This window comes from Vombatus ursinus, unplaced genomic scaffold (genome assembly GCF_900497805.2).
Source record: "Vombatus ursinus unplaced genomic scaffold, bare-nosed wombat genome assembly UNPS02000582.1, whole genome shotgun sequence".
Lineage (NCBI taxonomy): Eukaryota > Metazoa > Chordata > Mammalia > Diprotodontia > Vombatidae > Vombatus > Vombatus ursinus.
The window spans coordinates 8,520,757-8,664,935 of record NW_020940360.1 but is presented as its reverse complement, the minus strand read 5'-3'; the positions used below and the strand labels follow the sequence as shown (position 1 = coordinate 8,664,935).

The 144,179-nt window shown below is 36.8% G+C and overlaps 3 protein-coding genes and 1 pseudogene across 11 annotated transcripts in view; 2 read left to right on the top strand and 2 right to left on the bottom strand.

The window, feature by feature from the left end:
* Positions 1 to 2,030, top strand: part of SYNCRIP (synaptotagmin binding cytoplasmic RNA interacting protein) — a 36,241-nt gene extending 34,211 nt beyond the window's left edge. For all 5 annotated transcript variants that reach the window (XM_027854914.1, XM_027854909.1, XM_027854905.1 and 2 more), the window contains exon 12: positions 1 to 2,030. This exon is cut by the window's left edge. The gene's annotated coding sequence lies outside the window, so the exon portion shown is untranslated.
* A 24,033-nt stretch (positions 2,031 to 26,063) lies between these two features.
* On the top strand, positions 26,064 to 131,530 carry SNX14 (sorting nexin 14). Of its 5 annotated transcripts, XM_027854876.1 has the most exons (30): positions 26,225 to 26,312; positions 31,383 to 31,455; positions 45,418 to 45,538; positions 47,058 to 47,134; positions 47,217 to 47,295; positions 49,017 to 49,060; positions 53,416 to 53,503; positions 57,261 to 57,345; positions 68,862 to 69,018; positions 69,693 to 69,768; positions 70,068 to 70,112; positions 70,223 to 70,303; positions 70,413 to 70,527; positions 72,665 to 72,820; positions 74,731 to 74,855; positions 80,931 to 80,989; positions 82,136 to 82,162; positions 83,946 to 84,078; positions 89,243 to 89,447; positions 91,943 to 92,026; positions 97,136 to 97,236; positions 104,972 to 105,083; positions 109,022 to 109,062; positions 109,169 to 109,288; positions 115,414 to 115,537; positions 115,835 to 115,999; positions 127,236 to 127,331; positions 129,007 to 129,098; positions 129,389 to 129,445; positions 131,310 to 131,530. In XM_027854876.1, exons 3-30 carry the CDS (start codon positions 45,434 to 45,436, stop codon positions 131,346 to 131,348), a joined length of 2,688 nt encoding a protein of 895 aa, XP_027710677.1. In that variant the 5' UTR covers positions 26,225 to 26,312; positions 31,383 to 31,455; positions 45,418 to 45,433; the 3' UTR covers positions 131,349 to 131,530. The 5 variants fall into 5 exon arrangements, with proteins under 5 accessions (XP_027710647.1, XP_027710660.1, XP_027710655.1 ...); XM_027854846.1 differs by lacking the exon at positions 31,383 to 31,455 and having other exon boundaries at positions 26,064 to 26,312; XM_027854868.1 differs by lacking the exons at positions 26,225 to 26,312; positions 31,383 to 31,455 and adding an exon at positions 39,862 to 39,948.
* On the bottom strand, positions 38,239 to 42,974 carry LOC114037112 (annotated as a pseudogene).
* A 5,217-nt stretch (positions 131,531 to 136,747) lies between the features above and the next one.
* Positions 136,748 to 144,179, bottom strand: part of NT5E (5'-nucleotidase ecto) — an 89,504-nt gene continuing 82,072 nt past the window's right edge. The window contains exon 10 of the transcript XR_003568519.1: positions 136,748 to 137,756. The gene's annotated coding sequence lies outside the window, so the exon portion shown is untranslated. The remainder of the gene's footprint in view (positions 137,757 to 144,179) is intronic.

Sequence of the window (144,179 nt, the reverse complement as noted above, 5' to 3'; positions counted from 1 at the left end):
TGATAATGTGAACAATGAAGTTCTGAGAAGAAATATTAACCATGGTATTTTCAAACTTAAATTTATAGTAAAATCGGTTTCAAATACTAATCAAAAGATTAAGGAAAACAGGCAATGCATATATAAACATAGTTTGATTGTTAACATGACCTATAAAGCAATAATATCTGGAATGTGATGGGAATATGAGTACTGGAAATGCAAGTTTCTAATCTTTTAGTATTAATGTCAACATGTCAAGGGAATTGTTCAATAATGTAGGTTATTGCTATTTGTGCTTTTGTTCATGGGTTCTTGGCTTTGACAGTCTCAAAAATGGACAGAGTGATTAAAATTCTGTCTACACTGACAAGGAAAAGTGGGGTACCATTCCCTTGAAAAATTACCTTCTTAAAGCACTCTTACCAAATTTGAAATAAGATGAGGTTTTGTTACTAGAAATTACAGTTCAAAACGATCGCAAATTTAATTTATTCTCATTTGAAAGTTAGCTAGTGTGTCAGGACAAATTCTGAATAATATCCATGTCTGTTCCCAAAATTGTCATTAAGATGTGAAAGAATTTCCACCTGCTACTTGAATTAAAGTAAAAAGAGTAAGGGAAAGTGACAAAATCAAAATTATTGAAATAGAAGTCATAGTGATTTTTGTACAACCATCATCAGAAGCCTTCCTGCTAAGTATTGGCTAAAATAGCAATTCTGCTATTGTCTAAAAGGCAACTTCTCTGAGTTGTCTAGACACAGTTGCAACCGGGAAATACAGAAAGGGTTTAGTGTGAAGAACTGAGTTTTTTGCAAGTTATTAGGATTTGGGTTACAAAATCTTCAGTTATTTGGCATAGTGATACATGTGATATTAGGTGTCAGATTTATAGGACTTTGATTACTTGGAGAACAACCTTTTGACTGCCAAGCTAATGTCACTTAATCTATTGACCCTCCCTCACCCAACAGTTATGAACCACCCTTTACATTGTGGGAGGTAATCAGATGTATTTTGCAATTATCGAAGGGATAAGTAAAAGCTCTTAAAATATTGGGGTGGGGAGATTGCAATGGCCTGGAGAAAAAAACTTTGGCCTTAAAGTATATAAAAGCATAGTCTCCAAGAAAATTCTTCAGTAGCTACAGATTGCATTACTCTTAACATTTGTCTGACCTGCACCATTTGAATTCAGTGGTGGATGTGAAATTGGTGAGTAACTAAATAATTTACAACTTAGATATTCAGTAGTAATAAAAATTATGAGATGGTGTTTCAAAGTGTGGCACAGTGGTAAATTGATCTATATTTTTCTTGCTACTCAGTGGAATATGCCACTGACTTTCCAAAGACTGTTCAGTATCATTGTTGACCTGTAAAGCAAAATCCCTGTTCCATATTAAAAAGATAATTGTATTTCTCTAATAAGTATTTACAAAAGTGACGTAGGTATGGCCAATCTTGATACCGCACACCCTCTTACTAGGAACTCGGTGTCCCTAACTTTCTTAGCCCTTGAAACATTATTAGGAAACAATTTTTTAAAAAGTGTAGTATTACAACCAAAATTTGGGGCTAAGAATAAACTCTTAAAATGATTGATAGTATTCATCAGATGGAAACTCTTGGCAGTCAGGCAATGAGAAACAAAAAACTTGTACTTGAATATATATATTTTTATTTCAGAAACAATCAGTTCTCAGTATAAGTGGTATTTTCTAGTTAACTATAAGGGTGACTGGATTTTTTCACTTGTTTCTATATTATAACCCTCTTCCTTCAATATAGAATCCTTGAACTCGATCTAGTCAGTCTTTGGGTTTTTTGATTTGCATTAGATGTGTGAAGTACTGTCTTCTGCCAAAAATCCTCAAATTACCTGTTCTTTTAAATTTAGTGGGTTTGTGCTTGTTTTGAGACTAGTTTAAAAAACAAAAAAAAAAACTTGTACTATTCTGTACTGCCTCTGATGTTAAGAGTTTGTGTACAGCATAAGGAAGCTAGCTCTGACTATATTTTCCTAAGAATAAAGACCTATTTTTGTAGCATGTCTTAGGACCTTTAAGAGTCTAAGAATTATTGTGGGTGTCCATTTCATCTTCTTTCTTTTAACAGCTTTTTAATAGACTTGTGGAATATTTAGTGCGCTTGCCCTTTTCTTACCCAAAGTAAAAATCTTACTAGGCATTACCCTAATTCTAGCATATTTTAGGGCTAGAATTACTGGGATGTACTTCTCTTAATTTTATTTGCAGATGAAAACATTCTGCAGTCAAGTACATTCCTATGGATTTTGATGGAGAAATCATGGTAATTTGGTTCATTTCTGCTTTTCTAGGAACATGTCCCAGCATGCAGTGTTCCTCCATTCTCTGTCTCTAGCAAATACATTTCCCCTGAAGATTTGGATGTGAGAGGTTGAGGTTGCCAGGAATTCTGGAGAGGGAAATGAACATCAATCTGCTTAAATATTATGCTCCACAGTTAGATGACTGTGCAAATGAGGCTAGGTAGGTGAACTCAGCTTAAATGCATTTATTAAGCTGAATTGGTCAAGAACACTTAAAAGAATGAGGGACTTAAATAATTGGTATTTGTATGTGGGGATAAACTAGGGGGTGTAGGGCTCATGTATCCAACCTAGTGGTTCTCAAATTTTTTTGGTCTCTGGGCAAGATAAGGTAGTCAGTGATTATCAAAAATATCTTCCAGAATTGAGAAAGAATACTACTTTTGATGTGACATTGTGGAATCTCACCTAAATATATTGATTGTTTATTTAAGACACAGCTAGTGTCATTGTTATAAGCAATAATTAAAGGGGGGGATGGAGGGGAGAGGGTGTGTTGGTGGGGGAAGGCAGATGTCCAATAATCCCTAGATCATTTTTTGAGAACCATTGCCCTAACCTGTCTAGACCACGCTGGATTAAATGCTTAATTTAGTGCCTTACTTCCAAAACTGGAGCGTTGAGTAAAATGGGTTACTGAATTATAAGTTTGAGTGACTTAAGAGCCATTATGGTAAATAGTTGTCTTTTGTCATCATATCAGGTGGTTTTTTTTTTAAATTCTTTGTGATATAAATGTAATAGGATTCTGACACCATTTGATAGCATAAAATATGTTAGGAGTGAGGACAGATACTAGTAACTTGCTACATGAGTTTCATTTGTACATTTTGACCAAAATTTCTGCACCTTATCTATATAGGTGTGGTACTTTCAAATTTTGGAGGGCAGTTTTTGGAAAAGCTGCTACCTACCACCTGTGTAATGATCATGAATTGTCATTTCTTGCCTCTTTTAGGCTTGTCAGCTGAACTTTGAAAAGAGAGCTGATTTTCGTGCTTCGAGGTTTCAACTTTGGAGAGAATTTTAGGACACCTAAGGGAATTGGCATCTCCATTCAGTTATGACCTACAGCCAACTCTTTTTCAGGGCAAAGGGGGGGAGAAAGGTTTTGGTGTGGATTCTTAAACACCGCAGATCTGACAGGAAATGAGCAAATTAGAACCCAATTCACAGCAGGTTAAAATTAAAGCAAAGAATTGGGTAAATCTTATTGAAATGAGACAGGTGGTTTTTTTTTGTCAATCTAAGAAGAGTGTGTGAAACAATGAAGTGGAGTTGTAAAATGAAAATTTTGAGAACGTGCATACCTGGAAAGTATTTGAGGCATTTGTGTACTTCTCAGACCTGGCCCATGCTGGAGATGCTCACGGAAATGGCAAAAGCAAATACCTTGATAATCCTATAAGTGGATCATCTACCCACAAATAATTAAGAAATGGTTCTAATACACAGCACTGTTTCTCATGCTTATATTGGGCCTCTTGTGATTTTAACCCATATCTTCACCTATTTTATGGCAATTTTGAAAGTATGCTTTGTGGTTGATAGTCCATTTGAAAGCAATATGTTTGTATCAGTCTTTATTCTACATCTTGACATAAGGAAAAAACATTTGTGTTTTAGCTTCATATTTTAGTGACTTAAGACCACGTCAATATCTATGTTGTTTGAAAGAGGAGAGATTTCTCTTCAGAATGTTTTCATATTTTGTACATCATTTAGTGTCTCTACAAAGTCTTCAACTGGAATTTTCTTTACCCAAATTTTCTTTAAAAATTCTTTTTAGTTATCCCAAATTCTCTTTTGTTCCGTTTTCATTTCTCAAGATACATTCTTAATTTTGAAAGTGTTTAGGAAGTTGGATGACTTGAGGTCATATAGTGAAACGCTGATAGAATATATTAGGTCTTAGTAAGATTCACTCTATAAGCCTGTATATTGTGACAGAATTCTGTCTTAGCAAAACCCACTTAAATTTACCTTTCGTTTTCTTGAAACAAGATTACAAGCTAAACAGTATATGAAGAATTTGAATAGGCTAAGAGCTTTCCTTGGAAAACACTAAGGGAGTGACAGCAGTTATCTTTAAATACTTGCAAATTTGATTAGAACTTAAGTACAAGACCGGGCAGGTGACATCTATTCATTATCCAGTGATACTTATATTTTTTTTATTTGATTACCCTGTATAGAGTGAGCTTGTGTTGCTTACATGTCAGAATTATGTCACCTCATTTTATTTTAGTGTCTTGTGTGTCCTGTTTTATTGCTCACTTTATTTCATTCATTCTTTTCTCAGTTCCACTTTTTACTTCCCTCTTTTGTGTATGTTTTGTCATCTTTAGAATGTAAGCTCCTGGAGGGCAGGGAAAAATTCTTTGTATGTGTTTTATGTGGTGCTAGGCACTCAATAAATGTTAAACTTTTTAAATATACATTTCTAACCCAATTCACAACTTAAGTTTTTGGTTGAAAATTATTTTACTTAAAAAGTTTGTTTTAAATGAACATGAGCTCTTTTGAAAAGGGTCATTGTTTTTATTTCAGGTAAACTTGAATCTTAACTATTTTAATTAAAAAAAAAAAAGTTGACTTTTAATGGTGGGTATCATTGAGTGGATAGCCCTCACTGTAAATCCTTCAATGAAAGCTAAATGACCATTTGTTCTGGATACTGTAAAAGCATTAAAATAGGATAAATGGTAAATCATTAAAGGTTGGATGAGATAACTTCTGAAGCTTTATCTGTTCTGATTCTGACATTTTATCCAGAAAATATTTTATGCTAGTCAACTCAATTTTATTTTTAGGTACCTCATCACTCTGTAATAAGTAGGATTGATAATCCCATCTTACAGAAATCAGGGAAGGAATTTGACTTCTAGCTAATGATGATTCTTTCTTCACTGGCTTAATTCCATGATATTTTTTAAGATAATGCCTTGGATCTGTGTGATGTCTACTGAGGTACAAAATATACTATCCTAGACTGTTAATGAATTTGTACCTTTTTCTTTGGCAGTATTTCAATAAAAACAGGAAAGAAGGAATGCTTAAATTGGAATTAAGTGAGGAGTTCAACTTTGTAACATGTTAATTAGCTAATTTTAAGCATAGGGGGCAGTAAAATTCCTGAAGTCTGGTTCTTTTCAGATTTCGGGGATTTATTTTAGATGAAAAATCCTGAGTTCAAACACAACAACTTTTGAGCCCCCAGTTAAGAGTTATCAACATGTGGCCAGGGGTAGGAAGCTTTGCTTACCCTTGCATTTATTTCCATCTCTAGCTAACATGTTCTATCTGTGTGGTTTTTAAGATGAAATAATTTAACTTTTTAAAACTTCATTATTTCTCATCGTTGAGGAGGGAGCTGGACTCAGTGATTTCTAAGGTCCATTCAAGTTCTAAATTTAAGATCTTGTAATCTATTGAATTAGCCGCTGGTTGTTACAGTACTTGATTTTTCAATTTAGTAACCAGATAGTTGCCTCTCACAAAGTTGGTTAAAAAAAAAAAAAGGATTGAGTGACATGCTGAATGTCAAATTTTTTTTGTTAAAGTCTGTAAGAATGTAAGGTCCTGGAGGTTTTTCAGCAGTGGTTAGATAAACTAATTGAAAAGCGATGGTAAGATTAATGATTTGATTAAGGCTTAGACATTTGAAGTATCAACTCTTAGGGTTCTATAATTTTTCTTCTTTTCTTTTTTGGTGAGGCAGCTGGGGTGAAGTGATTTGCCCAGGGTTACACAACTAGTAAGTATCAAGTGTCTGAGGCTATACTTGAACTCAGGTCCTCCTGACTCAAGGCTGGAGCTCTATCCATTGCATCACCTAGCTGCCACTCTGTAATGTTACCATGTAAAATGACCATATCCCCAAGAAAGACAGGCTCTTAGCATTCATTTGTTGAATTAGTAGTAACTACATGAATAGTCCACATAGAAATAACCTGCTAAATATTTCTATAAGCCTTTTCTAGACTAGTTCATAACTAATTGATCTAAAACTGAAGATTCTAAATATAAATGCCCTTTGTACATTAACAGTTTGTGAGTACTTTTCGGCATGACAGAACTTAGCTGTGCAGATGTTATTTTATACCCAGAAGAGGCCATTCTTCATGTAGTGTTCTGTTCATTACATAGAAGCTAAACTTTGTCTCATAATACATAGATTCTGCTTCCATTACTGGCAAGTGGGGGGGTTAGAGAGAAATCTCAAAATTATTCTTTTAATATTTGGTATTAAAAACAATAAGATTATAACAGACATGGGAATTTTAAGGCCATCTTTGTCTTACATATAGAATAAAGTACTTTAATTCCACTACATATTTAAACATTTGCTGTAGACTTTTGTCTACTGATGTATTGTTTAAATAATTGAAGTTGAATAGCATTGATGAGGTACATTTGTCTGATGGTGAGAACCTAGGTTTTTAATGAATCTTTGTTGTCTAAAAAAGATAGAAATGTAATGGTTATTATGGAATTATTTATTTGTAGAGTTAAAGTGTTACCTTACAGCAATGCAAATGTCCTTCACTTTCAAGTTCTTACAAATTAGAGAATGGTGGGTTAATTGAAATCAGCACTATTTTGCTTGTGAAAGTTTGATTCAAGCAAAGTATTGAGTTTGACTTTTAGAACTGTTAACTGTTCTGCATTCTGTAGGCTAAGCCTTTTTCCACTCGACCTATCGACCAAGTTACCTGAACTATCCCCCTCTTCCCTCTGGCTTAGAGGAAATTCAAAACAACCATCAAATTTGATATTCTGGCATTTAGTGAAAGTTCTTATTTATCTCTATACCTCATTCATCACATATACCTTTATTGGTTAAAAGCTAAATCTGTCTTGAATTGGCTAAAACCTAAATCAAGTGTTCTCTTGAACATTTCCCAGGACCTCCAGTTGTTACTTGTTTAACAAGGTGGCATTATTAGAGTTTTAAAAACAAAACCACTTGCTGTAGTTTTTTATGCAACATTAACAGTGCTGGAATGAATTTCTACCGCCTTTTGGTTCCATTAGATGATTATTGGTAGAATCATCTGTCTTTAGAAACTGAAACTCAAAGAAAGCTTCATGTTTGCAAGAGCTAAATTTGATTTTAAATAACAGAACTAGTGATTGGATTTTAGAATTGAGATCTTATGAATTCATATAAATTACCTATATTTATAATTGTTAAAATGTCTTTAATTTTCCCAGTGATCAGTTTAAGAGTTTAGCTTATCATTGCTGCCTCTAAGATGATGATTATGACTCAGGTTGATTATAATACTAAAATTAATAATTTGAAAGAAATTCAGTCTCTTGTTAGTTTTAAGTAGGTAAAAATTAGTCATCTGGTCAGGTGATTTTTGTCTTCTGTAAGTCCACCCAATGAAAAACATTACTATTGACAGTACTAGATGAAATTTTAAAACTTGAATTATATTGTCTCAAACTTAAAACTTCTAAAGAATCCATAATTGTTCTAAAATGCTTGATTAGGCTTAGGTTTTGTGGAAAAGTTGAAGTAGTTGGAAAAGATTCAGAATGATTTTGTCCTGCTGGTGTCAGGTATTTTATACTTGTTGTAAGGAGAGGGGAGAATGTTTAAATAAATTTGCTTGGAACGAATTTGAATAATGGCAACAGCAGAACTTGCAAATTTAAAACTTTTCAGCCCTAGTTTTCTTTGCTTTTCCATGACAAATAGGAAGAACAGAATTGACCCTAAGTTAATGTATATGATGTAAAGAAAAGTTTTAAGATGTTTACATCCCAGACATTGCTTTGTATATATACACTCAGTCTTTGTTTTTATAGCTAATGTTAAATGGAGAAACTAGATTATCATGGTTTCTCTTATAAGCAAAGATAACTTCTCAAGCAGCTGATGTCAATCAAATCAATAGTTAAATGAAAAATTTTCTGATTGATTCCCTAGTTTTGAAGACATAAATTGTTTCTTGTTGACAAATCAGTTATCTGTTAAACTAGAATGCATGTATGAGCCAACTTCAGAAGTTTCAGAAAGTGGTTAATCCAAATTTTAATCACTTGATTAAATATAACTTGAAATAAGTGAGCCATTAAATAAGCTGACAAATTTGGGGGTGGATTGGATGGGAAATTTGATGGTTTAATGGTGTCTTCCCTGCCATACCTAACCTTGGTAAAGTAAAAGTTAAAACGAAAAGCAGAATGCTAATTGTTCCAAGTTTATAATATTGTACTTAATTTTACATCCAAACATTTAAAGAGTAGGTGGCTCATCAGATTTTCAGATGAGAAAGCTTCAAAGTCTATCTACTGGATTGTACGATTCTAAAATCTTGGTCAGCTATGGCATTCCTGAAATCCAAGTGTTAAACTTTGTTTCAAAAATTCTACTTCAAAGAGACAGAATGAAGGAAGAAAATTTTCAGATTTCAAAGATCTCTGGATTTAGGGTAGACTGCAAATTAATGAGTTGACAGTGAAATGTGGCAGCCAGAAATACTAAGGTCTTGGTTTGCATTGAGAGTCATAAACTTCTAGGAATTAAAGAATTAAAAAATTAATTTATACTGTCCTGCCCTACTCAGATTACGTTTGGAGTATTATGTGTGTTCATTTTTAAGGGTATATGTGTGACTCAGTTTAAGGGTATAGTAGGATAGGTTGATGAAACAGGATGTTTAGTTCATAGAAGAGAAGACAGGGGACTTGGTAGCTGATAATTGGAGCTATTCCAAGAAATAATGTCTTAGATGTATTCCAACAGAGGAAATTCAAGTACTGGGGATTCTTTTTGAGTAGGGATGGCTAGTGAGATTATGTCTTAACTAAATTGTTGACCTAGAATTTCCTAGGTTTGATTACTGTTTTTAGTAACATGGACATTGCTTTTTCTTTTTTTTTATCCTAAGAAAACAAAGTAGTATGTTTGTGCCAGACAGAACTGCTGTCCTCATGAACTGCTGTGGAAAACTGGCCATACTTATAAAATATGCTAGGTCATAACCAATTATTCATTCACCCTAATAAAAATAAAACCTTAAAATTGTAGAACTCTGCTTTTCAGATGACTTTGATGTTCTCATTTGATCATAACCCTGTGAAATAGAACAAATAGGTAATGACCTATTGCTGTGTCTGGTCATCATTCTGAATGCCTTGTGTTTTGTGATATAGTTTTCCAAGTTTGTTAAATTATTATTCTGAACTTAGCCAAGTTAGCAGTTTAACTTGAACATAATCTAAACAAGGCAAGGTTAACTGCATTGTTAGTTGAGTGACCTTAGTTAAGCTACTTAATTTCTGAATCTGTTTTCATGTTGCAGGGATCATTAGGAAATTGCTTTGTAAAATAATGTTATATAAAAGTGAGTTTTTATTATTGAGAAGTAAATTTGCATTAGAAGTTTTGGAGACAACCTATGTTAGTCATTAGACTAGTAGCATGAGTTCATAGATAGTGATTACCTCCTGTTTAACCGAAGTTATGGGAGAATATTAGGCCTGTTGCCCAAGCTAATTTGGATTAGAAAGTCATGTATCTTGGGACATATAGGAATCGTAAACATAGTGGAATAAAGGATAATAAAAAGTTGCAAAATTTTTGGAGGAAAATTGAAAATTAAGTCTCTTTTTGTATTTTAAAATTACTAATTGACAAGAGTTGCTAACCCTAAGATTTTCTGTCCAAATCTTTCAGTCATATAGAATGGCAGAGTTCCTTGGTATTTTGGGCAACATGAAATATGGGACCCTATAACAGAGTAAAGATCTCATTCTATCTTTAATAGTAAACTGACATAAAACATGATTATAAAGAATATACTGTTAGATTGATTTTGCTAGTCTGCCATGAGGATATGATTATCTTAAGATACCTCACCAGACCAGTGCTTAATTATAACAATCCAATTAAGAGCAATAGATGAGGGCAACCAACAAGTTTCTTTCCAGAGCCAGTTCAACTTTGGAGAAAAAAGAATCTTATTTCTTAAGGATGTTTTGAAAATTATAAAATCTATATTTGAATAATATTTTAAGGTAATGAAATTTTATAATGAAGTATATTTTGTTATTGGATAAGGTGTTGTTTAGAGACCCTTTGGAAATTTTTAAGCTCATATTGGCCCGTGGGGATTTAGTGCTAATTTGTTTCCACTATCCGTTTTTGTGCTTTAGTGTGTTTGAGGCAGTGTTGTATGTTGTGTAACGAGCATGTAAAGTTGCTGAACTTGATCTTGGTTAAGTCACTTAAATTTTTTGGGATTCAGTTTCTTCAATTGAAAAATAGGCGATTTGGACTCTTGAAGCATGAAGGACCCTCTCAGTTTTAACAAGATATGAATGTGTGATGTTACTAAGTTTAAAAGAGACAATACATTTTTGTGTTTAAGCTTAGTTGTAAATTAGTTTAATTTTAAGTTTACAATTTTCTAACTGCTTGCATATACATCCTTTCATTTAATCTTTATATCATGTTAAGTAGGCACTCATTACTGAGGCTCAGATAGCTTAAGTGACTTGACCCAAAGTGTTGTTGCTCAGTAGTAAATGGTAGAACAGAATTCGACTCTTTGGATTCTTAGTCTAATTACCACAATACACCTTCCCCTCAACTTCGCCTTTAATAGTGGAGGATTACAAGATTAAGCTATGACTATCCTATTCCTATTTTTCATATGCTCCCACATAGCTTTTTTCAGCGTTTAGGACCTTAAATTTGGTATAAATTAAGTCAGATATCTTCCTCAGAAGTATTTGAAATCTTTAAAGTTACAAAATAATCAACTATAATTATCATTCGAGTCTACACAAAATCATTCCCTTGTCCAGTTATTTTAAGGAGACCTTAGAGGTAAACGTTTGCAGACAGTCACCTTTAGAGTAGTACTGGATCATAGGATCATAAATTTAGAGCTGGAAGGTTCATTGGAGACTCACTCATTTTAATCTCTCATTTTATAAATGAAGAAAGTTGTTCAGTCAGAATTTGAATCCTGTCTTTCAGATCCAAATTCATCATTCCACTGTTTTGTTCCTAATACTCTTAAAGGTAGTGTGGGAGTATTTATGCTCTACATAAATCCAAGGTACTGTACTCCTAAAGTATTATGGAATTAATTCTGGCTCAGACTCCTAGCTAGGAAAAAGACTATTACTTAGGAATCAATCTTTTTTTTTTTCCAGTCTGTAAATAGCAAATAATATCTAAGCTATTTAGGAACATAGTTAGAAAAAAGCCTCAGAAGGTTAAGAAAAAAATTTTCATCTTTGTGAAAGAGTCAGAATTAGTCATTGGACAGCACCTTGTTAGCTATCTATTTCAACCTGTGCTAGAATGGTACTCATTTGTACATCTCCAAAAAGTGGTCATTCAGTTGCCATAGGAAAATCTCCATTGAAGTGGTTTGTACTTTTCTAAAAGCAAATCATATGTGCAAATTGCCTTCATTTGGAAAAATCGCAATCTAATTTAAAATTTAACTTCATGTTTTTATTACATAGGATAAGTGGGGTAACATGAGCATTTTTTTAAAATCTTTTCCTAACTTTCAATCCAGAAAAGTATTTAGAGATTAGAGAACTATAGTAGGTCATGTTAATTTTTAATGAAGGAAGTTTCATTGCTCTTTGAGTAATGAGTGAAAATAATGGAGCAAATTACCTAAGGATTAAAAACATTTTTACTCTTTCCCTTATGCTATTAATTCTGAACATAGCACCACGGATATGGTATTGATAATATATAATAAAAGCTAAATCTGGAGTTTTGGGAAATCTACATTAGATGTTAAATCTGTTGTCTTATTAGAGCTCCAAGCCACTTTAGATCATCTAGGCAACTAATTGGCACAATTGATAGAATGACAGGCTGGAAGTTAAAAGGACCAGAGTTCAAATTTGGTCTCACTTAGCTGTGTAATTCTGGAAAAGTCACTTTATCTTTGTCTACCTCAGTTTCCTCAACTGAAATGGGGATAACAGCACCTACCTCAGAGGGCTGTTGTGAGATTCAAATGAGATAGTCTTTGTAAAGTATATCATAACAGTGCCTGTCAAATAGTGAGTCCTATATAGATCCTGATGCTAATTGTTTTCCTTTATGTATTATTAATGTTTATCCAGGCCAATCACTTTACAGAGAAAAAAGCATCCAGAGTAGTAAGACCAGAACCTAGGTCAGAAGCCTTGTTGATTTTGAGGATCAGATGAGGTATTATGTAAATCCCGTTGCAGACTTTGATGTGCTATAGAAATGATAATTTTTATTAATAATTCTTTTGTTTTACCACAAATTGATTTCTAATTGCTTGAAGTAGGTGGTCCACTGGTGTGGGCTTTGAAATGTTACATCTTTTTTATGATGATGATTTTGGCTTAGTTTGTGATTCTTTTATACTTACTGTATAGATGATTTCTTGCACTTCTCTATCTCCTTTACCGTGAAATCAAAATCTAAGAAATTGAACTTGTGGATAACCACTCTGAGAATAGTCTTTTTACTCTGATTCAGGTCTGTTCTTAAACTACTCATAGCACTGGGTATTAAAATAACTTCCTAATTAATATCAGACATGAAGGAGGTTAAAATATGTGCAGAAAAGAGGCTTGGCTTGAGTTTTATCTGTAACATGAGTTTATATAGATGTTTAAGGAATTTTGTGTCTTTGAAATGTGTAAATACATCTCCTTTTCAGTATTTCATTGCTAACTACTTTGCCCCAGTATTGTTTACTTGTTAAATATCAGCTATAATTTATTTCTTAACGGTAAAATATCCTGTAAAGTACATAAAATTTTGAAATGCCATTTATTGCATTAGAACATTTAGTGTGTTCTAAGCACAGCTTGTTTGATGAATTTGCTTTCCTCCAGTTGTTAGGCTTGTTCACAGATGCCAATGTAAGAGGAAGGTGTGATTTATTCTTTCCACTTCCAGGTAGGTTGATGGTAGAGGAATGATGTATGTAATAAGTATTAAATTTAAATTCAGATCCTAGCTCTGATCCTGGCTGTATGTCAAAAGAAAATTCATTTATTTACTAGTTATAAGACTTAGAGCAAATCAGCCCCTTAGGGTATCTATTTTCTCATCTATAAAATGGGGGTGACCAATTGAAAAGTGTAAGGGGTCTAAGAGCTTATCTATTTCTACTCCTTCAATTTACAGATGATGAAAGTCTCTGAGAGAGATTAAGTCACTGGCTTAATGTCATATAGATAATAAATAGCATTGAGGGAATAATATGTGTAGTACCTACCTAAAAGTTGTAAGAAGTAGTTTGTAAACTTCAAATATCATATAATTGACTTAGAGTTAGTATATTAATGAAGGCAAGCTTAAACCACCTAACTTAATTGCCATGATTTTTTGTCCTGCCAAAGGATCATCCTTTTCCATCATAATTCTCCCTGAACTCATTCCTAGCTTGCTTGGTTATATCCCTTCCTCAGCCTTTATTCTCCACTCTTATAGAGCCCTTTGCTCTATTTGTACCAAAGATCCTTTAATGTCTTTGTGTTAACCTAGTTTTCTCCTGTAAAGAGACCATACTTTAAAAGTTCTAGCTGTTTCTTCACTTGTGTTGAGCAACTTTCCATTTGAGGTTCACTTCATTCATCTCCCTATCCAGATTCTTTTTGCTATCATCTCTTGGCTTTCAGGGCATGCTCTTCTAGTTTACTTTCATTAATTTTAAATAAAATTTTATTGATATCTTTGGTTCTATCTATATTTTCCCACCGTGTCTCTCCTACTTCGGATATATGGTATTCTATGCCCATAGTCCCTGACTTGTGCAAAGAAGCAAGGTAAAATGCCTTCTCGTCTTTTCAGGGCCAGTGTTGGTCTTTTATTTCATAGCATTGTTTTCATTTTTTTTACTCTTTTCATTAACATCATTGTCATCGTGCATATTTTCTTAGTTCTATAGTTGCCATACCTTTCTGAACTTGTATTTATTACAATTCATGTATCACAAGTTGTTTAGCCATTCATTCCCTAAAAGATAGGCACATACTACGTTACTATAAAAAGTGGTGCTATAAATATCAGAAGTATGTATTGGATGCTTATTGATCTTCTTTGGGTAGTATATGCCTAGCAGTGGAATCTTTGAGTCAAAGGGCCATGGACATTTTAGTTTTACCTTATATCTAGTAAATTGGAAAGATGGGGTAAGGAAAATGAGAACTAAGAAATGACCATCAGAGTCAGGAGGATCTGAGTTCAAACCCAGCCTCAAACACTTAACACCTACTATCTGTGTGACCCTGGGCAAGTCACTTAACCCCGATCCCCTAAGCAAAAAAAAAAAAAAAATGACAATCAGATTTGGCAGTGGAGGTCATGTCTCACTAAGGCAAAGGTTTTTGTTTAAATTTACTTTTAGAATAATATACTTGGCAGTAAAATATGAGTTTGATAATTATTCCCTCATTTCTTTATATCATATTCATGATATCCATATTATTTTGGATTCTTTTGGGGGCGAGGCAGTTGGAGTTAAGTGACTTGCCCAGGTCGCACAACTAGTCATTATCTGAGGCGGGATTTGAACTCAGGTCCTGGCTCCAAAGTCAGTGCTCTATGAAGATCTTTTTGTTAAACTTAGTAACTGGAAATTTAACTGGCACTTCTATGATTTGCAAGTTCATAGTATAATGATAACTTAGCTTTGTGATACTGAGGAATCCTTTAACTAACTAAAGAAAGGTATAATGTAAAGGTATGTGCCTTTGTTTTACTTGAATTATTTGAAAATTTGTTATGTATATATGTGTATATACATGTGAATATACACAGATGTACATAAATATTTATGAATGTTTTTATTAGTCACTAGTTCCCATTTATTTTGGGTAATAGAGTGTCCCAGCTTAGGTAACCTTTATCATTTTGTGTAACTTCAATAGAAATGCCCTAATGAGCTATTAGCAGACACTTACATGTAGAAACTTCAGAATTTTATTTATGGAGGGGACCTCACAGATCATTTAGTCTCCAACTCTCTTATTTTGTAGCTTAAGACAGTGAGGTCTAATGAGATTAAGGACTTGTTTAGACCATATAACTAATAAACAATGAAGTTGGAATTCAAACCTGTGTTCCCAGATACCAAATCTATCACTTTTTTATTTATTTATTTATTTTTGGGGCTAGGCAGTGGGGTTAAGTGACTTACCCAGAGTCACACAGCTAGTAAGTGTTAAGTGTCTGAGGCTGGATTTGAACTTGGGTCCTCCTGACTCCAGGGCTGGTGCTCTATCCACTGTGCCACCTAACTGCCCCTCTGACTTTATCTTTAAAGGGAAGCAGTTGAACTCTTTCCCTTAATGTAACACTTCTAAAATCAGGTAATCTGAGTGTGTCCTAAATGAATAAAGAAGTATTTATTTTTTAAAAATCTGAAAGAATTTTGTTTCTAAATTTTGATTTTTAAACTAGTGGTAACTAAGTTTTATATGCATGCTTGCTTACAGAAGTGTTTTTTGGATTTTCTTTAAAAGCAGACCTGTGATTTCATTAGTGTAGGAAACTCCTACCAATGTAGATCAGTAATGGTTGTGCAATTTAGAATCTTTAGTCACCTGGGGAACTAACAGGTTAAGTTATTTACCAAGGATAACACAACCTGCCATTTTATCGTGTGTTATGGATAGACTCGGGTCTTTCTGATGACTTCTTAGCTTGGCATCTACTATATCTTGCTGTTAATAGCAAGTCAATAGTATGCAGAGAGGAGGGGATGATAAAGCATTTGGGGAACATTGTCTCCACAAACACGTAATTTTAAAGTATTTGAAGGCTATATGCAGAATATCTTTGCAGTGGAGTTGGTATTTGCCTTTAAAGGAACACCAAGACACCTTTGTACCTGATAGAAGAAATGTAATTTTTTTTTAACCCAGATGATAGAAATGTAAACAGGTGAAAGTTACCCAGTTCAAAATAGAGAATTGTGTTTTCTATAATCATTTTTAAAGCACAAGAGGTGAGATTGTAATTTTCCTTTGTCAGAAACCTGTTAGATATCGTCTGTTCTCTCATCATTACCAGTAAATCATCATGAAATATATTACCAGCCTTTTGAGGCAAACTGGCATCATGGATAATGAGCCGATCCTAAAATTGGGAAGACTCGCCTAACACAGGTAGCCTCATTCTGGGCAAGTTACTTAACAATCTCAATGTAATTCATTGAATATCATACATTGTAAAGTAGTTGATGAGTTGGTAGCTAGGAGTTCTCTATATTAGGTCAGGGCCCCCCCCCCCCAAAACAAAACAAAAAACCAGTCCCCACATCTTGCCTTAACAGAAAAATGATGGCTGTTAACAATCATGACCTAAAAACAGTGAAAATGGTGTAACATTTAACATTTTGGTTTCTAGACATATCTTCAGATTGACATTTGGCAGTAAAAAGGTATCAGGACCCATTGAAAGACTTATTTAGCTCTTAAATAGGTACTGTAAAAAGAAATATTTCCTGTCTATTCACATCACCTAATCTCTGCAGACCTAACATCTCCTGCCACATTTATGAAGCTCTTGCTCAACTTATTTGAGTAATAGATGTTTTGGCATTTAGTCAGTTTCTCTTTCTTCTCTAATAGAAATATGTATAGTATCAGTGTAGGAGATGTATTCTAAGGTGAGGTTTCTATTTCATCAGTTTCATCTCAGAAAGCAAAGATAGGCATAAAGCTGTAATGGTGTGGTATTGTGGAAAAACTGAAATTTGCTGATGAACCTGAATTGAAATCCGTTACTTAATCTTTTCTGGGCCTTAGGCTGCTTGTTTTTAATTGTATTGGGCTAAGGATCCTTCCAGCTCTCGGTCTTTGATCCTATGATATCAGATAATGGGCATAAAACAAAAAAAAAACTAGTAAATACTAAGACAGTTTTGGACTGTACCTGTGTGGGGGTGGGGGTGGGGATGGGGAGCAGCCTTGTGACCGAGTTGTAACAAATTAGGGTCAGGAGCAACTTGAGTAAGGTTGGGTATGTGGGGTGCCTTAATATAGGCGCAAGAGGAAAGATAGATAAAATGGGGAAGGGTTCAAATCTTAGAAGAGTCCAGTAATAAATTTTGCTCCCAGAATCTAGGAGTCTGAAGAAAACAATAGTCATCTAATCTAGCACTCCCCAAAAGAATTCTCCACCCTTACAAGTGCCCTTTAGTTATGCAACAAATGGTGGTCTTTCCTCTGGTGGAATACCTCCAAGGAGGGGAAACCCACAATGTCCTGGGGCAACCCATTCTGTAATTGTTAGGATGTTTTCCCTGATAACAAGCCTAAATTGGCCCATTGCTCTTGGTTCTGCAAAACAAAGTAAAACTTCCAGGTATGAATCTTTCAAGTGCTTGAAGACAGTTGTCATTCCTGCTGAATCTTTCTTCTCCAGGCCCAGTACCTTCATGAGATCCTCATGTGATATGTACTCAAGGTATTTTTACCTGGTTCCCTTCCTCTAGATAATCCAGTTTATCAGTGCCCTTCCTAAACTGTGGTTTCTGGAGCTGAACACTAGGAACTATCACCTCTCTATTCCTGGAAGCTATCCTTTCTTAACATTCCAGGATGCCATTGGCTTTTTTAGTTGCCTTATCACATTGCAAAATCATTAATCTTGTGATCCAAAAAATTCCTCCAGTTTTTTTTTTCCCCAGAAAAATTGCTTACCATGTTTTCTGTACCTGAAGTTGATTATCTGTAGCCTAGTATAAGACTTCTGAGACTAGGCTCATCCCCCCAAGGTGCATTCCAACCCTTCCAAAAAACACTTCCCTTCCAAACCAAAACTCTACTCCCTTTAATAACTTGTTGGATTTTTAAAAAATGACAATTCATTATATAAAGCTTGTTAAAATAGTATTTTGGTGGGAATGAGTTAAAAAAGTGTAAATGATCAGATTATTTCTCCTTTGGACAGCGTATGTGATATATTGTGAAGAAAGGGCATTTTGAGTATTAGAAGTAGGGGGAGGGATTTCCATCTAAGGACAAATCTGAAGACTAGAATAGACCATAAAAGGGTTATACACTTTGGGAACCTTGAGCCAGGTGCTGAACTAAAAGCTAAGGTCCCGTACTACTACCTCAATTTGGGAGCTGCTTCCAGGAGCTTTGTTAGTTGTTAGAAAACTTAGTTAATGATTTTTAAGTTATTTAGCAACTAAAAACATTTTGCATTATTACAGATTACTTTTACATTATGCATATGTGTATATGTGTGTGTGTATATATATATAGATACAGATACACTTTACCAGAAATTTATATTGCAAGCCTAGTGACTGAGGCAACCTAGATTTATTCATGTGGCTAGGTCATAATTTAAATTAACTTAAAAATGTTAAGATTTTAGAAATAGAAACTTTTAAGTCCTGGACATGGGGGTGGGGGAAGTAGACTGCATACTCACTTCTAGGTGAAAATGAGAGGCTCAGCAAAATTATAACCTGAAGGTGTACATGGGGAAGAAAAATAATTATGTAATTCATTTTTAGGAGAGTTCATGGTAATTTTATTTTTTTTTCCCTCAAATGACAAGGTTGGGTCAATGAGGGTGTTTGTTTTTTCTGCTATCACTGCAGGTGATTTCTAAGCTGAGAGTATTACACTATAGAAAGGCCTTATTTGGTGGTCATTAAATACTTCAGTGAATCTGTGATCTTATAAATATGGGTACTTTCTCCAGTGGTCATCTTCTCTGGGTCATTTTGTGGAACTGAACACAAGAACTATTTTCTCTTGTCATCTCCTTTTGACATTTGCTTGAGATCCTTTTCTAGTACCTCCTTTAAAACTTCCACAAGAGGTCTACAGTGTGCTGGAGACCTTTATATAGATCTCCTGTCATCGTGTGTATGTACAACCAATAGAGTATGTAAGCTGTCCAGCTGATTTCTCTGTGTCGTCATATCACTAACCCCTACCTCTTTTTTGATAATTCTGTGCAATTTTCCATTGGTATAAAGTCATTGTGTCCATCATGGTCCTTTTCAATTCTCTTTGGAACTTGAATTCTAAGGGGAGGACATTCTGTAGTTTTCCAAAGGCAGTCTATCCCAGTTTCTCCTTTCAACTCATGGTCCAATTCATTCACTACTTTCAGTGTATAAGACAGCCAAATAAACAGCTCTATAAGCTGCCTATCCGATTACATGTCACATTTTATCCCCTTAGCTTTTCTTATATGGATAATTAAGTAAAACTCTTGATTATGGATATCATTTAGGAGCTTCTGGGGTTTGAAGCAGTCAGCAAAATGTCATTTTCCATTTGGAATCCATGTTTTTATTTTCTTATTTTGTACCTACCTTGTTATTAATAACAAGAGAACCATCAAGGTTTTGTGTTTGATTCCCTGTGAGTCCAGTGACAATTATCTTGGTGGAGAAACCTTAAAAGGTATTGTATTCTATTAAACTCGATTTTTATTTTAGTTTCATTTATACTTGTTTTTTATATCAGTCTTGACATCTCTATCTCCTTACAGATCCTTTCTTTGTGAGAAAGAAAGTTAAGCAAAACAACCTAATCACAGCTAACACATAGTGACTGCATCAGATAGTGTATGCAAAGTTTTACATTAACCTTGGCAATCCTCCTGAAATGATAAAGACAGATGCATACCAACATTGATCATTGCATTTAACCTTATTGGGTGATTTTTACTGGTGTTTTCACTTACGTTATTGTAGTTTTGTGTTCTATAATTTCTAGATTCTGCATTAGTTCATTTGTATATTCTCATGTTTCTCTGAATTCGTCTTTTCTTATAGCACAATCACGTTCCATTCCTTTTGTATAGCATAATTTATTTAGCCATTCTACATTCATTGGACATCTCCTTTGTTTTTGCTACCACAAAGTATGCTAATAATAGCTGTGTGTGTACACATATACACACAGATTTACATCTTCTGTGTAGACCTCTGTACATACTTAGTCTAGTCTAATTGCTTTTTTCCACCTTTGTTTTCTTCAGGGTCATTTCTACTTCCTTAAATAGTACATTAGTGACTATATTGTTGAGTCTGGATGTGGTGTTCTACTGTTACTGATGAAAAAAGTTTGTTTTGGACATCTTTAAAGCCAATTTTTTTTTTATTAAATTACTCATTGTCTTCTACTCAGTTTATTCCTTAAAATGTCCTTAGAATGTTCTGTCTCTTTTGTAGCTCTCATCGAGCTTTCTGTAATCATTCTTTTCCTTTTAGTGCTTCTTAGTGTTTTATGAGGAAGTACTATCCATAATCTCACACCATTCTTACATATATATGTATATGTATATATATGTACGCATATGTATGTTTTATAAAGGTCACATGTATATGTATACTTATATATACACAATATGTAAATCTATAAAAACCTTTTTTGTCTTTGGTGGTCTCCTTGGCATATCAGGTGCTTTTTTTTGTAGTCCAAAATCATAAGCACAGTGAAATCTTATATTCTCTACATCTTCTTGTCAAAAGATAATTAGGTAGCACAGTAGATAGTTTGTTGGACTTGTCAAGAAGACAAGTTCAAATCTTATGTTAGACACTAATCTTCTGTGACCCTGGGCAAGTTACTTAACTGCTTCAATGTCCTCTTGTGTAAAATATGAATAATAGCACCTACCTCTCAAGGGCTGTTGTGAAAATAAAACGAAGTATTTGTGAAGCACTTTGCAAATTTTAAAGTGCTATATAAATGCTAGCATTATTAATTTTGTGCATGGTAAAGATGTAGCCATTGTAAAATAGCTCTTGTTAAAGGATGCCGATTTCCTTCTCATATTTTCATTAAGGCTGCTCGCACTGCCTATGTTGATTATTCTCATTAGATTTTGTGGACATAAGAAATTAGGCACATAGGTCTCATTTACTACAATTTTTTTTGGTTGCTGTCTTTTGATAATATTATAGATCTTGATATTTTTTTTTCCAGGGGGTTGAAATCCTCTTTCTGACATCTTGACAATCAATCCTCAATTGTTCTCAAAATTTCTCTTTTATGTATAGACCTTCATGTGATTTTGATTTAGTCTAACAGCTTTTCTCATCTTTATTTTCTTTAGTGCCATTTCTGCTTCTTTAAACAGTTTATCAGAGATGGTGCTGCTAAGTCCAGATGTGGTGGTTCTACTGATAGGAAAAAGTTTGTTTTTGAAATCTGAAAAGCCAATTTCTGTTTTTCATGAAAATACTTATTGTCTTTCCAGTTTCTTCCTTAAAATGCCTTTAGAGTGATCTCTTTTGTAGCTCTCATCAAGCTTTGTGTAAGCTTACTTTTCTATTGCTTCTCAATATGAGGAAGTGTCCATAATCTCGTACCATTTTTTTCTGTAAGATTTTATGTATGCTTAGTATAATCTGTATGTTTGGAAAGATCAAATGTTTGTTGCTTTAGTTTGTTTCAAGGTTCTTTTTTGTTCTCAGCTGTAGTGATTAATTTTTACTAGTAAAATTTCTAGTGATGGCCTTTGTTGATGTGTATTCTTAATTTATTTGCCATTTTTTGGCAACAGCTTGTTAGGTCAGGCTGTAATTGCCTTATTAGTACTTTGGGATACCTGAGTGTATACAAATAGTTTATTCAGAAATTACTCCAAGAGGGGGCAGCTAGGTGGAACAGTGGATAGAGCACCGGCCCTGAAGTCAGGAGGACCTGAGTTCAAATATGACCTCATACCAAACACTTGACACTTACTAGCTGTGTGACCCTGGGCAAGTCACTTAACCCCAATGGCCTAAAAATTAAAAAAAAAAAATTCGAGAGAGATGCACTCATGCATAATTGGTGGAACTGTGAATTGGTATAAACATTCAGAAAAGCAATTTGGAATTAGGCAGTGACTCAAATGTCTGTACCCTTTCATCCAGAGATTCCATTGCTGGGGGTTTATCCTAAGGAGGTGACTCAGAAAAAGATAGGTGCTATCCATATATACCAAAATGTTATGGCAGTACTTTTTGAGGTAGCAAAGAACTGGAAACAAAGGAGATACCTATTTACTGGGGAATGATTAATCAAATTGTTGTACATGAATGTAATGTAGTATTATTTTGCTGTTAAGAAATGAAGAGCATGATGAATACAGAGAAATATGGTAAGACATACATGAACTGAATTAAAAAGTGAAATAAGCAAAGTCAGGAGAACTATATGTACAGTGACTGACTATTAGTGAGAAGAACAATAATCACAAAACATCAAAAATGAATGTTTTGAAATGACAATGAACAAGTTTAACTTCAAGAAAAGATACTTCCCTCCTGTTTCTTTGTAGAAATAGGGTTCCAGAGCCATGCAACATTGTCTATAACATCAGATTTTTTTATATGTTTATTGGTTTCACTGAACTTTTTTTCTTGTTCTTTCTTAAAAAAAAAAAAAATCTTTGTTATAAGGGATGGCCCCCTGGGAGAGGGGAGGGGCTGCAAGGGGAAATGTAGGCTATGTAAAAACAAAAATTATCAATAAAAATTTGTTTTATAAAAAAGTTATTCTAACATCAGTAATCAGCTATTTCCTGTCTCTCTACATAACATACACATACACAAAATAAGTTATTTTTTGTGATTTTTTTTTTTTGGCCCACTGTCCCGATTCTCTTTTTTAAGTATTCATAATATTTAGTTATATGGGTTATGAAGCTGATAAATTTTTTAAATTTCTTTGATCTCTTGTTATTTTGGAAACAATTTTCCCAACTTTCTTTTTAACATCATTTCCTAAGCCCATCTTTGTTTTGCAGTCGCCTACTAGTAAAATGTATACCAAAGTAATTTGGAAGATCTTGTCCAGTTTTTTGGCAAATTTTTCTACCTCATAAGCTACAATTATCTTTGTGGTTGTTATTTTGGAAATTTTAATGAAATGTGCAAGATAAGGAAGTAACCCATAAAATGTATCTTACTGCTTTTGAAAGCTCAGTAAAAACAAATTGTAGCAACTCTTTTGTCTCTGCAAGTAGAATCTATGAGCCATCCTTGTGGTTTTCACTTATGGTCCATGTTAAGATTGCTATGATTCATTTCCTCTAACAGCATATCCACTCATTCTAGGGTCTCTCAAACCGATTACCCATAGGTAATATGGGTAAATAATTGTAGATGGTCTAAAATTGATTTTTAACTCCCACTGTCCCCTTTTCCACCATTTTGCCATAATCACTGCATGAATGTAAGAAGTCACAAAGAACTGAAAGCTATTTTGTACTTTATTTCATGGGTTGCTATTGTCACTTTTACATCAGGTGGTTAGCCTCCTGAATATGAGCTCCCTATTTGGCTAGGTTGCTCCTCAGAAAGTCTTAACTTATATTGCCCTCCTTTCCAGCATGGCAGAATTTTCCGGAGCTTGTACTTGTTAACATGGCTTAATAGAACCATAGATACCCTCTGCCGTAATGAAGAAATGGAATGAGATTTTGTGGAGGCATCAAGTATATTGTATAAAATCAGAGATGAGGAAAGAGTAAAGCATTATAATGTATGCCCTTTAAAAAATAAATGAAGACCATTGCTACATCTTCCCAGAAAAGTATGTAATATATTTTAATAGTAATCTGGCATGTGAATATGTACCAGTGATGTAAAATGTTTCCAAAGGTTATGTAGACTTTTGATAAATGCTTTTTGATTAATTGAAAATGCATTTTAATATATCACTAGTTCATGGGATAAACAACTCCAAAAAAGGCTTCATGTTAAATTTCATTAGTCATTTATACACAAGAGGTATATAACTAACAAATAGCTAAATAAACCCTTGATTAATAGAGGGAATTTACGATGAAAGCACAAGTAGGTAATTTTGTAAGGAAGAGATAGTATAATGGGAAGATTTTAGTGGATGTAAATGGAAAGATCTACTTAAGCTCAGAAATTATTCCCAGTTTAGTAAAACAGATAATATATTAACTACTTCATAGTGTATTGCAAGGAATAAATTAACAAAATATAAATGCTGTAGTAATGTGAACTGTGAGAAACTTAGTGAAAGTAACAATCCATGAACGTGTTAATTCATCCAAATGAATAATAACTCCTTCTAAGTAGTGACCATAAGAGTATACTATTATATTGGAACTTTTTTTGGGAATTATCTGCAGCAATTTCTTAAATATCAATAATGATAGCGATTCTTCATCCTTTTGAAGTAAGATGATATTTTTCAAAAAACTTAAGTCATTCAAACCTGGTCAATATGGTGGACCATATAGAACCATTATGCTATTCAAAGATGTTTTCTTTTTTTGGGGTATGTAAATATAGGAGCCACAGAAAAATTGTCTAATTTCCCTGGACAACTACAAATGACAATTACAAAGATGTGTTGAGCTGCAGCTCATAATTGGATTATGAGTACTTTCCCTTCTGTAAGGGGAGTGCTTTTTATGGAACAATATATTAAAATATGTTCATACACTAACTGGAGAAATTTTTGGTACTTTTCCTTTAGTATTTTAAGTGGTAACCAAAACTTTATTGCTTTCAACTGAGCCTCAAGTGATAAACCAAAATAGCCAAACAATGGAGGGGCAATAGTCTAATAACAATGCCCTGACTTGGTAAATTAAAGGGCTCTTTATGCTTAGGGTGGGTCCTTTGGTAATTTTGTTTGGGAACCCTTGTTTAAAACTTCCATACTTTAATTCTGCTATCTTTTCGACGTCGGTATTCCATCCTTAGTAAACTGCATGTTTTACCATCTTGTGTGCTCGACCTTCTTCCATAGATCCTTTCAGACCAAACACCCAAGGAGGTGGAGTTTTATAAAATAAGCAATCTGGGTATTGCAGCGCTTCGACTGCACACCACTAGGCGATGGGCCCACGGCTTCTACACTATGAAGGTTAATGTTAAGTCAAAATGTACTTTCGTGTGGATTGAAACTTTGACACTGTAGCAAAGTAATGTTAGGTGACAAAATTAAACATTTACCAAACGTTACCCAAGTTAACTTTTTTCACTTCCCTCGAGTTCCGGGTCCCATTCCCGCCCATCCCGCTGGTCCTGGCACAACTCGGGGGCCGTTTGTGGAACTAGGTCAGGGGACTTCCCCTCCCCCACAACAGGTTGTTCCACCCATAATCCTCAGTAATGTCTTAAGAATGCGCTTCCCAGTTCTAGTAGGCACAGACCCAACCTCAGTTAGCTTTTAGTTCCGCGACTTCAAGGTTCCCCACTTTTCTCCTGAGCCCGCTCCTGGGTCCAAAGCCTCCCCTCCCCCTCACATGTCCTAGCACTGGGAGGAAGCGCGTGGTGGGCGTTGCCTCGGCTGCTGCCTCTTGGTCAACTACAGGTCCCAGCAGGCACTGCGGCTGGCTGCCCTCCTGCCACTTAGGGCCTCGACTCTCGTTTTTCCCAAGGGAGCTGGTCGGTCCGTTACCCCGCATTTTGGTTTCTTTCCGTTTTCCGGAAAGAACTGGCCTTAGGTGGAATTGGTCCCTCCACCGGAGACCTGCGTCCGATGAAAAGCTACAAAGGGCAGCGGCCATTTTTGACTTGGGGGCGAGTGTGTTCGTGGAGTGGGGGGAAGGAGGGACCCTGGGTTGGGGAAAGAGGTGAGACGAGAACCTCAGAACAGTTCAGTGACTACTGCAGGTTACATTTTCCCGTGAGGCGGGGCTGCGGCAAAGTGCGCTCGTGGAGGTTATTGCGCATGCGTGCCGGGAGCCCAAGGAGGCTCTCGCGGGGCGGGGCTGCGGGCTGAAGCTGGGGTGGCGTCAGCGCGTCTGTAGGTCCTGCGGGGCTGGCAGCTTGAAGGGTGGAGTAGAAGGGTGGATGGGGCCCGCGTACCCCTAGACACGCCGTGCTGTCCTAGTCGAGATGTTTCCGTGGGTGCGGGCTGCGGGGGAGAAGCTGAAGCAGCGACTAAGACTAGATTTGGGGCGAGAGATCTGTCGCCAGTACCCGCTCTTCTGCTTCCTGCTTCTTTGCCTCTGCGTGGCTTCCCTGCTCCTCAACAGGTAACTGCACCCCTCCCTGCCCTTTGACCCTCCCTCTCCCTCCCCGTCCCCCCCACCCCCTCCTGTCCTCCCAGGTGACCTGCGCAGAGGCCGGGCTTTGGGATGGAGGCACCTTCCGGGCTGGGAGGTCGATGCTGGCGACCCTCTGGGGCGTCTCGGAGCTCCCCTGCCCGCCGTGGCGGGCGCTCTTTTCCTTTCAGGAGCGCTGTCGGCTGCAGGGTCTGAGGTCCGGCTCTTGTCATCTTGGCTTAAATATCCAAGACCCTCCTTTTTGCATCTGTCCCGCCAGGCCCTCATCCACCCGTGCTCCAAGAGAGCCGAATTTGTAACCACGGAGCGAAATGAATCCTTGCATCTGGATAAGTTGATTGAGAAAGTAAAATTATGGTGGTGGTGACAGTTCCTCTTACCCTAAGGGGAAGAAAGTATGCTCATGCCCTTTGTGTGGTTTCTTGGGAAAGAGCAATGGACTTAGAGTTAGGCCACCTATTTTGTGATCTTAACCTCTCTGGCTCCAGTTTCACTTGAAAAATAAACAGTTTTTTAGGTCCAACTTTAACATGTTTCTTATTTTACTGGCTTATATTTTTTATCCTCTGGCTAGATATTAAATAATTGACAGTTAAGTAACTTTCAGGGTGCAAAAGCGTTTTGCATGTGTTATCACAGTTAATTAAGGCTACCAGCGACCCAGGGAAATAAGTGCTATAGGTTTTATCCCTACTTTTTAGATGAGAAAGATGAAGCCCAGGGAGGTTAAATGACTTGCCCATGGTTACACAGCTGGAACTTGATAGAAATGAGATTTGAACCCAAGCCTTACCGATTTCTGACTAGTATAACAGGATACCTCTTAATAAGATCAGAAAGCAGAATTTTCCTTCTTGTCTGGCTAGCCATTTTTCAGTCACTTTTGTTGGATCATCATTGTCCATATCCTGCTCAAGATGCTTTCTGTCTTTTGACCAGCTTACTATTAGATATTTCTAACTAGATGTCCCATAGACACCTCAAACTTGAAATAGCAAAAAAATCGAAACAAAACCCCAAATCCACCAAAACCCCTCTCATCTTGAGCTCCAAACCTTGACTTGTTCGTTAGTCTATAATTCCATTCTATCCCTGTCTTCATAACTTCCTTATTTCTATTCAAGGTTTCATTATTCTTCTAAACATCCAAATTCATAGTCTAGGAGGCATTCCAAAATCTTGTCCACAGTATCTCTGGAATCCATCCTTTTCTCACCATTCAGCCAGCTAACATCTTGTTTTGGGCCCATATCACTTCTCATCTGGACTATTGTAGTTGCTTTCTGATAAGTCTGTGTAATTCCATTTCCTTCCTTTCTAATCCATCCTCCACATAACTGTCAGATTGATATTCTTAGAAAACAGGTCTGATTTTGTCACTTTCTAAAAAAGCATCAGTGGCTTCCTATTATCTCATAGTATCAAATATAAACTTCTCTTTTTGGCTTTTAAAGCCTTTCATAATCTGGCTTCAACTTGTCTTTCCAGACTGATTTGGCTTTATGCTTTCTGACTCATTGTATAGGATTAATGCCCTTATTTACCCCTTGCCCCCTCCCCATTGGGCACCTTACTGATGCCAAGATATACAATGAACAAAACAATCCCAGCTTGCAAGGAGCTTACATTCATCTGTGGTAGGCAAGCGGGTGTGTATATGTATACTTATGTGCATACGAATATGACATATATGTGTGTGTAAATATCAAGTGAACAAATCCAAATATAAAATATTTTTCGAAGGAGGGATTGGGATGAATCAGTAAGCTATATGTTAAGTGACAGCTTTGTGTTAGGCACAGTGCTGAGTGCTTGGGATACAGAGAAAGGCAAAATTCAGTCTCTGCTGTGAAGGAGCTCACAGTCTAATGGAAGAAATAGCATGCAAACAACTATGTATAAATAAGCTATAGATAGGTTAAATTGGAGATTATCAGTTGAGGGAAGACATGATTACTGTTAAGGGGAATCAGGAAAGGCTTTTTATAAGAAGGTGGGATTTTAGCTGGGACTTGAAGGAAAGAGATGAATGAGACAATTCCAGGTATGGGGGATCATGAAAGGCTTCATGAAGAAAATGATGCTTGAGCTGAATGTGAAAGGAATAAGGGTATTTTGTGTTCTGAGGTAAGGAGGAAGTCCATTCCAGGTATGGGAGATGAACAGGGTAGAGAAGGGTAATGGGAGTTTCATGTGTGAGAAACACAGAGAAGGTTAGTTTGGCTGGATTGCAGAGTTCATGGTGAGAGTAATGTCCAATGATTCTGGAAAACTAGGTAGGGTTTAAAAATGAAGTAATAGAGTTCAGTAGGTCAAAAATTATGTGTCTGGTAGAAATATATAAGAAGACTGGAAAGATTGGGGGCGAGGGGAAAGGGAGGGAACTAAGTTATGGAGGGCTTTGAACACCAAACAGAAGCTTTTGTGTTTGATCCTGGAGATGATAGGGAACCACTGGATTTTAATGAGTAGGAGGTATTGTGGCAATTAAGAGATCATTGGTAACTTTGGAGAGAGCAGTTTTGGTGGAATGATGAGGTCAGAAACTGGATTGCAGGGGTTAAGTGAGAGGAGAGAAAGTTGGAGGCACTTGTTGTGGATGGCCTTTTTAAGAAATTTAGCCCCAAACTTTAGTTTATCTAGAAGAGCTACAGTTAGTAGGAATGAAAGTATCAGGTGAGGGTTTTTAGGGGATGGGGAGACATGGGCCTGTTTGTAGGCACTAGGAAAGGAACCAGTGGACAGGGAGAGATTGAAGATAAGTGATAGAGTAGGGGGTGACAGAGGGGACAGTCTGTTGGTGGAGACAGGATGGAATGAGATTGCTTGTGCAGGTAGAGGAGTTCGATTTGATGTGAGAGAAAGGTTACCTCTTAGGTGAGAGAAAAATGAAGGAGAATGTAGTGCTAGAAGCATCTGAGTGATATGAGATGAGGAAGAGGGAGTTCACACTGAGTGGCCTCAATTTTTTTCTCTAAATATGAGGCAAGATTCTCAGCTGAGAGGAGGGTAATGGTGGGGAGGGGGGAAGGGAAGGGAATAAATAAGCATTTATAAAGTGCCTACTACAAGTCAGACACTGTGTTAAACACTTTGCGAATGTTATCTTATTTGATCCTTGCAACAGCCTTTCAAGGTAGATACTGTTACAGTTATCTCTTCTGCATCTCAGGGTTTGGGGCAAGGTGCCCGCTCGATCTGGAAAGTCCCTGTAAAATTTTTTGGCCCCCTTCATACCAGAGAAGTTTGAATTTTTTCTTTTTCTTTTGTAGAGTGTTTACTTAAGTACCTTATTGTAAAATTTGGGTTGATATTATACAATACTATATGCATTTCAGAGTTTCATCTGTGGCTTCTGCAAAACTTGCCCCCAAGTTCACATTTAATTTCTTATGCTGACCTGCCATATAGCGAAACCTCCATGGGGAAAGTTGACATGTGGAAGGGATAGCTGTATTATCCCCATTTTACAGTTGAGGAAACTGAGGCAGATAGAGGTTAAATTACTTGCCCAGGGTCACACAACTAGTAAATGTCTGAGGCTGGATTTGAGCTCAGGTCTTGACTCCAGGCCCAGTGTTCTATGAACCACCTAGCTGCTTCAGGGAGGGGATACCATAGGAGATTTGAAGAGGGATGAGAAGCGTTGGAAGAGGTGGTATGGAAATTGAGATAGTAGTTGATAAGGAGGTAAATAAGGATTTTCTAGGGCAGTAGAGGTCCAGTTGAAGTTGTGTTAACATAATTTAGTAGTGGATTTTGTCAAGTGTTTGCATGATTTTTTTCCAGTTTTATTCATCCTGTAGGAGTGAAGATAGTGGATAGTCAGAGTCATCCAAGGCTAAGGTTTGAGAGGGTACAGTAGGGGAAAAGGGAGGCAGGGACTCTAGAGAAGGGGGCAGCATAGAGTTGAACTGGCAACTGATTGGATATGTATGGTGAGGAAGAGTGAGAAGTCCAAGGTAATGCTGAAATTATGAAACTGAGTGGAAGGATAGATACAGATGGGGAAGTTTAGAGGATGGGGAGTTTTGTTTTGAGGGAAAGATAAGTTCAGTTTTGAACATGCTGAGTTTTGTAGGTGTCAGGGAAATCCAGGTTGAAATGTAAAATAGACATTTGGTGATTCAGTACTGAGACTCAGGGGAGATATTGCGGTTAGATACATGTTTATCTGTTTGTCTATCTGTCTGTCTATCTCTGAGTTCTTCATTTCAGTCAGTTGGCATACTTGTACATTTTCCCCACACTCATCATTCAATTCCACCTCTTGCCTCTACACAGGCTGTCCTTCATGCCTAGAATTATCTCCTTCTTCACATTGTCTACCTCTTGGAATCTCTGGCTCCCTTCAAGGCTCAAATCAGGTGCTATCTCCTATACTAGGCCTTTTTTGATTTTCTCCTTTGTTAGTGCTTTCCACCCCTTCCCCCAGATTATTTTGTTTAAACTTCGTTATGTTTCTTTTCTTCCCCCATCACACCCTAGTAGAATGCAAGTTTGTTGAGGGTAAGGACTATTTCAATTTTTCATACCCAGCACATAGCACAATACCTGGAACATGGTAGATGCTCAGTAAACACTTTTGGAATGAATGAAAGACTAGGTTGTCTCAAATCTTGAATAAACTGTTTTTTGGAGGGGAGGAGTTGAAATATTGGGTTATATACAGAAATGGAAGTATTTAGAAAGTCATGAGATAAGGGTATGAATATACATCTGGTTCATTTGGAAACAGAAGTAGATTGTGGAATTCCATGCATCCTGAGCTTCTAACTCCTCTGAAAGACCTTTTTTTTCCTCTCCAAAGTAAGCCAGTCACAGATTGCATTTCTTCACAGCTCACTGTATTCAGTTTCTGAGTTCTGAAACAGAAAATGGGCAAGCTCTTGTTGGAGTTCTTACTTTTGAAATGATTGTTGAAATTTTCTGAGGGAAAGAGATTTAACTTTCAGTTTGCAGTTGTAAGTAGCATTTTTCTCTGCTCATCTTTTACTTGTTTGATATTTTGACATTTTTCTTCTTTTTATTCCTTTAAAGGCACAATCAACACCCTCTAGCCTCTGTCCCCTCAATAGGAGCAGCACCTTCCCCAGTGGGAGCAGGGAGTAAGGTAGGCCTACAAAGAACATAGAGAGGCAGTTTGGCAAGGTGAACAGGGCCACTGGACTTGGAGTCAGAAAGACCTGCATTTGAATTTTGACTCAGGCATTTACTAATTGTATGATACTAGGCAAGTCACTTTTCCTTTTTGAGCCTCAGTTTCCTTATCTGTAAAATGAAGATAGTAATAATGTGTGTGAAGATCAATGAGATAACATATGTAAAGACACAGTATAAATGTCAGCTATAATTATTTTACTCTTAATTTTGTTACTAAAGTGAACAAATTACTTTTGGCATGCTTCTGAAGCTGGATTATTTTCCACACATCTTTTGCGGAATTAATTCCTCTGAAGCTGAGGGATACAAGTGATTGAACAAAATTGGTATTTCAAGATGAAAGTAGAGAATGAGAGAATTAGAGAGGTAGGCCCTGGAAGTTTCACTGTGTATTATTAAGTTGTTACTTTCTGTCATCTGGAGAGAGTATTATAAAGTTGTTGGCCTAGCTTGGAAAGAAAAAAAACCCCGCTATATTGTTGTGACTATTGAGCTGTTTCCAGATCCTTCTACTTACCCCCTTTGAGAAAAGAGGGAACAGGGAAAGGACTCTAGGAATACCGTATTTCATTGCATAATCATCTTAGATTTTATGCCAAGTTTTTTTTTTGCAAAAAGATGGAGTGGCTTGCTCAGGTTCATTCAGTTGGTAAAAGTATCTGAGGCAGTATTAAAACTCAAATCTTCCTAATTCTAAGTTCAAAGTTCAATCTGTCATACCATCAAAAAGAAGATGGTTAAAATGTCATTGTAGAATGATGTCTCTGTGTGTGTGTGGGTGTGTGTATAATCTCAGTATGTATATTTACTGTGTATACGTATCATTAGGGATAATTGGTATTAGGTATAAATTGGCATTAAATATAAATTTGGATAATTTGTACAGATTTTATTTTTGTTGATTCACAAGTAATTTGAGTAGTATATAAGACCAAGTTAGCCTTATTGCCAAGTTAGGAATGATACACTGTTTTAGATTGCATTTTTAGAAGGAAAAAGATAATTTTGAAAGGTACCATGGTATAGTTGATAGAAAGCCAGCCATCCTTTGAGTCATGAATACTTGGGTTGGTTCAAGTTTTGTCTCTGACAGATACTAGTTGTGTTATCATGGACAAATTATGTAACGTCTCAGTTTCCCAGGCAACTCTCTAAGAATAAGTTATGGATAAGTTGTAATATAATAATAGTAATAATAAAAGTAGCTAGCATTTATATAGCACCTACTATGTATCAGTTATTGAGCTAAGTGTTTTACAAATACTTTCTTATTTGGTGCTCCCAACAATGTCTGGAGGGTAGGTTGGTGCTGTTATTATTTCCATTTTCTAATTGAGGAAACTGAGGCAGACAGAAAGGTTAAGTGTTAAGTTCAGGATTACACAGCTAAATTTGAACTCCGGTTTTCCTGACTCCAAGTCCAGCACTCTATCCACTGTGCCAGCTAGCTGCAGTTTATATATGTTGGAGGTATTTTCCACCTTGTCAGCCTCCTGCACAAATGAAATCATAGGTCCAGAACAACAACATCAAAAAATGAAACGTTTTAGACTCATTTCCATGAAGGCAGAAAATCTTGTTTTCAAATCCTGACCCTTAATAGCTTTGTGACTGTATAAATCACTTAAGCTCCATATGCCTTAGGCAGTTAACTGCCTAGCTCCTATCCAGTGGGAATTTCCCTACAAAGAAATCACAGCTTCTAAGGATAAAGTTTGGATGTTGGAATCAAAAGTTTCTTTACTTTCAGTCATATTTCAGTGGTAGATAAATAAGTTGGAGGACTAATTTAAAATATGATGATTACTTTTGTTTTGGTTTTTCCTTTTCTTTGCAATCCAGCTTTATAGTTAGCCATTTTATTGTTACACTGCCCTCTACTCAGCAGTCTCTTGACCCCTTGTCCTACCTCAATTCATACCTTGCCAAACCCCACTGGTGGACTACCTCCACCATCCACCTCTTCTGAAGGAAGAATTCATACAAACTCTTTGATCTTATGGGGAGAGGCAATTCATTGTGCAAAGATAATCCTTGTACTCTTTGATACTCTTCACACTCCTTTACTGAAATTGTTCCAAACTTTTCCTTTCCTCCTTACATCTTTCCTCTATCTTTTTCTTTACTGAGAGAACAGATCATTCCCCACTGTGAACTCCCTTTCCCCCTTTTTCCTTATCTTAGAACCTCAGACATCATCTTTCATTCTCTCCAGTCTCTGATGAAGATGTGAGCCTTCTCTTGGTCACATGTACCCTTAATACAATTCCCTCCTATCCTCTCCAGCCGACTGCTTCTACAATCACCTACTTTATTTAAAAAAAAATTTTTTTTCTAAAATTTTCTTGATATATTTTATTTTTTTACACTACTAGGATTTCTTTCAACATCTATATCCTTCCTTTCCCAGAGAGCTATCAGATATAACACATATTTTTAAAGAAAAAGAGGAAGAGACAAAGAATTGGCAAAACCTATCCACATGTTGAAAAAGTCTGAAAATGCGTGAATGTGGCACACCTGTGAACCTCCCAGCCCTGCAGTGGAGTGGGATGGTGTTGTCTTCTGTTTCTTATTTGGGGCCATGTTTGTTCTTTGTAATTATGTAGTATTCATTTTTGATTATTTTATTCTTTCCATTTACATTGTTATTGTGTATGTTGTTTCTTGACTCGGCATACTTCATATACACATGCATTAGATCTTGTAAGTTTTTTCATGACTCTCTATTAATCATATTATAAGTCTTTTCATACAGCACAATATTTGATTACATTCATATACCACAATTTGTTTATCCACTCTCCAATTAGTAGGCATATATTTTGCTTCCAATTCTTTCATCTACTCTGTTAATATTCAGTCTCTTTCTATTGGCTTCTTCCTTGCTGCCTATAAACAAACATACCCATCCTTAAAAAACAAAAACAAAACCCTCACTTCACTCTACCCCTTCTCAAGTTATTATTCTAAATGGTTCTGTCATCATTCTAATGGTGCTACCTTTCATTGGTAAAATTCTAGAAAGAATTATTTATTCTAGTTGTATCTGCTTTGCTCTCCTCTCACCCACTTCTCAACTCCTTATATTCTGGCTTCTAGCCTCATCACTCAACCAAAACTGCTGTCTTCAGAGTTACCATTGATCCCTTAATTGCCAAATCCATTGACCTTTTCTTAGTCCTTATCCAACATGATTCTTCTTAGCGTTGACACTTTTGACCACCCTCTCCTGGGTGTTCTGTCCTCTTTTGAAGTTTTGTAACACTGCTTTCTCATAGTTCTCTCACCTATCTGGTTGCTCCTTTCTCAGTCTCCTTTGCTGGATCATCTTTCATGTCATTCCTTATTTTGTGATCTTTTATAAAAAAAGCTTCAGTGGGTATCTTTGATCTAGCTATTATTAGATCAAACTGGAAAGCAACCATATTAAATCAATGAGTGTTTATTAGTTAATGTCTACTACTCTGTGCTTGAAACTGTGGGAAATGTAAAAAACATTATATGGTTCCTTAGTCTCAAATAATTTAGGGAGGTAAGATAGCAGGTAGACATACCAATATAGATTTTAAATGTCAATTTGAGACTATGGAAAAGATATCATGGGTCATTAATAATAGTTTACATTTACGTAGTTCTTTGTTTACAAAGTGCTTTCCTTATAACTCTGTGAAATGTAGGTATCTCCATTAAGGAAATTTGACTTCTAAAATTTCACATCTTTCAGGGTGGGTAGGATTTGAACTTTGCCTTAGGACTTCTTCTTTATTTTGAATCTAACTCTGCCCTTCATACTATTACTTCCCAACTCTGGGAGTTTATTTCATCAATTAGTAATTTCCTCTTATATTCTCATCTTTGCATCTTTCTTGGCTTCTTTTCCTATTCCTTCAAAATTGTCCAGGCTTCTTCTTAAAAGGTTCTTCCTTTAAACCTGATACTGTTTCTTCAAGCTTCTGTCCCATCTTCTTTTGTTTATCAAACTTTGAGAAAGAGCAGTCCGCAGTCACTTCTAATTCTTTACAAGTGCTATTCATTCCTCAGCACACTTTCCATTAGGAAGGCTATGTCTTGCAGTCTCTTCTACCATTCTATTGGAACTACTTTTGCTACTAAAACAACTCTCTTGATTGTCACGTCACCTGGAGATTTTCAGATGCACTGGCCTTTTCTCTGTTTGTCTCCTCCACAGTATTTGACATGAGATATACTCCTTCATCTTCCATATCCTGGCATTCTCTCGATTCTTCTTTTATTTCCCCGACCTCTTCTTATTCCCTAGATGTAGGCATTACTCATGGCTATGTTCTCATCTTTACTTTCCTCCCTCTCCTTTCGCTTCACTCCTTCCCTTCTCCCTCCTCACTTTTTTCATTTAGCAGTCTCATCCACTCCCATGGCTTCAACTATTACCTGTACAGTATATATGCAGAGAGCTTCCAAATCCACATTTTTAGCCTAGTTTCAGATATCTCTTTCTGACTGCCTGTTATAGGACAGTGCTATGTAGAATTCCACCAGCACCCCAACAGCATATATAAAAGTAAACCCAGCTTCTTTCTCCTTTAAACATGCCTTTCCTCCTGACTTCTTTGTTTGTGTGGCTGACACTACCATTCTTCCATTTGCTTATTATGAGTCTTCTTTGACTTCTCTCTTTTTGACTCTCACATGTAATTGTTGCTAAGTTCTTTCAGTTCTACTTCCACAGTTATCTCTCCAACCCATCTTCCTTTTCATTTCAACTGTATTTTTGTGGTTCTTCACAACATGTTGCCTAGACTAGTAGAGTAGCCTTCTAATTAATCTTTTCATTTTTGTCTCCTATCAGTTCTTCACACTGCTGCAAGATTAATTTTTCTCCAGTACAAATCTGAAACTCTGATCATGTCACTTCTGTGACTAAGTGTGTTTTGGGGAGGAGGGGGGTTGTTTTGAGACTGGGTTTCCAAATCTTACCCAGCCTAGAAGTGCAGGGGCCATTCATTGGCCTGATCCCACTACTAATCAAACTCTTGGCTTGACAAAATAGGAGGTATTCAGTAAATATTATTGAATTAAATTGGGAGGAGGTGAGGTGGGCAGGAATGTTGGGAGAGCAATAAATAAACACAGTTTGGCTTGAGTAGAGGAGTCATGTAACCAATTTGTTAAATAACAAACATTCAGTAAATGCTGTGTCAGAAACTGTTCAAAGTGTTAGGGATACAAAGAAGATGGAAAAAATGCTGCTGACTTCAAGGAGTTTAAATCCTTTTTTTGTTTTTTTGTTTTTAAATAGACTTTTATTGATGTCTTTTGTTTTTTACATTGACTAAATTTCCTCCTGGTATTCTCTTCTCTCTACCAGTTAGCCATTCCTTAAAACAAAATTAGTTTTCCTAAACAAAAAAAAAAAAAAAAAAGAGATGAAGAAAAAAATTAAGCAAAACCAGCCAATCCATTAAAAAAAAAAAATCTAATGTTACGTGCAATGTGTTCCACAATTGTGGATCCCTATTTCTGCAAAAGTATTACTATAAGTATTTTGATGTATACGTAACTTTTTAAAAATGCAGTTCCATTTTATTTTCAGTTCCAAATTCTCTCCTTTGTCCTTTCCCTTCTACCTCTCTTCTTGCCTGAGAAGCAAGAAAAACAAAGTCCATTACAAGCATATATAGACATACAAAACAAAGTCCTGCATTAGCCATGTTCAAAAAAAAAAAAGAGGGAAAAGAAAAAAATGCTTTGATCTGTAGTCTGAGTTCATTACTTCTCTATCTGGTATTGGATAGCGTGTTTTAGCAATAGCCCTTTGGAATTTTGGTTGGTTATTGTGTTGCTTAAAGTTCATATGTCCTTCAGAGTTGATTGTCCTTAACAGTATTGTTACTGTATAAATTGTTCTCCTGGTTCTCCTTACTTGACTCTGCCCCAGTCCATATAAATCTTCTCAGGTTTTCTGAAACCATCACCTTCATTTCTTACAGCAAGGTAATATTCCATCACATCATATACCAACCTGTTCATTCATTCTTCAGTTGTTGGGCATTCCCTCACTTTCCAATTCTTTGTTACTATAAAAAGAACTGCTATAAATATTTTTGTACATATGGTTCTTTTTCCTTTCTTTAGTTTCTTTGGGTTATACACCCAGTAGTGGAATCACTAGGTCAGAGGATATATATAGTTTAATAAAGTTTTTGTGCACAGTTTCAAACTGCTTTCCAAAGCAGTGCATTAAGAGGGAACCTTTTTTTCTTTTTTTGTTTGTTTGTTGTTTGGTAGGGCAATCGGGATTAAGTGACTTGCCCAGAGTCACACAGCTAGTGAGTGTTATGTGTCTAAGACAGGATTTGAACTCAGGCCCTCCTGACTCCAGGGCCGGTGCTCTGTCCACTGTGCCACCTAGCTGCTCTCAGAACTTTTCTTTTTTATCAGTGACTGTTATCCAACAGTGGACTCTGGGTCAAAGGGCACAACTCCATCAATGGTGCATAAATGTTCTTCCTATTTTTCCACACTTCTTCTAATATTGACTTCCTTTTTTCATCTTTTTTTTTTTTTTACAGGTTTTAAACCTTGATTTTAATGTTACTCTGTACATACAGATTAAGAAAATTAAAACCTGTATGGAAAAGAAGAATGGCCCCAACCATATACAAATTTGTATTCCAATAGATCCAACAAAATTAACAACAAATACTTTTAAAAAAATTATTGTGCCCATTTTTATATACAGCTTTCAGGGTCAGACTGGAGAGCCCTCACTTTCTTTCCTGGCTTCTTTTACACCTTTTTCCAGAGAAAGGAGTCTTATAGAGTTTCCTTGAGCTTTTGAGTTTCTTTTTCTTGTTCAACTACTTTCTTCTGTAGGACATAATTCATATTTCCAGGATTTTGAAAAAAGTTCACTTTCCAGTAGCTGTTCAGCAGATGGTCACTGTGAAGAATTACTCCTCCTTAATTGCTTTATGTACTTGGCTTGTATTGGACATCTTTGGCTAAGCAGTTCTGGGATCTGACCATTTCTTAAGCCTGTTAAAACTTCTGCTCTTTCTATTTCTGTTCCAAATGGCTGAAAGAGCTCTAGAAGAATCACAACCAAACTATACATATCTGACTTGGCATCATATTCAGATCTTTGCAGCTGTTCTGGTGATGCATACTGACTGGCTAGTACCCACTTCTGAAGTTTGTGTCAGTCTTTTCCCATTTCTACTGGTCCATTCTGTGTCTTTCTGAATGATGTCTGTACAAGCTAGACCAAAATCTCCTATTCTTACATGATGGTCAGGACCTTGAAGAAAGATATTTCTGGACTTGAGATCTTTGTGTACCACTTCTGTGTTATGTATATATATTATATACATACATTCCAATAGCTCTTGAAAAATTTTTGTTGCAACACTGCCCATAACATAAGGACAGGAAGGTTCAACTACACATGATCCCTTATTTTTATTTCGATCAGTAATCTAGTCCCAAAGAGAGATTTTACATGGTTGCATCTGAATATGGAGCTTGAGGTGATAACTTTCACCTCAATCTGCCCAAGCCATGCCAAGTTTTCTTCAGAAGATTCTTCAGTGGATGTAAAATTCTCCTCTAGGTACGAATTATTCTCTGGTAGCATATGATGCTTAACAAGTGATCTAGTAGATATATTAACTAAGCAATTTTCTTGTGATTCGTATTCATTGGCATCTCTTGTAATCAAATCAGTATAGTTTACTAACTTGTTATTCTGATTGTCAACCTAAGTTTCTGCAAAGGATTTTTCTTTTTCTGAGTCCAAATCAGCAAAATAATGGGTGAGTTACTACTTTCATCACTTTGAACAAGACACTGATGTCTGTCCTCTGTCTCATCAATTACGAACTGGAGAGATGCAACTTGGCAACAGAAAGTCTCTTATCTTGTGGTTGGGCTGAATGAACGTGTTCTCTCCAAGCTGTGTGATAGCCTACAGTGTGAGGATGTTGCGGACCTGCCAGTACCTTAACCTCCTGAAGTGCCTTCATACAATCTTTTTTAGTGACTTTCTTAATCAGAATTTTTTAATTGCATAAAATTGCCTAATTTGTTCTTGACCTTGTATACTTTCCCATGCTTGCCCTTGCCTTGAACAGCAGTTTCCTCAAACTCATTTAGATAACAAGAAGTTTGCTTCAAAGAATACCTCTTTTGTTCTGACTTTATGGACATGAGGGTATCCTTCATGCTGAGCCTCAAGAACTCTCTGCTTAGCTATTCTTATTAATTCAGTAATAGCTTTGTTGTGATGCAGCCTTAAAGAACTAAATTCTTCACTGCAGGTGAAGGAAGACAGCAGCCCCATTTTGGTAAAGGTCTGACAAAGTAATGCGAACACCAGTCTTGAATGATGGAGATCTGGTTCATGCACATGGCTCCAGTGCTCCAACAAGCAATAGTTGGTTTGTGACTGAAGAAGGAAAAGGTAAAGGTCCTCTCATAACCTGGAGTTCTGCAGGAACATCAGATTCCTATCACCTTTAACCACTTGAATTCCAGTTTCCTCATCTGTAAGATGATGGGGTTGACTCTCAACTGCAAGAAATCTCTTGCAGATCTGACACTTTATAACTCTGTTACTGTAGGTATGTATGTATGTATACTGTGTGAAGAGCATATCCATCATATCGAATGCCCGACCTCTCCTGGGGGAAGTCTATGGCAGGTGGTGGTCTTAAATTTTTGGGTATTTAACCATCTGGATATTAAACGATCATCAGAGATACATAGAAGAAAAAATAGGCCTCAAGGAGCTTAAATTCTGTTGGGGGACAGCCAAAGTAGCCTGGCAGAAACAGACACCAATGGAAGTACTTTTCCTTCTTTATGAGTCTTGTCTCCTAACTCAGGTCAGCAGACTCCATTGGGGCACTGGCCTGGAGTAGCTGACAGTAGAGGCCCTTCTCTTTCCCTTAGACTTTGGACCCACCCTCACCTCACCTTACTGTCCTGGTAGTGTTTTCTTCTTCCCTCCACCTACCTCAACATTGACCCCCTTCATTCCCTCATCTTTGGCAGGGAATTCAAACTCTCTAATCCTTTGGTGGTGGTCTGATCCTCTCCAAATCAGTATGGATGTGGATGTTCACACCAATTAGATGGAGATGGGGGTCACCAACTACAATGCTTCTGCTAAGATGGAGGACTACATGGCCTTACCATTTGCCCTGTCGCTATGCTGTCATGACCCCTGGGTAGTACTTCCATGTTAAATGTTGGCACAGTCTCTAAGGACCCCCCAAGACTTGCCGTCTCTTCTACTGCAGGGATATTTAGGACTTCAGTGCAGCCAAGTGGTACAATGGATATATTTCAGGTCCTGGTGTGAGGAAGACTTGAGTTCAAATCCAGTTTCAGATACTTATGAGCTGTGTGAACCTAAGCAAGTCACTGACGCACTGTCTGTCTCAATTTCCTCAATTTGTAAAATGATCAAAATAGTATCTACCTCACAGAGTTGTTGTGAGGATCAACTCAGGTAATATTTGTAAGGTATTCAGCATAGTGCCTGATACGTAGTAGGTGCTTTAAAAAGTGTTTATTCCCTTCCCCCGCTCCCGTCGTCCATTCTCCCTTCAACTGAACCTTCCTTTGTATTATCTACCCTAATTTTAGTGAGCTCCTTGAGATCAGAGACTATTTAGCTTTTTCTGTTTGTATCCTTAGCACTTAACACAGTGCATGACACATAATAAGTGCTTAATAAATGAGTATTCATTCATATGGTTGTAGAAGAGAGTATGTAATCTTAGTGAGCAAAGCACTAGAAACTGGGATGACCAGGAAAACTTCACCTCCTTCCCTCTCTTCCTTCTCTTCCCTGCCCTCCCCCCAATCGAACTCAGCCTCTGAGCTTAATCTTGAAGGAAGTCAAGCATTCTGAGAGGTAGAATTTAGGAGGAGGAACTTCCTAGGGGTATAGAAAAGCCAGGGCAAATAAGTAGAAGAATCTGGCACAATAGTGTGTTTGTAGGGGCTGTTGTTAATATTTGTTGGATTGTATTTGAGAGAGAAATTAAAGATGAAGCTGGAAAGTCAGTTGTAGACAAATTCTGGAGGATCTTGAAGCTAAAGAATTTGGATTTTTTCCTATGAGAAAAAGGGAGAGTCAGAGTTTTGATGCTTTGGTTGGAGAAGAATGAGAATACTGTATTTGATGATTGATATATCCTGTAGAGGTTTGAGAATGTAGGGAAAATGGGTTTCCTACCTTTTGGAAGCTTACGATCTAAAAAGAAGAAAGTTAATAGAGAAAATCACACACATTATAACACTCTCATGTTAAAGATGTGAAAGATTTTAATACAAAACAGACAGCCAAAATTATACTTATGACTGAATTGCTTCTAGAATATTAATTTTTGAGTAAACTTAGACTGTACTTTGATATACAATAATTCACTTAGTAGCAGTAATAAATTTCCTATAACTAGATAAAGTCTGGAATTTCAACTGTGGTATTGCATCTGCTGCTTTAAAGTAGGAGAAAAAAGGAAATGCGACAGTTTGTATATTATTTTGGTTGGAGGAATAAAGAAATAAACAAATTATAGCTTGATAAATTACACAAAACAAAAACAAACAAAAAAAATCAAACTCAGCAGAATGGTTTCAAACCTTCACTAAAAAGAATAATAGGAATATAGAGTTGGAGTAGGGATTTTTAACCTGGAGTCTAAGAATTTTTTTTTTTCACTGTTTGACTGTTATTATTTATTTTATTCTGGACTTAAGAAATTATTAGCATTTTCATAACATAGTAGAATAGAAAAAGATGATTGTACATAAAACTGCAAATCTATTATATACAACTTGCAATTTCTTCTAAATATATAATAAAATTGACATGTAACTTTCTTTTTTTCCCCTTTTTTCTTTCCTCTCACTCTCCCCCCCTTGCTGTAGAGATGCTACCATTAGACACAAATATGTATGTGTACATATGCACATATATGTGTATATATGTATGTATGTAAAAACCATTCTAAACATATGTCTTTTTATCAGTTCTTTCTCTGGGTGCAGATAACGTCTTCCTTCATAGATCCTTTGTAGTTAATTTGAGTATTTATAACAATCAAAATGACTTAGTCCTCAAAGTTGTTCTTAAAACAATATTGTTCTTAATGTTTGGCACATACTAGGTACTTATTAAATGCATGTGTGAGACCTTGTACTAGATATTGGGGAAGACACAAAGTTTAAAGAAGACTCTATCCCTGACTTCTTGAAGTTTACAGCTGAGGAAGGAGATATCACACACCCTCCCACATGTACACACCCATACCTACAATTCAAAATAATATGTGAAAGGTACATAAGAAAGGCACAAAAAAATTGCTTTGGGATTACCAAGGACAGAATGATCACAGTTGGCTCAGGTAGCTTAGGTCCTTTGATTTTACAGGTTGCAAATGCCCCAGGCCCATGACATCGTGGTCCTAAAACCATTCTTCCTTGACGTTATGAGAAATTGTTTTAAAAAATATTTTGATACCTGTATTTCAGTATAATTGGCTTCCTTTGTAATCTTATGTATTTTATGTTGTGCATTTAAAAACATCCTGAGACGTGGCGCATGGGCTTCACCAGTGCCAAAGGGATCCATGACATAAAAAAGGTTAAGAACCAACCTTTTTTATCTGGAGCTTCAAGGTTCATCTAGTCTAACCCCCTCATTAGAGATGAAAAAATAGAAACCTTGGTAAATTAAGTAGGTAGTTCACAGTTCACAGTCTTGTTCGCTGTTAGAATTAAACATAGACTTTTAAACCGGGACCTCTCTCCAGAGCCAGTGTTCTTTTCCTTGTACTATTGCTTTCTAAAGAAGAAATAGAGACCCAGAGAAAGGTAGTGACTTGCCCAAGATCACACAGGTAGAACCATGATTTGAATCTAGATCTGAATCTAAATCTAGCACTCTTCTCACTATCTCATATTGACATTACAACATTTAGAGAGATGCAGGGTGGGGGATGTAGCTGACATATTGATACCAGTTATTTTAATCAGAACAGGTGACTTTCCACTTTCTACTCCACTGAGAAGTAAGAGGGCATACTCATACCCTCTCCTTTCTTTCTACCCCCCCCCCCCACAAAGAAGGTCCCCACATTCAAGGGCTGCAAGATTTTTTTCTTTTTAAAGACAAATTTTTATTTTGGTCTTTTGTTTTTGCACACACTTTTCCCAATATATTAGTCTTCTCTACCACTGCCACAGAACCATCCCTTATGACAAAGAACAAGAAAGGAGGGAAAAACCAGTGTATTAAAACTGACCAATACGTTGAAAAAATGGGAAATTATCTGTTTTTTCACTGCCCATTGTCTCCCACCTCTTTAAATAATGGAAGAAGGTACCTTTTTATATTCCTTTGGTCAGCTTTGGTCATTGTAATTCACCATATCGTTTCATTTTTTAAATTGTTATTCTTTACCCTGTTGTAATCATTATGTATTGTTTTCCACCCTCAGTTTACTCTGAATCATTTTATCAAAATCTTCCCATGCTTCTTTGATTTCTTCATTTCTTATTTCTAACAGTTCAATAATATTCCATTACATTCACATATCACAGCATGTTTATTCCTTCTTTAGTTGACAGGCATCTACTTTTTTTATTTCTTTGCTATTACAAAAAGTGCTGCTACAGATATTTTGGTGTATATGAGGCCTTTCTTTTTATCATTGACCATCTTCTGATATATCCCTATTAATGGGATCTCTGTTTATAGAGTATGTACATTTAGACACTTTCTTCTGATAATTACAAACTACTTTGAATCAGTGCGAAGCTCTACCTAAGTGTGTGTTAGTGTGCCATTGCCAGTTTTCCTGTTTTGTCTTAACTAATTTGCTATGGTTGAAGTGAAGTCACAGAGTTGTTCTGATTTGTATTTCTCTAATAAGAAAATTTCTCTAATAATAGTTAGGGAGTTGGAGCATTCTTTGATACAGTTGATAATAGTTTGCAGTTCTGTTGAGAATTGTTTATATATACTGTATGTAATACTCTTAATTTGCAGTGATTATCCACTGTTTTCCAAAATGAAGTCATTAAGAGGATATATGCATAAGAACAATCACATTACTGTTACCTGCTGAGTAAAAAAATACTAGTAGAGATGCTAAGATTTACATTTTAGCCTAAAAAAAGAGGAAGAAGCTGAACATGAAGCTCCAAAGAAAATGTTTTGATCTTAAGTTTCCTCACTTGTGTATCTAGGATTTGAAAGGAAACTTTTTTTTGCATAGATACCTAAGTGCTAGAACTGGTAAAACAATTGACTGCCTTATCTCTAGCCATTACTAAGAGGTAATTACTGTTGATACTTTGAATTTTTGAGGGTGAATAGATGTGAATTCAATTTAGTAAACATTCTGTAATGTGGTGTAGTAAAGAGAGTTGGGTTTAGTGTCAGAGCAATTGGTTTTAAATCCTAGCTCCATCACCTCTTTATCTGTGTGACTGGGCAAGTCATTCAGCATCTGTGGCCCTCTGTTTACTTATCTGGAAAAGAGGGGATTGGACTATGTATGTAAACTCTAAGGTCCCCTCCAACTCTAATGCTAGCATCTTACTACATATATGGCACTGTGAATGTGTTGTGGAAAAAGAGTAAAAAGAAGTCCAAATCAATTCTAGTAAGATTTTCGCCAAAGATCTCATGGAGTTGTTATAAATAAAATACTTTATAATTCTTTATACAATTTTATGAAAAACTTATTTGATACTTAATTTTTTTCCTTTTGAAATAAATCTATAACATTTCAAAATGTTCATATTGCATTTAGTGAATTTACTCAATAAAATAATAATGCTGTTTAAGAAAAATGGAACTAGTAGTTTGTATATCTTGTTTATGCCTATTATCTTCAATTTTTTTTACAAGGTATCTTCATATTTTAATGATCTTCTGGTCATTTGTGGCTGGAGTTGTCACTTTCTACTGCTCATTAGGACCGGATACTCTTTTGCCAAATATTTTCTTCACAATAAAATACAAGCCCAAGGTAAAATTTCTTTGTTGTTGTTAAGGATGTTATTAAATTAAAAACATTATTTTTAATATTGCAAGGCATAATTAATCCTCTAAGCTATGAATGCCAATCATTTTAATATCTCTAGCTTCTTGGTTTCCAGCCTGATGGCCTTACTGTGTTATGAGACCATAGTTTTAGAGGTCTTGTCAATCCACAGACCAGAATACCAGCAGGTATATCTTCTTCAGCAGCATGTCTTCTTCTCTTCCTCCTCTCCCTCTGCCCCACCCTTCCTTTTTTTTTGGTGGGGGGGTGGGGTGGAGGGGAGGACCACATCTGTGCTTTTATTGATATAAAGAAAATGGTGAAAATGTGATGATAACAGCATCTACCTTGAAGGGTTGTTGTGATGGTCAAATGAAATATTAGCAAGAAATGCTCAGCACAGTGACTGGCACAGGATAGACCCCATATAAATGCTTGTTCTGTCCCTCTTGTCTGGTGAGGAAATTCCCAGTCTGCAGTTGTAGTGCCATTTAGGATCTTAAAAAGTTATATGAGGCTCTGAAGTTAAGTAACTTGCCCAAGGACCACATAATCTAATATGTGTCTGGAGCAGGACTTTAGACATTAAATAATGCCTGGTACTACATGTATTTACTATTTTTATATATATATATATATATATATATATATATGCTATTGTGATAAAATTCAAATTTATTTGTATTTTAATTGAGAATGCTTTTAGATTTTAGTTGTCCCCCCTACCCCATGTCTTTTGGTGTGTAAAGAAAGATTCTTTGTATGTGTGAAGGTATATTCGAGGTTAGTGAGCAACAAACCCCTCTGCCTTTGCCTCTCAGCAATTTTCTTATTTATTAGTTTTTTCCTCCATCCTGATGATTTGAAAGCTTTTGGAGACATGAAAAGTAATTCTGCTTCTTCAAAAGTTGAGAGGAACCTATTACAGAATTCATATATAGATTGAATCCTTTCTTGCAAGTGTTCTGAAAGGTAGAAACTTCAGGTTTTAATCCTAGAAATGAAGCTTATGTTGCTGTATTATTTGTATTATCGAAAATATTTTATTTTTCTTTGTAATTAGGTATTATTGGATCTAAAAGACTTGGCATTTTTGGCTTGCAAAGATTTTAGGTTTTAAACTTTTAAGGGAAATTTTGGGGGAATTGTTTAAACATTTACTACAGAGGGTAAAATTTTCATGTTATTTCTTTTGGTATATTATTTCATAATAATTGAAAGCTTCTGAGAAATCTCTGTTCCTTTTTTTTTTTTTTTTTTTGGTGAGGCAGTTTGGGGTTAAGTGACTTGCCCAGAGTCACACAGCTAGTGAGTATTATGTGTCTATGTGTCTGAGGCTGGATTTGAACTCAGGTCCTCCTGACTCCAGGGCCTGTGCTCTATCCACTCCACCACCTAGCTGTCCCTGTCTGTGTTCTTTTAAAGCTGATTTGCATATAAATGATTGTTGAAATTTTTTGGGAAAGAAACGTGATTGATTCCTCAATATTTTTTTTTCTTTAAGCATTTAGAACTACAGGAATTGTTTCCCCAAGGTCACAGCTGTGCTGTGTGTGGTAAAGTGAAATGTGAAAGGCACAGGTAAGGCCTATGTTCATTATTTGTATTCTGATTTATATGATATTCTGGATTTTAAGAAATTCAATTGCTTTGTATTTTTCAGACCTACTTTGCTGCTTGAAAACTACCAGCCTTGGCTAGACCTTAAAGTATCTTCTAAAGTTGATGCATCTGTCTCAGAGGTAATAGATGATCTCCAAACATGCACATTTAGATATAGAAGATGTGATAAAGTACCAAAAGAAAATTTCTTCAGCAGATGGTTCAACTGAAATCTTAATCAAGAGCATCTTCTAATATATGGGATGCATCAAATAAAATTTTGTTAGCTTATTAATAATAATCATCAATACCTAATAAAATTAAGTTTGCTTATTTTTACAGACTAGCAGTACAAGCTAAAATAAATATAGTTTTTACCTATTTAGCTTGAGTGACAAATTAGGAATGCTTGTGGATCCAGTGTTTTAATTTTGCTTAGAAATCTTTTCAAAGGAAATCCTGTTATGCCTATAAGAAATACCCATTTTGCACGCTACCCACATAACTTCCAAATGAGGACCTTTGCTAGAGGGAGTAGATGTTAATGTATTACATATCTTCCTCAGCAGTCACTCTATCTTTGATATTTACTCGCTGGAGTACAAACAGGAATTGGTGACTTCACCTATTCTTATGTAGTAGATAAATTGTTACTGTGCTAGTTGGGAAAAAAGTAAGCCCTCTGAACCCTGCCTCATTATTTCTCCTTTTTTTTTTCCCCAATTTGCTTTCTGTTCCTTAGCTGGTGGAGGGTGGAACAAGATGCTACTTTATCTCTTGGTATTTTCTTTTTTCAGAATTTCCAAAGTACCTTCTAGTTTTAAAATCTTTGATTATATTTTTCCATCCTTCTTTATCCAGAAGAGGCCTGTGATAGGAATAGGTTTCTTTTTTTTTTTTTTAGTATCTCCTAGCATTTACTTTATAGAGGAATATCCTTTGCACATTGTGCTTATAAAGGACCTTGTTAATTTAAAAATATCCCATTTCCCCTACTAATATACCTCATGTTGACATCTTATATTAAAAACTATTTACGTTCACACTTATTGCCAGTATTGAAGGTTTTGCTACGAGGGTCATGGTATGTGTACTAGTGATGACTTATAGATTCCTTTTTTAGTATATGGATTTATGGCTATCATTCTCAGCTCTTCCTTTTTTTAAGTCCTGACCTTCTATTCCTTCTCTCTACAGGAATCAGTGCATCTCTCTCTCTCTCTCTCTCTCCATATATATGTATATATGTACACACACACACACACACACACACATACACCCCCCCCATACATTCCACCTTTGAAGTTGAAAAAGAAAAAGTTTCAACAATTTTTACTCTTGTGTAGTATAGATTGTACTGTACATGGTATTAGGAAGACCAGTGTTCAAACATCACCTCTAGAACTTAATATCTTTGTGACTATGAGCAAGTCAGTCTCTAATCTTTAATGTCCTTATTTGTAAAATGGGGACAATGATATTATCTATTAGTTGTACTGCTTGCCTTAGAGAGTTGTTATAAGGGTCAAATGAAATAATGAAGGCAAGGCCCTTTTCAAACTACAAATGTCACTTGTTTTCCCTTTATTCCTCCTCGAGCTTTGCAGTTCAACTGGGAGCAATGTCTTTGATATTTTTCTGGTGTTATTTAGATTGTTGCTCCTGAGGCTATTTAGATTGTTGTCTCCAAGAATACTTTTTAACTGTGGGAAGCTTGCAAAGATGTATGCATTTCAGAGGTCTTAGTTTTTGGCAGTGGGAATTTATTAATGTTAACATATGTTTCTTGTTACTAAATGTAATGATGTTTTTCCTAAGATGAATTAATGCACTGTTCTTTTAAAAAATATTTTCTCCCCAGGTGCTTGAATTAGTGTTGGAAAACTTTGTTTATCCTTGGTACAGGTATGTGTTCTTTTCAGAAAACTCATTAATATTGTAGAATGACTGCTAGTCAGAATTAAGGGCTCTACACATAAGTACTCAGTACTTTATAGTGCTCTTTTCTTTCTCATATTATTTTGTATTTACATATCTATATGTAAATAACATATTTCCCCCTCAGCCCTTCATAGAGTGTAATCTCCTTAAGGGCAGGAACTGTTTTTTTTTTGTTTTATTAATCTTCCAGGACAAAAATATAATGGGAAAACCATGGGACTTTTTTGTCAAGAGAACTAATCTCTTGAAATAAAAGGTTTTTCATAAATTCTAAATGTAACGATTTTATTTTTATCAATAGATAAATGAATTTTGTTTTTTAAATTGCATGATTTTTGAGAAATCTTAATTCACATTTTCTAATTGAATCATTATAGTAGTTAATTTCAGTAAAGAATTCATGGAAAATTGAAATTTTTTTGCTAAAATATTGAGTGTTAATGTCATTTACTATGACATTGAATTAAGGGTTCTGGGGTTTACAGAGCACAGAGAAGGCAGTGGATCAGCTTTTGAGAATATTAAATTTTAAAACAGAGCCAGCTGGACAAATACATACAGTGCTAACAAAATGGATCCTGTACAAGTTAGCCCATGTAAAGAACCTTATTATGAATTCTGTAGTAACATGATTAAACATCTTTAACTGGTGAATCAAGATATTATTATTAGATTTCAGGATCTTAACATGTACTTTCAAGTTAGGTTTCCATGCTGAACCCCTTTTTGAAGGATTTTCAGGGTTTATGAAGCACAGCTAACAGTGGTACCTTCAGGAACTTTTTATCAGCACTAACTTTATGCTCAAGGACTGTGCTGTCAGCTTTTTGCTCCACCTCCCAGGTATCTTCAGACTTCAGGAAAGTGAAAAGTAGTTTATTTTGCTTCCCAAAGTGGGAGAATCCTCCCAAAATTTATCCATTTTGTAGACTGAATTTTTTTGATATCCAGTTTTCCTAAAGTGAAATGCATTTGTGTTGGTGATTGGTGAGAACTCTCTCTTCTCTTTCATCCTCTTCCCTCATTTCTCAGATGTGATTACTCCTTGCTAAGGCCAACTTGTCTGTATGTACCCTTGATCCCATCTTCTCTGTCTACTCCAATAGGTTGCTGTTGTCCTTCCTACCCTTTCACTAATCTTCAGTTTCTTTCTATTTCCTGGTTCCTTCTCTGCTACCTACAAAAATGTCCACATCTCTTCTATCCTTAAAAAATTCTTTCATTTGATCCTGTCATCCATGCTAGCTATTGTCCTTTATTTCTGCTTCACTTTTTAACTAACACCATGTACTCTCATTGCCTCCACTTTTTCCTTTCACTCGATTATAAGCTCTCTGCAGTCTGGTTTCTGACTTCATTATTAAATTGAAAGTACTTTTTCCAGAGTGAATCAATGACCTTTTAATGGCCAGATCTAATAGCCTTTTTTCAGTTCTTGTCCTCTACTTCTTTGAAGCCTTTCACACTGTCAGTTACCATCACCTCCTATATTATTTCCCTTTCTTTGTTTTTGGGACATTATACTCTCATGGTTCCCCTCTGACGTGTCTGACCAATCCTGTGACATCATTACCCACTATCTCCTCCTACATTCCAGTTTCTGATGAAGAAATGGCCTTTCTCCTTTCCAAGGTGAGCCATCTCTCTAAATACAATCCTTGGAAAAAAATATGCACCCTTGATCATATCTCCTCCCATCTTCTCCAACAGATTGTCATCACTATCGTTTTCACTCTGTTTTATCTTTAGTCTTTTCTTATCTAATGGCCCCTTCCTAATAGCCTATACACATGCCTACTATGTCTCTTCTAAGTTTGATATAAACCTTATTTGATCAACTATCCCAGCTAGCTATCATCCTATATCTTTCCCCTCATTTTCAGCTAAATTCCTTGAGAAAGACATCTTTACCAGGTACCCCAAATTCTTCTTTTCTCACTTGATTTTAAACTCTCTTCAGTCTGGCTTCCACTAAATCATTCAGCTGAAACTAGTAATTGAGATTGGTAATTTCAAAGTTACTGTTCTCTTAATTGCTAAATCGAATGGACTTTTAAATGTTGCCATCCTTTTTGACTTCTCTGCAGTCTTTGATTGCAGTCCATCACCATCATCTCCTGGATTCTTTTTCCCTCTAGGTTTTTGTGACATACTCTCCTGGTTCTGCTCCCATTTATCTGGTTGTTCCTTCACTGTCTCCTTTTCTAGATCTTCATACCTCTAACTACGGGTTTCTCCCAAGGCTCTCTTTTCTTCTTCCTCTGTATTATCTCACTTGGTGATCTCATAGACTCCCAAGGGTTAAAGTTATTTCTATGCAGATTATTCCCAGATGTTATATATTAATCAGTAAGCAGTAGTCATTGTCCTGTGCTACAGTCTTTTGTCACCAATTGCTTTCTGGAAATCTTGAACTGGATATCCTGTAAGCATCTCAAACTCAGCAAGTCTAAGACAGAACTCATTATCTTTTCCCCCAAACTCTTTCTTCACCTGAGTTTTATTATTATTATCAAGGCCACTACTATCCTCTCAGTCATCTCAGTTTACAGCCCTTATGTTATCCTCAACTCCTTGTTCTCACCCCACATATCCAGTCCATAGCCAAATCGTGGTGTTTCTGCCTTATCAGCATCTTTTGAATATGTTCCATTCTCCACTTATATGGCCACCACCTTACTTTAGGCCCTTATCACTTTTCATTTAGACTACTACCACAAACTAACTGGTATCCTTGCCTCAGGTCTCTTTCTACTTCAGTCTATCCTTCACTCAGTTGCTAAGCGATTTTCCTAAAGCGTAGGTGTGACCTTGTCACCCTCTTACTTAATAAACTTTAGCATTGCTGGTCAGTCATTTTTCAGTCATGTCCAGCTCTTCATGACCCCATTTGGAGTCTTCTTGGCAAAGTTATTTGAGAGCTTTGCCATTTACTTTTCCAGCACATTTTACAGATGAGGAAACTGAGGGAAACGGGTGTTAGCTAAGGGACTTGCCTAGGGTCACACAGCAAATAAGTGTCTGAGGCCAGATTTGAACTAGGAAAGATGAGTCTTTTTGATTCCAGGCGCAGCTCTAACCACTGTGCCACCTAGCTACCCCCAAATTTTAGTGACCCCTTGTCAACATAAAATTCTCTTGTCTGCCTTCAAAACTCTTCCCAGCCTGGCCCCTTCCTACCTTTCCTGTCTTCTCTCACTTAACTCCTCTTCACATAGTCTGTGATTCAGCCACACTGGCCTAGGTATACAAAGTTACTATTAAGGACACCAAGACCTGTCTGATCGTTCAGGTTTACAATTCCAGATTAGCTTTTACTTCTTCACCTTTCCCATGCCTCCAGTATACAATGAGTTGCCAAGTCTTATCAGTTCTGCCTCTGCAGTATCTTGGTGCATATATCCTTTCTCTGCTCTTGTACTAATTCAGGTCCTTATCGCTTTTTGCCTGGATTATTATAATAGCCTTCTATACCCCCAAGTCTTTTTTTATTACCAGTCTGTTCTCTACTTAGCTGCTAAGGCAGGCCTCCTAAGGCACAGATCTGATGTTATTCTTTTTCTCAGAAATCCTCAGTAGCATCGTATTGCCTGGGGCAAAATTTAAACTTCTTAGTCTGGCAGTTAAAGTTCTTTACAATCTGCCTCCTGCCTATCTTTCAGGTTTTTTTTTCATATTTTTCCCTTTTATATACTCTGCATTTTTACAAACTGACTTACTATTCTTTGAACCGCAACTATCTTCAACCTCTTTTTGTGTCTTATGTCTTAGATTGTTTATCTTCTTCATTTCTACCATCTAGAATCCCATGCTTCCTTCTAGGCTTAGTTCAAGTGCTACATCCAACAGGAAATTTGCTATATGAACCCCCTTGCCTCCACCTTAAGTACTCACCTTAAATTATTTTGTGTTTACATATCTGTGTACATATGTTTTCCTTTTTTTTCTCTTCTATCCCCTCACCCAGTAGAATGTGATCTTTTTTTTTTTTTTTTTTTTTGGCGAGGCAATTGGGGTTAAGTGACTTGCCCAGGGTCACATAGCTAGTAAGTGTCAAGTGTCTGGGTCAGAGAATGGATTTGAACTCAGGTCCTCCTGACTCTAGGGCTGGTGCTCTATCCACTGTGCCACCTAGCTCCTCCCAGAATGTAATCTTCTTAAAGACAGACACTGTATTATTTTTGTAGTGACATCAGTAGGGCATACAGCATAGTGCTGTTTCACAGCAGGTGCTTAATAATGATTTAATTTGAATAATTTAAGGTGAATTGTAAGACTTCTCTAAGTTTCTGAAAGTGTTTTTTTTTGCCTATTCACAGGGATGTAACTGATGACGAGTCTTTTGTTGATGAACTAAGAGTAACATTGCGGTTTTTTGCATCTGTGCTAGTGCGAAGAATTCATAAGGTATACGTATTTAATAAGAAATCTGGGTTTTATCTTGAGTGCTCCTTAATAACTTAATCATTTTATTTTCATTCTACATAGAATATATTGAATAATTCTTCCCTTTTATTAATTGAATGTACCTTCAGTTTTCTAGAATGAAATACATGTTTAAAAATGGTTCATTTGTCCCTTCTGGAATTAATTCTATTTAGTCTGGAAGAAGGGGACAGTACTAGACTTTAAGGTAGGAAGACCTGTAATCAGATCTGGCCTCAGACATATGCTAGCTGTGTGACCCTGGGCAAGTCATTTAACCTTTGCCTGTCTCAGTTTCTACAATTGTAAAGTGGGGGTAAGAATAGCACCCACCTTCCAGGATTAACATGAAGATCAAATGTAAAGTTTGTAAAGTGTATTTGTAAAGTGCTTAGCGCGGTGCCTGGTACATAGTAGACATATAAATACTAGCTGTTACTAATATAAATAATAATAATGTTAAGGAAGCTGTTATTTGCTGGAGTGCCAGAAATGCTTGCTATTGCAATAGGACAGGAAGAAAGAAATTGATGGAATAAGCATAGGCAAAGAAGAAATAAAATTCTTGCATTTTGCAGATGATGTGATGATTTACTTGGATAACCTTAGAGTCAATTAAAAATTAATAACTTCAGTGAAGTTGCAGTATATAAAATCAATTCACATAAGTCATCAGCATTTCTGTATACCCAAAAAATCCAACTGGGAGAGTTAGAGAAATTCCATTCATAATAACCACAAGATGTATAAAATATTTGGGAGTCTGCCTACCAAAACATGTGCAGGAAATATATGAATACAACCACAAAACCTTCTTTACAGGTATAAAGATAGACCTAATTGGATTATTTGGAGGAATAGTAATTGCTCAAGGGTAGGTTGTGATAATACTGCCTTACTATGCCTGTTCTGTACCATAGCAGTCAAACTCCACAGAATTATTTTTTTGAGCTGGAAAAAATGATAATGAAGTTGATCTGCAAAGACAGATGTTCAGGAATCTCTGTGGAAATAGTGGAAAAAAATGGTAAGGGAAGTAATTTTGGGTGGAAGTTCTTCCTAAAGGTGTCATTTCCAAGGAGTATAAAGAATTGATTCAAATATAAGAAAATTCCATTTTCCAGTGGATAGCTAGCATTTATATAGCGACTTAAGGTTTATAAAGTGCTTTTCAGGTATTATCTCATTTTATCCTCACAGCCACTCTGGGAGATAACTGTTTTTATTATCCTCATTTTACTTATGAGGAAACTTAAGGCAGTCAGTGAAGAGACTTGTCCAGGTTCACCCAGCAAATTAAGTTTTTGAGGCTAAATTTGAACTGAAATTTTCCTTGTAGGTCCAGTGCTGTATCTACTGTATCATCTACCTGTCTATATAAATAAGTGGTTAAAGGATCTGAACAAGCATTTTTCTTTTTTTTTCTTTTTATATTAATTTATTTTGATTTATCAATAATCACTTCCATATGCTTTTGAGTTTAAAATTTTTCTCCCCCTTCCTCCCCACCACCCTCCCCAAGATGGCGCACAATCTGATATAGGCTGTACATTTACATTCATATTAAACATATTTTCACATTAGTGATGTTGTAAGCAAAAATGAAAACCAATAGGAGGAACCAACAGAAAGAGGAAACAAAACTTAACAGAAGAGGAAAAGAAATAGCAATTCAACTTCCATAGTTCCTTCTTTGGATGTGAATAGCATTTTCCATCACAAGGCCTCTGGAGATGTCTTAGATCCTTGTATTGCCGGAAAGGGTTAAGTTTATCAATATTAGTCATCACACAACATGGCTGTTATCGTGTACGATGTTCTCTTGGTTCTGCTCACTTCACTCAGCATCAGACCATACAAGTCTTTCCAGGTTTTTGTGAAGTCAGCATGTTCATCATTTCTTATGGCACAATAGTATTCCATTACATTCATATACCACAGCTTGCTCAGCCATTCCCCAATTTTGATGGGCATCCTCTCAATTTCCAATTCTTTGCCACCACAGAAAGAGCTGCTATGAATATTCTTGTATATGTGGGTCCTTTTCCCATTTGTATGATCTCTTTGGGATATAGCCCTAGAACTGAACAGGCATTTTTCAAAGGAAGAAATCCAAGCAGTCCACAGCCATGTGAAAAAAAAAATATTCCAGATTACTAATAATTAGAGGAATGAAAACTAAAGTAACTTTGAAGATTTGCACAATTTTTGGCAAAGATGGGAAAGAGGGAGAATAACAGATATTGGAGTGGTTGTGGGAAAATAGATGCGTTAATTCCATTAGTAGAGCTGTGAACTGGTTCAACCATTCTGGAAAGCAATTGGAAATTTTTCCCCAAAGTCACTAAACTGGTCATGCCTTTTGATCTAGTAATGCAGCTACTAGGCCTATACTTCAAAGAAATAGCAAAAGAGGGAAAAGACTGATATGTACAAAAATGTAGTAGCACTTTTTGTAGTGGCAAAGAACTGACAACTAAGGGGATCCTAATCAATTGGGCAGTGACTGTGTATATTACTGTATGTGGATGTAATGGGATATTTTGGGTCATAAAAAATGAAATAAGGGACTTTTTCAGAGAAACCTGGATAGAATCACATGAATTGATGTGGTATGAAGTGAACAAAAGTAGGAGACCAATTCATATGCCAGTAACAATATTGTGAGGAAAAGACTTTTGAAAGACTTAAAAATGCTGATTAGTATTATGATTATGACCAACCACAATCCCAGAGGACCTATGATGAAACGTGCTATCTACATCCAGATAGAGAGGTGATGACTAAAGCTGCAAAACCAGACATACATTTTTTTCATATGGCCATTGTAGGAATTTGTTTTTCTTGACTATGCTTATTTGTTACAAAAGTTCTGTTTTTCTTTTTTTTTTTTATTTTTTCTTTCTTTTCAATGTATGAGGAGGGTTGAAGAAGGAAAGGATTAGGGATGGGGTTCCCTTCCTGCATCCCCAAAATGAGAAGAAAGCTTAAAGAAGGCCAGAAGGAATCATAAACACATACATCAGCATTGAAAACCAAGCTCTACATAATAGAGACTTGCAATTTCATATACGATCTTCTCCTTTTCCAAAGTGTATATGGAAATGTGCTTTTTATTTAGTGTTAAAATTTTTTTCTTAAATAAAGGGACTAGGGCTCCTTAGCCCGAGGAAGAAAAGGTTTACTGGGGAGATGACTGTTGTCTTCAAACCCCAGAGGGTAGAAGTAGGACCAGTGCATAGAAATGACAGTGGGGTTGATTTTGGCTCATTATAAGGGGAAAAAATTAGTCCTGCTAAAAACAAAAGCTCTCTGGCATTACAGTCCTTCAATAGTCTCAGTACCATTAGGAGAGATTTGTTAAATATTTACTAGGTAGCTATTATGTGCAAGGCACTTGAAGGGAAAATTTGTGGAAGGCAGATTTGTGCCTAATTTAGGATTGGTCTAGGTGATTTCTGTGGTCCCTGGCAACTCTGTAATTCTTTAATTCCAGCAATTCAGATGCTCATTTTGAGAAAAATCTGAAAAGTACAGTTTGAGATTAATGATTCAAATGGTATCATATTACAACCAATGTGTTCTTTGAATGCACATGGCTTTTAGAATGTTAGTATATTTGTTATGGTTACCTTATTTTTAGTAGTTTAGTTATCTTACATTTAATATTGCAGTATCTTGCATTCATTGTCTTAATGATAATTATGAAATATTTTACTTTGATTTAAAATTTCTTTAGGTGGATATCCCAGCAGTTATAACCAAGAAAATGTTAAAAGCAGCAATGAAGCACATAGAAATGATATCTAAAGCAAGTCAGAAAGGTAACCTGTCTTGTCTAATACAACTTGAACAACATTTTTGGAATTATCTTTTTTCCTTGAAATTTAAAATATAATTATTAATAAGTCAGAATTATGTTTACAGTTCCTATAGATGTGACTTTAAAAAAATGAACCTCCCTTCTCTCTCTTATAAACTTTGTGTGGCTGTTAAAAAATCACATTGGCCTAATTTTATTCTAAAATACTTTTTGAAATCATGAGATCTAGTATGTACTTGGTTCTTGCAAAATTGACTTTTGCCATATAGTTTGTCATGCTGTTTATCCAAATGAATTTGACATTATAAAGGAAAGTTATCTCTTATAGGTATCTTTTGGCATGAATTCTTCAGATGTGAGCTATTTCAAACTAGATTTAAACAAATTAAATAGTATGATGCTTTTCATTTTCATTTTTATTTTTTATAAAATAAATTTGTATTGATGTTTTGTTTTTGCATCAACTACATTTTCTCATGTATCTCTCCATCTTGCCCTTCCTAGATAGCCATCACTCAAAGAACAATGTCACAAAAAATTATTTTAAAGGGGAACAAAAAATTAGGCAAACTTAAGCAACTTACTGAAAAATTCTGACATGATATGTAGTATTCCACACCCATAGCTTCCTGTTCAAAAAAAGCAGTGGAATGAGGAATATCTTTTCATACTTCTTCTCTGGGGACCTTCTTAGTCATTATAATTTTGTAGCATTCAGTTTTAATTGTTTTGATGTTCCATTTACCTTGTTGTAGTCAGTGTTTTGTTTTTCTGGTTTGGTTTAATTCACTTTGATTCAGTTGATATAAATCTTTCCATGCTTTTATGTTTTCATCATATTCATAATTTCTAATATTTCATTGTTGTTCAGTCGTTTTTCAGTCGTGTCTGACTCTTCATGACCACATTTAGGGTTTTCTTGGCAAAGATACTGAGGTGGTTTGCCATTTCCTTCTCCAGCTCGTTTTGCAGATGAGGAAATGGAGGCAAACAGGGTTAATTGACTTGCCCAGAGTCACATCGCTAGTAGGTATCTGAGGCTGGATTTGAACTCATGAAGATGAGGCCTGGAGCTCTATCCACTATGCCACCTAGCTATTTTTCAGTGAGTGAGCAAATGATATGCTTTTTAATAACAGCATTGAAGCAAAAAAAAAAAATTTACTTATATACCTCTGTTGATCTATGATCTTATAAGTGGTGAATGCCTTCTTATTCTATGTGTTGTCTTCTGTCTTCACACTGAGCTTACATTGAAAATTTATCTTTTATTTTGAGATGAATGAAAAAGGATTTATTATATACTTACTGTGTGTACTATGGTAAGCATTGGGGATACAAGCAGAAAAAGCAAAGACACTTCTGTCTCTTGAAAAGCTAATATTCTAATAGGAGGAGATAGCACATATTGAAGGTTTTAGCTTCAATTCAGGAAAGGCCCAGGAGTCCTTAGGGTATGGTGCGAAGTTAATAGTAATGCATTTTCTTCAGTATCAGTTACATTGATAACACCATATCTGATGCTGATGTTGAACCACCTGAAAGTGCAAGGGAATTTGGTGAGCTTTCTTTTTCCAGGTCTTTAGTAGCTCTAGCTACTGAGGAGGTGGAAACTGTTGCACTTGCAGAGGCTGTTGAAAGACTCAATCTCCGCAAAGGTTATTCCCCTCTGTGATGCCTGGGCTGGTACCAGAGTTGGTGATATGGGACACATTCCTATTTCCAGGGTTCTTATGCTTACCTTTTCGTTTGGTTGCAATTGGCTATTAAGGATTTCCTACTTTGATGATGGCTGTGAGGGCTCAGCTTGAAGTAGGCATGATGATCTGGGGAATACTACAATTCCTAAGACTCTTGGACTCTGGGTTCTGGAATGTCTTTCTCAGAGTCTGAGGGTAAGTTGTAGTCAAGGTGTAGTAGCAATGATTTCACCTGTCTGCCACATGTCACCTTCTGTCTTCACCTCACAGTGTTGTGTTTGATCAATTGGTGGCTATTGGTGATACTAGTGGTAAGCCCTTTCTCCATAATGTTTTTTCCCTTGGATGATTGTCAGGGTTGGGCTGGTGTATGTGACAATTAGAAGGCCTTCTTTGGCACTTTTAACATTTTATGTGTTTTTTCCTTTTGTTTTTAATTAATTAATTTATTTTTAGTTTTCAAGATTCGCTTCCATAAACTTTTGAGTTTTAAATTTTCTTCCTTTTCTTCCCTGCCTCCCTCCCCAAGATGGTGTACAATCTGTTCTTTTTTTTTTTTTTTAAAGGCATTTGGGGTTAAGTGACTTGCCCAGGGTCACACAGCTAGTAAGTGTCAAGTGTTTGGTCTGAGGTCGAATTTGAACTCAGGTCCTCCTGACTTCAGGTCTGGCGCTCTTTCCACTGCGCCACCTAGCTGCCCCAGATGGTGTACAATCTGATGTAGGCTCTACATATACATTCCTATTAAACATTTTCATATTAGTCATGTTGTAAAGAGTTAGAACCAGTAGGAGGAACCACAAGAAAGAAGAAACAAAACAGAAGAAAAAAAAAAGAGCAAATAGTATGCTTCTATCTGCGTTCAGACTCCTTAGTTCTTTCTCTGGATGTGAATAGCATTTTCTATCATGAGTCTTTTGGAGATGTCTTAGATCCTTGCGTTGCTGAGAAGAACTAAGTCTATCAAAGTTAGTCATTACACGTGTGGCTATTGCTGTGTACAGTGTTCTCCTGGTTCTGCTTACTTCATTCAAAATCAGTCCATACAAGTCTTTCCAGGTTTTTATGAAGTCGGCTTGCTCATCATTTCTTGTAGCACAATAGTATTCCATTACATTCATATGCCACAACTTGTTCAGTCATTCCCCAATTGAGGGGTGTCCCCTCAATTAAGAGTATTTTTTCATATAACTGTACATGGCTTTAATTTCTTCCTCTGAAAACTGCCTGTTCATATCCTTTGACCATTTATCAATTGGGGAATGACTTCTATTCTTATAAATTTGACTAGTTCTCTATATATTTTAGAAATGAGACCCTTATCAGAGACACTGGTTATAAAAATTCATTCCCAGTTTTCTTCTTCCCTCCTAATCTTAGTTGCATTGGCTTTGTTCAAAAATTTTTCATTTTAATGTAATCAAAATTACCCATTTTGCATTTCATAATGTTTTCTATCTCTTGTTTGGTCATAGATTCTCCTGTTCTCCATAAATTCCTTGAGAAGCCTGTCCCCAATAGGTGCCTCCATTTGCTTTCCTCTCTTTTAAATTTCCCAAAGCTGGTTTCTGATTCCATCATTCAACTGAAACTGCTCTCTTCAAAGTTATCACTGATCTCTTAATTGCCAAATCTAATGGCCTTTTCTCAATCCTTATCCTTCTTGACCTCTCAGCCTTTGACATTGTTAATCATTCTCTTTACCTTAATTTTCTTACCTCTCCATGTTTTTGTGACACATCTGTCTTGGTTCTTCCCTTACCTGTCTGGCTGCTCCTTAGTCTCCTTTGTTGTATCTTCAGGTCATCTCTGGTAAGATCTAGAGAAGGGTGGGGGATACTTTGAAGACAGTAGGGAAGGAACTAATAAATAGAGGGAGAGATTGAAGATTAGATGGGGCAATGATTTGGAGTCAGTCTGCTGGAGAAGATGGAAGGGATCAAAGATAAATGTAGGTGAGCTTGCTGTGGCAAGAAGAAGGGCCATCTCATCAAAGACTTCGGGAAAGGAGGAGAAAGTAAGAGGTGATGAAAAGAGATTTTGAGATGAAAGAGCTCATAGAAAATGGCCTGTTTTCTCATTTAAGTACAAGGCTTGAGGAAAGAAAAGAAAATTTGAAACAGCTTCTGTGAGGAGTGAGAAAAAGTAATTATTTAGGGAGGAATGAAAACATTTCCTTCCTGTAGTATAGAACACTTGAGATTCAATAACATAACTTGGTAGTACATTCAGTTTGCTGCTATGACTTCCTCTAGTTCTGTTTTATAGCATATGAGTTAGGCAAAACCAGAGTTCCTACATTCAAAGAATTTAGATTATAATGGGCAAGACAACATCTACAAAATTGTGCAAACCAACTATATATATGGTGGTAATGGAATGTAATCTTAAAGGGAAGGCACTAGCAGTCAGAAGAGGAGGGAAAGAGACTAGAGAAGGCTTCCTTTAGAAGGTACAGTTTGAGCCAGATCTTGAAGGGAGCCAGGGAAGCCAGGGAAGCCAGGAGGCAGAGGTGAGGGGGCAGGGCATTTCTGGCATAGGAGACAATCAGGGAAAGAGCACAGTGTCTGGAGCTGGGGTATTGTGGGTGAAGAACAGCAGGAGGCCACTGTTGTGGGCTTGTAGAGTACCTGGAGGAGAGTGAGATATAAGAAGATTAGAAAGATAGGGATAGGTCAGATTGTGAAAGGCTATGAAAGCCAAAGAGACAGTTTGTGTTTGATTCTAAAGGTAATAAAGAATAAATTATTATAATTTATTTATTTTTTTAGTTTTCAACATTCACTTCAGTGAGATGAGTTCCAAATTTTCTCCCACCCCAAGACCATTCCTCCTACTCTTTTTTTTCTTTTGGTGAGGCAGTTGGGCTTAAGTGACTTGCCCAGAGTCACACAGCTAGTAAGTGTTATGTGTCTGAGGCCAGATTTGAACTCAGGTCCTTCTGACTCCCAAGGTCACTGCTCTATCCACTGTGCCACCTAGCTGCCCCAAGAATAAATTATTATAAATAGAGGTGGTAACATGATCAGATTTGTGCTTTAGGAAAATCACTTTACTTGCTGAATGGAGGATACATTGAAGTGTGAAGAGATTTGAGGCAGGAAGACCTGTAGGAAAGCTATTGAAATTGTCAAGGCAAGAGGTGATAAGGGCTGATGTCAGGGTGGTGTGTGAGTAGAGAGAAGGGGACATATACAAGTGATATTGTTATGGTCAAAACAATAAAAATTGCCAGTAGATCGGACATTTGAGGTCAGAGGGAGTGAGCTGTCAAGGATGACAGCGAGGTTGTAAACCTGGGTGAATGGGAAGACAGTGATACCATTGACAATAATACACAAGTTTGGAGGAAAGAAAGGTTTGAGGGAAGAGATTGTGAATTCTGGTTTGGTCATGTTGAGTTTAAAATGTTTATGGAACATCCAGTTTAAGTTATCCAAGACACAGTGATATGAGACTGGAAGTCAGGAGAGAGATTAGGGCTGGATAAATAGACCCGAGAATCATCTGCATGAAGATAACTGAATCCATGGGATTAAATCAACGACCAAGATTGTATAGAGAAAGGAGAGAAGACAAGAGGGCCAAGTTAATTGATAAACATTTATTAAATGCCTACTCTTTGCCACCAGGTACTATGCTAAGTGCTGACTATACAAAGAAAGGCAAAAGATAGTTCTTGCTCTCAAAGGGGCTCATAGTTTAATGGGAGAAACCAACAATGGAGGGAGGGAGGATCAGGATACAAATGAGGGGTGGTTCTAGGGTTGATGTGATCTTGTAGGAAGATAAGATTCCTAGGGGCATGGTGAAGGCCAGAGGATTGCAACCAAGTAGGAGATAAAGAGATGACTGCTCTGGGTGCCCTGCTTAAATGGGGGATCTGAGAAGAGCTCTCCACTCTTTACTGTCTCCAGTCAGAAGGAGGGAGGTGTCCCAGGGGCAGGGGGCATTGACACAGTGTGAATTCCAGGGTTGATGTGATCTTGGAGGAAAAGCCTAAAGAGACTTAAAAGCAAAGAGAAAGCACTGTCATGAAAGCCTAGAAAGGAAAGAGTATCTAGAACAGTATTTGATAACATCAAAGATTGTACAGAAGTCAAGAGTGAGGATTGAGATAAGACCATTAAATTTAGCAGTTAAAAGATCTTTGGTAACTTTGGAGAGAGCAGTTTCAATTGAATGAAATCAGAAGACAGATTGCAAAGAGTAGAGATTCAGTGTGAAATTGAATTGGTTCACAGTAGAGTTGAGATTATGAAGGGTAGGAAGTTAAATTGGAGGAAGAATTATAGTCTGAGAAAATACTGAAGGGTGGAAGGATTGCAGCTCATGATGACACATCAACCAAAACTGACATTAAATGTTTAGTTCTTGTTATATCGATCAATAAACATTTATTAAGTACCTATTTTTGTACCACCCACTGTGCTAAGTGGTGGGGATACAAAAAAAGGCAGAAGAAAGTGCTTACCTTCAGTGAGCTTATAGTCTAATGGGAGAGACAGCATGCCAACAAATATATTCAACTATATATATGATAAATAGAGAATAATTAAAAGAGGGAAGGCACTAGAATTAAAAGGGTTTCCAGTAAAAGGTAAGATTTTAGTTGGGACTTAAAGTCAGGTAGGACAGTAGGCAGAGTGTTGGAGGAAGAGTATGTTCAGAGTTGAGAGATGAGTGTCTTGTTTGTGGAACAGCTAGGAGTCCAGTGTCACTGGATCAGAAAGTACATGTCAGGGAGTAAGGTGGAAGAAGACTGGAAAGGAGGAGGCAGCTAAGTTATGAGGGGATTTGAATGCCAAACAGAGAATTTCATGTTCAGTCCTGGAGGCAATCATTGGAATTTGAGTATGGCAGTGACATGATTGGACCTGTACTTTAGGAAAGTCTCTTTAGTGGCTGAACAGAGGATGGATTGGAATGGCGAGAAACTTGAGCAGGCAGCGCCACTAGTAGGCTATTGCAGTAGTCCAGGTATGAGGTGATGAGGGCTTGCACCAGCATGGTAGAATTATCAGATGAGAGAAGGGAGCATGTTTGAGAGATGTTATAAAGGTAAAATCGACAGGCCTTGGCAGCAGCTTGGGCTTGGGGGAGGAGGAGATAGTGAAGGGTTGAGGATGACTCCTAGTATTATAAGCATGAGGGATTGGGAGGATAGCATTGCCTTCTACAGTAAGAGGGAAGGTAGAAGTAGGGGCAGGGTTTAGGGGGAAAGATAATGAGTTCTGTTTTGGATATTGAATTTAAGATGTCTGCTGGTCATCTATTTCAAGATATCTGAAAGGTACTTGGAGATCTGAGATTTGAAGTCAGTAGAGAGTTTGGGGTGGGATGGGTAGAATTGAGAATATGAGAAACTGGATGTTTAGCTTAGAGAGAAGACTCAGTAGAGGATATGATAACCATCTTCAAGAATCTGAAGGTCTGTCGCAAGGAAGAGGAATTAGATTTGTTTTCTTTTACCTCAGCAGAATCACGATCAATGAGGGACAGTTAGACTTATTGTCAGGAAAAACTTCCTTAATATCAGGAGAAACTTCCTAACAATATGGTCCAAAAGTAGAATGAGTTGCCCCAAGAGTTTCTGGGTTCCTTTTCCTTAAAGTAGAGCCTGGATGACCATTTGTTGGGTGTGTTTGTAATAGAAATTCCTTTTGTATTGGGTACAAGTTGAACTAGATGGCCAATAGAGTCTCTTCCATTTCTCAGATTATCTGATGAAGGAAGAATGAGTTTGTGTGGAGTGAGGCATAGGAAGAAATGAAATGATCAGAGGGAGGTATCTGAAACTTCAGGAATCTGAAGGTGGAACAGTTTGTGGTTATGGGGATTTCTAAGTTACTTTTTCCAAGGGTGCTTGAGATAAATTGTTGGTACAGGCCATGAAAATTTAAGAGTTTTTAAATTTGCAGGCCAAGTTACTCAAGAGTACCTGATCTCTAACTCTGAGGCCTAGGTATTAGGGTAGACAAGAAGACTGTGAGGTAGGTGTGACCCAGGGGCCTGCAGTTGACAACAAAAAATGATCTTGATAGGGAGAAGTATATATCTTTCTATGTCTATATATCTATATGTATCTATATACATATTCCTTCATTTGGCCTGTTGTATCATTGGGAACACTTGAGAGCATGGCCAAAGATGAAGTGTCTGGAGTCGAAGTATGAGAAGAGCTCCAAGATGAAAAGTCAGAAGAGTATAGGAGCTGGGAGAGTAGGGGGAGCCTGTACACAGTGGTATGTTTAGCAGAGACCCAAAAATATAGTATCAAAAGTCTTGATAGTGCTATTTATACAGATAGGATGGTTTGACTATAGTTTGCATTTTGATTAATTTTCAATTAAGTGAGTATTTAACTGTTCCCACTCGAATTGTGAATGTGGAATTCAAAATCCAAAATCACCAGAAAATGACATTTTGGATTCTTCTGATAACTCATGTCAATTACATTTCATAATAATTGTTTTTTAGCCTATGATTAATGGAATGTGTTAATTAAAATTCCATTGAATTACAGAGATTATGTTTTTATTATGGTAAGTGTGAGGGATTGTCTGATGTTGGCTACTGCCACGTGGGGGTTGTGGCAAGATGGGGTAGGAACAAGATATTAGGAAGTAACCGGAGCTCACGCTCCCAAGGCAGGAGGCTGTGCCATGTGGAGTTGCGGTGAACTGGGATAGGAACTGGATACGGGGAAGTAACCGGAGCATGTGCTCCTGAGGCAGGGGGCTGTGCCACGTGGGAGTGGGACGGCAGAGAATGAGTTCCCTTTGTCTAGTCCTCTCCCTAGGTGCAGCGTTAACCCCAGATGTCTCCTTCCTGTATCCGGTCCTAGCCTCCTGCGTCACGTCCTCTCCCTAGGTGCAGCTCTAACCCCAGACGTCTCCTTCCTGTATCCAGGCCTAGCCTCCTGCGTCACGTACTCTCCCTTTGTCTAGGCACTAACCCCAGACATCCCCTTCCGGTATCTGATCCTACAATCAATGACTAGTAGGTGGGCTGAGGAGGAGGGGCTAAGAAGGTACTTAAGGAACAGTAGGGATCGGAGCTCGCTCTCTCTTGCTCCTGCTCTCCTGCTCTGGCTTTCCTGCTTGGCCTTGCTGTGATGGCCTCTGAATAAAGCTTGAGTGTTTGCACCTCTTGATCGGGCTCGTCTCTGTGTTTATCCGGGTGGGCACCGAAGACTGGTAAGTAGTATGACCCTGGCAGCCTGCTCCTTATAGGAGGAGAGTGCACGGCGCGACCGGCACAGTAAGGATGCATTTATAAGTATAAACCATAATGCCTTATAGCTTATAAAATTCTTTCCTCAGAACGGTGTCTGAGGTGAGTAGTGGAAAAATTATCATCTTCATTTACGGATGAGAAAACGGGCCTAGTTAATGTAAGTCCATGGTCACTCAGTTTTAGAGCTTGAACTTATCCAAGGATACTTTGTACTTTGCCATTTAAATGATGATGAATCAGCTATAACTATTGTTTATCCAGATTTACCTTTTATCTTTGTGTGGAGTTATTCTCTGAACTTGTACATTTTTGTTAGCACAAAGTTTATTTTATTTCATTTTTTTTAGTGAGGCAATTGGGGTTCAGTGACTTGCCCAGAGTCATACAGATAGTAAGTATTATGTGCCTGAGGCCGGATTTGAACTCAGGTCCTCCTGACTCCGGGGCCAGTGCTGTATCCACTGCACCACCTAGCTGCCCCCTGCACAAAATTTAGATAATGATTTTTAAGCTCATTGTTCCAACTAAAAATATCCTACAATCATCTTTTTGAAAAGTTTTGTTAATGTTTAACATTTTTTGTGCCTTTTGTATTTTGCCAATATACTTCTTTCTTTCCCATCCTCCCCCCACCACTGAACCTTTCCTTGTAGCAAGCAAAAATAGTTAAAGAAAATCAGCCCACCAAAGATGTCAGCTGATAGCTTATGCAACATTGAGCAGCTCCATCCACCAAAAAGAGTGAAGTGTGTTTCACTATTGAGTATTGGTCATAGCATTTAAGTTTAGTTCATCTGACTTGTATTGTTGTTATCATTTGCATAATTTACATTATATCATTGTTCACATTGTTCTGTTAATGCTTGCTTTGCTCAGCATTGGTTTGTGCAGGTGTTTCCATATTTCTTTGAATTTCACCTATTTTTTGTTTCTTATGGTACAGTACTATTCCATTGCATTCATAAACCAGTTTGTTCAACCATTCTCTAGATGGGGCACCCACTTTTTTTAATGACCACAAAAAGTTCTGCTGTCAGGATTTTCATATAATTGATTTTTCTTTCTGTCTTTGACCTCCTTGGGGTATTAGATCAGCCACATCAGATGGTACCAACAGTTTAGTAAATTTCTTTACATGATTTGAAACAGTTTTCCAGAAAGTTTAAACCAATTCACAGCCTCACCAAGAGTGTATTAGTGTGTCTGACTTCCCTAGTCACTCTAACATTGACAATTTCCATCTTTTGAAAATTTGCTGGTTGTGAAGTAAAACCCCAGTGTTGTTTTAATTTACATCTTCCTCATTATTGAAGGTTTAGAGCACTTTTTTTCCTCCAGAGCTATTATTAACATGCATTTGTTTTTTGGAAAGTCTTGTTTCATATACTTTTTTTTTTTTTTGGCTCGGCAATGGGGTTAAGTGACTTGCCCAGGGTCACACAACTAGTAAGTGTTATGTGTCTGAGGCCGAATTTGAACTCAGGTCCTTGTGAATCCAGGGCCGGTGCTCTAAGTACTGTGCCACCTAGCTACCCCTCATATACTTTTGTAACTGTCTTTACTTTTTGGAAGTCAATAATTTAGTTTCTTTCTTGGAAATGTTGGAAATTTATTTCATTTTAGATGGTATGCAGTTAGTTGCCTGTACATTAAAGTAGTTGTTTAAAAACTTGGTTGATTCATTTTAGTTATTGTTTTAAAAAATTTTTATTGACATCTTTCTTTTCTATATATATCACCTTCATTTAAAAAGAAATCTCTCTTTCCCATCCACCATCCTTTGTAACACAGAAGAAAAAAAAGCTGTTTAGCAAAACTAATGAACATATCAACTCAGATTGATGGTAATTGTAAGTGTATCGTATCCATAGTTGCCCAGCTCTGCAAAAATGGAAAGAGGATGGCTTTTCTTAACTCTCCTTTGGTCATTATTATTACAGTCTATTAGGCTGTGTTCTTTGTTCTTTTGTTATCATTGTATATATTGTTTTCCTGGTTCTGCTTACTTCATTTCTCTTTAATTCATATGTCTTCCCATGCTTCTGAATTTTTTCTATTCATCATTTCCTATAGCACACCAAAAGTTCATTACATTCATGTTCACTATTTGACCATTCCTCTGTTGATAGGCATCTGTTTTGTTTCCAGTTAGTTTTTATTAGTGATTGATTCTTAAGTCATTTCATAGGATAGATATTTAGCAAACTTTTTATTGGTTTTTAACTTCTCTGTGGTACAGTTGCTGAAAGTAAACCAACAACAGTTCTGTCATGGTCAGATCTTGGAAAGACAAATCAAATTATCTGACTACATTACTGATCTTAGGAATTCTTAAGTTACTTGGCATTTGTTGTAAATATTTTTACACCAGAAATGACCTGATTTCACTTTAATACATTTTTCTTGATCTTTAATGTATGAAAAATACTAGTTGTTAGCATGCTGCATATTTAGAGTTTGAAGGCATAAAATATTGTGGAATTAAAGTTTGAGATTTTTGTATTTGAATAGTTTTTATTTGTCAGGGGAACTGGCTAAGGTTGCTTAACCTAATACTGATTTTTATCTCTCTTTATAGTAAAAAATGCAGAGTTTTTGCAACAAGCTGCTTTAGAAGAATATGGGCCAGAACTTCACGTGGCTTTGAGAAGTCGAAGAGATGAGTTACACTATTTGAGGAAACTTACTGAATTACTTTTCCCTTATATTTTGCCCCCAAAAGCAACAGACTGCAGGTATAAATATTTTGGAAGTTTTTGTAATGGTATTTATGTGCCCTGCCACAATGTGTATTGCTATTCCTGATCATGGTAGTCATAGACTGTAATTAGAGATTGGCCTAAACTTTGAACAGTTTTTAGTTTATAAAAAAAAAAAAACATTCATCAGGTCTTAAGATACCAATTTAGATGTTAGATCTGAATGGTATTTGCCTTACTCTTGGTATCATTGAACCTGAAGAAATCAAAGATAAAGCTATTAATTAAAATGAATTGCAGTGTTGGTAAGATAATAACTTTTCATTATTTCTTGTTATTTCTTTTTAGAATATTCAGGTTAGTGGGTCAAATAGGCAGAAACACTTTAAGCAACTCTGTAGGTAGGTACTTTGTTACTAGATCTGTGAAGCACTCTAGAAGGTCATCTGGTTTATCTCCCTATATCCTGGCAGGATTGTCTTTAAAACATCCCAGAGAGATCACTATCTATCTTTTCTTAAGAATTTACATGGGAGATTCTACAGTTTGTCTTTGTAATGGTATTTCTTAGGTAGACAGTACTTTTTAATACTAAACCTACTTCTTACTATGGAAATAATTTGCTATTAAATTTTCATCTCTAGCAAATTGTGGTCCCAAATTGTGTCACAATTATGTAACTATTCTTTTTTTTTTTTTCCCCCCTCCAGATCCCTGACTTTACTTATAAGAGAGATTCTGTCTGGTTCTGTTTTTCTTCCTTCTTTGGATTTCCTGGCTGATCCAGTAAGATTAAAGCACTAAAACTGTATAAAAAGTTTTATTCCCTATGTCAGAGTAACATTTTTTGCATGTCTTCTACAAAGAATGAGAGACCTGTACTGTAGCTCTTTAGGAAATTGTCCCTCTGTGGCACATCACTGCAAGTGTTTTGCCACTGTCTCATTTGTTTCTCCATTGGATTAACATATAAATTTTCATAATTTGAGAAAAATCTTCCAGAATTTTGGGCAGAATACAGTGAAGGAATTATTTTCAGCTTGTTTCTTTTGTCATGGCAACCTGTGTTTATTATTTCCTATTAGGATACTGTGAATCATTTACTTATCATCTTCATAGATGACAGTCCAGTGAGTATTGACCACTTTAGAAAGCATTTCAAATTGTATTGCATTTTGCTTCATATCAATCAAATGGAATAGGGATATTACTGAATTGGTTTATTCTCTTTTTTTAATAGCCTGAAAAAGCAACAGAACCTGCTTCCTCTTTGGTTCCTTTCTTGCAGAAATTTGCAGAGCCTAGAAATAAAAAGCCTTCTGTAAGTGGGGAAAGTACTTTTATTTACAACATTATTTTATTGCTTTTAATTTAAAGAAAAATTACAAAATATTTGTCTAGTATTTGACTCTCTTACACCTTGTTTCAAGGTACTGAAGTTAGAATTGAAGGAGATTAGAGAACAGCAAGATCTTTTGTTTCGCTTCATGAATTTTCTGAAACAAGAAGGAGCCGTTCATGTGTTACAGTTTTGTCTGACCGTGGGTAAGGCTTACCTTTGTGATTACTGAATATGGTTTGTAACTTAAAAAAATGTTTTTGAATGTGCAGGCCAGATCTTGTTACAGAGGTACCCAGCTTCTTCTGTTGCACTGAAACATTATTGTAAATGTCCATTGCCACATTACTCGCCAGTTCTGCAGAAATGTACACTGCTGTTTCCCAGAGTGAGATTTGACCTGTAACTGGCTACGACTGAATCTTATTGGGAGTATCACCTCCCTCCAAAAAGACTCATTGCATCAAAATATTCAATATAATAAACATATATGCATATATATGTATGATATATGTTTAAGATTCCAAAATAGTGGTGTTTTCGGTAATTTTGCCATGGCAGGCTTCTCTTTTACAGAATAATTTGGTCCTAGGGTGCTTTCTTTCAATCCATCCAATAAGTGATAAAATTAACCTTTCCTTTGATCCCTTCAAGGAAAATAGCAGTATTCTGGATCATTTGTTAATAGGAAAATGTTAATTGAAGGAATATGGCAGAGAGCCATAATAACTTTCAATGGGATTTTAAAATATATGGTCCTTGTGGTGTAAAATGTGGACTGGTGTAGGAAAGAGAGTTTGCTTTAGACTGGCATTTGAATTCTGCCTTTGGTTTCTTCCAATGGAGCTCAGCTTACCTCCCAGCTGTTTAACCTGTATGGTCTTTAGTGAGGCACTGAACCTTTCTGTCATTTCTTCATTTGTAAAAATAAGAGGTTGGACTAGCTTGAAGGTTTTTTGGAACTTCAAAAGATTTTGATCCTCTGGATAGACTGTTACTAATAACTGCTATTGGTTACAGGGAAGATAAAGCAACATTAGGCAACATTTGGGAAATTACTTTATAAAGTTTTATTGTGATAGAATTTTTGTTAACAGGATTTTACCTGTAGATCTTTTTCACATTCTGTTACATTGTAACATTCAGTTATTCAGCTGGTCAAGGTAACACATACATGGAATCTTAGCTATTAGGGAGGTTGAGGCTAGTGAATCTCATGAACTTGGATGTTCTGAGGTTCTGTGGGCTATCTCAGTGGTGTGTCTGCACTAAGTTTGACATTAATATGGTGAACCCCTGGAGCAAGGGCCACCAGATTTTGTCAGGAGGAGCAAACTGGCTAAAGTCGGAAATGTAGAAGGTCAAAGCTCTCATGGCTGTCACTAGTGAGATTGATCCTGTGAGTGGCACTTGCATTTCCTGCCTAGAAAAGATAGGAATACCTGTTCTGTAACTAAAAAAAAACAATGCCCCGATATATTATTTAGTGTTTTTGTCATTGCTCTTCAGCCATTATCTTTTTTTTCTAGCCTGTCTGTAACTCTATGAGTTCTCACAAAGCCCAGTTTTTTAAAATTTAATTAAGATATGAGAAACTTTGAGTCAGTGTTGAGAAGATCCTATTCCCTTTTCAATAGTATAATGATTTTTCTAATTTTCTTTGGAAATAAGAAACTAACTTTTTAAAATTGCCTTTTGTTATTTGAATAAATTAAGTTAATTTCTTATTTGTTTGTTACTGTTCAGTCATTTCAGTCATGTCCAATGCTTTGTGACCCCATTTGGGGTTTTCTTGGCAAATATACTAGAGTGGTTTGCCATTTCCTTCTCCTCATTTTACAGATGAGGAAACTGAGGCAGACAGGGCTTAGTGACTTGCCCAGGGTCACACAGTTAGTAAGTGTCTGAGGCCAGATTTGAACTCAGGAAGATGAGTGTTCCTGACTCCAGTGTGACACTCTATCCACTGCACCAGTTGGCAATATTTTGAAGAAACCATATATTATATTCTTTGAGGAAAGTGTTAGGCTGGTGTTTTTTCATCATACCATTTCAACTGTGTGTGCAAAATTGTGCAATTTATACTATTTCATAAATATTTTATTTATTATCAATTATATAATTGACATTGTCAATTCTATTATTGATTATTATTATCAATTATACAACATATTTGGATGGTCAGCTGATTTTTGTGTGTTCATATAGGTGTTTTGTCATTATATAGACATAGTCGAAAATCAGATCAATAGTTATAGTTAAGACTTTTATGTAATGTGCTTAAGAGATGTTATTTGTTAAATGAGGTGATCCTTTTTTCTTTGCCTTTTCCTAATATGCCAGAGGAATTCAATGACAGAATTTTGAGACCAGAGTTATCAAATGATGAAATGATGTCCCTTCATGAAGAGGTGAAGAAAATATATAGAACCTATTGTTTGGATGAAAGTATTGACAAAATTAGATTTGATCCTTTTATTGTGGAAGAGATTCAAAGAAGTAAGTCTTGGATGATGACAATATATAGAGTTTTGTAATTGTCAGGGCTTTTTCACATCCTTATCCCTTTGGGTGGATATGATATCTACAATATTTAACCTGTTAAGAAACTGAGTAAGAAATTATACAAAATCAGCTTGGTCAGTTCCACCTGGAGCTGAGACTAGAGCCCAGCTCTTCTCCTGTACTTTACTCTTTCCAATAAACTAAATGTACATTTAAATTGTAAAAACCTTCACTTGATCCATCAATCCACTAGATATCTTCCTGTATCTCTTCTCCCTTTAAATGCTAAGCTTGAGAAAGCACTCTTCAATGAGTTCTTATACATCCTCTCCTCTCTTTTCTGCAGACACTCTGCAGTTTGTCTTCCACCTTCATCGTTGAAATGAAACTACTCTCCGCAGTTTGCATAGTCTCTTAATTGCCAAATCTAATGTACATTTCTCAATTTTGATTCTCCTTGACCTCTTTTCAGCATTTAGCATGGTTGATCATACTCTCTTTTTGGATGCCTTCTCCTCTCTAGTCATTTTTGACATTGTTCCCTCCTGATTCACTTCCTATCTGTCCCATTGCTTCTTCTGTCCCCAATTCTGGTTTTTCATCCAGGTTATTCCCACTAACCATTGGTGTCCCCACAGGCTCTGTCCTGGGGTCCCCCCTCCTTTTTTTTTTTTTTCCCCTGTGCTTTGGGGATCTCACCAGATCTCTTCTGTTCACTTAGCATCTCTGTGCAGATGATTCTCAGATCTAAATATCCAGCCCTGGCCCCTCCCCAAGCTGTACTTGGGGAGTACTCATTTCCATCTGCCTCTTGGACATCTCAGATTGGGTGTTTCCTAAGCATCTTGGACTCGACATATCTGAAACAGAACTCATTATCCTTCTTCTGCAAACCTTTACCTTTCCAAACTTTGCTGTTACTGTGGAAGGTACTGTCATCCTACTAGTCACCCAGGCTCAGAACCTCAGTGTCATCCTCAATTCCCCAGTCTCTCTTACCCCCAATCCTTTGCCAAAACTTGCCATTTCTATCTTTATAGCATCATTTATATATGTTATCTTATTTCCATTCATATAGCCACAACTCTTTTTAAGGCCCTCATTACCTCTCTTCTGGATTACTGAAATAGCTTTCTAACTGGGCTGTCTGCCTCAATCCTTTTCCCCACTCCAGTCTATCTTCTACTCAACTGTCAATGTGATTTTTCTAAAACACGGTTTTTACCATGTTGCCACCACCTAGCTCATTGAACTCCAGTGCTCCCTATTATCTCTGGGACCAAATACAAAGTTCTCTGTTTGACATGGGAGGCTCTTTGTAACTGGGCCCCTTCCTACCTTTTTATATCTTACTCCCTTCTATGTATTCTTTGATCAGATTCACTGGCCTCCTTGCTGTTCCTCGAACACAACATTTCATCTCCGTCTCTGTGCCTTTGCACTGGCCTGTCCCCCATGTCTGGAATTGTCTGCCCACTCATATCCTCTTCTTAATTTCCCTGACTTCCTTCAAGATTCAGCTTACTTCCCACCTGCAGGATGCCTGTTCTCTTCTGTTCAGCTACTAATATCTTCCTCTTTCAGATTACCTTTGCCCCACTCTGTATATCTTATGTGCACCTAGTTATTTACATGTTGTCTGCTTCATTAGAATATACATTCTTTTAATAGAGGAACAGTTTTGGGGTTTTTTTTTACCTTTTTTGGTATCCCCATCACTTAGAAAACATAGTAAGCATTTCATAAATTTCTCGTTGACTGACTTGACTTGTTGAAGCATAAAATGTAGTGTTATTTGTATAAAGTGTAGATTGTAGTATTTTCATGTTATCTTTCATTATCATGGACTTAAGAAATAAGTAAATTTTGTATTGTTCTACATTTATTTTTCTATTTTTTTCTAGTTGCTGATGGCATCTATATAGATGTTGTGAAACTTCAAACTATGAGATGCTTGTTTGAAGCATATGAGCATGTTCTTTCTCTTCTAGAGAATGTATTTACTCCTATGTTTTGTCACAGTGATGAGGTAAGTTGGGAGTGAACTTGGTATAGAGGCTTTTTTTTAATAAAAAGCTTATTAGCCCTAGCATTCAGTTATTCAACCACTATTTACATGCAATGTGTGCAAGGTTGGTAGAGAAAAGTAGAACAGCTGTTGTGTGAAAGAGAAAGTAGAAGGAAGTGAATTTTTTTATGTAAGAATAGCCTGTTAATAGCATTTGACATTGACTATAATAAGGTACAAAAGGAAAGCATATACTTTTTCCCCAAATGAGATTATTAGCAGGCATTGGTAGTTAATGGCAAATGGTGTTAATTTTTTTTTTTTTTGCAAGGCAGTTGGGGTTAAGTTGGGCTTGCCCAGCGTCACACAGCTAGTAAGTTGTAAAGTATCTGGTCTGAGACCGGATTTGAACTCGGGCTCTCCTGACTCTAGGGCCGGTATCCCATCTACTGTGCCACCTAGCTGCCCCAGTGTCATAAATTTTAAGTCCAGATCTGTTTAGATATAGTTAGATAAGATGGGACTGAAACATTAATTTCACCTGATTTTCCATGGTTTTTGTAGATGACTGGGTAACATATCAAAGCCTGGGAAACTGTTCTGATTGTAATGCCTTTCAGGAATTATAGAATTTCCAAGCACAAAGGGACACCACTGAAAATTAGATTAGGTTAAATTTTTATTTTTCTCTAAATAGTTGTCTTACTCAGATATGACTGTATTTTGTAGATACTTGGTTGGACCTTTGCCCTTATTTTTATGGGAATATTCTCCACTGGCACTATCATCTCTTCCACACATGTTATTCACTTCAACTTTTTAAAACAATGTATATATTTTATTTGTTTTAGTAAGCCCAGATGTGCGTTCTTACCCTCCCAACTCTTACCTCAATTGAGAACACAAGGAAAACTAAGCCCATTATAGACACATTTACTCAGTCCAAGCAACTTTCCACATTCGTCATGTCCAAAAAAATTTTTGTCTCATTCTAAATGTCTCATTCATTTTTTCTGAGTTCTTCATGTTTCCATCAGGCAAGTGTGTAGCATATTACATCATCAATATGCTGGAATTGTGGTTGGTCATTACACTGATAAGAGTTCAGCACAATCATATTCCATTACATTTATGTGCTATAACTTGTTTATCAGTTTCTTATTTTCTAGGCATCTTTTCAGATTCCCATTCTTTGCCACTTCAAAAAAAGTTATAAATATTTTTATATATCTTTAGTTTCTTTGTTTAAATATAATCCCTCTCTTAATCTACCTTTCCTCTAATTTCCCCTCCCCTTCTCCCGTTTCCTGCCCCTTTTTCCTATTTCTTACTTAGTAAAATGTATTTCTATACTCAGCTAGGTCTGTGAGTGTGTTTGTGTATATGTTCTTCCTTCTTTTTACCAGTTCAGATAAGATGAGGCTTAGGTATCAGTTGCTACTCCGTCCTGTCCTCCTTATTGGTATGGATATCTACTTGTTCACCCTAAGTTTGTGAGATAGTTTTCCCTAATTTTCCTTTTCCTTTTTAGCTCTTCCTCCTCCTGTGCCCCCTGACAGTGTATTCCTCTTCCTTTCTTCCTTCTTTTGTTAAGATTATCAAGATATAACAGAACATTTTCAGCTTTGTCTAATTGGATTCTCTTTGTGAATCCTGATAATGATAGGGTTTAGAGGGGACGCGTGTATCATCTCCCTGTATTTGAATGACAGCAGTTTAGTCTTCTGTAGTCTTTTATCATTATTCATTCATGTTTACCTTTTTGTGTTCGTCTTCCCTTCTGTGTTTAAACTTCAAAGTTTATCTACAGCTCTGGCCTTTTTTTCTTGAATGTTCATAAGTTCTCTTTTTCATTAAAAGTCCATTTTCCCCCTCTCTATAGTATTATTCTCAGTTTTTCTGGGTTTATTCTTGGCTATAACACATTATCTTTTGCCTTATGTAATATTGTATCACAAGTTCTCTGCTTCTTTATATGGGTGGCTGCTAAATCATGGGTGATCCTGACTATTGCTCCTTGGTACTTGAATTATTTCTTTCTGGCTGCTTGTTGTATTTTTTTCTTTGACCTGGAATTTGGAATTTGGAAACTGGATTTTGGCTGTGATATTCCTGGGAGTTTTCATTTGAGGATTTCTTTCAGTACCTGACTGGTGGATTCTTTTTTTTCTCCTTCTACTTTGCCCTGTGGTTCTAAGAGATCTGGGCAAATTTCTTTTAAGACTTCTCAAAATAGAATGTGTAGCCCCTTTTTTTGGTCATAGCATTCAGAAAAGTCCAGTGATTCTTAAATATTTTTTCTCCTCATTCTGTTTTCCGGGTAGGTAGTTATTGCTTTGAAATATTTTAGATTTTGGTGCAGCTAGGTGGCGCAGTGGATAGAGCACCAGCCCTGGAGTCAGGAGGACCTGAGTTCAAATCCAGCCTCAGACACAGTTATGTTCACTATCTGTGTGACTCTGGGCAAGTCCCTTAACCCCAATTGCCTCACCAAAAAAAAGAAAAAGAAACATCTTATATTTTCTTGTTTTTTTTTTTTCTCAGTCTTTTAACTTTGTTTTAATATTTCTTGTTGCCTCATGGAGTCATTGGTTCCTATTTCCACCATTCTGATTTTCAGAATTTGTGCCATGCTGTTTATTCCCTTTCTACTTCTTTCTTCTGTGTCTCTCATTTCTTTTCCAATTTTTTACTCCAATGCTCTCATTCCATTTATAAAAAACATTTTTAAGTTCTTTTTAATGCCCGCTTCATCTCTTCCAGGGATTGCCATTGAGTTTGCGCCCAGGCTGTGTTTTTCTCTGAGGTTTTGCTTGTAGATGATTTTTATGTCAGTGAGAAAGTATATCTGTGGATCATAAGTTTCTGATATTGGTCGGTGTTGGTTTTTTTCTGTCTGTGAAAATGCTATTGATTTTATTTTCTATTCTTTTAGAATCTTAGGAAGATGGTATGGTGCAGTGGAAATGAGGTGTGTTAAGTTGTTGTTGAGTTGTTTTTAGTTGATTCTGACTCTTTTTGACCCCATTTGGGATTTTCTTGGCAAAGATATTGAATTGGTTTGTCATTTCCTTCTTAAGCTTATTTTACAGATGAGGAAACTGAGGCAGATAGGGTTAAATGACTTGCCCTGAGTCACACAATGTCTGAGGCTGAATTTGAACTCAGGTCTTCCTGACTCCAGGCCTGACATTCTATCCACTGGGCCACCTTGTTATCCTATTGCGTTAAGTACTAAAATAGAAAAATTGAGATAATTCTCCCTTGTCAAGGAGATGACACTCTAATTGAAGGAGATAACACATAAAAGAAAGTTAATATCAGGGCAGATGGAAGGACCCAGAAGTCTTAAGGGTATATTAGCAAGTTGAATTGCATGGCCTAAGGGTCCTTAGGTTAGTTACATCATTAGAGTCTGGAGATCTGGAAGACATAGAGGCACAACTGATTGTATGTTATGGAGACCTTATGACACAGTGACAGGGAAAGTGGTATGGTCTGATGAGCTTCCATTTCACCAGAAAGAATAGAGTGATGTGTATATAGCCCAGCCATAATGAGTATATAGTCCAGCAACCCAGAAGGATTCTGGGAGGCCTGGAGTTAGGAATAAAGAAATGGTAAAAGGACACCTTCCTGATGATGGGCCTTTCTATTTCCTGGCTATCCTAGATGGGTTGCCAGGGGAGGGAGTCACAAGGGAAAGAAGGAGGGGAGAGAAGCAATCTTAGTGGCAGTGGGCCTTTATACCTCATGAACTTCTAGTTTGGGTTCTCTGAGGTCATGTAATCCTATGATTATCTTCTTTGAGTTATTATGAAAGTTGATCCCTGAGTGCCTTTATAATGGTGTTACTTTTGTTTCAGATTTCTTCTGCACATATTTGATCAGTTCCAAGTATTCTTCCTGACTTCTTAAATCTAATGCAGATTTTTCAGAGTACTAAGGTTGATGCCTAATGTGGAAGTTCTATTATTGTCAATGATAAGATTCTGGCGGTACTGATTTGTGTCTGTCTGCTGGTGTCCTTAAAGAGGTTTCCACATTCCACATCAGGTCAGCCTGAAGGTTTGAGAGTTGACTCAAGCCTATAGCCCAGGAGTGAGGAATGTGTGGCCCTTTGACTGAATCCAAACTTCACAGAACAAATCCCCTTAATAAAAGGATTTGTTCAGTAAAACTTGGACTCAGTCAAAAGACTGCAACCCAAGGACCTAGAAGGCCACATGTGCCCTGAGGCCACAGGTGTCTGACCCCTGCTCTAGCCCATAGTGGTCTGCTCCTCCCAAGCCCATCCTTGCAACCTGGGTGGCCAGGGTCATAACTCATACTGCTTATTGGTCTGCTGAGTAGGCAACAGTCCAGAAAAGCATATGATAACCCTTTGTTTTTGATTTGAGAAGTCCCCCTCTTTTTTACCATGAGGATTTAGGAGTAGGGGCAAGGAATCATGCTTTGTAGCTGATGTTTTTGATCTGGCTGCCCTGGTCATTGGCACTCGGGTTAGGGGGTGGATTGATTTTGGGGGTATGGATTGCTGTGGGCAGCTTGAGTTAACCCTTCTTCCTGTCACCACTCAGTCAACCAGGGCAGTTGTGAGCCAGGACTGGGATAGGTTTAAATTTATCTTGTCCCAAGGAAGATGGCTTGAAGGGGCAGCGAGGTGGTGCAGAGGATAGAGTGTTGGGCCTGAAGTCAGGAAGATCTGGGTTCAAATGTGAACTCAAACACTTTTTAGCTTTGTGACCTGGTGCAGGTCACTTAACCCTGTTTGCCTCAGTTTCCTCATCTGTAAAATGAGCTGGAGAAGGAAATGGAAAACCACTCCAGTTCTCTGCCAAGAAAACTCCAAAAGGGGTCACAGAGTCAGAAACAACTGAAAATGACTGAACAACAACAAGGATGACCTGAAACTTAGCTGTTGCCCCTTTGAACAGTGATTATTACATTAAGAGCCACACTATGGCTTGAAGTAGGAGCTTCTGAGACCCCATGCAAACATCCTTGATGGGCTACTTTTATCTTATTGTGGGCTACATTTACCTCGGAGTCATTGAGTTTATTTTTAGTAAAGTAATTGTTTCTCTGAACACTCAGGCTCAAAATCATCCATTGCATCAGATGTGGAAACCTCTAGGGCAGCTGGCCTTCTGGTTTCATCTCCAGATTTTCTTGGATTCATCTGATATCTCAAGGCCTCTGAGGGCCTAATCGCTTTTTACTGTTTTGTAAAGTGGTACTATGTGTAATCTTCCACCCTCCTCCTTTCTCTTCTGTCATGTTTTGCAAATAATTTCATGTTATAGACTGGTGTTGATTTTGGCTCCCATGGCCAAAAATTCATCACCCACTGTCCAAATATCTTAAGATAGTTAGACTGATCCTTTGATGTATTATGAAACCTACCCTTGAAGTCTTTCTATGGAACCTGGTTTTGTGGTTCTATGGAACCTGGTGGTGCTTAGTTTTCTTCTGGCATAATTCTTTTTTTTTTTTTTTTTTTTTTTGCTAGGCAATGAGGTTAAGTGACTTGCCTAGGGTTACACAGCTGGTAAGTGTTATGGGTCTGAGGCTGAATTTGAACTCAGGTCCTCCTGAATCCAGGGCTGATGCTCTATCCACTGGGCCACCTAGCTGCCCCTGGCATAATTCTTGAGAGCCTAAGATCATCTCATTTCCATGGTGGGAACTAGCTCTCATCTTGTAGGAATGGGATTTTTGTGAAGGATTTTGAATTTGTCTGATATAGATAACTTTATTGGGAGGTGGAAAACTTTTATTTAAAGTTAACATGAGGTAATATCAAAGAATGGCACAGCAGATAGTGTTGGGTCTGGAATCAGAAAGTCCCGAGTTAAAATTCCGCTTCAAACTCTTACTAGCTGTGTCACCCTGAGCAAGTCACTTAACCTCTTTGCCTCAGTTTCCTCAGTTGTAAAATGAGAATAATAGCAGCACCTATCTGACAGGCTGTTGTGAGGATCAAATAACATTATTTGTTTAAAAAAAAAAAGTGCTTAAACACAGTGCCTGGCACTTAGTAGGTTCCATATAAATGCATATTCTCTTCTCTTTCCTTCCCCGTCCCCTTTCCAGTATTTCAGACAGCTTTTAAGAGGAGCAGAGTCACCAACACGAAATTCAAAATTCAACAGGTATGCATATTGGACAATTTCACTGACTAATTATTGTTATAAAAAATAATCATTGAGTGTTGGCACTATGAACTCTTAGACTGATAAATATTAAGTACACAGATGGCCTTATAATATGAGTGGACTAAAACAATTTAGATGTTGAATTACAATACCATAGAGAGCAAAATGATATAAGTTCTTAGCTAGTTAAGCCTAAAGTTAATATTTGAGCTCTTGATTACCCATCTTATTGGAAACCATGGATAATCACAGTAAATCTAATTTTTGGCATTATTGCTGATCTTGTTCCCTAATGAATATTTTTACAGGGTGCTTTTTCAGTCATAAACATGAACTGATTTTTCTCCCTTCCCCCACGTACCACCTGGGTTGAAATTGAGCACACAAAGAATAATCAAAAGAACGTCACAGGGAGAGAAAAGCTTGTTTAACACTTCACAAACTGAATTGTTTACCTTATACTGAATCAGTTTACCTTATAATTTTATATTTATATATTATATAACCTAATTTATATATAATTACCTTATAATTTTAAAACCATGTGGTGGATCACAAAATGAATTTACTTAGACAATCTATAAACAAATTGAGAACCAAATCTGTATAGAGAATGTGTTGATAAATTCTGCATTTTACCTGGAGCACTAAATAGATTTGAAATGGTTCATGTTTTATACAATACACTTAGCAGGATAAATGAACATGTGGTGAATTTTCCGGGAATTGGAAAATACCTCTGCCAGAGTAGGTACTTGTAATAAACGTTGAAGCTAAAATATGATGTAGATTTTTAAAAAATGTTCCAATTTCTTCTTAGCTGTCAGTGTATCAAACATTTTATGTCCCCAGATCAGAGTAAAATTTATATTTAATTCAGAAAGATTCCAAATATAACAGATTTTCAAAAATTCTTTTTTGTGAAAATCTAAAACTTGGACCAGGCCCACTTATTTAGCCATGTTACCATGTGTTTCTATTAATTTTATGACATTATTCCTAAGGATTTTTTCCTATATAAATATCAGTATTATATCCCTGATTAATTTTTTAAACTTTCTTAGTTTTTGAATTGGAGCTTGCTTATTTCCAGACTTTCCTACTCACCTTTCCATGTATGATTTCACATATCTGTTATTGCAGAGGTAGCCTAAGTTTGGATGATTTTCGGTAAGTTTTGAGCCAGCATGTAATTTAAAAAAATATGTTGCCTGTTTAATGCTACAAACTGCACCTTGCTCCATATGACAAGAAAGATACTGCTGTGCTGCTGCCTTTACATCAGCTAATTGGGAATTTCGTTTTTAAATGAGCCATCATATTTTAGTCATCCTTTTTTAGGAAATAGCATATTGCATATAGTTAATAAATTACATTCTTTCAGATATGTTGGATCATAGATTTTTGATTCCTTGATTTTATTTATGTGCTTTTATTTATTTCTCCTCCAAGTAGGACTCAGGGACCCAGAAAATAGTTGATATTTTAAATTTTAGTTCATTGATATGATTTAATTTTTGTGTTCTTGGATGTCACTGCAAGAAAAGTGATGAACGATTTGTATACAGTACAAAATTACACAAACTGCAAAGTATAATGTGTCATCATTCTTAATAAGCATTTTATTTAGAAAATCTCAAATTATGTTGCAAATACTGTTCATATTTATGGTGTAGGAACAATGTCTTGCCTACTATATTCTTGAATCTTAAAACCATTCAGAGTGAACTAGAATAAGAACTCTTAAATTTTTACGTCAGGATTTCCCATAAAACTATCAGATTTGTATCATTGTTATTTATAAAGTATCTATAATTCCATTTATTTCTACTAGAAAAGAATATTCTAATTTTGCTTTGCATTTCAAAATCTAAACATGAAATGTGTATAGTCACATTACCTACAGTTTTTGAAATCATTAGTCATTTATTTATTGTCAATATATTTATATTAGTACAGTAAATTCTTTGGTGTCTTGTTATTAGAGGGCTTCAATATTGGCATATAATTAGGTATTTTAAATGCTTATTTTCCAAATCTAAAGATGACTTTTTGTTTGTTGTTCTGCTGTAAGGGCAGTAATACATGGTAAGCATGAGTTTAGGAGCTGGCTAAAATGTATGCTTATGGATGCTGAAATGTAACAATAATGAATAACTAGAGGCAAATAATTGCTTTTATGCTCACTTTTTTGTTGCTTTGGGGCTGTGTCTGTTTTTTAAAGTTCGCAAACGTTTGTATTCAAGCTTTTTTTGCTGAATGTTGTTATGTTAGCTTTTATCCTTATGATTACCCTAACCATTCCTTTGGACAATTTTTTATTTCTGATATGTGGATATAAAATAAGATCCATCTCCTACAGTATGACTCTTTGAATGTTTAGAATATTTTAAAAGTTTGAATACTGTTTTAACCTTTGTTATTTGTTAAAATAAACTAACAGAATTCTTTTCTATCAAGTTTAAGTTTATGTAAGCATTAAATATTGAAAAGGTCAAAGTATGTGTGATTTGCTTCATCGTATTGTAGTTAGCAAGAACAATTGCATATCATTATTCTGTTTTGATTTTTTATTTTAGTGGAGTATTATATCTATATTTTATGTTGCTGTATGAACAAAATATCACAAGGTTAGCTCTGGCCTTCTGAATGTTAGCCTTTAAATTGATATTTTGAAGTTGTTATGTATATCATAAATATTTACTAGTATTTTTTATTGTCATGGTTTTTATTTTTAGGTATCTTATAACTTTGCTGTATAACGTATCCTGTGCAATTTTTAGCTTCTAAGATTTTAAGAATTATGATCTGACTTTAAGATTTCAAATCATGATAGTCATACTTATAGGTGACTTGTTTTTTAAATTATTTGCCTTTTATTACATATCATTTAATCAAATTATAAAGTAATACTGTTGTTCGCTTTCTGTTTAATGTATTTTTGCTTATTCAGGAGCACCCAGAAAAGAGGAGAATCATTTGGAATTAGCAAAATAGGCAGCAAAATCAAAGGAGTATTCAAAAGTACTACAATGGAGGGAGCTATGCTGCCTAATTATGGTTTAACTGAAGGCGAGGATGATTTTGTGAGTAAATTTTCTGGAATTGATGAACGTGCATCTGATTGTTTTTGTTTTTGTTTTTGGTGAGGCAATTGGGATTAAGTGACTTGCCCAGGGTCACACAGCTAGTAAGTGTTATGTGTCTGAGGCCAGATTTGAACTCAGGTCCTCCTGACTCCAGGGCCGGTGCTCTATCCACTGCGCCACCTAGCTGCTTCAGTGCATCTGATTTTTCATTTGCTGCAGTAGATAAATCTAGATCTACTACTATTTTACCATTTCTTCTCACCCTTACATCTCTTATTCCATAGTTTTTCTTTAATTAGTAGCATTTTGCTAGTTAATCTTGCTTTACTAACTCTGAATAGCAAGCACAGTGCCATGTCTGTACTAAATGCTCAACAAATGCCTCTTGAGTTGATTTTACTTTTGTTACTAAGGCAGAAAGTTATCTACAATTTTCTAGTTGACAGGGCATTAAGGAACAAACCTCATGGTTAATGTAACTCCAAGAACTTTTTTTTTCTTTCAAGAGGGGGCATTGTTTCCATGATGTTGACATAGTGAAATATATCCTTATTCCAGCATGGTTTAATATACTCCTATTCCAGCTTCAAAAGTAGAAAGCTTGCTGTCTCCGTGTACCTCATTCTGTTTTTAGCAGCCATTTTTCTGAAGTGCAAATAATTTCATCATAAGCCAAATCAGTAAATCTTATTATTTTGAGTTCCATTGCAGAAATATAGAACAATTTTAAATAATAGAATTAAGAATTTAACAATAGAATTAAGTTAATAAGAAACCTCATTCCAGCTGAGAAAAAATCCAGTGTAAATTAATGAAAAGTAAATGTTATAGAGTATTCTTAAAGAACCCCAGTTTTATAATTTATGGTTGCTTGAATTATTGGAAGCAGAAAGTTTCCAAAGAGTCTTCTTTTGACTACCTAAATGACTAATTTGAAATTAGCAACTTCTACTTGCATTCAGAAACATAGTAAAGCCTTTAAAAACAGTTTAATTGCCATTCAATTCAATAAACGTTTATTACATTTGTAGTGTGTACACTCTATTAAACACTGAGAGATACAAAAATAAGTGATATTTCCTGTTTTCAGGGAGTTCACAATAGAATAGGCTAGCATTTCAATTACTGCATTCAGTTCTGCCCTCTGCATTTAATGAAGAATATTACTAATCTGGACATTGTCCAAAGAAGGGTGATTAGAATGGTGAAGAACCTTTGGGGTCATGTTTTACAAGGATCAGTTGAAGCACTTAGGGATTTTTCACTTGGAGGAGGAGAAATGAAGGGAACAGAAAGTCTAGGGTGGCTGTCTTTGTGTTTTTGAAGGGCAGTCGTAGGAAAGAAGAATTAAACTTGTGATAGTTGGCTCAAGAGGGCAGTACCTGCACAATGAGTAGAGTTACATAGGGAGAGAGTTAGGCTCCATGTAAGGAGAACTTCCTGATGATTAAGGATATCCAAAAGTATATTGGTTTCCCTTGAGCAGAGGAGTTCCTTCTTGTTTGTTTGATTGTTTTTTTTAGGCAGTTGGGGTTAAGTGACTTGCCCAGGGTCACACAGCTAGTGTCAAGTGTTTGGTCTGAGGCCGGATTTGAACTCAGGTCCTCCTGACTTCAGGGCCGATGCTCTATCCACTGTGCCACCTGGCCTCCCAGAGGAATTCCTTCTTACTGGATGAGAAGTATCCAGTTGTTGGGGATGTTTTAGAGAGCGTTCTCAGGGATACCATCTCTTGAAAGCCAAAAAAATAAAAAAGTTCTTGGAGTCACATTAATTGTGGAGCTTGTTTTTAGTGCCCTGTTACATATAAAATAATAGGTGTCTTGCCTTAGTAAGTTAATTAAAATCAGTTCAGTAACCATTGAACATCTAGTATATACAAGGCATTGCACTTAGTATTCAGGGTTAGCAAATCAAAATTAGCCAAGAGTGGACTAGATGGTTTCTCAAATCCTTTACAACTCTGAGTGTCTACTTCTCTGGTAGATTAAATAAGACATGCAAACAAATGTAATACAAAAACGGTTTGACTGTCATCACAAAAGAGTTAGGTCTATTCTGCAAGTATTTGTTTCTTCTTAGAACATCCCGTTATTATCAGACTTTTAATCAACTTTTTATGTTCATACAGGACTTCATTTTTTCCTTGCCAGTTAATGTTATGTTTTGAATGAAGTCAACACCTCCACACAACTAACATGTGGCTCATAATGCATTCACATTTCTTGGGGACAAGTTTCAGAAACATAAAAATTAAACTTTTAGTACTTGATATTGGAACTAGGCACACAGTGGTTAGAGCATTGGACCTGTAGTCAGGAAGACCTCAGTTCAGATCCCTTCTTAGACACTTACTAGCAAGTCAGTTAACCTTTGTCTGCTTCAGTTTCTTTTTTTTTTTTTTTTGGGGTGAGGCAAATGGGATTAAATGACTTGCCCAGAGTCACACAGCTAGGGAGTGTTATGTGTCTGAGACTGGATTTGAACTCAGGTCCTCCTGACTCCAGGGCTGGTGCTCTATTCACTGTGCCATCTAGCTGTCCCTGCTTTAGTTTCTTTAGCCTTAAAATAGGTATAACAGCACCTGTCTCCTAGGATTGTTGTAAGGATAGTTTGAAAAGTGCTTTGTGATCCTTAAAGCTCTATATAAATGCTATCTATTGTTATTATTTCCTACTGCCCACTTTAGTAAAACATAAAAAAACCAAATGGGTCACAAAAACCAAGCCCTGACCCTTTAGGAGAAGTTGGAAAAATTGGACATTGTTGGGGAAAAAAAACCCCCCAAACAAACATCATATTGTACCATGCTACTCTTTTCTAGAGTTCAAGAAAGCATCATCCTTCAAGGTTTGTAAATGCCCACCAGCACCAAAGTCAAATTTTTCAGTGTCACAGCTATAAGGAATGTACCTCCAGAGGCATATTAAAAATCTCCTTTTTAGTTCAACTGAAAATATTAAAGAATAGTATTTTCTGTATCCTAAAACTCTTTTTATCTTAAGAAAACATGTAAAAAAAGGTTCCAAACAAAAGTTGAAATAGAAAGAGAAATAGTTCTTGTCTAGTTAAGATCATTGCCTTCCCTGATTCCCTATTGCCCTTTGACCCACTTGAGAGAAGTACTTTCATTTTTAGAAAGTATTACAATATTGAGCTATAGGAGAAAACCTTTGAAGGGATTGGTTAAAGGAAGGAATTGCATAGTTCTGGTTGAAGATTAAGTGACTAATTTTGGTGACTAGAATTCTGGAATGTTAGCCCCCATATTGTATTTTAACATCATTTTTTTGCTTCAAGATTCCTCTAAATATTACCCTAAATTGCTTTGAATTATAAAGGTGTCCAAGGACTTGGGTGGGGGAGGAAATGGAGTATGCCAGTTTGACCATTTCTCCTTCTAAGCTAGAAATGCTTGGATATAGAATAATGTTAATAAAAATTGTTTCTGGTGGACCCATTCCTAAATCACTATGTATCATATTAATATTTTTCTTTGATACTCCAATACTGTACTCTGGTTTTTTGAGGAGTCTTTCATGTACATATTATACCTTTCCTATTAAATTGCAGCCTCTTTGATGGCAGGGGCAGTGTTGTTTTTCATCTTTATATTCTCAGTTGCAGTGTCTTTTACATAGCAAACTCTTAAAGTAAATATTTCTTAAATTTAATCTGTGACATTTCTCATTGCTTACTGTCTTTGGCTGCTATTCATTGCAGTGGCCCTCAAATTACAGAAGAGTACCCTAAAATCTTGACTGCTGGCCAGCAGGGATGCTGGTTATTTTCTTTCTCTTACCAATGGATGATTGTTTAAAAAAAAAAATTAAAATCAATGTTTCCTTCTCATGGCATAGCTGATTAAGGCTTGACTTTACAGTCATTTATTCATTCATTCATTCATTCATTCATTCATTCATTCATTTATTTATTTATTTATTGAGTGAGTGAGGCAGTCGGGGTTAAGTGACTTGCCCAAGGTCACACAGTTAGTACGTGTCAAGTGTTTGGTCTGAGGCCACATTTGAACTCAGGTCCTCCTGACTTCAGGGCTGGTGCTCTATCCACTGCGCCACCTAGCTGCCCCAAGGCTTGACTTGATATAGCACTTCAGTAGTAAAGTTATTTATTTACTATCCTAAATGAGCTTAATTTATTAAAGATTTTAGAGCTAATTTGATAGAATTTAGTTTTTAAAATTTTTTTCTTTTTTTATGAAATTAAGCGCCAGCAGACATCACATTTCAGTATGCAAAGAACAGAAAAGACAGTTGCACATGAAGTTGTGAATTACTATGGCATTTTATGGTACATGCCTAGTGAGTGGTGCAGACTGTAAGTGCTATCAGAATTGACAGGAACAAGTGATTGATCACTTTGGACTGAAGTGGTCAGACATGAATTTATAGAGGCAGTGGAATTTCATACCAGTACATGAAAAACAACCCTTTGAAAATCAGCCATTCTAACTAACAGTAACTCTGGAAGAGAATATATAAAGGAAAAGCAGGAAAGGTAGCTGACTTGTTTCTATCATGTACAGATATTTCAGACTCCATTTGTAAAAAACTTTGCATTTATGTGGAATGATTCTAAGGTTTGTGTTTTTTTTTTTAAACAGACATATCACAACTTACATATTCACTAGTTGACTTTGAGGTTAGTCACCTTGTGAAGCTATACTATTTTTCCAGACATGGTATCATTGCTTAAAACATTTTTGGAATTCTTCTAGATTTACTTTCAGAATCAGCTCATGAATCACCCAAAAAAATTAGTCTCATGTTATAGCCATACTTCATGTTTACCTTCACATTCTTTAGACTTGGCATGACATATCTTTTCGTGGTTTATAAAAATTAAATCCACTTTCCAAGGATTCAGGTTTGCAATGTGAGAGAAAAGTTGAAAGAATTTATTTCAGCCTGAAAGGCAATTCCAAAAGAATAGTACTAAAGTTGCTTGTGCAAGGACAGTGTAATAGGGAAAAGCATGTAGCCTCTCAAGAGAATGACTTTGAAGGAAACAGCACTCATTTCAGTGTATTAATGTCTATGTTTGTTTAAAAAAACAAAACAAAACAGTTTTCTTTGTAGTTGTAAGCTGTAGTTTTAATTGAACCAAGTCATATTAACATCACCTTCATGTTTCATTGTAGATTGAAGAAGGTATCGTCGTATTGGAAGATGACTCTCCAGTAGAGGCTGTTAGCACCCCCAGTACGCCCCGAAATCTTGCTGCATGGAAAATAAGTATCCCATATGTGGACTTTTTTGAGGACCCCTCTTCTGCTGACAGGAAGGAGAAAAAGGAGAGAATTCCTGTATTTTGTATTGACGTTGAGAGGAACGATAGAAGAGCAGGTGGGAGTAAAATTTCTTAAAAGCTAAGTGGAATTGTTCTTCTGTTCAGCTCCTGCCATTTATCAGGCATTAATGAGCATTGTGCCAGTTGTAATAGGTATTGATCCATGTTAAAAAAAAATACAGTAGTGCCTTTAGTTCCAATGCAAAAAAATACAATAGTGTAGAATCTTATTTATCTTCTTTGTCAGTCATTATTTTTTGAGCCCTGAGTCTACTGAATATTATTCTCTTAGCATTTTGTAGGATTGTAGTTAGTCTTCTTTTTTTTTTTTTAAAGGAGCTCATACTTATCATCATCAGTTATTTAGCAAATGTCATACATAGACTCTGTACAGGATTTGATTTGAAAGCCATTCTTACCTGTTTGTAATGTAATGTTGTTTGTAATGTAATTATAATTGACAGGACATAGTCAAATACATATTTTTTTAAAGCTTACCTGTTTTGCTGTGTATTTTCTTTTTGATTATTTCAGGTTTGGTCTGATAGATGCTGAGGGTGAACAGCAACCCTGGACTTGGTCCAAGAATTGGGGTAGTCATTGTAAACAAGAGTACTGCAAAGTCATGCAAGTTTTGGGTAAAGGAGAGCAGGAGGAGAGTAAGGTGGAGATCAGGGAGACTTTCCTTCTAGAGGCATTAAGTTTACCTGGTTTTCTCAAAAGCTGCTGTTGCCAGAAAGTGAAATGTGGAGATCAGGAAGGAAGGGGTACCCAGAGTAACTGAATCTTGCCTTTTGGCAGTAGCCCAAATCCATATTCGTCCTGCACAGTCCTGAAGTACGTATCTGAGGCAGTGCTGCTCAGTTTTGCTGCTGTTGCTGTTCTCCCTCAGCATTTTCTTAAGTGCATGTTCTGAGCCATTGAAAATGCTGCAGCTGATTCCCACTAGGAACATAACTACTTGCTTCTATTTTCTTCAACTTCTGTAGATTGGAATTTAAAGAGGTAGGAGGGATTAGAAAGAGAGACAGGCATTGACAGGCATTGGATTCTGCTCCCTTATATGCATAATACTTAAACTGTGGCTCCCACTACTGCTTACCTTGCTTTTTAGGAAGTTATCTAAAACTTTTTACTCTTTAGTTGTAAATCTTTGCCATTGGAATTTTACATAAGATATAAGAATTTATTTCCCTTAGTAAAAACAATTTTAAATTACTACATTTAATAATCATATCAAATTAATTAAATTATATAACTGTTCACATTATTATTTACACTTTTGATGACTTTAGCACTTTTCAGGTTTTTTATTTTTAAAGAGTAACATAAAAAAGCAATAAAATTTAGACTTTTGAAGAACTAGTATACATTTTAATTTTATTTTTCCAGCAGTATAGCAAGCTTTATTGTTAAACTCATGCTATGGTTCCTATAGATGAAGTTCCAGATAACTGTAACTTTATATTTTAAAAAAAAAAACCCTAACTCTAGGGTTATTCCTAGGTGAAACGTCACTTAAATATATGTATTTAATATCTATAGCAATTTAAATACTTTATAGCAAACTAAAACCGTTAAACTAAATATCTTAGAGATCATAACTGTTCTGGGAACAATAATAATACCTAGCCTTTATACAACACTTTAAGGTTTGCAAAACATTTTCCAAATATCATCTCATTTTATCTTCTCAACTACCTGGGGAGCCTGGGAAATTGGTGCTATTATTATCCCCATTTTATAAATGAGGAAATTAAGGAACGCAGAGGTTAACTGATTTGCTTAGGGTCATACAGATAGTATGCTTCTAAGGCAGGATTTGAACTCCTGATTATAGGTCCAATATGCTGCCTAGTGACCTCCAGTACTACTGATACTTACTTTGTATTCAATGCAGTCATTTTGTTTGGGGGAACACTTTTTAACTTAAATCCAAACCTGTATAATAAGTGTAGCATATAGTATGTTTCTACTATAACAAAATGCCTTGAGAGAAAACGTCATGAACTGAAAAAGCACATTAGATTAGATATCAGAAGACATGTCCTGCCATTAACTCACTTTGTACAAGTCACTTAACTTGAGTGGCTACAGTTTCCTCATCTCTAAAATGAGGTGGTTGGATGTTTATGACCTCAAAGATTCTGATTTGCCACAATATTAATAGGATTCTAAATATTTTGATATTTCGAGAGCCATTAAACTTATGAAATCTCTAAATCATCCCTGTAGAGAGTTACATTTTAAAATCTAAATTATATAATTCCTTAAGGTCTCTTCTAGTGTTGTAATTTTATAATAGAAAATATATGTATTTATAGTATAAAACTCATGAACTGATTGATTAGCTATATCAGTATCTACATTATTTTAAATTCAATTATAATAGAAGGTATATCAATAATAGGGTAAAAAGAATAACTTTATGAAGGATTTGGAGTGCTTTTTCCTGGATCATAATTTGTTGTCTTAAAACCCCTGCTTCTGTTTCACACCTTTTCATGAAGCAGAAAATCATTTTCTTGTTTGATGTTTATATACTTTTCAGTCGGTCATGAAGCTGAGCATTGGTCTGTCTACAGAAGATACCTTGAATTTTATGTTCTTGAATCAAAACTAACAGAATTTCATGGTATGTTTTCCTTTTTTTCATTTCAAGGTCTTTATTTCTATAAGTATCATGATAATTTTGGGGTGTGAGATTTATGACTTTACTCTGCCTTATTTTAAGAAGAAAAAAATGAGATACTGTTGTCAAGCTATATATAAACTTCGTATCACTATGTATAGATATATACACATATATTTCTTATTTTCAGTGAGCATTTTGACAGATATGGCTAGAAATGTTTGATTTAGCTCTTAAATGTCTTACGAATATTTCTGTTGAAAGAAAAATTATATATTTGGATTATAATGTTGGATGTACCTTTTGGGTATGGTACTGACAAATAGACCTAGGAAGAAATTGGCAAAGAAAAACACTTCTTTCTTTTAAAGTTCACATAAGAGTTACGAAAAATCTCCAAAGGAAAGGAAATTGAAAGTCTATGGCAAGGAATTGCTTTGAGTTTTCAACATGCTGTCTTCTACCTTGTTGCGTGGTTCCCTGGGCTTGAAGGATACTATCTTCTCATCTCTGTCATTCAGATTCCTTTCTTTGAGGCTTAGCTCAAGTGCCATCACCTTTCTAGATGGCCTAAACTGAAGTAGTTCTCTCCCTCCTTGTATGTTAATAAAGCTCTTGACTGAGGATTTATAAGGAAAGCTCAAAAGATTTCAAGACCACATCCTACAGCCACCAAATTGGACTGAGCTATTGACCTTCAGGAAGGATCTCCTTTGCTCCTCACAGCCTTGCATTTCTCCCACCAACTGTTCTTCTGGTATGTGGTTGGGAGAGGGAATTTAACCTCTGCTTTTCTTTCTGCTGGGCCAGAAAAAGATTAGTTGGGATCCAGTTTACTCTTACTCTGGGCTTAAATCCCTAAGAGTAGCCTTACTTTGAGTATTTTAGTTTGTTGCTATATTGCTCACTTGATATCAGTAAAATATAATTTATCTTATTTGGAATCTATAGGAAATTTAGTCCACATCATTTCATATTGATCCTCTTCCCTTCACTCATACCATCATCACCCTAGCTCAGGCCCTTATAACCTGTCAAATGGACTCTTGCAGTAACCTCCTAATGGGCCTTCATGCCTTCAGTCTCACCCTTCTTTTATTTTAGCCTTCCTAAAGCTGCTGAAGTGGTTTTCCATATGCAGAGATTTGATCATTCACTCCCCTTTTCAGTAAAGTCCAGCAGTGTACTTGTGCCTATATAAGCTCATCTGGCTTCTAAAACCCTTCAGAACCTATCCATGCTTATCCATGACTTATCTTTCTAGCTTTAATATTCATTACTCTCCTTCCAGTACCTGGTGCAAAACAGATACTTAGTAAATGCTTGTTGATTAATTTCTGCTTTACAGTCTAGCCAAACTGGCCTTCTTGCTGATCCCCACATTTCATCTCCCATCTCTTTGTCTTTTCAGTGGTTATCTTTCATGCCTGTGCTACACCAGATATCTCTTTGTATATCTCCCCTTGCACAGAGTATGTCAATATTGCACTCATTCTCTGGGTTTGGCTCATTCCTTCTAACCTGCTTTTAAACCAGCTGTCCCCAGACTGGCATCACAGGATTACATTTCCATTTTCTCCTAGAGATTTCCTTGGTGAGGGGAAATATATTCTCCCTACACACTACTCTAGTTCTTGAGTCTTCATCCAAAGCGTTTTCTACCTGCAACCGGACATTCACAACGCAACACTTCTGCACGGTGTGATATTGATACAACCAGAGCCACTCTTTTTATATCTCATTGGCTCATTTTCTCACCACAGCAGCTTTTCCAAACGTTTTCATCTCTCTTCAAACCTCCCATGACTTCCCCTTCTCCCTCACCCACCCTCATTGGAGAATCTTGTAAAATTGAAGCCATTTGCTGAGAGCCCCTCTTTTCCCTTTCTTCTAACATCTCATATTACTTAGAAGCCTTCTGCCACTATTACTGTCTTCACCCTTTTCTCACATGAAAAGGTGATCCTACTCTTTGCCAAGGCAAAACTCTTTACATAGGCAAGTGATTCATTTCATCTTCTCTTCTCCAGCAGATTACGTACTTTTATCTTCCCCACTCATTTATCCTTCATTCTCTCCCTGTGTATATATATTGGCTATTTTCTTACTACCTACACACATGCTCCTGTATTCCCCTTCCTCAAAAAGCCCTCAGTTGATCCATCCATGCTCACTAGTCCCATATCTCTTCTCCCATTTGTGGTGAAGCTCCTTGAGAAGGTTGTCCACAATATGTACCTTCACTTCCTTTACTTTCACTCTCCTCTTAGCTGTCTTGAGTATGGCTTGTAACTCATCATTCAGCTGAAATTACTGTCTCCGAAGTTACCAATGATCTCTTAATTACTAAATCTAATGGTCTTTTTGTTTTTGTTTTTGTTTTTGTTTTTCAGTGAGGCAGTTAGGGTTAAGTGACTTGCCCAGGGTCACACAGCTAGCAAGTGTCAGGTGTCTGAGTCTGGATTTGAACTCAGGTCCTCCTGACTCTAAGGCTCTATTCACTGTGCCACCTAGCTACCCCTAATGGTCTTTTTTCTATCTTCATTCTTCTTGATTTCTTAGCAGCCTTTTACACTATTGATCACTCTTTTCTCTTTGAAACTCTCTTCTCTAGGATTTCATGACACAATTTTGGATCACCTTCTACCTAACTACTTCTTAGTCTCCTGTGAAGATAGGTGGTACATTGGTTAGAGTACTGAGTCAGGAAGACCTGAGTTCAAATCTGGCCTCAGACACATACCAGTTGTGTGATCCTTGGTAAATCACTTGACCTCTGTCTGCCTCAGTTTCCTTTGCTGAAAGGGGAGGTGAAGTAATAGTGGTCCTTAACTCTCAGGGATTAGCTCAGGATCAAATGAGCTAATTACTATTTGCAAAATATTTAGCACAATGTTTGGCACCTAACAGGTGCCTCTAATTAGTGCTTATTTCCTTTCTTTCCTTCTTTTTTCTTTGCTAAATTTTTATCCAGGTCATACTCACTAACTGTGGGCATATGACAGGGTTGTCTTCTCTATCTGTATTATTTTACTTAGTGATCTCATCAGTTTCCATAGATTCAGTCATTTTCTCTGTGCTAATGATTCTCACATGTACTTATACACCCCTAACCTGTCTGTTAACCTCCAGAATTGCATCTCCAACTGTCCTTTGGACATCTGTAACTGGATGTTAGAGATGGATGTCTTAAATTAACCGTGTCCAAAACTGAACTTATCATCTCCCCTTACACTGTCTCCTTTACTTAACTTCCTGTTACTTCAAGGGTACCACCATTCTCCCAGTCTCCCAGGCTTACAACTTGAGTGTTATCCTTGAGTCCTCACTCTTTTATCCACCTCTCCACCCAATATTCAATATTTTGCCAAGTCCTATCAGTATTACCAATTTCTCGTGTATGCTGCCTTCTCTCTTCTGACACTGTAACCACACCTCACTCCTGGACTACTGCAGTGGTTTGCTAGTTGGTCTATCTGCTGTAAGTCTCTCTCTCTCCTCAAATCCATCTTATAATAAGTTGTCAAATTGATCTTCCTAAAGTGAAAGTCTGAACATATTACCTTTCTATTCAGGAAATTCCAGTGACTCCTAATCAGCTCCTGAATCAAATAAAAAATTCAAAGCCCTTTACAACCTGGCCACCTCTAACCTTTCTAGTCTTCTTACACCTTATACCTCCCCTTGTATTCTTTCATCAAGTGACAGTAACCTCCTTCCTGTTCCTTGAACAAGACTCCATCTCTAGGCTTTGGGCATGGCTGTTCTCAATGCCTGGAATATTCTCCCTCCTCATTTTGACTTCCTGGTTTCTGAGTTCCTTAAAGTTCCAGCTAAAATCCTTTTATAAGAATCCTTTCCTGATCTCCCTTAATGATGGTGCCTTTTGTTTATTGATTGTCTTGGTACAGTGCCTGACATATAGTAGGTGCTTAATATTTATTTGCTATTGTTGACATAACCGTTATTTTAATAGTAAAACAAAAGATGCTAAATTGTGGATACTAATATAGTAAAGAAAATGCATTATATATAGTTCCTATTCATTTTAATGGCTTGACAGCCCCCCCCACTTGATTTTCAGTGATTTCACTTGAAACGTCTCAGTTCCCTCGATTTCCCCTATCAAATCTATAATGCTTTTTAATTATAACCCAGTCTTCAAAGTTTATATGGTTTCTCATTTTGTTTGGTTTCACCTGCTTTAGTCGTAAGACAATATATGCAGATCAGTTGAGGTAACAATCATGCTTTGTGCTCCGAAGTCTTTTGCACAGTCCTTTATAGCTCTTTGGTGCCCTTGAAATTTAATTTCTTTAGTGTTTTAATAAACTTTTTTTCTGTCTCTTTATAACATTAAACCATTGCCACACAAGTGAAGCAGCATTTCATGTTGTTGACAAATAGTTCAAAGTCCTCACATCCTCACCACAGGTGTTTTTTCTCCAGAACTGTCCATATTCTACCTGAAAGCTGAATTTCTTACACAATGCATATTAACAGTATTTATTAAACAGTGTTCTTGTTCTACTTGTATTAGATATCTCACAACAATATCTGATATCCTTTGACGAGATAAATCTGTTCTTTTACAAAAAAACATATTTAATGTCCTTTTCTTGGCCAAACGACTCCATTTATCTTAGAGGAATCGGAAACTTCCTCCCTCCTTGCTTCCATGCCTTTGAATCCTTTGTTTCCTGAAAAGTTCTATTTAAGCACTACTTTCAACGTGAAACATTTCCTAATCTCCCAGCTGCCAGTGACCCTCCCTCCCCCAAATATTTATTTTGTATAGACTTATTGATGTATGTGTAATCTCCTGAGATAATAAAGGCTCCTTAAGCTCTGGAGCTATTTAGTTTTTGTCTTTGCATCCCCAGTGGCTGACACATGCTTAATAATCCTTGTTAATTAATCTTGTGAAAAACAGACAAAATACTTAATAGTTACATAGAAGTTGAATTATCTATAACTTATTTGAAAAAAATATGCTACATAAATCTGAAGTGTTATTATATATGTGTACTTTCTGTAGTCAAACATTTGTAAGTTACTTTTAAAGAAAAATACACAATAGTGATAAAAATCCTTAATAAATGCTAATTTCAGGTACATTTCCTGATGCTCAGCTTCCTTCCAAGAGGATCATTGGCCCTAAAAACTATGAATTCTTAAAGTCAAAGAGGGAAGAGTTTCAGGAATATCTTCAGGTATATCATCATCTATATTTTCCCAAGAATTAAAAATAAATAGAATAACTTGTTTATGTGTTATCAACTTAGTAATGAACAAAGATTAACTATTAACCAAGAATTTATTGATTTTTATTTTTTAAAAACTTAATTAGCTTTGATGTTAAAAATTATTTTGCCTGTTTTCATATTCCCTTCTTAACTTTTTATTTTTATAATTCAATCTTTCATGAATTGTTGTTGCTATCCTTATTTATGTAATTGTCTTCCAAGTGGTTTGGATTTGAAATTTTTTATGCCTCATCACTTCGTTGCTATTTTGTGACAGTCTTCCCATATTTCTTATATTTTTCCATATTTGTCATTTCTTAAGGTAATATGATAGTCCATTATGTATATATGCCAAAATTTGGTCGACCATTCCCCAGTCATTGGATGCATAGGTTGTTTCCAAAGCGAGAGAGAGGGAGGAAAAGAGAACAACTTTAAAGAGAGTCTTATATAATCCTACGATTTCGGATGTAGGAGGGATATAGCTAAATCATCTAGTCCAAATCTCATTTTATTGGCAAAGAAATTGAGACCCAGAGAAATGAAATGACTTGCCTCAGGTGACATAGCTAATAGAGCATGGAGAAGGGGCCGGGGCTTATTTCTGGCTTGGATTACTATATTTCTGAAAGCAAAAGTTTAATGTTTACAGCCAAAAACAAAACCTTTCTTGGCTAAGATAAGTATAGTCTTATAGAGGAAAAAGTAGATCTTTAATGTAACAGAGGACTTCCTAGTATTCCTGATTAAAAGACTTGAGATTAGTAGATATTTAAAAATGCAAATACAGGCAACAGAGGTACAGAATGGTAAATACATTTGAGCAACTAGAAGAAAGCATACATTGATGAAGTATTTGTATTCTAATAAAGGATGAAGATGTAAATGTCCCCTCAGAACCCTCATGTCTAATGGAGTAAATAAGGCAAAGAGGATAGGAGTAGTTTTGTTATAGTTTGATCTTAAGAAGTGATGATCCAGCCACCGTTTGAAGACTGTGATCTCACCATCTTCTGGTGGCCCTACTATCTTCTGGTGGCTCATTATACTTTTAGAAAACTCTAGTTTTTTTTTGTTTTGTTTTATTTTTTGGTGAGGCAGTTGGGGTTAAGTGACTTGCCCAGGGTCATACAGCTAGTGAGTGTCAAGTGTCTGAGGCCAGATTTGAACTCAGGTCCTCCTGACTCCAAGGCTGGAGCTCTATCCACTGTGCCACCTGGCTGCCCCAGAAAACTCTAGTTGTAAGGAAGTATTTCCTTCTATTAAGCTAAAATCTTCCCCTCTACAATGTCTGACATGGCTCCTAGTTCTGCATTCTTTTATCCCTGGTATAAGTCTAAGCCTTCTTTCACATAAGAGCCTCTCAGATACTTGAGGATGGCTATTATATTCTTCCTCTGTCTTCCCTTCTTCAGCCTAAATATCCCCGGGTCATTTACCTAAATCTCATGTAGTATGTATGATTTCAGGTCCACTTACCATGTTGATTTGATTTCCTCTGGGTATGTTCTCAGTATCTTTAAAATAGTTAATCAGCAAGCATTTATAAATCATTTAATCTGACTGCTATGTGAAAGTAACTGTGCTAGGTGCTGGGGGGTTCATTTGCTAAAGTGAAGCAGTCCTTATCCTCAAGGGAATTATATTCTATTAGAAGGAAAACAATATGCTCACAGGCAAGTCAGGGTTGCATATTTACAAAAAAATGCACGATGATAATTGGGGGAGGGCAGGAACAAGAAAGATCTGAAGGAAATAGCAGTGCTTTTGAGCTTGGTCATAAGAGGAATTAAGGATGTGGAAGGGTAGAGGTAAGGAAGACTTATCCAGACAGTGACAGGATGGTTGTGGTGTAAGCAGAGAGATCCTACTGCCTTACCACTTCTCACTCTGCTCCTTTTCAGAGGAGGGGATGGTCAGCAGTGTTAGACACTGCAGAGACATCAAGAAGTATGAGAACTGAAAAAAAAATCCATGGGATCTATTGGATTTTAGCAATAGAGACGTTGATCATTATTGACTTTGTAGAGAAAAATTTCATTGAAGTGATAGGGATGGAAGCCAAATTGCAAAGGACTGAGAAAGTAGAGGCAATGAGTAGACAGTTTTTTCTAGGAGTTTGGCTGTGAAAGGTATGAAAGATAAGATAGTAGTTTGAGGAGACGGTAGAGTGAAGGAAGGAAGTTGTTGTTTTTAAAGGATTTGGGCATATTTAAAGATAGCAGTGAAGGAACCAATTGAAAAGGAAAGATTGAAGGGTATGGAATGAAGAGTACAAAAGAAGCTTTGACACTGGCAAGAAGAACTAGAAAGAGGTAGCACATTTTTTGCGACTGAATCAGTGGAGGAGAACATGAAGAGGTGGTTTGAAAAGTAGGTATCAGGAGTACAGAGAGAGGTAGCTGTTAATCATGGTTTCATTTTTTTCAGTGAAGGCCCTCTGCTGATAAGGGAGTTGCATATAGGGGCTTGAGAAAAGAAGGTTTGGACGAGCTTTTTTTTTTTTCTTCATATATTATACCTATTTTTCTTTCCATTTTATGGTTTCCAGACAGATCAGAATTCAAATCCAGCCTCTAATACTCATAATCTCAATGACCTTGGGCAGTTTAGTTTATCTCTGAACATTAGCATCTTTATTTACAAAATGTAAATAGTACTTGTACTACCTACTTAATTAAGTCTAAAATAGTTTCCTATCATTTGCTTCTTTTGCATTTTGAAGGTGAAATTATTGTTAAGCAAGTCAAAAAGTTATTACATATGTTTTAGGCAATGACAGAGTTCAACTAGATATTCCATTAATTGAAGTGCCCTTCCTCCTTCCCCATTACTACAATAACATGCCTTATTTCCAGCTTTGTGATCCGTTTCCTGAGCTTTTCATTTGTTTCGTCGTTTATGATATAGAAGGTAGAGGAAATGAGAAGGGGCACTACTATTCTGGACCTGATTCAGAACAACAAGGAGGAATTGTTATTGAAATAGAAATGATAGGAACTTTAGGAGTCACTACATCATTTTAAAATTTGTGTTGCAAAAGGGGAAGAAAGCCAGGCATAGTATGACCTGTACCCTAAATTTAAGAAGGGCAGATTTTCAAATTTTCTTTAAAAAAAAAATGGGGGCAGCTAGGCTCCTGGAGTCAGGAAGGACCGAAGTTCAAATCTGGCGTCCGATATTTACCAGCTGTTTGACCCTGGGCAAGTCACTTAACTCAGATTGCCCTAAAAAAAAAGAGAGAGAGAGAAAGAAAGAAAAGAAAAGAAATGGATAGGTATGATCCCATGGCCTAAAATCCTCCAGAGGAAATCAGACCAGGAAGGATGGAAACTTTTCAGAAATAAAATTCTAAATATAAGTAGAGAAAAATTCCAATGACATGAAAAAGGAAGATGGTCTACAGAGATTGATATGAATACATGGAATTCATTAACCAATATAGATTTTAAAAATATGTACACGTATATTTATATAAATATGTGTGTGTGTGTGTGTGTGTGTATAAATGCTGAAGTCAAGCAAAAAAGCATAGAATGAATACAGAAACATGATAGGGCCCTGTCAGTGTATTGGCAGAAATGTTAAAGGTCAGAATGAACTGAGGCTGATTAGGAGTGTTAAAGAAACAAAAAAGAGGAATTTTAGGGAATTTTTAACTACCTTACGGGAAAAGTTGTAGAATTGAAGAAGCAGTAGGACTTCTGCTTTAAGTGGAAAGAATAATTAATGACAGTGGACAACAAAGAGAAGACAAAACTATTCAACTCTTGTTTCTTTTTTCTCTACCAAGGAAAGTGATCCTTGGACTGGAAAAGATGGAACAGAAAAGCCTACAGGGAGTTGACCCTAAAGATAAGTCAAAGGGTCATAGATTTAGGCCTGGAATGAACTTTAGAGGCCATCTAATCCAACCCTTTCATTTTATAGATGAGGAGAAAACTGAGGCCTGTATAGGTTGGGTGATTTGCCTGAGGTCACACAGATATTAAGCATCAGAGGCAGGATTTATGCCTATGTCTTGTAATTCTAGACCTTGTGTTCTTAAGTCAAAAGATAGTAAGTAAGCAAGTATCCCTTCATGAGTTTCAAGTTACAAGGTACAGACAAGTTGCATCCCATGGTCCTTAAAGACCTGGTTTATATGATTGTTAGGCCATTGTCAGTGATTTTTAAAAGACTGAAGAATAGTAGAGAAGGACAAATATCCTGATTCACCCTCTCTGCCCCCTCCCCCACAATCTCCACACCTCTTCCTCAAAAAAGGTGGGGGGTAAAGAATGGTGTCAGCAAATTACAGGCCAGTTAACTTGAGTTCAATTTCTGGAGAAATTTTAGACCGCATTATTAAAGTGATAGTCATTAAACATCTTAAAAAAAAAAGTAAATAGTAGTCTCAGAGAGCTAGCATGGCCAAGGTTGCTTGACTAGAGATGCTCAAATGTTTAGCTCTTGATCCTGATTTTGTCCTCTGAGGCCAGACTGAACTAGTCTTATGTCATTTCCGTATTACAGCTCTTCACAAACTTGAAAACAATTATCATATTCCCCCCAAGTCTTATCTTTTCTGTGCTAAACATCCCCAGTTCCTTCAGTTCATCCTTGATCTGGAGACCTGCCAGCATTTTGGTTGTTTTCCTTTTGATGCTCTTGAGCTTATCAATGTCCTTCCTCAAACATGGTGTCCAGAACTAAATACGATATTTAAGATGTGACCAAGGCACAGTATATAATATACTAGGGCACTATCCCATCTCTTATGATAGAAACTGATTTACATTTACATTATTCAACCTAAGATTGCATTAGCTTTTTTTTTCTTTTTTTTTTGGTGAGGCATTTGGGATTAAGTAACTTGCCCAGAGTCACACGGCCTAGTGAGTGTTATGAGTCTGAGGTCACATTTGAACTCAGGTCCTCCTGATTCCAGGATCCACTGCGCCACCTAGCTGCCCCTGCATTAGCTTTCTTGACTGACATATAACATTGTTTACTTCAAGTCAGCAAACTTTTTTTAAAAATTAAATTTGATTTTATTTTCAGATTTGCATTTCCTTCCTCACACCCCTCGCCCCACCCCAAATTGAGAAAGCAAGAAAATCAAAGCCCCCCCCCCCCATTATATGTGTAGTCAAGGGAAGACCACGTACAAAAAAATGTCTCAATCTGCACTCTGAATTCATCACTTCTGTATTGGGAGGTGGGTCGCATGCTTCGTTATTGGTCTTCTGGAATCATGGCTAGTCATTGGTGATCATGGTTGTTCATAGATCAGAGTTCCTAAGTCTTTGTAAGTTATTTATCTTTACAATATTGCTGTTATTGTATAAATTATACTCCTAGTTCTGCTCACTTGATGCTGTAGTTTCCTCATTTCTGAAGTGAGATGGTTGAATGAGATTACCTCTGAAGTTCCTTTCAGCTCTTGCTAGATGATTCTGTGTAAATATCACCACAGGGGCAAGGACAAGTCCAAGAGGCACATTGCCAGAGACTTTGCAGTTGTCAGTCCTTTAAATAACTACTCTTTGGGGCCAGCCATTCATCCAGGTCCACCACTTAATTGTTGTGTTGTATAGATCACAACTCCTCATTTTGTCTATAAAGATAGCATGAGAACCTTTACCACAGGTTTTGCTAAAATCAAGATAGACTCTGTTAAACTTTCTTTGATCACACAGATTAGAGTATCAGAATATTTTTCTGATTCTGGAAGTAAAAATCCCTCTCTGTTTGTTGTTGTTTTTGTTCTTTCCTTTCAGTTGTGTCCAACTCTTCGTGACCCCATTTTTGCGTTTTCTTGGCAAAGATACTGAAATGGTTTGCCATTTCCTTCTCCAGTTCATTTTATGGGTGAGGAGCTCAGGTAAGGGCTATGCAAAAGAAGTTAGGGAGTTAGTCATTTCCCCCTACTAAAAGTATTCAGGTACAGACTTGGATAATCACTTGCTGGGCATATTATAGAAATGGTTCTTATTCTGGTACAGGTTGGAATCTAATATTTTTGGCGAGCTGTGGTATGTGTGTAGCTTGTAGGATCTCTTTCAGTGGATTCTCTCTCACTGTATTTAGAAAAATCTGATTGGCATTGCCAGGAATTACTTCTCATTTCTTAAGATCTGAGGTCTGACCTCAAAGGTCTGAATAGAATTCTTTAGTAAAATTTCTGCATTTGTGAAAACTTCATTCTTTCATCTAGTGCTTTTTATACTTCTTTCTGGGCAGCTAGGTGGTACAGTGGATGGAGCACTGGGCTTGGAGTCAGGAAGACTCATCTTCCTGAGTTCAAATCTGACCTCAGATGTTTAGTAGCTGGGTGACCCTGTGCAAGACACTTAACCCTATTTGCCTCAGTTCCTCATTCTGTAAAATGAGCTGGAAAAGGAAATGACAAACCTCTCCAGTATCTTTGCCAGGAAAACCCCAAATGGGGTCATGAAGAGCTGGACACGACTAACAATGACTGAACAACATCACACTCCTTTCCTTTATGTTTTCAATATTATGTTGAATATTAAATGCTCTCCTTTCTTATATTATAGAATCATTTCCTAATCCATGCAGTCACATAACTCATATAACTATTTTTATGAATAAATGTCTATGGAATGAAATAAACTTTTAAAAATCATATTTTGTACTTTGAAACCCATGTACCTGATGTCACTTATTAGTTCTGGTTCTGCAGCTTAGCGTTTATTAACCTGGGGTCCATGTCCTTGTCTGTGAACTTGGATGGGAAAAAATACATTCTTATTTCAGTGTAATTGGTTTCCTTTGTAATTCTCTCCATCTTATATATTTAAAAATAAGATTCCAAGAAGGGATCCATCTGATCTGTGTCAAATGAGTCCATGATACAAAAATGGTTAAGATTTCTATTTTAGCCTATTGTTTCAATATTTGCATGTATATACCTATTTGAACATCTTTTTCATATCTACTTTAAAAAATTTTAAATGGTATATAGTTCTCAAGAAGCAGTGGATTTAGTGGATAATAGAGAGTTGATCTGGAAACCAGGAAATTCTAAGAGTTCCACCTCTGTCTGACACATGCCAGCTATGTGATCTTGAGCAAATCACTTAATCTCTCTGTTCTCAAGGCACCTCTCTTAAATTGTAAATTTCAGAGAAGATACTGATTGCCTTTGCAGAGAGAGTTTCTTTACCTAGGTTTAGGTTCCCCAAACAAATGAAAACATTGATCCAGTCTCTCTTCTCCCTGTGGTTCCCAAACAACTTCTAGGCAAGACTGTTTGACATTGTTGCTTTTGAAATAGCTGGCTTTTATTTTTACGGGAATGTTCTCAGTTTATCTGGTACCTTGATGATGATCTATCTCTTGCAGAGGATCACCACTTGATGTTTATGTCATTTTGTTTTTATAAAGCCTTTTATAGCTACTTCGATTTTTCCTCAAATGATCCAGAAAATAAGGTGCTCTTGTCATTCCCATTTTCTAGGTAACACTGGAAGCAGACCCCTTCCCAGGCTCATTGTGAGTTAGTAGTGCAGTAGAATAGGATTGAACTTTTATCATGGTATGGTACTGGCTTTCCCACGGCACTGAGGCAGACTGCTGCTTCTTAAATAGCCTGTGTCATTCTGAAATTTTCTTGTAGTTTTTAAGAACTCAGTTATGAATGTTTGATTAGTTAATGTAATAGTTAAACTTCTTTCCTCTTTTTGGTTAATTCAAGAAACTTCTGCAACATCCAGAGTTGAGTAATAGCCAACTTCTGGCAGATTTTCTCTCTCCGAATGGTGGCGAGACACAGTTTCTGGATAAGATATTGCCTGATGTAAATCTTGGTAAGTCAATTAAAAATCATTATGTGTCAGGATTAAAACAGATGGTCCAACAAATAAGCAGTCATGAGTTTATGAAGTACTTTCAGATTTCAGAATAAATAATGTTGATGTAGTAGAAAGCGTGCTGATCTTTAAATCAGGGGAGTCTTGGGTGCAAACACCACCTCAGACACTTATTAGTTCTGATGGTGGGCAAGTCATGTAAACTTAATCTCATTATTCTCATCAACAAAATTGTAACATTAGTACATTTACTCCCTACTTCAAGGAGTTATGAGGAAAGTACCTTATAATAAGCCCTTAAAGCACAGTCTTTCAATTTTAGTAATAGTAATACTTTAACCATTTAACTTGGACAGATATATTTAAATTTAGATTCTAGTTATTTTCAAAACTGCATAGTACATATTATTCCTATGCTTTAGAATTTCTGTAAGCTGCCTGTCTACTTCCAGGTGCAGTACTAAATTTAGGATTAGTAATGAACTTAAGGATTTCAAGCTATGTGTCATTTGGGTTCTGATTACATCAGTGGTCTGTCCATATCAACCCTTATAAAAATTCAGATCATTTATGGTTTTGTGTCCTCATTATTTCTAAATTTGAAAGTAAAGGAGTTGAAGATGTAATGTTTTCAGAGCTTTTCACCTATGAGCATGTAGTTAATGGTAAATAGTACTGCCCACAAATGCCTTCATTCTTTGGAATTTTACTCTATCCAGCCTAATAAAGACTGGATTTGTCAACCTTTAGTGAGTGCCAAGACTTAAATTTTTAGACTAGTTTAATCGTCAAATTGTTTAATTCTTCATTTTGAATTTTAAAGAATTCTGGTGTTCTAAAACCTAATAACATTTGGTATAGTTTATAGTAGGTTAAATTACACTTTGTATGAACAGATTTTTTTTTTTTGGCTTAGATTTATATTCTTAGCAGCATCTCGTTACTTGACTGCACTACTATAAATGGATTTTATTTAAATAAATTCTTCATTGGCTGTAAACACATTGATATAAAGTAGTCATAAAATATTATTTTTCTAGAAAATCTTTCCTGTTTTAAATTAGTATTTAAACTTGTTTTTGCTTTTCTGCTAATGATTTAGAACTTTCAGAAAAAAAAAATTTGGATAAATAAAACTTCAGTCTCGAATCTCAGTATATCTTCAATAGATAATTGTTATAAAAACAATATATTTATTCTGTGGTATGTAGGTTGCCCTATTTTAACAAGGTCTTTTTTAAAGATGAAATCATAAGAATGCATAAGGTTTAAATTTCCTTTGTTTTTGGAAAGTCTACCGAGTTACCAGTAGCAAGCACTGAATAAAATTTATGTTTCGACTCAGGCCAATGAATGACTGGAAAAATAACTTTTCCTTATTGGAGATTTATTGAAGGCTTTATTTTCTAAACATGGTATTTCAAAAAATAATGTGATGTTTGAATATTTGGAGGCCAGATTTAGACAGTGTTTAAATCATTTCAGCTACAACTTTTAATTGAAATCCTCTGCTGCCACCTTTCTACACAGTGCCATGAAACCCAGCTGTATTGTTTTCTGATCGTGTTGGAGTGTATATAAACTGGACCAGATTGTTTTAATTGAAAGTGATGGTTGGAACTATTTGAGCAGGGTCTACGTGTGTCCTACACATCGCAAGTGTAGCATTGAAAAGCTTCCAACTAAAGTACGACATATGAAATCCCATTGCTACCTCATTTAAAAGTGTTTTTAATTTAGTATGAAGTTAGAAAATGGATTTAGTAACCCTTTTCCATGGGTAGTTTAAAGGGAAGAAAAAAACTTTCAGAATTTATGCCTTTCTTATAGTATCCAGAACCTTAAAATATGACCTCCATCACTTTTCAGCATTCCTCATTTCTTTAAACCTCCAAATCATGTCTTTACAATTCCCATGCTTTCCATGGTTCTCTTTTCTTAGGAAAAAAAAAGAGCAAAAGTTAAAAAAAAACAAAAACACGAGTACCACTTATATTTTGTTCATTTATTCATCAAATATTTATTGACTGTCTTCTATATATAAATGATTTTAAAGATAACAAAGTATACAAGATATGGTCCTTGTCTTCGTGAATCTTACCAACTTATTATGGAGCTAAGACATGTACATAGTAACTACTGTATAAGGTAGTATATGTTAAGTACCCTGTGCGTGGTGTAGACAAGTGTAGCAAGTTTTCAAAATTTATGAGTTTGATGAATAGGAACAGGCTTGTGGTAATTATAGTATTTGACCTGATTTGTAAATATGAATAGGATTTCAGAAGGTAAAAATAGGTTAGAAAAGGAAGGGGAAATGGACTGAGGAATAATACGTGCTATATAGTACAAATAATGCTGGATTTGTATTCAGGAGAATTGAATTCAATCCCAGCTCTACCATATACTAGCTGTGTGACAATAGGCAAGTCATTTATCTCTGTATCTTAGTTTCCTTATCTGCAAAATGTGCTAATTATATTTGTATTTCCCTTCTTGACAGCATTATAGTAAAGAGTGCATTTTGCAAACCATAAAGCATTATGAGTTAGTAGTAGTGATGGTATCATTTTGATGTATATAAGAAAGCAGAGTTTTCTTATTTAATTAAAAAATTCTATTAAAGGTGGCATTGATTATGTTGAAAAAAGGCAGAATTATAACCATTATGGCTGTTTGAAAAGTACGTATCTAAAGAGTTGCTTAGTTTTAAGAATCATATACCTAGCTCCAGTATTCACTGGTTGTCTGGAAAACATGCATTTGCAGAAGATTTGGTCCTCAAAATCAGAGTATGGAGACTTAAGTTTGATGGGATATTAAGTGAAATAAAGGAGATGAGAGAGAGGAGATGGGCCAAATGAAAGTAGAAGCAGGAGAGATCTCTTTTAAGGTGGGTAATTTCCACAAAGTTAAGTGCAAACGTTAAAGATCATTCAAGTACAGAAGGAAAAAAAAAGGTCATCTGCCAGGGGATGAAAGGGTAGTGTCTATTGTCTATATATGTTGAGAGGGAAGGAATGATCTTTAAAATTATGTAGATCCTTGCAAGAATGAAAAACATTGACTTGGCCATACAATGAGTGCTTATTAAAACAGAACAAAATGCTTATTTCATAAAACGCTCAAGTTACTCAGTGTCCTTGGCACACAACTGGGAGGTAAAGGATATGGGTATAGTGGTTGTGGGAGAGTTAATGGCTTGGGAAAAATTTTAAGGTTTCTTGTGTTTCAGAGAGGAATGTTAACTTTTCTAGTATCCATATAGAATTTTTCAGATATGAGATTTGACCAGAAATAAATAAATAAATAAATAAATAGTGATAATAATTAATAACAACAGTAATAGCAACTAGTATTTATAAGGTGCCTACTTTGTGCCAGGGACTGTGCTGACCACTTTACAAATATTATCTCTTTTTTAGCCTTTACACCAACTGTGGGAGGTAGGTGCTATTTAAAAAAAAAAAAAGTAGTTTTTCACTTGAGGACACTGAGGCAAACAGATGTTAAATGACTTGCCCAAAGGTCACACATCTCACAAGTGTATGAGGTCAAATTTGAACTCAAGTCTTCCTGACTCCAGGCCTAGCATTCTAACCACTTTGCCACCTAACTGCGTCTGAAATAAAATAATAAAATAAGTTGCATTTAAAGTTTGTAATATTTCCCAGTTTTCTTTTTAGATTGCCTTCTACTTGAATGCATTGATTTATTAATTACTGTGGTTAAAGAAAAAAAAATTCCTACAGTTTTAGAAATAATTTATTGCTTCACAATGTAAATTTCCATTGAGAGTAAATGATAAAATGAAACAATGACTTTATTTGATAAGTGAAATTATCATTTCAAGCTGTTCACGTAAGTAATAGTAATAAAGTACAACCTGTTACCAGGTAAGATTTAAGATGGCATGTTATGTTTTTAAATTTCAGGGAAAATTATAAAATCTGTTCCAGGAAAACTAATGAAAGAGGTGAGTGGCCATTATTTCTAAATTTTTTTGTGACTAACAAGAGCATAGTGAATTACTTGTTTCTATCTCTTATTATTACTTTTTATTAACTTCTGTGTCACTGCAGAAGGGCCAGCATTTGGAACCTTTCATCATGAATTTCATTAATTCTTGTGAATCCCCAAAACCTAAACCAAGTAGGCCAGAATTAACAATTCTCAGCCCAACTTCTGAAAACAACAAAAAGGTAAAGTACGTTAAAAAAGATTTTTGTCATCATTTTGGTTTTTGTCCAGTTTGAGTTGATGTTGCTACAATGTGCATAGGATAGGACTATTTTAATAATAAACTTGATGGAGCCATGACCATTGCTTCCTTTAATTGAAGATCTGCTGTCATAGTATAAGGGATGGGGTGGGGAAAATATTTATAGGTACAGTCACTTATAGCATATGTGCTATGACATGATGTGCATTCCCACAAAGTGCCAAGTTATGCAAAATTGCACAATTAAAAATCATAGAACTTACAGGGAAAATGTGGTTGGGGCATAGTGCTTAAAAACTTTGTCAGTAACACATAAAGATTGGAACCTAATAAAAATAGGAGCATAGTTTTGTGTTAAATGGTCAAGAAATGCATAAATACTAATACTGTGTTTACAAGCAAAAGAGAGTACTTGAAACTGAAAAGCTTCTGCACAGAACATTAATGCACCTAGGATAAGAAGGGAAATGGTTAAGTGGGAAAAAAAAAATCTTTGTGTCAGATTTCTCTGGTAAGAGTTTGGTGCCTAAAATACACACACACACACACACAGATATGACTAATAACCATTTTTCAATCGATAAATGGGCAAAGGATATGAACAACATTCACAACTACGTGAAAAAATATTTGAGATCACTAATAATAAGAGAAATGCAAATCAAAACAATATTTATAAGAGCACTTTTTGTGATAGCTGTGAATTGGAAACAAGGTTCATGCCTATCAGTTGTGGAGTGACTGAAAACAATTGTGATACATGAAGGTAATGGAATATTACTGTGCTGTAAGAAATGATGCTTCTGTGAGGAAGTGGAGGCAGAAGAGGGAGGAAGTGGGAAGAGGAGGAAGCTGAAAGGGGAAGAAGAGGAAGAGAGGGGAGAGGAGGATGGGGGAGAACATCTAACCCCTAGTTTTTTGTAAACTTTCTTAACCACGGATGACTCGGAGGACCAAGGAATTTTCGCATGCACTTTGCAGGAAGTGTTTTGAAATAAATTAAGGGAAAGTGGAGTCTCAGGTGATAAGGAAGTAGGTGGGGGTGGGGGTGGGGAAGGTAAGATGAGGAGCTCTGAGTTGCAAGTTCTTGTGACAGGCCTAGAAAGGGCATTTTTAAGATCTGCTCTGAACAAAATACTGTGCCCCAAATCTCAATCCCACCCATACCAAGACCAAACCCATGTTCCCTTGCTAGGGGTCACCAAGTCTTCACACACAAATTAGTGCTGGCTAAATCACACACAAACCAGGGCACCTGTGAGTCCTGACTGCCAAATTCAGGTTTCCCTGAAAACAGTTTCAGCTGAAAATGAGCAAACGCATTTTCTCTTTCTGCAAAAAATCACCTTTATTCCAGGTTCCCAGATAGCTAGGAATTAATCTTTAACAGCCTGGGAACCCTTCTTTTATCTTCACGGTGAAGGCGGTGATTGGGAGGATACGGCCCCAGTGAATTCGCTTAGAGAAATACAGCTAGCGAGCATGACTGGAGAAGAGAACCCTGATTCCTACTTGGCTCCAGTCTGGAAGGCAAAGCAGCTTGTAGTGGAGATGGGATGCCTCGAACCAAGTCCAGCAGCCTGAAGGGAGAGCAGGGCAGGGGGATGTGGCCCCAGTGGATCCTTCTTCCATTCACTCTAATTTTAAGCTCCATGGGCTCCTACGAAGTCAGGAGGAACTGAGGCTCCGAGAAGGGAATTGACCTGCTCAAGGACATACAGATGGTGATTAATTGATGTATTGAATGTGGAGTTACGAATCCCTGCTCTCGCTAAGTGACTGTGAAAAAGTCACTTCACTGCTCCTTAAGTTTCCTCATCTGAAAAGAAGAACTGAGGCCCCAAAAAAGAAAGTGATCTGCTCAAGGACACACAGATGGACCAGAGGTTAGCTGAAGGAGCAGACAAATAAGCACACTAGGAGCAACGTGACAACAAACAAATCAGAAAGAGAAGACACAGGCATGCTGTCAGTAGAAGTGAGAATTGACAGCAACAGGAAAATAAAGCCCTGGAAAAATAGTTGTATGAGAATAATGTACAAGGACTAGTAATAATATCGACCCTGAGCTATGAAGAAAAGTTTTAGTTTTATTCAATATACTTAATATAAGAAAGCAATGGCTTTTCAAAGGTGTGGTATATGATTGTGATGGAATGCTACTGTGCTATGAGAAATGATGAGCTCAGTGATTTTAGAAAAAACATGCAAACGCTTGCATGAAATAAAGTGAAACAAGCAGAACCAAGAGAACATTGTATACTGTAACAGCAACATTGTATTTTGTCTATTATAAATATCCAAATTAACTATAAAGGACATGTAAAGAAAGACGCTATCTGCATCCAGAGAAAGAACTGATAGCAAGTTGTACATAGTAGATTTGTAGTTTTATGTACAATCATCTTTTTTTATTGTACTATGTTATGGAAATGGTTGTTTTATTCCATAAGTTAAAAATAATATTTCTTTGTTCATGTTAAAAAAAAATGCTTGTGAGAAATAGAGATGCATGGAAAGATCTAAATGAACTGATGCATAGTGAAGTAAGCAGAGCCAAGAAAACAATATACACAGTAACTACAATACTTGAAATGGAGAGAACAGTGACACACCAAAAAAAAAAAAAAATCAAAAGTAAATGTAACACAGTTATAAAGATCAAGTAGGACTCAAATTAGAGAGATGAGAAGACACCCCCCAACCTTCCCCTTTGTGGGGATGGGAGGTCCACAGGTGTTACACATTGCACATTTTTGGACCTTATTAATATATTATTTTAGTTCTTTTTTTCCCTTTTTCCTCTCTCCAAAAAATACTATTTTGTATATGGGATGGCTCTCTGGGAGAGGGAAAGGTGGGGATACTTGGGAGAACTATGGTGATGTGAGAAACAGAAAATATTAATAAAAATTTGTTAAAAAAAAAAAGAAATACATAAATACTGCAACAAATAGTAGCTGATTGGTGACCTTTGGCTGCTCTTTTGCCTGTGACCCAGGCTGCATTAGAAGGTTGGGCAAGCAGTAGCTCCACCTGGAGACCATGGAGGAAGGGGTAGGGGTAGGGATATGAGTGGAGTTCTTCTCCCCTTACAGCTTCTTGTGCACCAGAAAATACATAGTAATTATGGCAATTTACCTTGAAAAGACCTAAAGTTTGTGGAAGTAGGTGTTGGAAGGGTTGTAACTTATAAGTTATTGTGAAATGCTGCTGTTTTCTTCATTCTTGTTGTTTTTTGTGGCAGAAGTTGCAGACTTGAAATTTGCATTATGTTCAAAATGTTCCCTATTATGTCAATAGTATTGTAACAGATTCACATTTTTGAAACACATTATAGCAGAACTGATCATACTTTAAAATTTTTCTTGAGTGCAGTAAATATTACATTTTTTATTTGTAGTCAATAATTGTAGTTTTGGAGCATGGTTATTGTCCCTGGATGTTAAGAAGACCAGAAGTGTAGAGGTGGGGAATAGAGAAGTCTCACCTTGAGTATAGATTTCAGTTAAGATTTTTTTTTCTACCCAGCTTTCATTTCTGCACCCCTTAAACTTATTTCTCTTTCACCTGTTAACACAAAAGAGTGTTGTATTTTCCTCATGCCCATTTTTACCTCCTTTCTACCTTCCCCCAATCCTCCTTGGTTTGCTAACCATCTTTTTTCTCATATTGCCATTTTTTCCTACAATCTTTAGGCTTATAGACCTTTCAGGAAACAAAATAACCTATTTTGTCAATAACATATACACACCATAACACAAATCTGAAACAACAATACAGATTTTCATAAAACTTGTCCAGTCTTCTATAACACTCAATTACCACAAAGCATACGTATCAAAACGGTATCCTTATAGATTGATTCCTACAAGGAAACTAATGTTACAGTCTATTGTGCGGGATTTTTTTGTCTAACAGAATTTATTGAAATCAGCAAAGTACAATTATAATCTGTACATAAACACAGTTGTTAATTGTGTAAATAACCTTTCTAAATACAACCCTATATGAAGATTTTTATTCATCAAGATTTTATATGTGTTCTAGTTAAACTATCTTTCCCCCAGGAGTTTTCAAAACCATAACTATTATCATAATATAATATTAGATATTATATTAAATCTTATTAGGTTATTACTAACTTCTGCTGACCAACTGCCACCAACTGCAGATAGGTCCAAGAGCCTTGGGAGTGGAAGCACCTTCTACACCAAAGGTCTTGCTTCCAGCCTAGCCATCACAGTCATCATCCAGGGAGTGGGGTCCTGTGGAGAAGGGGCCAGCCATCCCCACCAACTTCTACATGTAGGACAGGCAAAGCTAGCCTAACTGAAGTAGCAAAATTACCCTGAGGGAGAGATAGGAGGCAGAATGTACCAGGCAAATCAAACCCCCCTACCTCTACCACCACCTTGACCTCTCTATTTTTGACCCCCCTCTATGGAAACAGCCAGGGTCCTGACGCAAGAGACTTGGAAATAGCAATGTTTTTAGCGCCTTTCAGCCCAGCTTACATATGCAGCCATCACATTGGGTAGCAATCTCTATAGAGGTACAACCTGGCAGAAGAAATGGAAGTAGTATCAGATGTTTATATTCTTGGGCTCAAAGATCACTGCCATGAAATTAAGGTGCTTGCTCCTTGGAAGGGATGCTATGGCAAATCTTGGACAGCATACTAAAAAGCAGAGACATCCCCTTGCAAGACAAAGGTCCATATAATCAAAGCTATGTTTTTTCAGTAGCAATATATGGTTGTGAGAGTTGGACAGTAAGGAAAGCTAAGCACCACAGAATCGATGCTTCCAAATTGTGGTACTGGAGAAGACTTTTGAGAGTCCCTTGGTCAGCAAGGAGATCAAATCAGTCAGTACTTAAAGAAATTAATTCAGACTATTCACTGGAAGGTCAAATTCTTAAACTGAAGCTTAAATACTTTGGTGACATAAAGAGAAGACAGGACTTACTGGAAAAGTCCCTGATGTTGGAAAAGATTGAAGGAAAAATGAAAAGGGGACAGCAGAGGATGAGATGGATAGAGAGTATCATGGAAACAATGAACGTGAAGTTGGAGAGACTTTGAGAGATAGTGGATGATAGAAAGGGCTGACATGCTATGGTCCACGGTGTCATGAAGAGTCAGACATGACTAAACAACTGAACAACAACAAAACTAAAAGGAAAACACCATGTCCTTTAATTTTGACAATACAGTACTAATGTTGACTATTGGATGTGATCAGATTTAGTTGACTGACTGTTGAACTTCTTTTCTCATAGGAGTTATAAATGTCAAGTCTAAGAAGAAAAAACCTTTAATAATATTAATAATATAGTTAAATAATTGTCACTATTGTAAAGAATCGGTGGTTCTAATAGCTAATATTGATTTAATCATTAGCTCATAGTAATATGTTTTTGCATGTTCTTTCTGATAATTTGGCCAGCTAGAAGTATTAGATTTTATTATATTTCATCTTTTTTCATTTCAACAAACATTTGTTGAGGTCCAGCAACATACAAGGCACTGTCCTATGCGTTGTTTTTGTGAAAAGTCTTTGCCCTTGAGGGGAAAGTTTCCTTCTTCTGGGATGTTGTGATGTATATGCTCAGATCTGTTCCTAATACTTCTGTGCTCCTTAGGACACTACTTATATTAACTATTAAACTTGGGGAGAAAAAAATCTTGGTTAAAGAGCATCCGTTCATAAGAGTGGCATCTAAGAACTCTTAATAGGCAAAATCAACTCTGTTCTCTGTTGGTTAAGAATCCCCCTTGTACATAGTCAGTTTGCATCCTTTGGCAATAACAGATTAGGGCTTTTATGTGGTTAATGATGTTTCTGTAGTAGCTAAACTGAAAATAATATGCCATATGTAATACGGGATCTGCACAGGAGTTGTGCTGATTAAAATAATCTGCTTTTCACATGGTGTTAGCACCAATTTAATTTTTATAGAATCAATTATTAGTGTATGGGTTTGTAGGAGGGGGACAAACATCATTGTCAAGTTTTTTCTTTTGGTTCGTGAAGAGTTATGACATCCCTTTAATGTTAATCTGTAGTAAAATATTTAACTATTCATAATTTGAATTTTCAGCTTTTCAATGACCTATTCAAGAACAATGCAAACCGTGCTGAGAACACAGAGAGAAAACAAAATCAGAATTATTTTATGGAGATGATGACCGTAGAGGGTGTCTATGATTACTTAATGTATGTAGGTAAGGATGATTTTTTCTTTGTATTAATCTTTCACTCAGTTTTATGTCAGATGCCAAGTGATGTATCCACAAAGAGTCCAACTTCAGAATCTATTTTTAATTGGAGATTAAGATGGGTTTTTTTTAAACACAGTGTGTCAATCAGAATTGACCACTGACATGTTAAAGTTCTTAATTAATAGTCTTTGGGGGTGCAAAATTGTTGACATGCCAATTAGCAAAATATATATGCTTTACTCATAAATGTCAGAAAAGACCAGTTTATTTTAAGAATTTATGACATATCATTGTTTTCAGGTCGAGTGGTTTTTCGGATTCCTGATTGGCTTCATCATTTCTTGATGGGAATACGAATCCTCTTGAAAAACACCTTAGAGACATATACTGATTACTATTTGCAGTATAAACTAGAGCAGCTATTTCAGGAACACCGTTTGGTCTCACTTATAACACTTCTCAGAGGTTTGTGTTTTTCATTTTTGTATTATGTTTTGTGTGCTCTTTTGAGTAATTATCATATGTACATCACTTTGCTGAGAAAATATTGTAGTTCTTTGGAGAAAGATTTGTGTGCATATTGTCTGTTTGTGTTAATAATCTTTTGGAGTATGATCTTTTTTTTCCTACAAAATGCAGCAGTACTGCATACTAAATTGAAATAAAAATTTAAAAATATATTCCATTAAAGAAGCCATTTCAGAACACAAAATGTCATTTACCCAAAAAACAGTTATTAAGTGCTTACTACATACATACTGTGGTAGTCACCGAGAGAAATGCAAAGCTAAATAAGGCATCATCTTTGCCTACATGAAGTTTATGTTCTTGTGAGATATAAAACATACATAACTATTGAGTAAAAAAATATAATATAAGTGCATGGAAATGGGGCAAACAATGCATAAAGGTTTCAAGGGAGGAGAGAAATAATTTATTACTTTGGAGTTATGGATAGACTTCGTTTAGGGATTGACAGCTGGGCCTTGAAGAACAAGAAAGATTTTAATTGGCACAGTTAGGGGGAGAACTTAGGACAGCATTCCAGGTTTCCAGGATGTGCCATGAGGAATCATAAAGAGGAAAGGAAAAAGGAACACTGAGTTCAGAGAACAAAGTACTAGTATACAGTATAGTGCATTAAGGGGAGTACTTTGAGACATAGGAAAGATAAGCTGGAATTAGATCGGGGAAACAACTGAACATTAAGCTAAATAGTCTAGATTTTACCTAGTAGGTTATGGGGAACCACTGGAGGTTTTTTCAGGAGAATTAAGTGATTATGATCAGAACTATGCATTAGGAAGATTACTTAAGCAGAAGTTTGTAAAGTGGATTAGAGAGAGACCAATTTGGAGGCAATTATAATAGTCCAGGTAATGGGAATCTGAACTATGGTGGCAGCAGAAAGATTTGGTACCTCATTGGACGTGGCAAAGTGAGGAGTTGCTGACTGAGGTTTCTAGCCTCAGTTACTGAAGAGAATGTTGGCATCATTAAAAGGCATGTAGAAGTTAATAAGAAGGGCAGGGGTTTTTTTTGTTTTTTGGTTTTTTAGGAGGGAATGGGGAGGTGGATGACTGGGGGAGATGAAGAGTTTAGTTTTAAATATTTTAATAAGCTTGAAGTACTTAGGGGACATCCATATGGAAATGTACAGAGGAAAAAACTTTTTAGAAAAGAATAGAGGAAGTTCATTTAAGGTGAATTGTTGTTGAAATGGAAATTAGAGTAAGAAACAATTATGCAGGCTTAAAAATAAATATGAACGTTTCTGTTTCCCTCCCCAGCATTAATACATCATTTTTTAGATTCCACTATACCTCATTGCATCATTATTTATTACTGATTTCATTTTATTATGTCTATAAATATAGAACATAGAATCTCTTTTTTTTATTTTTTTTCCTATTTCATCTTTGTAGCCCAGCGTATGATCAGGTTTTTTTGTAGGTTTCATGAACATTGAAGAAAAAAAGGTATATTCTTTATTTTTAAAATTAAGGTATCCATGTATCTATTAGATCTAAATTCTCTAATACTCTGATTAGCTCCCTGATTTTTAAATTAATCTTTTTGTTGGATTTATCATATTTTGATGGTGGTGTGTTTAAAATTTTCCATTTGTTTTTGTCTAGTTTTTCTTGAAAGATTGTTTTCCTTTACAAATTTTAATTTCAAATTATTAGATGATTTTAGACTTGATATGCTCTCACTTGTATAAATGCTTTTACGTATAATACATTTTGCCTTCTTTTTAAAAAACATTTTCTGGTTGAAATTCAGCTTTATTGTCATTATTTCCACTTACATTTATCAGTCAGTAAGCATTTGTAAGTGCCTTCTATATGGCAGGCATTATACTAAGTGCTGAGGATCCAAAGAAAGGCAAAAGAAAAAAATCTGACACTATTTCCAAGGAGCTCATAGTCTAATGTGGGAGACAGCATGCAGACATCTATGTACAAACAAGATACATACAGGATAAATTGGAGTCAAGAGAGGGAAGTAGCATAAAGGCTTCTTTTGGAAGGTAGGATTTTAACTGGGACTTGAAGCCAGGAGTCAGAAGTGAGAAGGGACAGAATTCCAGGCATGGGGGACAGCCAGTTAAAATGCCGAGTCAAAAGATGGAGTATCTTTTGCACCAAAAAGCAAGGAAGCCAGTGTCACTGGATCTCAAAGTATATGATCAGAGGAGAAAGAAGATAAGAAGATTGGAAAGATGGTGGTGGGGGTGAGGGTAAAGGGCTTAGAATGCTAAACAGGATTTAATATTTGATCCTGGTGATGGACAGCCACTGGCATTTCTTGAATTGGGGGCATTGGGTGGGGGAAATGATGATATGATCATAATTGAACTTCTGGAAGATTACTCTGACAAGCTGAGTGGAGGATGGACTGGAGTGGGGGATCCTAACCAGAAGGCAGGGATACTTGCAGAGGAGAGAAGGTGGCATATGTAAGAGATGTTACAAAGATAAAATCAACAGGTCTTGGCAACAGAATAGGGGGGATGGGAGTAAGGAGTTGAGGCCCACACCTCTGCTGTGAGCCTGGTTGACTGAAAGGATGGTATCATCTTCAACAGTAATAGGAAAGTTGGGTAGTTGTTGTTTAGTGGTTTTTCAGTTGTGTCTGACTCTTCATGACCTATTTGGAGTTTTCTTGGCAAAGATACTGGACTGGTTTGCCGTTTCCTTCTCCAGCTCATTTTACAGATGAGGAAACGGAGGCAAACAGGGTAAAGGGACTTTGCCAGAATCACACAACCAATAAGTGTCTGAGGCTAGATTGGGAACTCAGGAGGAATCGTCTTCCTGATTCCAGGCTAAATACCCTCTCTACTGCACCACCTAGCTGCCCTGATAGTACTAATAGCACTGGGCAAACATTGGGGGTCCCTTTTCTATTTACCGCAGGTTTTAGAGAAAAGATAATGAATTCTGTTTTGGACATATTGAGTTTAAGATGTCTTATGAGACATGCAGTTTAGATACATCTGGTTAACATTTGGAAATGGGAAGTTGGAGGTCAGGAGAAAGAATAGGGCTGGATAGATGGATTGAGATTCATCTGCATAGAGATGGTAATTGAATCCATGGAAACTGATGAGATTACCAACTGAAATAGGATAGAGGGAGAACAGAAAAGGGCCCAATACAGAGCCTTTGGGGTCACTTAAGAAAACTGGCAGTCACCTGTATGAAAATCCAGGTTAAGGAAACTGAGAGAAATCAGTCAAATAGGAGGGAAGATACTTAGGATGAGAGTACTGTCGTAAAAACCTAGAATGAAAAAAATGTCAAGAAGAGGGTGATTGACATTGTCAAAGGCTACAGAGAGGTCAGGAAAAGGATTAGAACTGGCTATTAGATTTGGCATTTAAGAGAGCATGGTTAAATTTGGAGAGAGCAGTTTTAGTTGAATGATACAGTTGGAAACCAGACTGTAGAGAGTTAAGAAGAGTGAGAGGAAAGGAAGTAGAGTCATTAATTGTTCAGGGCCTAAATCCATTTAGCCACAAAAGGGAGGAGAGGTATGGGATGGTAAAGCTAGTTAGAATGGACAGATCGAGCCAGGATTTTTTGAGGATGAGGGAGATATACTCATATTTATAGACAGTAGGGAAGCAGCCAGTAGACAGACAATCTGAAGATAAGTGAAAGTCAGGATGACAGGGGCAGCTAGGTGGTGCAGTGGATAGAGCACCGGCCCCGAAGTCAGGAAGACCTGAGTTCAAATCCGGCCTCAGACCAAACACTTGACACTTACTAGCTATGTGACCCTGGGCAAGTCACTTAACCCCAACTGCCTTGAAAAGAAAAAAAAAGAAAGTAAGGATGACAGAGGGGACAGTCTTTGAGAGAAGATGGAATAAAATGTGATCAGTTGTACATATACAGTGACACCCCTGTATGTGTAGCTGAGATGGAGTGAAGTCATGTGAAATGAGTAAGTTGATTTGGCAGTAACATAGTTTAATTTAGACTACTCTTTCAGTTTGAATATACTTGGATTTTTCAGCTTTTTAATCTATCCTGTGACTTTCATTTTATTGTGAATTTTAGTCCATTTGTGTGTAGCATTAAAATTATTAAGTTTCTCTTTTCTTCAGTCATTCTAATGCTTTCTTATTATAATTTCAGTTATTCAAGACGTTGCAAAATCACTCTAACAGTTCCTCTGTCTTTTGTTAATAACTTTGTAGGTTTCTTTGATCTGAACTTTTTTGACAAAGATAGGAGTTTCACTTTGGGATTGCCTTTCCTCCCTTCTCTTCTTCTTCTTCTTTTTTCTATTTATTCTCCCTTTTCGGTTTCTCTGAAGGACCTTCTAAAAAGGTTAGTAGTTTAGCCAGTCCAGGATTTTTAGGATTCTTACAATTTGTTGCTAGTTGGTTTAACTTGAGTTAAGTATCCTTTTTGTGTGTGTTTGTGTAGAGTGCAAATGGTTTTTATTATAATACATTTTCAAGCATAACAGGCCTTTTCTAAATTAAATTGCTCTCTGAGCTATATGTATATATCAGACCACCATTAATGGGTTTACTCAGCTGCTTATCAGCACTGATCCTTCTGTCCAAGTTGCCTACCCTCTGGAATTTGTCTGGCTGAAGCCTCCCCTACCTTCAGGGCCTCTGAAAGTTCATCATTAGTTTGTTCCAGGGAAAGACAACATCAAAGATCTCATCATAGTGCTCCACAAAGTGCACTTCTAGCCCTTCAGTGATGTAGTCTACAAGATCGTAATAGTCCGTCTTGTTCTCTGCAGGGAAGATGACACAGGTGACCCCTGCTCTTTTGGCTGCAATGGTTTTCTCCTTAATGCTTCCCACAGGAAGGATCTTGCCAGTGAGGGACACCTCTCCTGTCATGGCTACTTCCTGCCGAATGGACTGGTTCATGGCCAAAGAGAGTAGTGCGGTGACAATGGTGCAGCCTGCACTGGGGCCATCCTTGGGGATTGCACCTGCAGGCACATGCAGGTGGATATGCAAGATCAACAGGAAATCGTTGGGTGGGTCTTCATGCATAAAGAATGCCCGGGCAAACGTGTATGCAATCCTGGCACTTTCTTTCATAATGTCCCCCAGCTGACCTGTCACCTCTAGGCTCCCACCTTGCTGTCTTTTTCCTTGGGGCGCCGTAGCGAGGTCTCAATGAACAAGGTAGAGCCTCCCAGGGCTGTCCATGCCAGACCCATGACCACACCTGGTGGTGTTACATCATACATGCGTTCCACAGTGAAGATGGGCTTCCCTACAAAGTCCTGTAGGTTCTCAGGCGTTACTTCCACAGACTCCCCACTGATTATCTTATAGACACATTTTCTTAACAGTGTCTCCACCTGCTTCTGCAAGTTTCTGACACCTCTCTCCTGGCAATACTGCTTGATGAGAAGGGTCAACACATCTGATGAGATTTTGGCCTTGCTTTCATCTAGACCACATAGGGTTCGGGCATGAGGAAGCAGGTAACACTCTGCAATGGCGAGTTTCTCCTGGGCCACGTAGCCAGAGACATTGATCATCTCCATCCTATCTCTCCTGGGGTCAGGGATGGTTTCAATAACATTGGCTGTGCAGATGAATAAAACCTTGGACAGATCTACTGGGACATCTAGGTAGTGGTCCAGGAAGCTGGAGTTTTGCTCTGGATCGAGAACCTCAAGCAGTGCAGAAGAAGAGTCTCCTTGGTAGCTCCGCCCAATCTTATCTACCTCATCTATTAGAATCAGGGGGTTTTCTGTCTGGGTCTTTTTCAGACACTGGATTATCTTTCCTGGCATGGCCCCAACATATGTTCTCCTGTGTCCCTTGATTTCTGCTACATCAGTCATGCCTCCCATACTGAATCGGAAATACTCTCTATTCAAAGCTCTTGCAATGGAGTGAGCAGTGCTCGTCTTACCCACTCCTGGAGGGCCATAGAAACAAAGGATCTTCCCTTGTGTTGATCTCGGAGTTGGCTCACAGCAATAAATTCCAAGATGCGATTCTTGACATCCTCCATGCCATAATGATCTTCCTCCAGGACTTCCTTGGCTCGGGCCAGATCCAGATTCTCATCACTATACTTTCCCCAAGGTATGGAAGTCAACCAGTCCAAGTAATTTCGGGTGACACTGAACTCTGAGGAATGATTGTCCAAAAAGCCCAATTTTCTTATCTCCTCATCGATCACATGCATGACATGCTTGGGAACAACAAGCTCCTTTAAATGTTCTCGGAATCTCTTCTCAATGGCATCTTTGTCGTCTTTCTCCAGGCCCAGCTCTTTCTTGATAATTTTTAGCTGCTCTTGCAGAAGGTACTTGCGGTGAGTTTGCTTGATTTTCTCTTCTACCTCCTGGCCCAAACGCTGCTGCAGTTTGTTCAGTGCAAATTCCTTCTTAAGCAGAGAGAGGGCCTTGTAGAGCTGATTTGGAATATTTGTTTCTTCCAGCACATCTTGTAGTTCCTGAGATGTGGCTCCTGTCAGTGCTGCCCCCAAGTCACTCAGGAAGATGGGATTGTCCAGAGGGCTCTGCCCAACCTGCATCATCTGAATCACAGACTCTCTATAGAAGGGATTCAAAGAAATGATATCCCGAATTGTCTGAACAATTTCTGCAATAAAGGCTTTCACTTCCTCATTGACTTGGAAATTTTCATGGACTACATTTTCCACTTCTACCATAAGTATTTCATCTCTAGAACTGGTGACAGGTTCTACCACCAGGTCCACCACGTGGTTCTTGACACTTTGTTCCTTCTCTGCCTCTGTCTTGGTTAGCTTGGGTTTTTTCCTTTTCTGTTCATTTTCTGGCTCCAGCTCCTCCAGATCTACCTCTAGTTGTTTGTTTATACGAATCCTTCTGTGTCCCATGACTTATCATCCGCAACTTGTCCCCTCGGAGCTGCATTTCATTAATGTTGACAAAAGTTCCAGTGTGGTAAATTTCATCCAGGTTCTCAACCGTATCAGACTCATTGTTGTCATCTCTCTTTAGGAAGACACCGCATGTGGCTGGGCAAGGTGAACTTTCTTCCTTAGGAGCTCAGCCAACTTCTTATTTTTAACCTCGATGATCTTAATGAAGCGGGGAAACATGGGGTTGTGGGTGATGGCGATGAGCGGCACATGCGGGAAGGTTTCTGCAATCATCACGGGCGTGAGGGCGTTGGTGGCCGGGCCCTCCTCGCTTCCGCCCTCGGGGCTGCCATCGCAGTGGTTGCCTGCCCAGGCGCAGCTGCCCTGGATGTCGGCCTCATCCCACAGGCCCCGCCACTCCCTGGCACCCCACGCAGGGGGTCCGGGGCCGCACAGAGCCCATGCCGGCAAAGTGCCGCTTGCCCACCAACTCAGCGGCGGCGGCCAGGCCAGGTGGAGCCCGCGGCCCGGCCCCCCAACGCCAGCTCGCAGGGGCGGCCTCGGCCCGGGGGCCAGCAGTAGCCTCCTCACGGCTCCCCACAGGTGCAAGGAACCTGAGCTCACCACCTTGCCTCCTCATGCTGAGCCAGCACGCTGCCTCACCTCATTTCTTTACCTTGTGACAGGGGCCGTCCCTGTGACAGTCCTGCCTCTTGTGATGGGATCCCCCTTGCATCATTTCCACCTCTTTTGACAGGATTATCCCATAGGCTATAGAAATAGCCTCTAGTGAAGGGATCCACCCACTTTGCCTCCATCCTTAGATCTACAGGTAGACCATGAGCGGCCACTTGTGCAAATTACAGGAGGCCTGTGCCATCGTCCAGCCTGCGGGGGGCCCCCCCCCAATCTTCTTCAAATACCAATTCATTTAAATACTTATGTTTTTGGCTAGAGATTCTTGTTGAAAGATTTTTTTGAAAAAGAGGTTATGATCAAATAAGAGGATCACAGGAGGTAAATGATAATTTGGGTTTTGTACAAACAAAGCCAATAATTAGAAGGAAAGTTAAAAATCAGAGAAATTTTTCTTATTGTATTTATTTAATTACTTTTCACTTTAATTAGTTTATTATATTTATTTATTTCTCTTTAATTTCTAGTTAGAAAAATTTTTTTTCTTTTGACTCCCAAATTCTCTCCCTCTGTCCTGCTCCTCCCATTGAGAAGGCAGGCCATATGATATAAATTATGCATGTGAAGACATGCAAAACATATATCGGCCATAGTGAAAAATAAAACACCAACATTAAAAGGCAAGGAACACAAAGTGAAAAAAGTAGTTCTCTCTGGAGGTGGATAGCATTTTTCATCACGGGTCCTTTGAAATCGTATTTGATCACTGCCTTGATCAGTTTTGCTAAGTCTTTCACAGTTGATTGTCCTTACAGTACTCTTGTTACTGTGTACAATGCTCTTCTGATTCTGTTTACTTCATTTTGCATCAGTTCATATAATACTTCTCAGGTTTTTCTGAAACTATATTGCTCATCATTTCTTATAGCACAATATTATTCCATCACAGTCATATACCACTACTTGTTCAGCCATTTCCCAGTTGATGGACATCCCCTCAATTTTCAATTATTCCAGACATTTTTGTGAATATAGGTGCTTCTTCTTTTGCTTTAATCTCTATGGGATGTAGGCCAAGTAGTGATGTTGCTGGGTCTTGGAGGGGACCCTGCGGATTTTTATAGCAAGTTTCTCTCAAAAAGTTCCCATTTCTGAAATATATATGTGTATAAAGAGTTGAGCCAAATTTATAAAAATAAGAGCCATTCGCAGTTGGTAAATGGTCAAAGGATATGAATGTGAAAATTTTAGAAGTCAAAGCTGTCAGTAGTCATAGGGAGAAAAATTTCTAAATTACTAATAATTTGAGAAACTCAAACAAAAACAACTCTGAGGTACAGCCTCACACCTATCAGATTGGCCAACGTGACAGAAAAGGAAAATGACAAATGTTGGAGGGAACACGGCAAAATAAGTACACTAATGAACTGTTGGTGGACTTGTGAAGTGCTCTGTTCTGGAGAACAATTTGGAACTCTGCCCAAAGGGCTATCAAACTGCATGTCCTTTTACCCAACAATGCCAGTTCTTCCCAGGAGATCAAAGGAAAAGGAAATTTACCCATATGAACAAAAATAGTTGTAGCAGCTGTTTTTGTGGTATCAACAAATTGGAAATAGAGGGATGCCCATCAGTTGGGGAATGGCTTACCAAGTTGTGGTATATGAATGTAATGGAATACTATTGTTCCATAAGAAATGGTGAACAGGCAGATTTCGGAAAAACCTGGAAAGACTTTCATGAACTTATGCTGAGTGAAATGAGCAGAACCAGGAGAACACAGTAACAGCAACATTATGAGATGACTGACTTTGTTAGACCTAACTCTTCTGAGCAATGCAGTGATCTAAGACAGTTCCAAAAGACTCACGATGGAAAATGCTATCCACATCCAGAGAAAGAACTGTGGAGTCTGAATGGAGATTGAAGCATACTATTTTCTCTTTTTTTGTTGTGTTTTTTTTGTGTTTTCTTTCTCATGATTTTTCCCTTTGGTTCGGATTTTTCTTTACAACATGACTAATGTGGAAATATGTTTAATATGATCATATGTGTATAGCCTATATCAGATTGCATGCCATCTTGGAGGAGTAGGGGGGAGTGATTCAGAACTCAAAAGCTAATAAAAGTGAATATTGAAAACCAAAACTACATGATTTTTTTAAAAGAAATTCCTTTTTTGCTTCCTATTTATTTGTTCTTGCCTTTTTATTTATTTATTTATTTTTGCAGCATAGCTAATTTGGAAGTATGCTTTGTCTGACATAATATGTACAATGGGGATTATAGTGCTTGCCTTCCTGATGGATGGAGAAGTGGCTGACGTGAGGGAGAGAATTTGGAACTGAAAACTTAAAAGTAAATGTTTTAAAAAGAAAAAATCAATAAGCATTTTAAAAGTAAAGATTTTGGTCTTCATCTAAAAAAAAAAAAAGCCCCACATAAGATTTTTTGGAAGTACGTAGGTCTTTTTGCAAATGTTTCTAGGTCTCTTAGTTTTTCAAATATCTATCCCTTTCAATTTTTTTTTCTGGGCAAAACAATGATTTATTAATAGTGATACATTAAACTATTAATGACATAGGTCACACTGGGCATCTCAGCCAAAAAGCCAGGGACCTTAGCATGATCAGCTTATTAGTTAGGCTAGCAATAACCAATAAATTGGGTGAGTGGCCTCTCTCAATGACCAAAGACCCTGAGAAGAGGGCCTTTTAAAGCTCGCTGTGTCTTTTTTTTTAAATTTTTTTTAAAAAATTAGTTTATTTTTACTTTTCAACATTTACTTCAATAAGATTTTGAGTTTCAAATTTCTCCCCCTCTGTCCCTTCCCCAGGACGGGGTACAATCATATATAGGCTCTATATATACATTCAATTAAACATTTTCACATTAGTCATGTTGTAAAGAAGAATTAGAACCAATGGGAAGAAGCATAAGAAAGAAGAAACAACCAAAAAAAAGAGCAAATAGTATGCTTTGATCTGCAGTTAGACTCTATGGTTCTTTTTCTGGATGTGGATAGCATTTTCCATCATGACTCTTTTGGGGTTGTCTTAGATCCTTGCATTGCTGAGAAGAGCTAAGTCTGTCGAAGTTAGTCACTGAAAAGTGTTGCTGTTGCTATGTACAAAGTTCTCCTGGTTCTGTTCACTTCATTCAGCATCAGTTCATATGAGTCTTTCCAGGTTTTTCTGAAATCTGCTTGCTCATAATTTCTTATGGAACAGTAGTATTCCATTACATTCATATACCACAACTTGTTCAATCATCCCCCAATTGAGGGGCATTCCTTCGTTTCCAATTCTTTGCCACCACAAAAAGAGCTGCTATAAATATTTTTTGTACATGTGGGTCCTTTTCCCTTTTTTATGATCTCTTTGAGATATAGACCATATATTTGAGATATAGTCATCCTTCCCAATTTTTAACTAATCTGTCCTCAATCAAGATTGTACGCTTTTCAGACTTTTTTCTTTATTTAATATAATTGTTACTTAGCCTGGACAGGGAATTTTTTTTATTTGAGTAGACACATGGGAGAATCCTAGGAACAGGAGTGAGGACAGAAAGTACTGCTGTTCATTGGTTAAACTTTGAATGAACTTTAGGATAAAGAGAATGACTATTATTCTTTTCCTTGTGTAGCTTGATGTCTTGGCCATAAACAATTTAGAATTTCCACAGACCTTTCTGTTTTGTCCTTTCAGATGCTGTGTTCTGTGAAAACAGTGAACCTCGTTCTCTCCAAGACAAGCAGAAAAGAGCAAAACAGACCTTTGAAGAAATGATGAACTACATTCCAGGTGCAATATTTGTAGAAAATAATTAAGATTCGATTTTCTTCTGTAAAATCTGAATTATTACACTTTACTAAAGTCACAAAATAAAGTAAGTTATGGTTAATTTCAGGATAAAATGTTTATTTCACAAAGTTAATAAGGATGATATACTTGTGTTTCCAGTTACACATTGTTTTATATAAAAATTGCTAGATTAAGATTGTGTGCCCTCTTGGGGAGGGAGGAGGGAAGAGAGGGGGAGAAAAATTTAAAACTCAAAAGTGATTGTTGATAAATCAAAATAAATTAATAAAAAATAGATTAAAAAGTTGATAGATTGAAGGATTACAAGAAAAAAATCTTGTTTTTTTTTCCATGTGAAATTATTGAATGAATTAACTACTAAATCTTGAGGTTTCTAAGGACATTTGCTAAATAACTTCTGAGAAACATTTTATTAACAAATCGTAATCAAGTTAGTCATCACCATATCCTCTCCCCCTTCACACACACACATACACACATTTTGCATATAACCGTATAGCTGGTTTGAACGAAATGGTTTCTTTTTTTTTTCACCTACATGAGATTTCATATTCCTTCTCCATGACTTTACACAGACTATTCCCCACGCTTATAATGTACCCTCTCTTTATCTCCACCCCTTCAAATTTTTATTTTACTTTAATGTATAACTTTAAGGTCGTCCTTCTACATAAGGCCTTTCCTGAAAGTCCCACCCATCCCCCACATTACACTGTATTTATTGTGTGTAAATGTTCTGTGTGCTTATATGTGTACATGTTGTCTTACTCCCTGTAGAATAGAAGCTCATTGAAAGGAAGAGCTATTTCATTTGTCTTTGTATTCCCAATAATGGGCAGCTTGGTGGCATAATGGATAGACTGCTGGGCCTGGAGTCAGCAAGACCTGAGTTCAAATGTGCCCTCAGACACTTACTAGTTGTGTAACCCTAGGCAAGTCACTTAACCCTGTTTGCCTCAGTTTCCTCAGATGTAAAGTGAGCTAGACAAGAAAATGGCATCTTTGCCCCCAGAAAACCCAGAGAGGGGTCATGAAGAGTTGGACACAACTGAAGATTACTAAACAATCACATCCCCAGCACCAAGCACAGAGCCTGGTCATACTATGGATCTTTTAACAAATGCTTGTTATAAATTGATTGATTGTTTAAATGGTTAGACAGGTTAAAACTAGTCTGATCCCTTGCATATAGAATTTAATAAGCTCCTTGAGAGCAGGGACTGTCTGCTTTTTTGTCTTTCTATCCCTATTTCCTGGTATGTAGTAGGTATTTAAGTGTGTGTTGAGTACAGAGATGACCTAAGGCAAATTAACCTGGCTAAGTATATTCATGACAGTGAAAAATTAAATTTTCTTGAGTAGATAAATGAGAAAAAAATAACTTGTTTTCTGTATAGTCCTTATAAAATGAATTAAAGCTTTTTATTTTAGGTTATTTTTACCTCTCTAAAGTTGGGAGCAATGCCATTTAAAAATTTTAATGAAACTTAGAACAACGAATATTTATGTAAAGGCTAAAAGGATAATGCATGATGTTAACCTGAGAGAGAGAAAGACAGAGATAGAGAGAATGGCTCAAAACAGGATGGAGATTTAAGTATGTTACAGTAATCTTATTTTTAAAAAAAATCCTAATATTTGTTGCTTTCTTTAGATCTTATAGGTAAATGCATTGGTGATGAAGCTAAGTATGAAGGTATCAGACTTCTGTTTGATGGCCTCCAGCAGCCAGTACTCAACAAACAGGTACCCTTTATTAAAGGTGGAATCTTTCTCTGAGACATTGTCTTAGTTAGAGTCCTTTAGTAGTATGAGGCCAGGGATAGAGCACAAGAATAACTATTTATATTAGAATTTCTCCAAACTAAGAAATTCTGTGGATGTCAGGAAAACTATTAACTATGGATTTAAACCACTTTGCTTTGGAGACAGTTGTTGTCAAGAGAAATAATGTGGTGTTGAGCAATTTTACAACTTTCTTTGACTATTACCTTTTAATACAAATTTTTCCTCCTTTTTTTTTTTTGGCATGTTAGTTGACTTATGTTCTATTGGACATTGTGATACAAGAGCTTTTCCCAGAACTCAATAAGGTAATGAATGACAAAACATTTTATTATCTTTGATTTTTTTTTCTCAAAACATTTACTGTCACTTATGTCATTAGAAACATAGGAGTTGAGATTTTGGCTACAGTTCTTTTAACAAATAATATTTATCATTAGTGACTTTTCTAATTTCCTCAATCCATCATATGCAAAGATAGAGCTAAAGTAAATTCATGTAACATCCCAGGGCCTCAGTTTCCTGACATCTATCAAATAATGAGGCTGGACTAGATAAATTCTAAGACCTCCCCAAGCCTCAAATCTATTTTCCTATGAACTTGTATTTGTTTAAGAAGTAACTGAGTCCTTGCTGCCTCAGCTTTGTTCTTCCCCATCTCTTTCTGGTTAAATAGAGTAGAAAGACATGAGTTACCTGTTGCTTTCTTTCTAGAGTGGAGTTGGAATATAAACATTAACATTATAAAACTAACTACAAGGGGGTGGAGGCAGGATCAGGTTCAAGCAATAGTTCAACAGACATTTACTTAGATGAGGGAGGAAAAAGCGTGTTTTAGAAATCTCTTGAGGTCACCAACAGAGACTGATACTGTGTAAGCTTTGTCATCAGCATTTGAGAATTAGTGGGCCTGAAAGCACAGAAGCACAGGAAATAGAGAATTGAAATATTGTATCAACAAGCATTTATTAAACACTTTGTTCCAGATATTGTGCTAAATTCTAGGTACTCAAAGAGAAAACAGTCCCTGCCCTTGAGGAGCTCTCATTCTAATGTTGCATATGACATTTAAATAACTGGGCACATACAAGTTAGATAGTAAATAGAAGGTGATCTCAGGTGGGAAGGCAGTAGTAACTGGGAGGAACTGAGAAAGGCCTCCTTAAGAAAGAGGTTTTTGAGTTGTCTTGAAGCAAGCCACGCAGTATATGGGACATGTTGGATGAAATGAGAATGAGGATGTGAAGATAATACCGTGGTTATAAGTGTGGGTGACTGGGAAGATGCTGGTACCCTCAGCAGTAATTGGAAAGTTCTTGGAAGAGGGGACAGTTTTGGGGGAATGATAATAAGTTCAGTTTTAGACATGTTAAGTTTAAAATGTCTATGGGACATCCAGTTTGAGATGAGGCACAGTTAGAAATGGGAATGGAAATTAGGAGACAGGTTAGGGCTGGATAAGTAGATTGAGAATCATTAACATAGAGGTGATAATTAAATCTATGGGTGCTGATGAGATTACTAAGGGAAATAGTGCATGAAGCACAGTGCCTGGGATCAGAAAGATCTAAGCTAAAATTCTGCCTTAGGCAATAAGCTGTGTGACCTCAGTCAAGTCACCTAACCTCTCCTTGCCTCAGTTTTCATATCTTTAAATTGGAGGTCCTAATAGCACTTACCTCTCAGAGTTTTGAAAATCAAATGAGATACTTTTTGTAAAGGGCTTAGCACAGTGTCTAACACATAGTAGGCACTTAACAGATTCCTTCCTTCCTTTCCTTCTTTCCTTCCTTTCTTTTTTCCTTCCATTTTTCTCTTCTTCTCTATATTAAAATGGAGATTCTAGGAGGAAATCACTAATCAGAGGAGGAGGCTGCTGGGGTAGAGGTACTTTCTAGGGGCAGAGGGCTGCTGGAGCTTAGTGGAGAAGCCCAGAGAATCAGGAGCGTACCTGGGAGAAGAGTGAAGACCAAAGCTAGAATGTCTTGTCAGTATCAGGAGTGGGAGTTGCTATTTGCGTGCTGTTTATTTATCTGACTTCTAATTAGTCCTATATATCTTAACTTGGCAATTTAATAAAAAGAATTGTTTAGTGTTTTATGACACAGTTTGATTTGGAAATGCTTGTTTTGCTCAGTATTATATTGATTGAGTTTACTTTTTTTACTCTAGGTACAAAAGGATGTTACTTCTCTGTCATCTTGGATTTAACAAACTGGGATCTGTACAGAAAGAAAAAAAAACAGTTGAAACCTACCATACCACTAGTACAGAAGAGATATGATATCTTCTATTCTTCCCTTGTATATTTTTGTAAATATCATGTAATTCAGTGTCTGAAAATTGTATTGCTTTTCTGTTTTAATAAAGACTAACGCAAACTTATTACTGATTGAAATGGAATTTTCCTTTTATTAAATTTTAATTCCACTTTCTCTAAATCATACTTATGATTTACTTTTTGGTATTGCAGTTTTCATTTTTGTTTTAGATTTATGGTAGCAGCAGTGTAGGGAACTTATGTTCTAGAAATTCCCTCTCCCAATGCAGATGGGCAACTGTTTTGCATTGTATAGTCCTAGTTCTGCTGAACATTGAAAAGGAAAGTGAATTGCTCAGGTTTTCACAGCCAATATGTTTCAGAAATGAGACTTGAACCTGGGTTTTTTCTGACTCCAAACCCAGCTCCCAGTCCACTCAATCAGGCTGCCTCTCAATGGCATTGAAATTTTTAAGGAGCAGCTGTAAAAGATAAAAACTGTATCTGCCTGACATGACAGTAAATGGGAAAGAAATTCTGAATTACGGTATAGAAGCATAAAAACATGATACTAATTTACATAGAGTCAACTCTTTTATTCGAACTTGTTTTTTTAATTAATGCATTTCCCACAGCAACATCCCTCCCCTGCCTTTCTTGGATCTTGAATAAGCATTTATTAAATACTTAAATGTGTAACACACTGTGTTAACTGCTGGGACTATGAACAGAAATTTGAGACAGTCCCTGCTGTCAAGAAAGTTACATTCCAATGGGGAGACAACATACAAATATAGGAAATTGAACGGCAGGTTGGATGAACTGTTCTTGGGTCCTGGAAGGCATAGTAGACGAGCAGACATAAGACAAAATGATCCATAGGGTGCTTAAGCAGGGCATGTGACAGTACTCAATTAATTATAGACAAAGAACATACAAAGTGAATTCAAGATGGATACTGATAACTGGGGGGATTAGAAAAGGTCCTGGTTAGGAGGTGGCACCTGAATTTTTTTTTTTTTTGGTGAGGCAATTGGGGTTAAGTGATTTGCCCAGAGTCACACAGCTAGTGAGTGTTATGTGTCTAAGGCTGAATTTGAACTCAGTTCCTCCTGACTCCAGGGCCTGTGCTCTATCCACTGTGCCAGCTAGTCTTTTGAAGGAAGTTAGGTTTTCCATGAGGCAGAGGTGAGGAGAAAGGGTTTTTCTGTCTCTAAATTTAAATTGTCCCTTAAGACAAATACCATTTTTCCTCCTCACTGGAATTCTTCCTTGGTGGCTTCAGAATTTTGTTCTTGAACATCTTCCCATTCCTCCTGGCCTGACTTCTTCTCAAACATTTTATTCCATGGCATCCTAGCCTATAATTCATCTGAACCTTTTTGTGTGAAAAATGGGCGGGAAGATAGAAGCAAGGCCAGACACAGTGGAGACAAGCGTTGGAAAGTCCTGTGAAAATCGTTTCAGGCGTGCTACAATTCAGAGTGAGCTGAGGCTGCAGAGGGAAGCCACTGACAATGAAGAGAGGGTTTGATTTGGTTTGGTTTGGGAGGCAATTTGGGGAGGAGAATCATGATCAAAGAGGAGAGGACCTTCACAGACAGTGGGTGGAACAATAACTAAAAACAAAAGAAAGAGTTGTTCCCGTCTCATTTTGTTTCTGTTTGCTCAGAAATGACAGAATAAAAGTAAGGGCTTTGTGCCTAAGATAAGAGAAGTACTTAATTGCCTTCAATTGACTTAATTCACTTGGCTCTAATGAACTTCATCGTCAGTTAACAGGAAAAAACCAAAAACAAACCTAGAAGATGTTAGTACTGAGTCATGTTGGTGATATTTCAAAAACTATAGAACACAGGTGAAGAGCCATGAGATTGGAGAAGGACAAATATCCCAATTTTCAAAAAAAAGGGGAAGATGACATAGTCTGCCAACTCTAAACCAACGAGCTTGATGGGACTCCTGGGAGAATTCTAAAACAGATCATCCCAGGTAATGGTAGATAAACAGGCCCCCCTGCTGTCCTGGACAGAACACCACTCAGGGAGCCCTGGGTGTTTCTTTCTGGTCACGTTCTAAAGGACTTGTGTGCTTTCAGAAGGTTTGGTATAGTGTAAGCGATCCCTTGGCCCTTTTTCCTACCTTGTGATCGCAGCGGGCCGTACTTCAATTAAAAAGAAGAAACAGGCGCCACTTTGTCTTTTTTCTTTTCTCTTTCCAGATGCGCAACATTCCCTCTTCAGAAAGTCCCACAAGGGGTCCAGGAGGTAGATTAACATGGTGCTTATTAGTATAGAAGAGAAGATGTGTCATTTCTAGGCAAGCCCTAGATTGATTCTTGGGCTGCCTCTTCTGTCTCATTCCTGAGTGTAGGTGACTGAATAGCCATCCTATGATGGATGTTTCAAGCCTTGAGGGCAACATTGTGAGTTCGAGAGGTTGGGAGCTCCTTGAGTCTTCGGTGCCAACTTAACTTCAGGAAGAGCTCCAGCAACTACTACAGTGCTCTTTGGAGGAGATGACCACCCATTGTGGGTGAGCCAAACCCCCCAGCCTGGCTTGCTCTTTAGAGGATATGGACCTGGACTTGAAAGTGAAATCTCAATTCAGCAGTCCCACAAAATATTTCATATTTTGTTGCTTTAAATGTCAGCCTCTCAAGAGACTAGAACGGTACTTTGAAATTACTGTCCCTCGTTTAAATATTTGCTAATAGGGTGTGTGTGTGTGTGTTTATAAATAGCTGGCCTATACCTGATTTGCTTTATACACTGAGTACTTTTTTACTACCACATTTCAGAAACACCATAGACATGAACCAAACTTAAGCATTGTATAGGTGGTTTTTCCTAGTACTCCAGGGTGAGGAGTATAACAAGCAAAATAATTAAAGAGAACAAGGGACCTCTCTCTTCAGAGGCCAGGCTCTTCTAAGACTGGCTCCAGAGCTGAGAGAAGACCGTTAATGGAGAGGAAGAGAGTGAGAATAATAGTCTTCCTAAACCTGCTGACTAGTTGTGTGGGACTTATTTTGTTATTTTTCAGTCATTTAAGTCACGTCCAATTCTTCATGACTCCATTTGGATTTTTTACAGATGAGGAACTGAGACAGACCAGTGTTAAGTGACTTGCCCAGGGTCACACAGCTGGTGAGTGTCTGAGGCTGGATTTGAACTTGGTTCTCCTGATCCTAGGTCCAGCACTCTGTATCCACTGAACCACCTAGCTGCATGTATTACATAAGTCTAATCTCATACCTTTTTTTTTTTAATGGGATTACTAAACTAAAAGACAAGGAAATGTTGTGGATATGGTTGGCCTCTATTTGTGGAAGAGATACTAAATATTTATGCAATTAGATGGATGACTAGACTCAAAGAATACTTGTTAAATGCTCAATGGCAGTATGGCAGGAGGTATCCAGTAGAGTGCCTAAGATAAGTAAGAAACATCTACTTTCTCTTTATTGATCCCTAGTTATCCTAGGAATCTGTCTTTGGCCCTTTGTTGTTTAACATTTTATCACTAGATAAAAACATAGATAGCATGCTCATCAAATAACATAAAGTTTGGCATGGGGGATAACACACTGGGCAATAGAGTCAGGATCCAAATAGTATTTTAATTTTAATAAGATCATATTTAATTGGGATAAATATAAAGTCACAAACTTGGGCGTAACATCAATTTCACTGTATAAGCTGGTGAGATATAGCCATTGTTCTGAAAAAGATCTGTGGGTTGTAGTGAACTGCAAGCTCAATAGAAATTGGTAGTATCAGATGGCAACTAAAACTAATTTGACCTTTGTCTCCATTAAGATATGCGTAGTTTCCAGGAATAGGGAATGGACAGTTGTGTTACACCCTCCGTTTGTCTGGAGTATTGTGTTCAGTGCTGGCCACCTTAATTTGAAAAGGTTATTGATAAGCTGGTGAGTATCCAGAGGAAGGCAACCAGTTGGGGAAAGGCCTGGAGTATATGTCATATGAAAAGCAAATGAAGGAACAAGACATGCCAAGTATGTGAAGAATCACCTTGTGGAGCAGAGATTAGATTTGTTCCATTTGGCCCCAGAGTGGCAGAACCAGGAGCAATGAGTGTAATTCACAAAGAGTCAATTTTGGGTTTGTTGTCAAGAAAAATATCCTTACAATTAGAACTTCCCAAAGGTAAAGGACTCCTTTGAAAGATGGTGAGTTTCTCCACCTAGGACATCTTCCAGCAGAGGTTGTATGCCCAGTTGTTGAGTGTATCATAGTAGGGATTCTTTTGTGGTTGAGTTGGACTACTTTACTACTGAGATACCTTCCAGCTCACAAATTCTGTGATTCTGGAAGCCCTAGGCACGTTTTGAAGCAGTGGTGATGGACCTAATGGATAAGGAATTATTAAAGTTGGGAAGGATATTAGGAGATGGAGCTTAATGTTCTTACCTACCTCACAGAGTTATTGTGAAGAATCAAATGCAGTCATATTTGTAAATCGCTTATCACAGTTCTTGGAACATAGTAGGCACCTAATAAATGCTTGTTTTCTTCTTTTGAATTAAAATTTAATGAGCATTTTTTTTAACTCCCTTCCACCTCCTCCCACCCCACTGAGAGAACCCCTTGTAACCAATATCCATAGCCAGGTAAAACAAATTGCCACATTGGCTGTGTCTAGAAATATATATTTTTAAAAGTTGAATTGTGTTGAATTTGTATTTGAGGAAGAGGATATAGGTAATTAACACTTTCTGATGAATAAAACAACACCAGGAACCTTTTTGATACTGCCTAATGACGGGGACAGGGTCTGAATCCCTAAAAGGAAAAGTCCATTTCTTTGGGATCTGGACCCCAAAAAGGAAAAGCCCTAGACTTTCCCACATGGCCCAGGTCCCTGGCATTCACCTGGGGCAATCCGCCCTTCCCAGTTAATTAACTGCCCTTTCATTATGTTGCAGTCTGAAAGGTTCAGAGACCTCCTCAAGGACCAAAGTACAGGACAGGGTCATCTGGAATGAATTCACGGACTCAAACATTCTTTAAGTCAAGTTGGCAGAGATTTGTTTTTATGCTTTTCAGTGGGCAAAAGTTCTTAAGGAACCTGCCACCTTAGAAGGGTTCAGTTAAAGTTTATATAAGATGAAATATAGTAGAACATGTACCAGATATGCTAACTAGGTGATTCAGGGTGCGATTAAGAAGTGGTGAAGGGGGTAGCTAGGTGGCGCATTGGATAGAACACTGGTCTTGAAGTCAGGAGGACCTGAGTTCAAATCTGGCCTCAGACCAAACACTTGACACTTACTAGCTGTGTGACCATGGGCAACTCACTTAACCCCAATTGCCTTAATTAAAAAAAAAAAAAGAGTGGTTACGTCTTAAAGGAACATGCACTTTTTATATCTACCATTCAGGCATTTTGCCCAAAGTTCACCAGGAAAAACAGAAGAGGGAGCTACAGGGAGGTGTGGTTTTTAGGTCTGCTACGTCACTAAGTTATCTATCCATCAGGGCTGACTGAGAGTCGTCCAGCCTGCCACCAATCAGTCTTGTTTGATAAGATAGATGTAGGGAGTATACATATGTCTTAAGTCTAGGATACACATGAAGAGTCCAGGATGCAGATAATGAGGTAAGGAGTTGTTATAGATAGTCCAATGGGTACGAATATCTTTATGAGCCAGTACAAAGCCAGTTCAAACTAATAACTCCTACAGGTGCGGTTTGTAACTGTGCCAGGGAGAGAGATAAGTGTATTGCTGAGGCCCCTCATGAATATTATACTGCCAGGCATAGTGTCCTTGGGCAGGGGAGAAACTGCCAGGGATAGTGTTTCTGAGGCTAGGGAGAAATATGGTCAAGATTGGGATCCTATTACAAGCACCCAAGCACCCCATCAATTGTCTGCCCCTGGCCCCACCCTAGACCTACAGTCCTCGATCCTCTCTAGATGTCAGACTCCCTTGGCCATGTGGTCCAGGTTCTTGGCGTCCTACACTCCAACTTATTGGCCACTCCCATACAGATCCTCCCTAGACCCCTCCTCACAGTTACCTTAGACTCCTTGGCCACTCCTAGATCTCTCCCACAGTCTTTCTGTATATAAGATCCATCATGTCTCCGCTAAGGTGCTCAGATTCGATCTGGCCAACGGCTGAGATTCACTCTAGCCCACTTGCCCATACAAGTGTCACAAATGTTCGGATTCCTTAAGAGTCTGGCCGATATGGCAGATCTTTAACAAACCTTGTCTTTGGCTGAAAGAAGGCTTGGGTCGAATTCATTTGGAGCAAAACCTGCATGTTGCTATTTCGGATCCCAGTAATGATGTAGAAAAGAGTGCTCGAGGCAGATGGAGCAAGCAGCCTGTGAGAGAGGAGACAGGATGCAGGATATGACCAGCCAGAAAGGTGATCAAATGCATTGTGCTTTCACAAAACACACTCAATTCCAACACAATTCTTCCCTTCCCTTTTCCTGTTCTCTTTGCTTATCACCTCCAGACTACCTGATATCCCAGGCATTTTTGAGCCATGCTTACTCTTCCCATTCTCTTGTCCCCTTCCCCCATACCATAAAATTGTATTTAAATCATACCTTTAACCTGGCTAACTGCCTTTGCCTCCTACAGGAAGCAGGGAGTGTTTTTCTCCCTTAAGGGAGCAGGGTCTGTGGCCTATGCTCTGCCTCACAGGGAGTTGGCCCACTTGGTTACATTAACTTGGAGACCATCCAAGTGAATTCTTTCAGGACATTAGGACCTGCACGTCTATTCCTCATCATTTCAGGTAGCACTCCAACATTCTTGGGGTCCACCCTGAACTCATCACAAATGGCTACAGAAAAGGTCTAAGTGAATTTGTTCACACCTAAACCAGCTCTCCCAACTCTAACTTCAACACCAGCACCCCTAAACCTCAACGCTACCACAAAGATGGAATATCGCTCGTGTTTATTGCTGCTGTTGGTATCTTTGCCTCATAGTGATGGGATATGGGCCCAAGCCGAGATCTTCGCCCCTTGCCCCAAAGGGACTCTGGCTTCCATTTGTCTACAGGCCCCAGCTCCTCATTTCCCTTTGAAAGCCTTAGCCCTACCTTTTGATCTTATTCAGATGTGCCTTCACCCCTTGCCCTAAAAAGAATCTGGCTCCTATTTGTCTACAGGTCCCAGAAAACCCTTAAACTTTCAGGTTCCTTATTGACTCCCCTTGTCTCTCTTTGAAGGCCCTAGACCCACCTTATGATCCTTTCAAACTTCTTCCTTCCAGTCCCCCTCATTATCTATTCCCATTGTCTATTCAATCTCTCAGACCTTCCAATTGGAATTCTTACCTAGACCCTTTTCCCAGCCCCCTCCTCTGGCCACCCAAAGTTACTTTAGTGCATATCCACCCTAATCCCCTTTCAAAGGCTGAGACTTTCTCATGCCCCAAAGGCTAAGACTTTCTCATGGTCACTCACCCCGATGGGCGTTACTAATGTTCCGATTCCTTAAGAGTCTGGCCTGTATGGTTTATCTTTAATAAACATTTTCTCTGGCTGGAAGAAGATTTGGGTTGAATTCATTCAGGCAGGGCCCACATCGTGATCTTGGGGTTCCAGCACCCCTAAACCTCTAGACCTCAGCAATAGTCTGCTAACACCCTGGATGCATGCCTAGCTAACTGCTATTTTCCAGAAATCTATAAGTGTATCATAATATTTCTGTGGAATTTTGTATTGAGATCCCAGCAGCTGGCACAGTTCTCTAAATCTGCTCAGTATTGCAATTCCTGAAATTTTAACTAAATGGAAGTTGGGAAATGTCCCACATCAATTCATTCAAGCCATTCCCTACCTACCATTAGCATAGATGATTAAAAATTGTTGATATGTTTCAATTCTTTCTACTTCTTCAAAAGGGTATTATGATCACGCTTAAGCAGTCAGGTTTTCTAATTTACTTCCTTTCTTTGCCAAGATGCTGGAGGGGGCCTTCTTTAGAAATGTATTCATGAAGTGGCACACTGACAATTGAAAGAGAGGGGAAAATGGGTGTGTTTGATTTCTACTTGGTGACTGTCTTCATGGCGCAAGGCAAACTCTCAGTCTATTTTTGAGTTTCCAGTACATCCCTGTGGAATATTCTTGGAAAGAATTTACTTGCTTTTCTTTTCATCTGTTTATTGCATAACATGCTGTACTGTGTGTACCAAGTTTGTAAAGAAATGTACATAAACATGAAAGGGCAAACATAAAGAAATGTACATAAACAATAAAGGGCAAACACATATAGCAAGATCTTATTTGGATTCCTCTAGCAAGAATTTGAACTAATTCAATACTGAGCTAGGCTGAAGTGCACCCTTGTTTATAAAGCAAAGTGCTTTTATTGGCTGAGGTTTTAATGACTTAAACTAGTTAAGGGGAGTGTTTTGTTTAAAATTTTCTCAATGACTGCATAAACATCCATTTTCATACAATTAGCATGTAAATAACATTTTCACTCATTAAATTCCTAAAGCATCTCTTCAGAGTAATCTAGTACTTTGCCAGACTGACTTACTATTTGTATGTGAAATAGAAAAGCATTATCTAAAAATAGTCTCGAGCTCAGACTTTTTCGCTAATTCAGGCATTTGGATCCCAGTTAGTCCAAATGAGTGAGTTTTACTTTAATAAAAAATGGATAATGACAGGTATTATCTTTGCATTTAAGAAATTTATATTGCAAAAATAGCGTTACCCATGCTGATATTGTTCTCTGCATGGGGATAACTGAAAAGTCAGTACTCTTCAGTCTGGAAAGATGAAGACTGAAGCAGAAAAGTTTAAAGGCTTTAGATAAGAAGAAAACACAGTTTAAATTTAAAGTACAAATAAAAGAAGGCACCTGAACTGGTTACCCTAAGACTTGACAAGTAAAAATATAAATAAAAGTGGTCTTCATTATCTGTGACTATTTATTATCTCTTCTTCTGAAGTTTGTTTGGTCTAGACATGTTAGTTCATTGGCATAGGAAATGTCTCTTGCAGAAACTCTACTAATGCAGATTAGTGACTGTTTTATAATTTATGGTGTATAGAGATGCTTAAGGTTTTGAGAAGTTTAGTGACTTGTCACCGATTAAACAGACAGGATGGGTTGGAGTCAGGGCCTAAACCCAGGTCTTTTTCAACCAAGGCCTAGTTTCTTTTTTTTTTAAATTAATTTTTATTATCTCTCCCTCTCTCTTCCCTCCCCTTCACTGAACAATTTTCAAAAAAAATTAAAAACAAAACTCTCACAACAAACACACATAGACCATTAAAATAAATTTCCACATTGGCCATGTCCAAAGATATATTGTTTCATTTTGAATATATGTTCATCACTTCTTTGACAGAAGGTGAGTGACATGATTTATCTTCAGTCCTCAGGACTCATAATTTATGAGTGCATAATAAATCAGAGTTCTGAAGTCTTTCAAAATTGCTTTTGTCTATAATGTTGTTGCCATTGTAAAAATTGTGCTAGTTCTACTAACTTATTTTGTATCAGAGCATAATCATTTTCCCAATTTTCTCTGAAATTCTCCATTTCATTATTTCTTATGACACTATAATATTCCTTTACATTATTACATTCATACACCACAATTTGTTTAGCCATTCCCCAATAGGTGGACACGTCTATGATTTCCATTTTTGGCTACAACAAAGAGTTCCTGTGAATATTTTTGTCCATATAGGTCTTTTTCTTTTCTTTGATCTCCTTGAGGTACAGATCTAGTAGTGGTATGGCTAGGTCAAATGGTATACAGAGTTTAGTGACTTTTTGGGCATAGTTCCAAATTGCTTTCTAGAATAGCTGGACCAACTCACCACTCCACCAACAATACATTACTGTGTTTTTTTCCTGTAGTTCCTGTAATATTTGTCATTTTCCTCTTTTTTCATCTTTGCTCTTCTGATAGGTATGAGGAGGAACCTCAGAGTTGCTTTAATTTGTATTCTGATGGATCATTTTTTTCACATGGCTATTAATAATGTGGATTTTTTCCTTTGACCATTTATCTATTGGGGAATGCCTCTTAAATTAATACATTATGTATCTTGGATATGAGGCCTTTCTCAGAGAAACTTACTTTTTTTCCAATTACATCTTTTCTAATTTTGGCTACATCAGGTTTGTGTAAAAAATTTTCAATATTACATAATGAAGATTACCAATTTTCTTATTTGTGATCTTCTCTATCACTTGTTTAGTCATGAACTCTTCCCCTATCCATAGATCTGAAAGATAATTTCTTCCTTGCTTTTCTAAATTGCTTATGTCACCTTTATGTAAGAATCATGTATCCAAAGGACCCACATATACAAAAATATTTATAGCAGCCCTTTCTATGGTGGCAAAGAATGGGAAATTGAGGGGATTTCCATCAATTGGGGAATGTCTGAACAAGTGGTGGCATATGAATGTAATGGAATACAATTGTTCTGTAAGAAATAATGAGCAAGCAGACGTCAGAAAAACCTGGAAAGACTTGTATGAACTGATGCTGAGTGAAGTGAGCAGAACCAGGAGAACATTGTGCACAGTAACAACCATGTTGTGTGAGGACTAATGTTGATAGACTTAGCCCTTCTCAGCAATGCAAGGATCTAAGACATCTCCAAAGGTCTCATGATGGAAAATACTATCTACACCCAAAGAAAGAACTATGGAATCTGAATGCAGATCGAAGCATACTATTTGCTCTTTTTTTTTCTTCTGTTTTGTTTTATTTCCTCTTTCTTGTGGTTCCTTCTATTGGTTCTAATTCTTCCTTACAACATGACTAATGTGAAAATATGCTTAATAGGAATGTATATGTATAGCCTATATCAGATTGTACTCCATCTTGGGGAGGGAGGTGGGAAAGGAGGAGGAGAAAAATTTGAAACTCAGGAGCTTATGGAAGTGATTGTTGGTAAATCAAAATAAATTAATAAAAAAAAAAGAAAGAAACTGAGTTCCAAAGAGTGTAAATCCATGGCCTCAAGGCATGGCCTCAATGGTCAAAGCAAGAACTTTCCTCGGACCCTTGACTCCAATTTCAGTTCACTGCATCATATTGCCTCTAAAATTCAGTGGGACTTGAATCTGAAAATTATCTTAACAGTCTAACAGCATGGAGTAGATTTTCTCTAAACTGATACTGTTTGTTTCTCTTCGTAAATTTTATACACAAATATATTCTAAAGTATAAACATGGAATATGAGAATACAGTTAAATGTGTTTTGTCAGCAAAAAAAAATCATGTATCCATTTGGAATTTATCATATATATATATGTATACACACATACATACATACATACAGTATGAGATATTGATTAATTCTCAATTTATGCCAAGCAGCTTACCAATTTTCTGAGAAATTTTTGTCAAATAGTCCTTCCCCTGGTAACTGGGGTCTTTGAGTTTATCTTACACTGTGCTATTGTGTTCTCTTGCTTCTTTATGTTGTGTACCTAATCTGTTCCACTGACTGACCTCTGTTTTAACCAATACCAAATTATTTTAATAATAACTTCTTTGTAGTATAATATGAGATCTGGCACTGATAGACACACTTTGTTGCCACTTTTTTCATTATTACACTTGAAATTCTTGACCTCTTCATATGAATTTTGTCTTTTTGTTTTAGCTCTATAAAAGAATCTTTTGGTAGTTTTGATTGGTATAAGACTGATTAATAAATTAATTTAGATAATATTGTTTTTATATTATACTGGCCCAATCTATTAATGAGCAATTAACATTTCTTTATGCTTCTCTTCTTCTTCTTCTTCTTCTATTCTTCTCTTGCTTCTTTGAGTTTAGCTAAAGCATAGTAGATTTTGCTCCAGTCTCTCATTTTAACTCTTTGGTTTCTTGTAAATACCATATTATTGGATTCTGTTTTCTAATTCATTCTTGTGTTCTCTTCTGTTTTATGGGTGAGTTCATCCCATTGATGTTCATAGCTATGATTGTTAATTGGGGATTCCTCTCTGTCCTATTGTCTTATACTTTTCCTCTATTACTCCCACCTTCCTTTTTACAAATAAGAGGAAGATCATAAAAAGAAGGTTGCCTAATACTTGTGATCTAAAATGAAATGGCCTATTTCTTCTCTATTACAGCTTTTTTCTTACCCTTGTGCTGCCATAATCCCAGGTTTTTATTCTTGATTCCTTTCATTTTTATTCTTCCTTCAGATTTCTCTCTCTGAAATTTGAATTTGTTTTGTTTATGGTTCTTTCCTCAGTCCTTCTATCTCCTTTGTCCCTACCCTTTACTATTTTCCTATGTATTTCTATACTGAGATATATGTGTGTGTGTGTGTGTGTGTGTGTGTGTGTTTAATTGTGTTTTATCTTCTAGGTCAGATGAAAGTAAGGTTCATAGGAGGTCTGATTCCCTCCTCTTCTTCCTTCATGATTAAAAATATTTTCATCTTATATACCTCTATTATGCAATAATGATTTCTAATCCCCTTCCTTCTCCTTCTTCAATAAAATCCCCTTTCTCTCTCTTTTTAAAAATCTTTACCTGAGCCCCACAGGCCTTCTTGTCATATTTAGCTTTTTTATGACCTTTAACTGAGAAGACATTTATTTCCTATGCTCTATAGCATTTAAACAATTCATTCCTACATGTTCCCTGACAAATAAAGGTGTGTATTTTTCTATATTTCTTTGGCTTCTGCATTTTTTATTTCAAAATATCTATTCATTTCTGGCCTCAGTTCTGTTGTAAGCCTTTATCTTTTGCCTTTTGCAGTATAGAATTTCAAGCTCTC

Bases quoted from the DNA above. Each gene is read 5' to 3' on its own strand.
- SNX14 (XM_027854846.1), top strand. From the start codon at position 26,173: ATGTTTCCGTGGGTGCGGGCTGCGGGGGAGAAGCTGAAGCAGCGACTA. The intron at 89,448-91,942 runs GTGGGAGTAAAA...TATACTTTTCAG, and splicing joins GAGGAACGATAGAAGAGCAG to TCGGTCATGAAGCTGAGCAT. The intron at 97,237-104,971 runs GTATATCATCAT...GGTTAATTCAAG, and splicing joins AGTTTCAGGAATATCTTCAG to AAACTTCTGCAACATCCAGA.